A 144,179-nucleotide genomic window follows, 5' to 3' on the forward strand; every position below is an offset into this window, starting at 1 on the left:
TGCATTCGCAAGAGAATCTTTATCATAGTATAAATATGTACAGTATTAAACTATCTTCTCTGAACAAAAGCGGTTTAAAGATCTTACAGTAAAGGTAGAAAAAATAAGTACTTTTGTATGTGTAAAGAATCAATGCATGATTCTTACAAATATATTCATTTCATTTAATTAATAGAGCATGATAAGTGACAACGAAGCCTTTATTGATAAAATAAGCATTGCCTTATTAGATCTTTCCACTTTTCGGTGGAAAGACCTATTGTATTTGTTCTGATTATTATTAGGTCGTTCCACTTTTCGATGGAAAGACCTATTGTATTTGTTCTGATTATTAGGTCTTTTCACTTTTCTGTGGAAAGACCTATTGGTTTTCTTCTGATTATTTAGGTCTTTCCACTTTTCGGTAAATATTTGTTTCGCAATATGTCGCTTAGATATTTCTCATATTGTATCGTATAGTTTATGCGCTTTTAAATTTCACCCTGCTAAGCCGAACCATTTTCTTTGCAAGAGTTATCTCCCTATTCTCTGTTTATCATATGTGTGCATCTCATTCGTAACAAAAAAAGATATCGACAAAATTCTTTTTCTAAATTGTTTGTTACATCCTCAGGAATTTTTGCGTTATTTGGATCGAAGCGATCCAGTGAGATCTTAAAGGAGTTATCTGCCTTCACCAAATTAATTTGTCGTTATGTGTTTGTAACACGTAAACCGTAAGCCGTATAAAAAAATTTGACCAAAATGTTAGTCGCGACATGATATAACTGGAAAGTTTTTGTCAAAATGGTACGCGTCACTGATTTAGGGGTTCCATGTCACTGAAATAGTAAAATGAACAAAATGAACTAATTATAGCCTGAAACTTTTCAGCTATCATGATGTATAAATGCATCTTATCTTAATTTATCAACCAAGGTCCACCATCCTCCACCTCCCTCCCCCCCCCTTTTTTTTTATTTCTTCTACTTTTAGGAATCCCATTTCGCCTTGAAGTTCAGTCCTGTACATTTTACTGTAAAAAATGCAATCCTTCTGATGTACAAACTTCTTAAATAGAAATTCATTGCTGCTAAAATCGGCTCCAATTCATGTTCCCGTTAGACGCGGTCCGCTTGATTGAGAAATAAAATTCAATGACGTAGAAAAATCGTAAATATTGCTGAAATCCTACAATCAAATTTTTTAATCATGCATTAAAATACAAATATGTGCTCCCGTAAACATGTGTACGTAAGATGCATGCATGATCCGTCATCAATGACCTGTAAATAATAAAACCAATAGTGATCATGTTTGTCCGATCAGTACACAAGTGCTCTGTTCAACGGTCTCCCCTGAAAAGAAATTAATATTCTCCAGACATATATATTTGAGCGTCACGTGACTTCAAAACATCATCACGCGCGCGGACCTAAAATTAGAATAAAACATTCGAGATCCATATCCAAATATGGAAAGTGAAACTTCCAAGACAAAATGTTTCTCATTTTTTTTCTTCCTACAAGTTGAAACAAAATGTACACACAACACATAAAAGAAACCATGAAGTATCAGTTCTCGAAGCAAATAGAGAAAATTAGAAAAAAAAAGAAGATGTTAGGATTTTTATTTATTAGGAAATCCTGAAGCTATCCGTTTGGGAGTGCGGGATATACAAGTACGCAGCCTCATCAGAATATGAACGTCAAGTCCGATGCCTCGCATAGAGGGAGTGTCATGCAAACTTTCAATCAATCAATCAATCAATCAATCAATCAATCAATCAATCAATCAATCAATCAATCGACCAACCAACCAACCAATCATGTTTCGGAGGGGAAAGACCGTTTAACAATTGTTTTTAAAACAATTGATTTATATTGTAAATGTGCACTTTTAACCATTCTAATTAACCATATATATCATAAAATGTCTCACTAACACACCCACCTCTTTTCTTTCCTCTTCTCTCCATTTATTATTATTATTATTATTTTTTAATTTTTTTTCCGCCAACTTTTGAAATTTTTGTTTCGCAATATGTCGCTTAGATATTTCTCATATTGTATCGTATAGTTTATGCGCTTTTAAATTTCACCCTGCTAAGCCGAACAATTATCTTTGTAAGAGTTATCTCCCTATTCACTGTTTATCAAGTGTGTGCATCTCCTTCGTAACAAAAAAAGATATTGACAAAATTCTTTTTCTAAATTGTTCGTTACATCCTCAGGAATTTTTGGCTAATTTGGATCGAAGCGATTCGATGAAATTTTAAAGGAGTTATCTACCTTTATCAAATAAATTTGTCGTTATGTTTTTGTTACTCATAAACTGTAAGCCGTATAAACCTATAGTCTTTTTATTTAAGGTCCTTGGATCCTAACTTCGAAAATGAGGTCAAGGTCATGTTCTGAATTTTGTCTTTTGCTTGTTTTTGCATTTTCTCCGATATTTTTAATGTTATATATTAAAGAACAAGTACAAAATGTTTGTAATATTGTGATGAAGATATGATACATTTGGTCTGAGACAATCCAGCGACATCTTATTGGAGTTATTGCCCCTGAAATGTTTTATTTTAAGGTAAATTGATAATTACTTCATATTGGTACATGATAAAGCCATAAGATCTTTTGCAAAATGTTGGGTGACATATGAACTTGAAAATGTCAACCGGAAGTGACCTTGAGTGAACCGGAAGTAGTCATTTTTGCACTTATTTCATGTAGAAGTACATAAAAACCATATATTTTTTTGAATGTCATACATTTATCTATCATTTGAGACCGGAAGTGATATTTTATAAACCGGAAGTAGCATATTATCTCATTTTTTGCAGGCAAAAGTATATATAAACCATATATTTTTGGAATCAGTGTAAATAAAGCTATCATATGAGACCGGAAGTGACATTTTCTTAACCGGATGTTGACAATTATATCCCTTATTTCAGGCAAAAGTCTATAGAAACCATGTTTATTGAATCAGTATGAAGAAACCTATGATTGGACGCCAATAGTAGCTTTGAGTAAACCAGAATTATCTTCTCATCAATTATTTAGAAAATTTATGTGGAAAGACCTTCAATTGTTCTTTGAACAATTGGTTTTTAATTATTATTATTATTTTTTTTTTTTTCCGCCAACTTTTGAAATTTTTGTTTCGCAATATGTCACTTAGATATTTCTCATATTGTATCGTATAGTTTATGCGCTTTTAAATTTCACCCTGCTAAGCCGAACAATTATCTTTGTAAGAGTTATCTCCCTATTCACTGTTTATCAAGTGTGTGCATCTCCTTCGTAACAAAAAAAGATATCGACAAAATCCTTTTTGTAAATTGTTCGTTACATCCTCAGGAATTTTTGGCTAATTTGGATCGAAGCGATTCGATGAAATTTTAAAGGAGTTATCTACCTTTATCAAATAAATTTGTCGTTATGTTTTTGTTACTCATAAACTGTAAGCCGTATAAACCTATAGTCTTTTTATTTAAGGTCCTTGGATCCTAACTTCGAAAATGAGGTCAAGGTCAAAGGTCAAGGTCATGTTCTGAATTTTGTCTTTTGCTTGTTTTTGCATTTTCTCCGATATTTTTAATGTTATATATTAAAGAACAAGTACAAAATGTTTGTAATATTGTGATGAAGATATGATACATTTGGTCTGAGACAATCCAGCGACATCTTATTGGAGTTATTGCCCCTGAAATGTTTTATTTTAAGGTAAATTGATAATTACTTCATATTGGTACATGATAAAGCCATAAGATCTTTTGCAAAATGTTGGGTGACATATGAACTTGAAAATGTCAACCGGAAGTGACCTTGAGTGAACCGGAAGTAGTCATTTTTGCACTTATTTCATGTAGAAGTACATAAAAACCATATATTTTTTTGAATGTCATACATTTATCTATCATTTGAGACCGGAAGTGATATTTTATAAACCGGAAGTAGCATATTATCTCATTTTTTGCAGGCAAAAGTATATATAAACCATATATTTTTGGAATCAGTGTAAATAAAGCTATCATATGAGACCGGAAGTGACATTTTCTTAACCGGATGTTGACAATTATATCCCTTATTTCAGGCAAAAGTCTATAGAAACCATGTTTATTGAATCAGTATGAAGAAACCTATGATTGGACGCCAATAGTAGCTTTGAGTAAACCAGAATTATCTTCTCATCAATTATTTAGAAAATTTATGTGGAAAGACCTTCAATTGTTCTTTGAACAATTGGTTTTTAATTATTATTATTATTTTTTTTTTTTTCCGCCAACTTTTGAAATCTTTGTTTCGCAATTTGTCACTTAGATATTTCTCATATTGTATCGTATAGTTTATGCGCTTTTAAATTTCACCCTGCTAAGCCGAACAATTATCTTTGTAAGAGTTATCTCCCTATTCACTGTTTATCAAGTGTGTGCATCTCCTTCGTAACAAAAAAAGATATCGACAAAATCCTTTTTGTAAATTGTTCGTTACATCCTCAGGAATTTTTGGCTAATTTGGATCGAAGCGATTCGATGAAATTTTATAGGAGTTATCTACCTTCATCAAATAAATTTGTCGTTATGTTTGTGTTACTCATAAACTGTAAGCCGTATAAACCTATAGTCTTTTTATTTAAGGTCCTTGGATCCTAACTTCGAAAATGAGGTCAAGGTCATGTTCTGAATTTTGTCTTTTGCTTGTTTTTGCATTTTCTCCGATATTGTTAATGTTATATATGAAAGAACAAGTGCAAAATGTTTGTTATATTGTGATGAAGATATGATACATTTGGTCTGAGACAATCCAGCGACATCTTATTGGAGTTATTGCCCCTGAAATGTTTTATTCTAAGGTAAATGGATTATTACTTCATATTGGTACATGATAAAGCCATAAGATCTTTTGCAAAATGTTGGGTGATATATGACCTTGAAAAATGTCAACCGGAAGTGACCTTGAGTGAACCGGAAGTAGTCATTTTTGCACTTATTTCATGTAGAAGTACATAGAAACCATATATTTTTTGAATGTCATACATTAATCTATCATTTGAGACCGGGAGTGATATTTTATAAACCGGAAGTAGCATATTATCTCATTAACTAGTGCAAAATGTTTGCTTAATTGTGATTAAGATATGATACATTTGGTCTGAAACAATCCAATGATATCTTATAGGAGTTATTGTCCCTGAAATGATTCTATTTAAGGTTAATTGATTATTACTCCAACTTGGTACATGATAAAGCCATAGGGTCTTTTGCAAACTGTTGGTTGACATATAACCTTGAACAAAGTAAACCGGAAGTGACCTTGAGTGAACCGGAAGTAGTCTTTTTTGCAATTATTTCAAGGAAAAGTACCTAGAAACCATATATTTTTAGAATGATCATAGGTTAACCTATCATTTGAGACTGGAAGTGACATTGTATATACCGGAAGTAGCATATTATCTTCCTTATTACAGGCATAAGTATATACAAACTATATATTTTTGGAATCAGTGTGAATAAAGCTATCATATGAGACCGGAAGTGACATTTTCTAAACCGGAAGTTGGCAATTATCTACCTTATTTCAGGCAAAAGTATATATAAACCATTTATTTATTGAATCAGTATGAAGAAATCTATACTTTGACGCTATTAATAACTTTGAGTAAACCAGAAGTAGCTTCCTATCAATTATTTAGAAAATTGATGTGGAAAGACCTTCAATTGTTCTTTGAACAATTGGTTTTTAATTATTATTTCTTTTTCTTCTTCCGCCACTTTTATTTCTCTTGCGTATAAATTTTGTTTCGCAAGATGTCGCTTAGATGTTTGGTGTATGATATCGAACAGTTTATGCGCCTTTGCAATTCACCCTGCGTACCTGACTACTTTTCTTTGTAGGAGTTATCTCCCCGAACACTGTTTTCCTTGTGATTACATCTCCTCCGTAACCGTATAAGAAAGCGACAAATTTATTTTATAAAATTGCTCGTTATATCATTCGCATGATTTGTTCAATTTTGACCGAAGCCATACAAACACTCCATATGAGAGTTATTTTCCCCTTATGCATTTGATATAAGTGATATGCATTTGTATCGTGTAAACCATAAGTGATAGAGACCTAGGATCTTTTGATTTGAGGTCCTTGATCCAAAAATAAGAAAATTAGATCAAGGTCAAAGGTCAAGGTCATGTTGTGATTTTTACATTAAGTTCATTCCGCTTCTTCCTAGAAAGAGTTATAGATATCGACAAAACAATTTGACCAAAAAGTTTGTCACGACACGTGTTTACTAGAAATTTTTTGTCGAAATGGTACGCGTCATTTTATTGCAGGGTCAATGTCCCTGTTGTGTCGAATCAACAAATTACTTATCAAAACTTCAAACTTTGCAGCTATCATGTTGTAAATGTTTCTTATCTCAATTATCAACCACAGTCTACCACTACACTCCCCCCTTTTTTTCCAACTGATTTTTTTTAAGTTATCCCATTTCTATAAAAAGAAAATCGCTTTTAGTCCCGTACATTATACTGTAAAATGCTAATCCTTCTTACGTACAAATTTCTTTCTGAAATAGAAATCCATCCCTGCAAAAATCTGCTCCAATTCATGTATTTTCTGAAATTAATAGATGAAACACGTGTGGTCCGCTTGATTGCGGAATTAAAATCAATGTTGTAGAAATCCCTCCCAAGTTCGTAAATATTACTGAAATCAAATTTCTAAACATGCATTAAAATACAAATCTGTGCTCCGGTAAACATGTGTACGTAATATGTATGCATGATCCGACATCATTGACCTGTACAAAATAAAAACAATAGTTATCGTGTTTCTCTGATCAATACACATGTGCTCTGTTCAACGGTCTCCCCTTGAAAAGAAATTATTATTCTCCAGACATATATATTCGAGGGTTGTGACTTCACAACACCATCTCTCGCGCGTACCTAAATTTAGAATAAAACTTTCCATATCCAAATAAGGAAAAAAAAACTTCCAAGATAAAATTTACTCCGTTTTCCTACAAATCCAATCAAAATGCATACACAACAAATAGATGAAAAATGGAAGTCCGAGGTAACATAGAAACTAGAGAAAATTTTTAAAAGGAATGATGCTAGGATCAATTTTTATGAGGACATCTCAGGTGTCCGTTTGGCTGTGCGGGATGTATAAGTACGCAGTCACGTTCGGTCAGAATATAGGCGTTATTTAAGTTAGCTGCGTCGCACAGGGAAAGTGCCATGCAATCAATCAATCAATCAATCAATCAATCAATAAATCGACCAACCAACCAACCAACCAAAAAACCAATTAATCATGTTTCGGAGGGGAAAGACAGTTTAACAATTGTTTTTAAAACAATTGATTTATATTTTTTTTTCTTCTTCCGCCACTTTTATTTCTTGCGTATAAATTTTGTTACGCAAGATGTCGCTTAGATGTTTGATATATGATATCGAACAGTTTATTCGCCTTTGAAATTCACCCTGCGTAACTGAATACTTTTCTTTGTAGGAGTTATCTCCCCGAACACTGTTTACCTTGTGACTGCATCTCCTCTGTAACCGTAAAAGAAAGCGACAAATTTATTTTATGAAATTGCTCGTTATATCCTTCGCATGATTTGTCCTAATTTTGACCGAAGCGATACGAACACTCAATATGAGAGTTATTTCCCCTTATGCGTTTGTTATTAGTGATATGCATTTCTATCTTGTAAACCATAAGTGATAGAGACCTAGGATCTTTTGATTTGAGGTCCTTGGTCCAAAAATAAGAAAATTAGGTCAAGGTCAGAGGTCAAGGTCATATTTTAAATTTTGATTTTGGCTTATTTTCACTTCTTTTCAAAAACCGTATAAGATATCGACTAGATATTTTTACTTAATTGTAAGTTGCGACATGTCGTAACACATAAATTTTGGTTGAAATGGAACGCTAACATTAAATTGGAGTGTTCTCCCCTCTTATGTTAAAAATTAGGCGTAAAGTGATATAACTCATTAACCATATATAATTAAGACCTATGGTCTTTTGATTTGAAGCCCTCGGTTTATGACCTTGAAATTGAGCAAAAGGTCATAGGTAAATTTGACGTTCTAGATTTTGACCTTTGCTTTTACCTCGTATGTATACGTGATAAAGCCATAGGACTTTTTGCATTACGTTGCAAGCCACTTGACCATGGAAAAGCCAACCGGAAGTGACCTTGTGTAAACCGGAAGTAGCTATTTTTTGTACTTATTTAATGTAAAAGTATATTAAACCATATATTTTTGGAATCAGTATCAAATAAACTATCAAATAAAACCGGAAGTGACATCTTTCAAACCGGAAGTAACAATTTATCTCCCTTATTTTGATAAAAATGTGCAGAAACCATGTATTTTTGGAATCAGTGTACAATAAACTAGCATTAGACGCTGAATATGATATTTTAAACCAAATTTTAATAGTTCTATTTCAAAAAAGATCTTTATGAGTGGAAAGACCCTCAATTGTCCTCTGAACAATTGGTTTTTAATTCTGTATGAATTTAAATGGCCAGTAAAACTATTTAAATTCGAACTTCTAATTGCCATTTCATTTCAGTCAACAAAAAAAGTTCATTTGCTACACAAACAATATTTCATTTGCGTCTATACTACAGGTAAATACAGGTAAATAGTATGAAAAATAGATTTATTTAAAAGAGACTTTTAATAATAACTTTAAAACACAGTTTTTGAATACATAAAATCATAATAAAAGCGCTTTATACTAATAAGAGACTTTTCATAATAATGTCACAGTTCTGTTAACAATCAACGTGATAAAAAAAAAACCTAAAAGAAAGCATTATACACTGGAGTGCTTGCCCCAAAAAATCTTCTAAATCTTTAAAATGTATTCGTAAATTTGCAGATAGATAATATAAGTATTATTCTATAAAAATAAGAATGGAAACGGGGAATGTTTCAAAGAGACAACAACACGACCAAAGTGCAAAAAACATTAAAAGGCCACCAATGGGTCTTCGGCTGTTTGATTTGGAAAATAAATTTTGACTAGCATATTGTAAAAGCAATATTGTATCGTATTTGAAAACGCAAAGATAATTTATTTTGTAGTTCTGTGCGTATAACCTTTGGTGATCTTTCAGTAATGTCACCCGATATTTTTCGAACTCTAATTCTGATTTGTTGTGATTCACGATATAGCAATGAATATCAAAAACTTTTCCGGTATATGTTACCTGTAAAATGGCGCATATGAAATATAACTTTGTGGCGCAAATGAAATATTTGATTTTGTAAAAATTAGAGCAAATGCAATGCGCCCGATTTAATGAAAGACTGTCGTCTTAATAATGAGTGTAATATATCTATTAAACCCATGACACGTTAGCATAACGAACCTTTTGAAAATATCTCCGGGGAAAGATAATAATGTCAGAAGAGAAAAACGTAAGTTGGTTGACAAAAACATTCCCTTAGGTACATACATATATCGTGCAACAACGAAACGACGGAGGTTCTCCGTCTAATTACCAATCCTTTTCCGAAAATACTTTTTGATCGATTCGAATTTTACCCTTTATTCTTATTACAAGACGTCATTCCTGCGTCAACCAAATCTAAAAGACTGTCTGCATTTCTGGTAAAAAATTAATCCATCGAAATCCTTCAAACAGCAATCATGAAACCACCTAAGCAGCACAAAGAAACCAGCAGTACAGTCTAAGTCAGCATCAAAAGACAAAACTAAGCGAAGAAAATCTCAAACAAAGCAGTCAGTCCATAGTGTGAGGAATGGCATTTCATAAGACCATGTCGCTTCAAGTTCCTCACTAGAACATAGAAGTATTTCAACATCTGTGTTTCAGAGGTCAAGCAGGAAAGAAAATATTTCATTGAATGGTAATACAGCAGAAATATATGGAACTCGGCAGGACAAAAGTGCTAAAAGTCTAGAAACAGAAGTGTCATTTCAACGCCAGCAATTATCAGTATTACCAGCGCCGACTGTTGGTTACATTTCCTTGGACAGAGCCAGTAATTATAATGAGATGGCTGGAATTGGTGCAACAACAGTATACAAGTATGTTTAACCAAACACCATGTTTTAGTAACACGGGTGTTTCACAGGGTTTTGATTAAGGAATTGTAAAAGAAAGGTTAACCTCTGTCTCTACATTAAGTTATTTTGATTACGTAAGTGCCCACATCACGGTTAAAATAAAAGAGAAAGTTTGAGCCGAGGAATACATAGATTTACATGCTTTACTTACATGTAAGTCTGCAAAGAATTAGCAGATGACTCTCAATTGAATGGTGATCTTGCCTTAAAAGGGGGTCAGTTAACAATTACACCACATAAACAGAGCATCCTTACAAATATACATGTATGGACAGCTGCCTTTATCATATTATTGGACGTTATGCTTGAAAAATAGCAAAACAAAGGACAAGATTTTTTTAACAACATGCAATTCAAACTATTCGATTAGCACCCACTAGCGGATATGGTTTGGGCTGGTCTGTATATGACGAACAATTCCGCCTACTCAATTATAGATACCCTCAATCATTTTGGCCAGAATTTGATATGGAGTTGGTGATATTGTGCGTTTCTACACCTCAGAGGTCTTTCAGACATTGATTCTAATCATAAAAATAGAATTCAGCACGATTACGATAACAAACAATTATTTGTAACCTGCAAGGATTACAACTTCGGTATGTCATGATGTTTAATTATGGGGCAGCTTGTAAATTTTCATATAAATGTTTCTGGTGCTCTGAAAATCACCCTTTTACGAACTGCAAAAAAAACTGTAGAAAACTTATTTCAAACGGGATATCATATCCTAAGGTTTACGGAGATGTTGTTTACCGAGCCCAGACATTAAAATAGGATCTGGGTAAACTTACCGATCCTTTAGATAAACTTATTCTAAAAGGTTTCCAGTTCAACACTATAATTAGATCTTTGAAATTTTTTTTATTGGCATTAATATTAATTTTGTTATCAGTAAATTAAAATCAAACTAAATAATTTTTTATATACCTATGCACATTTATGGCTCTACAATCTGTCTATACCTGTATCTTGGAATGGCTCAATGTCATGTATTTCTCTGACTGTTGATGTCTTCAACTTAATCTATTGGATGTTGGATGTGTACTGATTGATATTTTAGTCTTATATGCGTACTTAGTATCTTTTTTGTTGTGGGGATATATAAATACCCTGCCACGTCCGGTCTGCGTGTTTTTTAGATGTCTTTCTGATTTGTATTGATCTGATGATTTAAGCCCTTTGCAACTGTTTTTATAATTTGTTCTTATGTTGTACTGTTACACCACTATCCCAGGTTAGGGAAGGGTTTGACGCCAAACAACTGGTTTAACCCCGCCACATTCTATATGTGCCTGTCCCAACATCTTGCCCAAGTCCGAAGCCAGAGTTCAGTGGTTGTCGTTTGTTGCTGTTTCTCATATTTGTTTTTCGTTTACTGTTTTGTATGGTTTGATCTTGTGTTGTGTCGTTGCACCACTATCTGCGGAGGATTGGAGCCTTCAAACTAGTTTAACCCCGCCACATTCTAAATGTGCTTGTCCGACGCAAGGAGCTTCTATTTCAGTGGTTGTCATTTGTTGTTGTATACCATATTTGTTTATCGTTCTTTGTTTTGTACATAAATCAGGCCGTTAATTTTTCTGTTTGAGTTGTTTTACATTTTTTATTTCGGGGCCTTTAATAGCTGACTATGCGGTATCGGTTTTTCCTATTGTTTGAAGGCCATACGGTGACCTATAGTTTATAACTTTTCATTTGATCTCTGGTGAGAGTTGTCTCATTGGCAATAATACCACATCTTCTTATTTTTATATTTACTTCATAAAGTCGCAATATCACTAGAGTTGAAATATAATCTGCTTGTTTCTTTTGTTAATGATCACCAAATAAGATAACAGGAATACCAAAATTCGTTGAACTATACAATTGACCACACCAACCACTAAGAAATGATTCCGAAAAGAAAACATAAAAAATAAAACCAGCAACAACGCACATTACATGGTCCAGATAGCCTGACTTACATTGATCGAAGCACATAAAATGTTGTGGAGTTAAAGAAATTTACGTACACAAAAGCCTCTCCCTTTCCATATCTAGACTATTCACTGGCAATCAATCTCCTCATATACGTATATATATATATATATATATATATATACAAGTCTGAATTGAAAACAACGTTCAAACCTATGATTGCGTTGGATAAAAACCGCAATTTTTATACGTGTGCATGTAAAACAAATTTCTAGGTAGAGGGGTCTAAATACAGCACAAACAACATTTTCCAAAAGACCAAAATAGTGAAAAAGTATATTTTAACAAAACGCATTTGACTAACAGGTCGAACAACGGATGTTCTTAAACCCTGCTGACTGCCATTGGCGATTGCCAAATAAGTTGATCACCAGTACAAAATGGATCTTAATATTAATTTAATACCAAACAGAAAACAATAAACTTGTGGAAAAGATGGTTTACCACAAACATGAGGTGCAAAAATGTTTATACACCATATCCAGATTTCGACAATTAATGTCTCTTCAGTGATGTTAGGAATCGAAACGGTATTTGGAAAGCCATATAATTTACCTCAATTTAGGATAGACTCTTGAATTTTAAAGAGTCAAAATAGGATGAACGGATCATATAAACCCGAAGGAAAATATAATACAAGCCCAAACGGAAAAATATAAACAAGTCTAAATTGAAAACAACGTTCAAACCTATGATTGCGTTGGATAAAAACCGCAACTTTTATACGTGTGCATGTAAAACAAATTTCTAGGTAGAGGGGTCTAAATACAGCACAAACAACATTTTCCAAAAGAACAAAATAGTGAAAAAGTATATTTTAACAAAACGCATTTGACTAACAGGTCGAACAACGGATGTTCTTAAACCCTGCTGACTGCCATTGGCGATTGCCAAATAATTTGATCACCGGTACAAAATGGATCTTAATATTAATTTAATACTAAACAGAAAACAATAAACTTGTGGAAAAGATGGTATATATATATATATGTCGTTAAAGTTCATATACACTGTACAGAAAACGTTTACAGTGCAGCTACCAGCAGTATGATAACTATCGGTTTGTCTTTACATACAATCCGTTAAATGTGTACTGATTGATATTGTATTCTTGAAAGTCATGGTCTTGTTATAGGTTTGAATTAGCTTTGAGATAGCTTTCGTTAACGATGAGTATTCCTAGATAGGTATTTTATGTTATTTTTCTTTTCTGTTAGTGTGTTGGTATTCATGCCAATCTGATCAGTCAAGCACTTTCAAACTGATTTTCACAGAATTATCTTATGTTGTGCAGTTACACCACTGCCCTAGAAGATGAAGGTTTTATAGTTCATCAACATGTATATAATCCCACCACATTTTAAGTACCTCCCAGAAGTCAGAAGCTTGTAATTTCAGCGGTTGTCTTCGGTTGATGTCTGCCATTTCATTCGCTTTTTGTTTTGAGCATAAATAAGGCTGTTTGTTTCTCCTTGGAATTGTTTCCCATTTGTTCATCACGGAGGCTTTAAAAACTGACTATATGGTATGATTTTGCTCCTTGTTGAAAGCCGTGCAGTGACCGATAGTTGTTTTTACGTTCGTTGGATTCTAGTGGGTTGTTGTCCCATTTCATTGTTCTTATATTGAACAAGGCGATAAGGAGACCCTTTATTTGCTTGATAGCTAAGGAAGCCAAAGCTGAGGGATAAATAATGCCTTAAAAACAAAGCAATGTCAAGGAATTATTCACTGAAAAAACCAAATACACCATAAAATGAATCAAACAACCAAAGTCAAATGAAAGCGTATACAGAAATATATATCAATCTACTGTATCGCCATCAATTCCAAATGTTAAAATCAAACTACAAAATTAACTTGTTAACAATGTCAATTCATTACAAATATGATCAAGCAATACAAATCATCTTTTTTTTAAATTCACTACCTCAGAATTGAACTCTGCTCTAAAAATCAAATTTTATATACAAATTTAAAAATTCGGAAATATGTGAATTTGTTCCCCTACATAAAATGCTTTGCAACAATGTTAACACTGTTTCTATGCTTTGCATTCTGAAAAAAAAAAAAAAACTTGTAACACTCTGTCCATTTGTCATGTTGTAAGAAATACATGAAATTGTACACTTCAGAATTTGCATTGAGCAACATAAACCTAATCGAAAACTGGGGGTGATCGCAGGTGCTCTGGAATGTAAAAAAGATCGTGCTCCATATGTTTCAACCGTCGAGTTGCTGAAGGTAAAATACAAATTTCGGTGATAAGTGTCGTTAGGTTATGTCACAATTGAGGAAAAAAGGACGGGATTGAGATAAGTAACACAGATATTCCAATATGATCATCAGACTCATGGTGGTATCCGTCAAAAATTTGAAAGGGATGAATTTATATGGTCATAATTATTAATTAACTGTTTACAAAACGTTGAATTTTTCTATTTTTTTATCTGTATTTGGCAAAACCATTCGAAATTTTTGGTCCTCAATGCTCTTCAACTTCGTACCTTACTTGGCCTTTTTAAAATTATTTGATTCGCGCAATGATGAGTCTTTTGTAGACAAATCGCGCGTCTGGCGTACAAAATTTTAATTCTGGTATCTCTGATGAATTTATGTACACTTCCACACTACGAACCCTCAATAAATACAATAGCTTCCTTGTAAGCAACACAACTCTATCAAGAAAATCAGAACACGAAACGCAAACTAGTTCTAAACAAATTTCAACTTTTGAATAAACCATATTTGTCCTGATTAAAACATTAACCCTAACACATCCAAACGATTTAACGTAAAAACGTCAAAAGGGTCATTGTAAAGCATTACTTTGTGCAATGCCAAATTATAAGTTTAGACATGGTGTACAATTAGTGTTCATAACTGTAAAACAAAGCATATGTTACAGGCATGTTTTATCATTTGAATTTAAGGCAATTAATACCATGCCTGACCTTAACAGGGGTTATTAAACAAAATTAAACAAATGCCTGTAATTTCTTCAATGGATTGATCAGGATGAAGGTCGGATTCTACTGCGGCTAGAAAATGAGGATATTTTGAATGAGGAAAAAAAGTTGCCTTTAGTTAGGCATCAAGTTTAACGTCCCAATTAAGGAAGGATGCAATTTTTTTTAAATCCGGCCTGCAAAGCCAAACGGATTCGACTCTACAGGATGCACGTTACTTACTGAGTGTATCTATTTAAAACAGTTACATAGCATAGTTTGTCAAAATGAAGTTTATAGCATGCTTTTTGAAAAAATTGATAATAATAGGATGTTATAAACATAAACTTGAAGCTATTTAATATTGTTCATATAACACAGGGAAGTCTTCTTCTGTTACCGAAATTATTAAGTAACGTCCATTTCTCATTTTGTTTTTGCATATCGTATTCAATTTGTTATTTGTTTCAGAGTTTGTTTTCCATGTAGTTGACAGAGACAAAAAGAAGTAGGTTGAGTAGTTACAAAACCATCTGTTATTGGGCTATCAAAGTGAGGAAGTATATCCTACTGTTCCGTGAAGTACGGAAATTAGAGTTGGTGGAAAACCGTTTGCCCTCACTTTTAAATCTATATAATATATCCGAAGTTTTAAGTGATTTAAAGTAATTGCTGTATCATGAAGACATACATAATGAACATAGTGCATGTTCAGTGTAATGGCTTTGAAGTATTTCTCATTCATTCTAAATAGGATAGACGAATGTTCTATGTTTTGAAAAGATTTAAAAAAGAAGTTTCGAATAGAATAGACAATTAATTTCGTTACATGAAATGATAAAGTGTCAATTTCTAGGTGTTGTAAAAGTCACAATATTTCCCCTTTTTTGCTAGAACTTTATAATATATCGTTCTTCTTGCAATGCTTGAAAAGCGAACCTTCAATCTAAAAACTTCTTTTTCTTTTTCAGGGAATCCCAAAGTAATTGACTTTATTCGGTTTCTCTGTGAATCAATTTTGCTCTCCTCGTCTCATTATTTGATAAGTTTCATCTAACAATTCATAGCAGTCGGCTAACAAGTTTACTTTGGTATGGACAGACGAGAGCAACGATGTATTATGTATATTAAACCATCTCAAAAGAATCGAGGAAGAATGTAAACCATTCGTGTTACTAATTGCAAGTGCAGATGTGGTGTTGAGTCGCATTCCGTAATGTCACAATCAGAAGACGAAACACTATAGTTACGGAAGTGGAACATATCCGTGGTCATCTGTGACATAGATATTCCTTCAACCAAGTCACGACTTTCGAATGGGTGGGTTCAACTTTAACATTCAGATCCTCTTACTAAAAAGCTGCATTGTAAGTAGTTATCCCCTATCAAAGAAATTGTGGTTTAAATTGCAAGCCTTTAAATATTGTATCAACTGTATATATATATATATATACTCAATATGCAATCAATGCTGGAATATTATTCTACCGAAATAGAAGTTTTCAATCGGAAAATTGAAATCATCGTATTTATCGTAAAGTTTAATTTAGTGTGAAGTCTAAGAAGCTTATTTGAACAAGTGTACTGGTCCGGATGTAACCAGTCATTGCACACACTTTGGAAGCATGATTCTTTGATTTTAATTATCAACTCAATTGATTATTAACTAACTGCCAATTATCATGTGTAACATTTAATACTGCATTTTGGAAAACGGATAACATTGCTCTTGTTTTTTTTAAAATGGAAACTTTGCTACAGCTTGCACGAGAACAGGTATAAAATCGCCCTTTTGAACTATGGTGAAATTCTATACTAGAGACTATAATCTCCAAATCACGAACCGTAGCATGATTATAGTCTTCTAAGACTTATTAAGAATGACACTGAACAATTAATCTAGGAATATGTAACGTCCTTCACGACACCATAATGCTCTGAGTCGGACGTTACACTGAACAATTAGCTAGTTGACGTGTTATAAATCTGGCGATTTTACTGAACTGATGATGATGCATGGGAGTGTTTATCCTCTCGTACAGCAAATTAATGGACACTGCTTCTATACGACACCAAGGATCGTACTATTTTTTAGAAGGGGTCTTTCTTTTAACTTCACTCTTACCCGTATTATCGATCCTTCTTCTTACAGCACCACTTTGCATTTGACCTGATTCAAATATCGTGTTAATTCTGTTCTATATTATATCTACTTATAAACAAATCCACAGAATAAGATTTCTATCAGAACGTTACATGCGTAAATCATGATAACTATCACGTTTTAAAAATTAAACGAAAATAAAAATATATATTACATTTTTTTTTAAATCCAGTATTCACAAATAACAAATCAATAAATGGGACAAGGTGTACGACATACCCTGACCAATATTCCAATATACCGAGTCCGTATTCTTCCGAACAACCCAATATTTGTTTCCATCATTCAACTACAGTCTGCTTAAAGATTGGTCCACAAAACACAACTTAGTTGACTTAAGAGTAATCGAGCATGATTGCTGAGTTAGTATAACTGAAAAGTGAACAATCTAGTATCAAAGAAACATTAAACTTGGCTTGCCAAATATGATATTAAGCTCAAATGACCGGTAAGAGTATTTAATCTGTTAATAAAGTATGTCTGATTTATTTACGGAAACGTTATAATTGCAGCAACGGGAAAAATTGTTAAGCACGTAAAAACAACAGACCCCCCCCCCCATAACAACCCTCAATTCCGCCAAAATGCCTGGATATTAACACTTGATATTTTATCAGGAGTAGGCGGTGGTGTCATTATAGGACATAATTGCTGACCGCTTCATAGCTTCTGAGTATTGGTTTGTTTTGTATTTCTTATTCTGGAATTTTCTATTTAATGTATTGTAGACGTTTTTGTATTATCGTCCGTTTTCAATTGGTCATGGTGATGTTTGGTTTTCTTGCACTAATAGTTTTTAGTTGCCTTCTTGGTGTATTGTCATCCGTTTAACAAAAATAAAACTATTTTTATCCGATTGAAATAAACCTAGGAAAATGCCTGTACCAAATCGGAAATAGAGATTTATTTTTTTTTGTAAATCTACTTTTACCTTCATACTTGCTGAATTATATTTTATTTTGCAAATGCAAAATGTTTGGCGTTGAATTTGGAAGATCAATAAAAAAACAATAACATCATTGTCGAACATAGAAAATATGATATTTAACGAAGGAGGTATCCAATGGAAACATCATCAAATTAGAGGAAACAGTAGTTTCTCAATGTTCAAATCTCCACTTATAACAAAATCAAGAGAAACATATTACGTCTAATGCGTCGACTAGATAGTCATCTTTCGATATACATTTACCGCCCACCATCAACCATACAGAATTTATATGTTGTAGTAATGGAATACCGATGTTTGTTAAGAGGTCATCCGCCCATTTCAAATACATAAACATGATCAATGAAAACAAGTAGAACAAAATAGTTTATGATAACCAACAGAATTACCTGAATTCTTAAATGGAGTTGAACGATGATAAGCATCTCCTGCAATATATATCCACTAAACACTTTTAATCAAAATTATAATTGTATCAGATACCAAAGGGACATTCAATCTCGTATGATGAAAATAAACTGGCCACGGGGGAAAGAGGAGGGGATTGTAGTCACGACTATTGGAACATATCCGTCGTCATCTGTGAAACAGATATTCCATTACGGCCAACCAACTCGTGATGGTGTCCATTAAATTTTCAAAGGGATAATTTCAAACACCAGTTGGAACTCTTGATAAGTGGAGAAACTAAGATGATAATTTGATCATAAATGGTGAGGGAACTTAAGACATAATAACTTAAGACGTTAGCAAAAGGAGATTAGTATGTCATATATTCGTTTTTGCTGTCCATGAGTGTCAATTTTCAGGAAAAGATCTAGCTAAGAAGCCTATCCTCTGTACTATCCTTAATTGCAAGTTTATTTGGCTATGCGAGATTCAAGCGAAATTACTTACATTTATTTTACTTTAATATAACCTTCAGTTCAAATAGCTATTCTTTATATTGGTGGTACTCGTACGACCAAGACACTAACACTGTGAAATAGATACTAAACAGGTCAGAATACAATATATATTTTTAATATTACAATTTTGTTGTATTATCATTGTAAAGTTGTTTATGGGATGACTGTAATATTTTTTTCTGTCTATGAAGAAATAACCTAAACAATGCGGTGCACATTGAATAACCCGCGTAGCGTGTTACTTAAAAAATGTGCACCATATTTTTGACGTTATTTCGAATAGACAGAAAAAAATATTACAGTCATTCCTTATAATCTAATTCTAAATTCCATTTTTAAGGAGTAAATCATGAAAAAACGTTGATGAGGTCACGGTCACAGGACAAAATTATGTCTATGAGCTGATAGACAAAAAACTTTCAGCCAATCAGAAGACGTACGTGTTACATCCAAAATTAAATTATATAATTATAGTTTTAGTTTCGTTAGAACTTCGATTTCATTTGATTTCAAATTTTCTTAAATGGTGCCCTAGTAAATAAATTTTGGCGTTTGGTTCTATCTGAATATCTTTCGAAAAGTCTGCAAAAATAACTTATTCATGTTAAGTCTTTCATTCATTTTCCAGACTTATTCACTACGATATATTAACTGTGAATACGCACGGAATCAATTTTTAAAACCTGTACCTGTAGAAAACTTATTTCAAACGAAATAGCACATCCTAATTTTTACTGGAATGTTGTTTACCGAGCCCGGAAATTTAGATACGACCCGGGTAAACTTATCAATCCTTTAAATGAACTTATTATAAAAGGTAACCAATTCATCACTGTGATTAGATCTTTGAATATTGTGTATTGGTATAAATTTTGATTTTGTTATCAGTAAATTAAAACCATACTTTTTTCTACAGGTACAGGTTCTCAAAATTGATACCATGTGTATTCACCTGTAAACCAGTTTTGATCTGAAACTGTCATTTTGATCTGAACAGCTCTTTAAACACTGAACAATAAATTATTACGTCATTGTAAGTCTTGCAGTTAATTTGCAGCCTTATTCACCACAGTAAATTCAGTACAGATCAGACAATTAGGATCTGCTCATTCTATATTCCGACTATTCAGTAGTTGGGATTTACCTGTACACTTCAACAACATACTGAAAAGTCTGAAGAGCGACCGAACAGTACTGAATTCACCGCAGTGGAAAAGTCTGAAAATTAACTGGCAGACTGAAAATGACTTAACAAATTATCATACATATTTTTCAGATGATGATAAGATCAAAATGACTGTAAACACAGACATTCATCACAACTGACTAAAATATTAATAAAAACATCAATATAAATCTAACTAAAACGCCAACAATAAAGCTGTTGTTGATAGTAAAATTGACAATGACATCAAACAATTTTTTTTCGTACTAGTAGTTGATACTTTATTTATTAAGACGCGGATAAAAACATTTTTTGTAGTTAATAGTACATACAATATAAAAGTAAACACTTTCTCGATAAAGTGCAAATTTACTAAAATATAAATACAATGGAAAATAAAATATAAACAATACTGTCAAAACCTCTTACGTCCGAATCGCACATCAGGACTCGCCGACACCAGGAACGCCCAAAGTCAAAAACACAATAGCTGGATGTTTAAATACCCGATCATGTCATCAGTAATACGAACAAAAGAAACATAATAGAACGAACAATAATAAAGCAAAAACTGTAAAGCAAATTAAAAGATACACAACTTGCATGTAAGCTGCTACAATCTATAACTCAAGACTGTCTTGACGTATTTGTGAAGTGACACTGAATATATATATATATATTAGCTCTTGGTACCGTCCGAAAAAACTTTTGGGAACAAGGACGAGACGTTCCTTGACTAAACCCTGTCTTATAAAAATTTTGCACAGACACCGCTGACGTTCAACTGAGTCTGAGTAGGAATTGCAAACTCTATAATATCATATAAGTTGAGAAATGTATACTCCATTCACGGTCGAAGTTGGTATATTGATGCTAAGGCGAGGAACATTTTTGTTATAAAAAATTGAAATCGTCTCGTTTGTCATAGATTCTGGTACATGAGATGATCGCTGTTGTAAAATTCGAGGTATATGTATGGAAATGAGGTAGAGGAAGCTGTATCTGTAGTTTCCTTAATCTCTAGTTCAAGAGGATACATTAATGGGAGTTAGGATTATTAATGGAAAGAACATCATCAATATACCTGTAAGTGAAATTTAATGATCTAAGGTCTTTGATCTTCTTGTTTTTCAATCAAACAATATCCGTATTTTCACGCCATAACCGAAGTTCTGGCTTCTGGGATGGTGAGACTCTCGGGATCTTACAGTCCATCCAGAAGAAGTATTGACCCAGTGGCTGTAATAACATTGAAGGTACTTATTTACAGGACTGGAGTAAAATTACTACCCATTTAAGATTCATGATTTATCGAATGAAAAACAATCAGGATATATTTTCACTCAACCAAAGTTTCATTGATTTTATTTTTCAAAATCCATTGCATCTTTGCATTTCAAAGGTCAGTAGCCTCTATTGCAAAATGCGCGTCCCTCCTCCATGTTTTAATCTGTCGATTCGAATCTTATTTAAATCTGACACGTTCATCTTCTTTTCTAATATATGGATACTGAGCAACTACATTAACATCTACACAACATACCTTTTATGCACTATCCTCTGTACTATCCTTAATTTCAAGTTTATCGGACTATGCGAGATTCAAGCGAAATTACTTACATTTATTTTACTTTAATATAACCTTCAGTTCAAATAGCTATTATCTATATTGGTGGTACTCATATGACCAAGACACTAACACCGTGAAATAGATACTAAAGAGGTCTCAATACAATACATATTTTCAATATTTCAATTTTGTTGTATTATCATTGTAAAGTTGTTTATGGAATGACTGTTCTGTCTATGAAGAAATAACCTAAAAAATACGGTGCACATTGAATTACCCGCGTAGCGTGTTACTTAAAAATGTGCACCATATTTCTGACGTTATTTCGAATTGACAGAAAACATATTACAGTCATTCCTTATAATCTAATTATAAATTCCATTTGTAAGGAGTAAATAATGAAAAAACGTTGATGAGGTCACGGTCACAGGACAAAATTATGTCTAGAGCTGATAGACAAAAAACTTTTAGCCAATCAAAAGACGTGTTACATCCAAAATTAAATTATATAATTATATTTTTAGTTTCGTTAGAACTTTGATTTCATTTGAGTTCAAATTTTCTTAAATGGTGCCCTAGTAAATAAATTTTGGCGTTTGGTTCTATCTGAATATCTTTCGAAAAGTCTGCAAAAATAACTTATTCATGTTCAGTCTTTCAGTCAATTTTCAGACTTATTCATCACAATATATTAACTGTGAATACACATGGAATCAATTTTTAAAACCTCTTAAATCCTTTTATGAACAGTTATGATAATCTATACGATTTAACTAGTTGTTACGGTTTGCTTACAAAAATAATATTGGTTATGACACTACAACGCATAAAAAGACTACTATTTGCCTCGGTTTACCACTGTTATTGTCGTCCTTTAGCATATACGTGAATGCATCTTTTTAAACGGGTGTTGATTAATTTTGTTATATCATATCAAATGTAAACTTACATGCTGTACCATGTTCTGTTTCGGTAATTTTACCTTCTATTTCAGTTTCTCCAAAAACAAATTGTACTTTAATTTTTTCAGTAATTTTGGGATTAGTTTTTTGAACTTTAATTGACCCCAATAGTGAACAACCTTCTTCGTCCGTATACATAGGATTTTCCTTTTCTGTTTGAAAAATCCGTAAGTTAAAAAATCCATCATCCCTGGGCCGACTTTTCGCACTTGTCGTAACTACTTTTCCTGGAGGAATAGTATCATTTCGTTTAACAAACGCTTCAAATAAATGGGTACATTTTGCTTCACCTTTAATTATCTCCATGTGATTAACATCATGTTTATCAGGATCAAACGGTTTTTTCTTGCTAACACCATATGTATACTGGGAAATTCTTTGAGCTATGATATTTGGTTGGTGACCAAATAATACTGCTCCTTTCATAACAGCCAAATCACTGTCTATTGGCACGATAACTGTATGTTGTGGAAAGGCATCCTTTACTGCTTGTTGAACCAGTTTACATTCTGAAAAACCTCCAACCAAAATAATCTGAGTTATTCCGTCGCCATTTTTCCTAGAAAGGATGTCAGATATAAGGGCAATCAAAGAATCAATTGTTGACCTAAACAAATTGATAAAAGTATCTAATTCAAAACGCATTTTATCCTTTCGAAGTGACAATACCGATGAAAACGATGATGATTCAATAGCAGATTTTAAACTATGGTTTAAATGCTCTTTACAAATAGTATCTAATGCTGTAAATGGAATAACCATATGTATTGGTCCAGTTTTATCAGGTCTAATTGCTCTTTTTCTGGTTTCAAATTCTCGTGCTAGATCAAGGTATTCTTCGAGATTTTCTCTCTTAAAAGCATTCCATGTATCCTTATTCATGATTTTCTCCATCATATTAAAAAATTCATAATCAACTGCAGTTCCCCCACAATTTCCACCGGATGCACAGCAAGTCTCTTTAAGTCTTCGATCATTAATTTTTTCATGTACTGTAATATCAGCTGTACCACCTAAAATGTATGGTAGGTTTATCGTGTCGAATATATGTACACATTTATATTATTCAAGAAATGAATGATTCTTTTTGTAATTGTATTGGGGTGTAAAAGTGTTGACCGAAGCACATTTTGTATGAAGCACTTTTACACCCCAATAAAGTTACAAAAAGAAGCATCCATTTCTTATAATTACATTTGTATGCTAATAAGACCATGAAAAAAACGTTTTATCTAGTTTTTCTTTTATTTACCTGTGCACTTTTGTGTGGAAGCACATGTCATCACGAATGTAACATTTCATTTTGATATGAAGGTTAATTTTTGAATGACGCGCGATTGTTGTTAGCCAATCAAACTGACGGATTCTCGTGAAATATACATGAAATGTAATTATTGCCCAATAACTGAATCACCATGATGTTGACTTTATAACAAGTAGTAATGAATAACAGGAGATCATTTTAAAAATAAGAAGATGTTGTATGACTGATAATGAAAAAACTATCTACCAGATATTAAATGACGTTAATATAAGCAAATATAGGTCTTTGAAATAGTTAGTAAATCCACCAACGTATGATAAACTGTATTATTATACATTATGCAAATGTTTATATTATCCATTCACCTCATTAGACACGCGGCATTTGTTAATTTTCACTAACCTTTCATAAGACCCGCCCACCCATAGCAACATGTGATAATATTAGCAACGGGTGTTAATGCCTAAAATTAACACCCGCCTGAGCCCGAAGTTTGCTGATTCGGAACATTTAACACCCGCTACGACCGAAGTTATCCGATTCTTATTTTTACATCATTTCCATCATTTTGTTGTTGTTATTGGTAATCTATCTTAATAGATGACTTTATTTTTAATAAAAGTATATAAAATCAGGAGATGCGGTATTATTTTCAATGCGACTACAATTTACCAGAAACCAAATGATGTAGATGGTGTTACCGTACCCCTTCAACAATGAGCAAAACCCATACCGCACAGGAAGCTATAAAAGGCAACGACATAACAAAATGTAAAACAATTCAATATGGAATGTTAAATAACTGGTATGTTCCTATTGTTATATTTACCAAATAACAACATGTTACAAGTTATGACAAAGACGATGAAATAATTGTACAATTTAACATATCGATGGTCAAGCAAAATCAAGATTTCCATAACATTTTGAAAAGGACTTTAGTACCTGTGAGCAATCTTTGATACTTAAACAATATTACCATTATTGTTTAAGTTTGTACCGTTATTTACTATACTGAATCTTATAGTGTATTTTTCTACTTTTGTAAGTCCACTGACAACAATATCAAGATTGACTGAGATAAAAATAAAACAAGTTTAAGCACGCTACATAATAACATACCTGTAAACAATCATTTGTTAAAAAAGGCCAAGTGTAAATCGCAGTGTTACTGAAGAATTTGGAGTTGATTGCAGGTACTAGACACTTTCTGTTTGATGTATTCACATTGATATAGACTCGGAACTATCTAGAACCTGACCACGTGTTCTCTTCGACCATTTAATGTTTTTTTAAATAGTTTTGTAAGAGAATAAATATTTCACACTATAAGTGTTTTGATTATTTGAATTGTTTTCTACTTCAATGATATTTTCCCCAATTTCATTTTATACTTGGTTATCAATTAGATGCGATGTAAAATGCAATGTATACTTACCACCTATATCAACTACCATGTATTTTGTTCCTACAGCCGCAACAACTAATTCAGGATCAGCACCAAACAGTTGCTTAGTAGGCAGGTATTGACAGTAGATTGACGCTGCTTCCGGTTCAAGGGCTAAAAGAAGTTTTTCAGAAGGTATACCCGCCTGCAATAGTGAAAACCCATTTAATACTTTGGTAATGTGAAAAACATAGGCAAATAAGTATTTGATTTCTCGCAGAATGAAACAAAACATTTACAAATACATCTTCTTTCGTCATGAAATACATGAATTACTAACAAATAAGATTTTCTAAAATTGCTACTGCATCTTTTTATTTTTCTAAATAAGAAAAATACTGATTTTGCCAAGCATCTTATATATATGTAAGTATTTTTTTATGATTCGTGCATCTCAAATACTACTACTTTTACTGCTACTCAAATGACGTATACTGTTACTGTAGTATTTCTTCTTCCAGTGCCTAATGTAATGCCAAGGACAATAATAACTTATATTAAGTTATCTTTCAAAATACCTGCATGGCACTTGTTCTCATAAACTGTTTTCCATTTTCATTCCATATTGCTGGCACTGTCAGCACCCATAAAATATCCTCTATGACAACACCAGTTATTTGCTTATTTAGCGTTTTAAGTAAATGGTCCTTTAGAGCTTTGATTGACAATGAAAAGACGTCTAAAGCTAACATTGATTTTCCAGAAATATCTTCAATCATCAAATCCTTTGTCAATTTCTAGAAAACATATACATACATGTAGCATTAAAATAAAAAAAAGATGCTTTATTATTTTAATGTCAAATATCCATATTGGTGTCTACACAAAAGTTGGACATACTACATAGAGTGAATTTATCATGAATGTATACCTTGGACTAACTATCTTTACGGATTTTATTGTTCCTTGATATAAGGACATCAGTTTTTCTTTGTCATATTCCAGTTTTTAAATGATTGCACACGGGAAAGAATCTTATGAATGAAAAAAAACCTGGCGCTATCTTTAAACATCATGTATTGCTATATGTAGATGAAATGTCACCTTTCTGAATCATGCAATGATGATTTCAATTTTTCATATAATTCTGAAAAGAAGAAACATTCTGGGTATCGCTTGTGTATAGAGTATAAATTACCCAGGTGATACAATATTCCGGGAATTGTCATTTTAATTTGTTAGAACCATTTTGGAATATAGGTGACACAGTAGAACACGGATACATTCAACTTGTTTCTAAAATCATTTTCTTTTTTCCTCGCTTGTGACATCCCAATATGGGAATTATCAAAGGATTTATACTTCCTATGAGACACAAATTGGATGCTTACAGAGGATACAGACTTTTTTAATCCCTGAGTTTTGCATGGATTCGTGTTGTTCAACCTCTAGCATCTGTGAAGTGTTAAGTGAACTGCTTGTCTTCGATTTATGTTTTATTGTCCTCTTTATGGTTATACAACTTCATATATTTTTATTCCTTTCAAAATTTTAGTTGAAGACTTATCTAACGAGCCAGCTATTTACGTAATTCAATATTTTTTCAGAGGGCTTGGTGGCAGCTTGTGATAGTGTGTTTAATTGTAATTGGTACGACTATGTTCCCGTGAAGAGCATTGCATCATAGAAGTTGCATTAAGAGTTCAGGAGATGAATTCCAATTCACTAGAACGTCATAGACATTTGTTGCAATTATTAAAAAATATCAATGATTACAGCTACTGTTGACGCTTAGGATGGTCCTTTTTTCTATATAAAAGAGGAGAAAGATACTGAAGGGATATGAAAACTCATAAAAAAAGTCGAAAACAAATTGGTAATGTCATGGCAAAAAAGACATCGGTTAACAAAAGACAACATAGAAAACTAAAGACTGAGCAACACGAACCTCACCAAAATTCGGATCTGATCTCAGATGGGGATGGGTAAGCAGATGCTGCTCCACATTTGGCACCCGTTGTGTTGTCCATGTAAGTGCAAACCCGGCGATAAGGTCACATGTGAGGAAAGGAGGATGGGATTGTGAATATGACAATTGGAACTTATCTGTCGTCATCTGTGAAACAGATTTTCAATCACATGTTAACTCTTTAGATAATAAGTGAAAATCTTGCGGTAGCTGTCAAAATAATGTACAGCAATTAAAGTACACTTTCTTTGTAATACATGATATTCTTTAATATGTTGTGTCTCATATATATCAACCCAATGAAGTTTGAACCCAAAAGACTACTTTAGAAATGACATTTCTAATACTGCGAACAGATATACTCTCTTGACTTATCGATGGTTAATTTTGGTCTTGTTATATGTATGATAAGGGTCAACAGTAGTTTAGTAAAACTGGTAGAACTATGTTGAATATAATACACTAAAGGGGGAAACCCGCGTAGACATACTAACTGTTTAAAAATTAGATCTACAGAACATAATGAAAGTCATAAATTGTTCGGATTTGATATTTAATCAGTACCTTTCGTTGATATAGTATCATTTTAAATCTGTGAAAGTAGAAGTAGTCTCTATGCTGATCCTCAGTCACTAGCTCAGCATATATATTTTCTGCTTCGTATCCAAACGCAAAGAAATTTTTGTCAGAATCAAGAAGAAGACAGGTAGGGGTCTTTAGTGACAAGAGTTGTCTCCCCTCAGCATTCCATGCCTGATTTGCATGAATCTTCAATGGATCCTTTTTGAAGTCTTCGCGAGATGAAAATGCATATCCTGAATAGGTTGTTCCAAAATCCATTGCAGCAACAAGTAGAAAATTAGATTGCGCCATTATATCAGTTCAAATAAACTTTTTACGAAGAGTGGGTGCATCGAAATGCCTCTTTATGTAAGGTTCCCCATTATTGTGTCATAAAGTAATACTTCCTGATGTCTGCAATCACTAAAAATAAACACATACAGTTAAAAGCACAACAATAAAATATCGCAAAATCACAAGGAAATAAGTCATAAAAAGATAACTGACTTAATTTTTCCCCCTCAGTTATAATTATATACTTCGGTACTGATATGATTTTATACAAACCTTTTTCTTCAGTTAAATGTCCGTTTATAAATTTATAAATTAAAAAGAAACTAAGGTTTGAACTCCCTCGGGTAAAGTTTTGGCTATTTTTGTAGTTCTTTTTAGGTCATATAACTCTTTAACTCTTTCGTTTCTTATACATCCCTGTCTTTTAGATATTTGGACTTGAGGTTCCTGATGAAGGTAAATCCAGAAAAGTAAAGTGTTGTTTACATTTTTATTTTAGCAAATACCTTTTGTTTTTCTTAAATTCATTTATTTAATATTTTCCACTTGTATCACATGTTTTGGAAATAATCCCGAACTAGATTCCAACGTGACTAATACATCCTTAAATTGTCTATTTAATCAAGATGAATGAAGTTTGAGTGTTTATCGATATAGCCCCATATCAATATGTTAATTCTGAATTGAATCAACGGCATCAAAGACATAACCTATTTGGAAAGAGTATCGATGTTTTCTTTAAAAAAGTGTTCATTGCCTGGATTAATTGTTAACTATATAAATAGTATTTTGAAGTTGTATTTATACAATATGGAAATAAAATCAAACAGGTAACAAGAACCAATTTATAAAAATCTACGGGTGATTAATTCGGGTGGTCGTTAAGGGTGAACTGTTACTGATAAAAAAGATTCAGTTTTGATATGCGGTTTATTTATGCTTTGAAATTCAACAATGTTACATTTTGTACTGCAAATGTCGTTACTCGGTTTCGTTTTTCACCCCCACTCACTCTTTTGGGAAAAAAGTTGTCTTTAAATAATGCATCAGGTTAAATGTCCCAATAAAGAAAGAGTGCAATTTTAAAAACCCTGCAAAGCCAAATGGATTCCACTTGATGCCACACTTGAGTTTATTTACAACCACTGAGCCGATGCCACTGCTGGTCATGGTTTCCTCCCCGAGGGTATCACAATCCCAGTAGTGCACACTTCTGTGTTGACATGAATTGTCATTGATATGCTCATAGTTATTAATTAACTGTTTACAAAACTCTGATCTTTTCGAAATACTAAGGGTTTAACTTTTAACACGTGGAATAGATTACCTTAACTGTATTAGGCAAAACCATTCGGAATTCGGGGTCCTCAATGCTCTTCAACTTCGTACGTTATTTGGCCTTTTTAAAATTATTTGATTCCAGCGCCACTGATGAGTCTTTTGTAGACACTACGTACGTCTGGCGTACAAAATTTTAATCCTGGTATCTATGATGATTTTATTTACACTTCACCATTAAAAATCCTTAATAAATACTAAAGCTTCAGTGTCAGCAACAAAATTCTATCTAGAAAAATCATAAAATGAAACGCAAGCTAGTTCTTAGCAAATTTCAATTTTAAAATAAACAATATTTGCCCAGATTAAAACATCAATTTGTACACCTCCTACAGATTTAACGTAAAAGCGTCAAAAAGATCTTTGTAAAGCACTGCTTTGTGCAATGCCAAAATATAAGTTTAATGTGGGAGCATTAGTGTTCATAATTGTATAGCAAAGCATATGTTACAGACAGCTTCTTCATTTGAATTTTAAGGCATTAATAATATGCCTACACTTGATAGGCTTTTTATAATATGATGAAAAATTCCCAGTCATTTTTTAATATGACTGAAATTTTGAAACAAAATTCAACAAAATGCCTGTATGTTCTGCTATAGATTGATCACGATGAAGGTCGGATTCTACTGCGGCTAGACAATGAGGATATGTTTAATAGGGAAAAAAGTTCCCTTTAAATAAGGCATCAGATTTAATGTCCCAATTAAGGTAGGATGCAATATTAGAAATCCTGAAAAACCAAAACGGATTCCACTCTATACCATGTATGTTACTTACTGGTGGTATACACTTAAAACAATTATATAGCATAGTTTGTCGAAATGAAGTTTATAGCATGCTTTTTCAAAGATATAATAAAAATAGGATGTGCTAAACTCTCAAATTTTTGTAAACTTCATGCACTGAAAAGGCACTATTTGCCGTTTACTTGAAGCATAACAAAATATGTTAATTAACTGTATATTTGAATTCCTTCATGAAGATCAATTATCTGATTTATCTCCCTTCAAGTTGATATACTATCTATACTACTAAAATAACGAGGTCCAATTTGTTAGCCGGCATGACGTAAACACGACGAATCAAAGAATTCAACTTTATATATAACTAATATAGGACAATGATATTGTTTAGAAATAACAACATGTCAAGCCCTTTTGTTTTCCACATAATTAATATTATCAATAAATAACAAGTTCCGGGTCGACTCTGATACCGATACCAATAGTATATGTCAGGTCATTAACGATGGCATATTTTGGTATTAATATTGATTCACTCATAGGGTCTTTGCATCGGAAATAAACACATTTATTCTAAAACCAGTTGTTGGCATGATACGGGTTATGTTCTTCTCATATATTTTATGATGGTATGATACTAAACCCCTTAAAGGAGGGATTGTGCTTGATTTTCATATGATGAAGACATAATCTTTCAATCAGTTTAATTGAGGTCTGGAGCTGGCATGTTAGTAACTGCTAGTAGTCCTTTGTTAATTTATGTATCATTGTCATTTTGCTAAGTTTCTTTTATTACCTATTCTGACATCTGACTCGGACTTCATTTAAACTGAGTTTTACTGTGCGTATTGCTGTGTGTTTGTTTATTCTTCATTGGCTAGAGGTATAGGGGAAGGGTTGAGATCTCACAAAACATGTTTAACCCCGCCGCATTTTTTGCGCCTGTCCCAAGTCAGGAGCCTCTGGCCTTTGTTAGTCTTGTATGTTTTTAGTCTTAGTTCATTTATATGTTTTGGAGTTTAGTGTGACGTCCATTTTCACTGAACTAGCACACATTTTTATTTAGGGGCAGGCTGAGGCCCGCCTCCGGGTGTGGGATTTTCTCGCTGTGTTGAAGACCCATTGGTGGCCTTCGGCTGTTTTCAGCTCTTTGGTCGGGTTGTTGTCTCTTTGACACATTCCCCATTTCCATTCTCAATTTTATTCCAGTGGTTGTTTTATATCTATGTTACACTATAGTACACTATTTAACAAGTCTGTTTCCTTCCACCTCAATACCACTATTAATTTTGATTGGTTTATAGTAAGTCTATTGTGGTAAGAAAACCAGGACGGGTTCAAACAGAAAGATTTTGAATGCAGAGAAAACTGTGCACCTTACAATCAGCATTACTTTATCAGATGACAATACGAATACTAAAAATCCAGGCTAAAAATAAGACATAGGTACTTTAATTCAGTCACGGACCCGCGATCACTGTGTCTAAACTACCCCGGCAAAAAATGTTTGGACTCGATGGTAACTAATATCCGGTGACGGAACATCAATAGACAGAGAAAATGTAGTTTTCTGTTTATTTATTTGTTATTGTTATGATATCGAAGAATATTTATACATATATAACTGTTTTCTATTGTGAGATGTAATATTTTCTACAACCGTTCTAGATTAACAGAGAAATAAGTAAAAATACACGTTAAAATGACGAATTGAGTGAAATTTGCCTCGAATTTGTTTAATTTCTCCTTAAATTGTTCACATGGTACGGAAAGAAAGGTACGGAAAGAAAGATATTGACATGGAGATTGCAAAACTAGTCACTTTGAGCACCTCAATACTTGTATTTCTGCGTATGGAACGAAAGAAATGGGTCATGTCAAAATGGAAGCACCCGGTTTTGTCAATGTGTACAACCCGGTTATGTCCTAGATTTCACAAGGCAGAACCCGGTTTTGTCAAAGAAAAAAAATGCATAATCGCATAACATAATTGAACTTCAGCAATTAAAAGGAGTTTGGTGGCTGGTTGGAAAACGATTTCTTACAGAGGACAACCTGTTATTTATTTGAATCTGTAAGCATTTAATTCCTACTTTATTGGAACAGAAATAATTATAATTTTGCTTTGCATTAAAAAAAAATACTCTAACTGCGAAATAGATAGAAATGAAGGTTAAACCGCAACTTGAGTTTTAAGCTCTCTATAAGTTTTTTTACATCAATTATGTAAATTTTAGTGTTTAAACTTAAAATTAGAGTTTATGGTCTTAAAAATTGAAGTCTTCACATTTGATATGTGATTTTCTTGCACAACAGGATGTTTATCTTTATAAGTAATCCAATCTACCTAGGGGTGTAATATTTCCTATGATCGTTTAAAATAAATCTTCTTAAGGCTAAATGTTCATTATAAGGCATGATAATCAAACAAATGTATATATGCTTGCAGAATCGCCATAGAAAATGAATGTTTATGGTGAGAAAAGGATTACAATAATCATGCATTAAAAATCAAATCTATCTATCCCTAATTGTAACTATAATACTAAGTATAAATTAGTATTATAATAGTCTCAGGCCATCGAGAAAATGCAATAATAATTAGTTTATTAATAGTTGTATAAATAAACGATTCTGTTATCTCTCCATTGTGTTATGATTATCGTACATTGACGTTGGTCAATATATTATTGACAATATATAGGGACGGATTCAGGTTTTTTCAAAGTGGGCGTAATTCAAACAGCTTACATACCGCAGAGCGTAGCGAAGCGAACAATGTTTTGGACGAATTATGCTAAGAAAAATCGAAAAAAAAAAGATTTATTTTTTTGGGGCCATCAAAGGTGGGGTGGGGGCGTGTGACCTATACGCCGCCTGGATTCGCCACTGATGTTATATAACTAAATTGTATACCAACTTAAAATTTTATAAGAAATAAAAAAGCAGGGACACCCGCGAAATTGGATGTATGTGAGGAGGATTATCATGTTTATTCTAAAAATTCACATTGATATTTTGAAATTGTCGGAATGCGAGACAAAGGGATGCAAATTCGTGGCGGCTTGAACTATTTGTGTGAAGCTTCATATGTCAGAAGTTAGAAGGCCTGACTGCAACATACCTCGCACACAGATCTTTTATGTAACCATGTTTCTATCTGTCATATGTCCATTGCCCTTGACCTCATTTTCATGGTTCAGCGATTTCCTAACAAAATGAATAGCTGATAATGGTTGATATCTATGATCAAGGTTAACATTTCGTGTTCAAGTCCGTATCTCTAATACCATAAGTTATAGGTCAACTATATTTGCTCGTATGGCGCACATGACTATTTAAGTGACCTTGAACTTATTTTCTTGATTAATTGGTAAATGTTAAGTTATTTTTTTTGGTTGGTTTTAAAAACTTTTAATGATTGTAATGTGTTCATGTCCGTCTGGCAGGTTTCATCAGACCTTGACTTTTTTTATGGTTCCATGAACAATGTTAATTTTATGAGATACTTTTATTAAATTATTTATTTTACAGACCTTCAAAATAATTTCGATAACGATTATTCCAGCAGTCGCGACATGTCAGTGCGTACAGTCACTCCTGTATAAATAATACGTAGTATTTATTTTTGTTAAAAAAAAACGCAATTGAAGTTGTTTTGCCATGTCTGATTAGTTTATCTCGTTCGTGTAAGCCTTAATTATGAAATGTTAAACTTTTTTTTTTAATTCAAGAACGGTGCAATCTTGTTTGGAATTCTTGGTTGGTTTTAGCTCACCTGACCCCAAGGGAAAAGTGAGCTTTTTTCATCACTTGGCCCCCGTCGTCCGTCGTCTTCCGTTAATTTTTTACATAATCTTCTCCTCTGAAATTACTGGGATACAATACATTTAACAAACCTTATCCACAATCTTATGTCGCTTTTAAAAGGTCTAACGAACTTATGTTTAACAGTTTTTCATCATCATTGGGGTATCTAGTTCAAAAAGTTTTTGATGACCCCCCGCTTGTCATCAAAGATGGCCGACATGGCTTAAAATAGAACATAGGGGGATGCAAGTTTTGTCTATTATTTGAAAACAGCTATAGATAGAGAAAATTTAACAGGGGCAGATATTTTCATAATGTTGAGCTCTACCTTTTGTCCATACACATCAAAACTCTCACACGAATTCTTATAGAAGTTAATGTCCTTGAATGACAAATTTCTCCTTTTTTCCATTTCTGTCTATTATCTTGAAATAAATAAAAGTTATATAGCAAAAATGATCAGCAAGACAATATATACGAATAAGTCGACTTGGTCGATATCCTTGTAAGACTTATTGACCTTTAATTACTATTTTTACCATTTCTTTGCGTTTTTGCCAATTATCTTACAAAAATCTTCTCCTCTTGAACAATTTAATTAAACTTGGCCACACGCCTTATTGAGGTATCTGGTTTGAAAACCAACACGATCAGCCATTTGTAAATTTATTTTTGTTTGTTTCAGGGTACCAGTGTTAACGTTGTTTTTCATAAAATAAACAAAACCGGGTTCTATACGACATGTACATAGACAAAACCGGGTCATTGTGTAGTAAACGACATTGACAAAACCGGGTGCTTCAATTTTGACATGACCTATTTCTTTCGTTCCATACGCAGAAATACAAGGATTGAGGTGCTCAAAGTGACTAGTTTTGCAATCTCCATGTCAATATCTTTCTTTCCGTACCTTTCTTTCCGTACCATGTGAACAATTTAAGGAGAAATTAAACAAATTCGAGGCAAGGTTCACTCAATCCGTCATTTTGACGTGCATTTTTACTTATTTCTCCGTTAATCTAGAACGGTTGTAGAAAATATTACATCTCACAATAAAAAACAGTTATATATGTATATATATTCTTCGATATCATAAAAATAACAAATAAATAAACAGAAAACTACCTTTTCTCTGTCTATTGATGTTCCGTCACCGTGCCGGATATTAGATACCATCGAGTCCAAACATTTTTTGCCGGGGTAGTTTAGACACAGTGGAGTAAGGAAATGTTAAAATAAATTTGACAAAACAACGGGAATTTATATCGTTATCATTTTGGATTAGAACACATAATATACTGACGAAGATGCCAATGATACAATACAATATCATTAATCGAAGACAAACAAAAACCACGACCAAAGAAAAAAAAAGAAAGACATACAAAAGTCTACAAAGCACAACACAGAAATCTAAGGATTGAGCACAACGAGCAGAACCGTGTGTAATCGTAGGCGCTCCTAAAGGACAAGCATAAATATTATCCTGTTACCGAAAAGAGAAATTTATCACATTTTCATATATCAAAAGATCCAACGTTTTTATAATGCCAACTGTAGTATGAGAATTTAAAATGAGCTTACCAAAATGATTCAAGTTATTAATTCACATCAACTTATTAGTTCTGAATGAGAAGCAATAATCAACTGAATCATTTTACAGATCTACAATTTTCTTGATTTTCATATCATAAAATCGAAAAGTTATCTAAAGGATCAATATTCGTCCTAAGTTGCATGGTGATGTTGTTTACCAAGTCCGTAAATTTAGATACGATCCGGGTAAATTTATCGATTCTTTAAATAAAATTGTTATAAAAGGTATTTATTTGCTTTGAAATACCTTTCGATAACTCACACATCTGTACTGTGTGTCTTTTGTGCTTTGTATCAAGCAGATGAGTTAAGTCCTTTTCAAATGAAGAATAGGAATATATTAGGTAAGGTAACACAACTTAAGGATATTGCAGTAAATACATCATGTAATGCGAACAACAGTACATTGTAAATATGGTTCTAGGCCCTGGGATCGTTTTGAATGGAACATGGTAGAGTTACGGGATTGAAAACCTTTGGGATATTGTATACATCATTGACGTTGGTGTATGTGTAGTACTATATATTATGATGAGTTGTTAAGTCAGATGGAGCTATAGACCATGAAAAAGACGGAGCAAACATTTTTTTATGAGGTTAAATTTTTTTTTTTAAGATTGTCATCATTTAACGGATACTGTTATATGTGTTATCATTTTCAATGCTTACCTGCTGCCGTTAATTAAACGCTATCCGACAATTTGAAGTTTGAAGGAATTCATTCTGCTGCCGGCATCGGCCACTGGCCAAAATGATAATGTGGTCAACAATAAGCTAAAAAATAGTTAATTTTATGTTACAATCGATTATATGCATCATTTTTAGATTTGATCAACAGTGCTGAAAAGGCAATACTTGATGTTAATATGGTTAAGAGGTAGCTATTCAAACTTCTCATACTTACAAATATTCCAGTGATTAAATATGAATTAATTCATTGTGTTAATTTACCCTACCTTTAAAAGATAAATGAGAAGATAAAATTGTAAGGTTAAAAAGGTCTGTACACGTTTTCTCAAGCAAACTTCAAATTTGAAATGCGTATTACGTGTTTATGAATATATAAAAAAAAATGGGTGTAGAAATTTAGATACAACTCAAAGTGAGGAATTGTCTCCTAATTTTCTGTGTACAAAAATAAGAAGATGTGGTACGATTGTCAAGGAGACAACTATACAGTAAAATTCAAATAAAATGCGGAAACTGGAATTGGTGGAAAACCGTTTGCCCTCACTTTTGAATTTAATTAATATATTCGAAGTCTCGGGTGATTTAGAGGAATTGCTGTATCATGAACACATACCTAATGAACATAGAGCATGTGTCAATTTCTAAGTGTTGTAAAAGTCACAATATTTCCCTTGTTATGCTGAAACTTTATAATATATCGTGCTTCTTGCAATGCTTGAAAAGCAACCCTTCAATCTCAAAACTTCTTTTTCTCTTTCTGGAAATCATAAAGTAATTGACTTTATTCTGAATCCATTCCCTCTCCTCATCTCATTATTCAAATTTGATAACTTTCATCTAACGTTTCACAGTAGTCGGCTCACAAGTTAACTTGGGTGCGGACAGACGGGAGCAACGGTGCATTGTGTAAAGGACTTGTTTTGAAGAAGTTAACGTCGTCACTGGTTTAGTAGATAACCGTTTAAAAGGCATATTAAACCATCAAAAAAGAATTTCGAGGAAGAATGTAAATCATTCGTGTTACTAATTGCAAGTAAAGATGGTGTGTTGAGTCGCATTCTGTAATGTCACAGTCAGAAGACGAGACACTGTAGTTACGGAAAGTGGAACATATCCGTGGTCATCTGTACCACAGATATTCCGTCAACCAAGTCACGACTTTCGTATTGGAAGCGTCAGCTTTAACAATCAGAAATTTTTACTTAAAAGCTGCCTTGTAAGCAGTAATCCCCTATTAAAGAAATCGTGGTTTAAAGTGCAAGCCCTGAACGATTATATCAACTGGGATATATACTTAAAATGCAATCGATGCTAGAATATTATTATACAAAAACATAAGTTTACAATCGGCAAATTGAAATCATCATATTTGTCGTAAAGTTTAGTTGTCAACCAACCAATAATGTCATTTATAAATGTATGTAAAGATATGAAACATATTTTACAATATCTTTGGTATCTTTTATTTAAAGTACAAGAGGATAGATGCAATCAACATAGTCACCAATCTTTAAGTTGTATAGCGAAAGGACATTATATATATATGTACAGCCGAACATGATGCTAAGAAATAATTTAAACTTCATTTCATTTTTCAGAAATTCACGTTTAAGGTCTGACTCATGAGTCTAAAGCAACATACCCACAGAAAAAGGGACATAATTTGTTCCCGTATTACTGCAAATATCAATAACATGTCAAAACAGTTTCGTTTCAATAGATTGCCTCAATTGACTCGATGTAAGATTTATTCAGTATTTCTTTTATGAATGCTATATCTATTTTATCTAGAACACGTTAACAGAAAACAACTTTTTGAATATATTTCTATGGAAAGATATGAACTTTCAGAAAACAAAAAGGGAAATTACCTCACAAAAACATTCCCTTTCAATATATAATCTATATTGCGTAAACTAGATAGGACTATATAAATATGGGGATGTGAGAAATTATCCAAATAATCTAAAACAAAGAAAATAGGAGGACAAGAAAACATTTATTTCCCTTACCTTCGAAAACTGAAGCTGTGTGAATTTACAAAGTTATAAACATTGATCGCTACACATTTATAGCTATAAAGAAAAATCTTTGGGGCAATATCTACCCTCGTTTGTCGACAAAAAATAAAACATCCGCAAAATGTTTCATATCAAATACTATCTAATTAAGTTTCTAGAAGTGGAATTATTCTTTTACAAGTATTCGATACATTTGTGATAAAATGAAAGAGTGCAAACCACATTTCACATTTGTATTCTTCTTGGTATTCATTTAAGAAATTTAAATAAATGCCAATCTTACGTTAATTGATATCTTAGGCGAAACTGCAAATACTTGCATAACAAAACATTTAAGAAGCGCTAACTCGATATGGAAAGCTAAGAAAACATATCAATAAAAAGAAAATTAACAATAGACAAGAAAAACTTTGTTATTCCTTTTTTACCTTGGTAAATTGGAACATTGTGAAGAAAAATTAACTCATCATAGATACCAGAATTGAAATTTTGTATTTGCGCCAGACGCGCGTTTCGTCTACAAAAGACTCATCAGTGACGCTCGAATAAAAAAAAGTTGAAAAGGCCAAATAAAATTTTTTCCGATGAATTATAATACTAAATAAACAGGCAACGATCGTGTTTCGCCTGGGTGTTTCTCGATAATAATTTAAAAAAAGAGAAAATGAAAATAAAACTTTATAAAGTTCGTGCGTTAAAAGCGCTTTTCTATATTAACCTTAAAAAGAAACGCTCGAAACCTAAACATTTGAAAGCCAGGGGTGTATAAATACGCAGATAAGTCGGGAGCTATATGACCAAAAGGAACCAAAATAATATTAAAATTCTTCTAAGCTCAAATTTGTCTAAAGGATAGTTTCTTGATTCGAGCGTCACTGATGAGTCTTTTGTAGCCGAAACGCGCGTCAGACGTTCAAAATTTGAATCCCGGTATATATAATGAGTTTATTTACATGCCACTGCTGGTTGGTGTTTCTTCCCGGAGAGTATCCTTTGGATCCTAAATGCTGTTTAACACTTTAACTACGTACTTTACTTGGTCTTTTTAACTTTTTTCATTCGAGCGTCATTGATGAGTCTTGTAGAAGAAACGCGAGTCTGGCGTACAAAATTTTAATCCAGGTGTATATGATGAGTTTATCCATATAAAGTACTTATTTTACTTCTGACATTCTCGAAATTGTTCTTATTTCTAAATACATGAAATCAGAGACATATAATACAATATATGTATTATATGTCTCTGATGAAATATTAGGTTGTAATTGACTGAAACCAATATATTATAATTTCTGCTATATCATTTCTTGCTAGCCACAATTTGATGAACCCAAAGCAGTCCTTTATCATCAAATATAGCTGTCATTAGTTGCAGAATATAGAAATCCAAGAGTTTGAAGTCGAAGATGCTTATCCGAAAAAGTGTACTGGTCCGGATGTACCCAGTCATTGTACACACTTTCGAAGCAAGCTTCTTTGACTTTAATTATCAACTCAATATTAACTTATGGTTGCCTTCTATTTACATTGAATATTGGTTCGAACATGGCAGTCATTTCCTTCTGAAAAAGAGAGAAAACTTAGCAAAACTTCTGATCTAGAAGCAGTTACCGTCAATATTTGTTTCTTCCCTGTTTTTAATAAATACGATGTGGTGCATCCATTTAAAATATACACATGATACACTATATATGAATTGTTTTTGCAAATATTTATCATGAAAAAAAAAATACAAATTAAGAAATTTGGCATCTATCGACAATCAGTCAAAGACTAGCATAAACTGTGTAAAGTGTAGAGACAATAATTATAGGTAAACATGTCAAAAATTGGGGTACAGCAGTCAACATTGTGTCATAATCTTAATCACTTTAAAAACAAACAACTATGTCAACAAAGAAAGTAATGATATTAAAATAATTAATTGCTGATTGTCGATCTAACTAAAAGTAAACTCCCAAGTACATCAAAATGGATAACTGACAGCCTATGAAAAGAATTATTCATCTTTTAACACCATTTGAATGCATTTAAATAAGTTGGTACGAGTTTGCTTTTAATGGTACGAGCTGACATTGGTACGAGTTAGCAGTGGTACGACTTTGCTTTTAATGGTACGAGTTGACATTGGTACGAGTTTGCTTACCGTGGTACGAGTTAGTAGTGGAACGACTTTGCTTTTAATGGTACGAGTTGACATTGGTACGAGTTTGCAATGGTACGCGATAACTATAATTGTGGTGCGTTGTTGCTAAAAAAAATGGGTTACTGGTGATAGCTAAGATGATTCTGAACGGGAACAATCTGGCAAGATGTATTCGTTTCCCGATTATCTCCCCTGGCCTGGAAAGTGAATGTCTACGAACTGTCAAACATTTTAAGAAACAGTTTTAATACATAGTAATGCATCTTTGAATTGAAAGAAAGAATTTCTATCCTGCACCACAATAGCGTCCCAATACAAAAGTTTGTTCACGAGGGTTCTACACAATTTATAACGTTGACGCTGTCCCTAAACATCGGTAGGTCTTTTCACCCTCGAACACCACCGCACACCGCCGAACACCACCGAACACCCCAAAAAATTATTTGTTTGTCTTTTATCGTTATAAATGTGACCTAAATATAATATTTAAGTTATCAATTTAATAAATCATAAGATTAAGAGACCAAATATCTACATAGAACAGAAAAGGAGAGTCTATAACTTATACTGAGTATAACACCACACTTTTTGAACTCCGCAGACCACCATCAGAGACATATAATACAAGAGATTGGCAACTCGGCCAAATCCCGTAAAAACATGCGGCCACTAGTTAAACCTCGCGAGATCTCCTTAGGTAATAAAGTCTTTAATAAAAGTATTAAAAGTACTCGAAGTAAGGACGAATGGTTACATGTAAGGCAAAAATAAATAAATAGTGTGTTTTCCGGTTTCCCGACCCTACCTCCGTTTCTGACGCCGACCCTAAACATTTTATTGACAAAAATAAAATAAAAATATTACAAATCAGGATTTTTCGGTCAGTCCGGATTTGACTATTTGTTTAGAAAACTACAGATCTTCAAAACCTTTGATAGCAATGACCAATATAAATGAGTAAAGTGTTTCAAGAACCAAGATTTTAAATAAACAAGCATGGCTTTTTCACAACCGTGCACTGATTAGCTGTCAAATATGCGAAATGTGATCACATGGTTGCAAAATATAATGACATTAATTTCGGATAATTACGATATGATGAATCTTTTTAAAGAACACCATGATGGACCTATAGACGACAAAAATACGAAGTTGACGCATTTTGCTCAATTTCTGTGCACAGGTACAAGACAAGATTTTTTAAATATTTGTATATATAGTGAATAATGTATTCAGTATATATACATATATTAACAAAATCTCATTTTGTACCTGTGCTTCTTTGAACCAAAAGTCAGAATCGTTTCAGGTTGTACAGACTGTATCTAATTCTGTCAGTTAATTGACAAATAATTTAAGAGTAAAATGAGATCAATTTACTGCTAAAATCAATCCAGCTTTTGTTGTGAAAAATGCTCTTACGAATGTTGTAAAAAATTGTTCTTAGGGCAACATAAACGGCTGTTAATGCTTTTGAGCATTTGACAGTTTGAGTTCACGACGGCAAGGGGGCAGACGATGTGTAACGAGAAATAGAAAGCTTTCCCCAGTAGGCAGACATGGTGTATGATTCATGTTCATTTATAAATGAATCTGGCCTGGCACTATGTCTACTTTTATTCTTTTATATTTTCTCTGGCTGGTCTTTCAACAGTTTATACTAGAGAAGGAAAAAAAATCATGTCCTATTAATATCTACAATTTTTTTCCATAGATTTAATAAGACTAAAGATTTCACTCTTCTCAAAACCTGGAATTTTAATATTGTCAGAACCCCCCTCTTCAAGATTAGATTCTGTCAAACATCAAAACACATCTATACATTAAATAAAAAGGGTGCAAGAGTATTACCCCTCGTAAAATCATAATAAGCCACTGCTTGGCATCGATTTGCAGTGTTTTTACTACTAAAAAAAAGGGGGTGAGGGGGGGGGGGGGGGGGGGGTAGGAATCTGTTCCCACATGTATATCCTGTGTGCCATTTACATTGTTAGGTTCAACGAGGCCAAACATAATAATACCATGCCAGATTTTTCACTGCCATTTTTGCATTAAGATAATTAATCGACAAGAACATATTCCTATACTGACGGACTTTAAAAACGCAACACTAGATTATTCTTTTTTACTCCCCATTTTCAAACAGGCAATTTTTGTAAAATAAATGTATAAAGATAACTTTTATTCATTTCTTAATTGTCTGAAAAAAAAGTTTGCAGTTCAAAAGTTGAACTCATGACGTCATTTTTAAAGTTTAATTCATGTGGTATATGCACTGAAACCCTGGTTTTCTCCTTATCAATGGATCACCGTCGAAGGCAAAGACTGCCTGCAACCAACTTCAAAATGATTGTCAGAAAGGTCAACCAATTTTGTGGGCATGTTTTGAGTTCTGTTTTGTACCTTTTGAATTTGCCTCTGCCCCATGCATTACAGTGTGTTTTAGCAATTAAGGGGTTTAAAATTTAGAGCTTCAAATGTTTTTCTGCAGTCGATTCTTTGGCATTTCAGTATATGGGAAACATTTTTGGCATGAATCTGTCTGCCGTTGCATTTGTCGACTTGATTAGCAGTTGACGTTGCAGCCATAAATAAGTCTCGCAAATGATGTTGCATAATCAAATTTTATTGACGTTGAGTCGTCACTACATATTGATCTGGTCATGGATGGTCATCAACAAATCCTATCTGCCTGTACCGTTTTTGTAAGGACAGTAAAACGAGTTTCTGACGTGAAATTGTCTGAAAACAGCACGTTCACGTATTCCTGCCTGCAATATTCTTATGGCCTGATTCAGATTTTCACTGCTTAGTCTCGGCAATATGGAGATGCAACATTTGTTTAATGATTCAAGTGTGGGTACAGATTGAACGAATTGTTTCACCAAAAAAATCCTTAAAAAATCATTTGTTGTTTTCAAATTTCGCATTGAGAAATTTGTGCGACTTCAATAATCCGATATGTTACATAACCTCAGGTACGTCAGGTATTGAATTTTTCTAACCATAAAGAAGTATGGTAAGCATGAATAGTTGTTATATGAGGATCAATAGTGATTTGGTAAAAAAAGTTCACCAAAATGTGTGTTGCTTTTCTAAAGTCCGTCAGTATATTACGACCCATGAAATGCATAAAATTTGCATTAAAGTTTATTTTCATATTTCTTACACAGAACTTAAACAGAAAATTAAAAAAGCTGTAGATTTAAGTACTATTCTAAATATCAAAGAAGCATGCAAGACACATCAAATGATTTCATTTGGAACCTTTTTCTGCTGTCATCGATAGAAAAAAATAAAAAGTTTTTATAAAATAAAAATGTTTTACCTACCTACCCTACCTAATTTTTTTCGAGGTGAAATAGGAAACACACTATTTATTTTGGCCTAAGCATAACATTAACAGTTTCAGTGTTAAATTTATCATAATTAATTAAATTATTTGAGTTCATATATAATTATTTATTTTAATGTAATTTTGATTTTAGATTTGTATTATTGAAAAAGAGACATAATTTGATATTGTATTAAAAAAATTGTTATGATATTAAATAATTAACACTTGATAAATTAATTGTATCAGAGTTCATTTTATTTGATAGTTTCATAATGGGTTTCTATTGAATATACACCTGTCTCGGAGACATAATTTCACAGTGTGACATGTATATTAGGTTTGAATTATTCGATGACCAGGTAATCACGAACATGTTATAAATAATGAGTTTTAATTGACACCTTGTAAACATGAAATTGTTACACCACAGGTGTCCACACTCTTTCCAAAAATACAATTTACAAAAAGTAAAATTAATGTGGAAAAAAACTTAATTGTCGGTAAATTTATGGTTTTTTCATGTTCAAAGTGTGTACTGAGAATTAATATTTATGATAATTACAATTAATTTCTCATTTGAATAAAGCTTCATTCATGTGCACGCAATATGAAAATTCCGATTTTATTTCGTGGGAAGACATAAGCGAGAGACACACTAACAAAAACAATTGACAAAACTGCATACATAGATAGATATGTGTGTCCTCGAAGCAACAAAAAGTCTTAAAAAAAAAACACAACATTGAAGTGGGAGCCGAGGTCATACATCAACTTTAGCAACATGGAAGACACTATTTTAAAAGTATTTTATAACCTTATTTCCAAGAGACAATCATTTGTAGTGGTTTCTGTCTTTTAATCATTTGTAGTGGTTTTTGTCTTTTTATTCTGGGGTAAAGAGATGGCAGTTTAAAAGTAAAATTGTTAATGTGTACATATACAAATCCTTGGTGCAAATAAAATCTTTTATTATCAAATATATATATCTTTTGCTGTCACCATTAAAATGTCCTCAATACGATTTTAATTTAAAAATGAATTAGGTTCATGTTTTGAATGAGAAGCGTAGTCTGAAACGACAACAGATGCATGAAGCTCATTCGTAATATTACGACCAGCAGAAGGTTTCCTTTTCTAGAAAATTTTACTCCTTTTGAAAATTTACTGCATTCGTTCATCTTTGGCACCCTAAAAAGAAGAAAAAACAATGACTTCAGAATAGGAGAAAATAAACAACTTTGCCATAAACAGAATGAAAAATGAATAAATTGCCTAACAAAATGCAGGCTTTAAATTTCATAGTGCACAAACATGAAGGACTGATTTAAGGAAATTTTTCCATGAACAATTTCAATATTTAGCCAGTTTAATAAAAAAAAAAGAAAGAAAAAAATGAGAGAAATGTAAATCCCCATAATATGACATATTTATTTGTAAATTTCTAGTTTTGACGAAACAGATTGATAAAATTAGCATAGCTGGCTTTGTGTATAAATAACAAAATAATAGTCACCTTTGTGTGATATTTTTAAAATAACTGTTGGATCAAATTTTACGAAACGTGGCTTATTTTCACGACATAACATCTGAGGGTAATATAGCCCCATACAATTGAATATTTATTCGCACATTTCCAAGTTTTACGAGATAAAATTATAGTACCAGCTGGCTTCGGGTATCAATAAGAAAAAATCGCCACATTTGTTGATAATTTTCAAGGACTTATATGTAAGTTATACGTCCTTGATAATTTTGAAGAAAAAAAAACAACACTATTAGATCAATAGTCTAATTTTCACGAAACAACATTTGGGAGTATTATTGCCCCATAAAATTATATATTTATTAGCATATTTCCAAGTTTTAAGAAAAAAATTAGGAGATCAAATGCCCTGAAATGGTTTCTACGGCAATAGGAGTTGAAGTAAAATGGGCCGAGTTTTAACTTTGTTTGTATTTGATTAATCTCATCATTCCAACACACTTTATTAGTAACAAATTATTAGAATTGTTTTTTTGAAACTTTTAAATATACTTACATGCTTTAGCTGTGAAAAGTATCGGCATTATCCATTATAAAAATCGTTAGGCGTAGGACCTTTTTCACAACAATGGCGGATTTTACCCAAAAATCCATCGCTATAATCGGCTTTCCGGTAGCCAAGTCATTTCATTGGCTGTTGTATAGACTCTACTAGAGTTGTGAATCTCTTGTATTATATGTCTCTGCCACCATTAACACCTCAAATATGTTTTTTTTTCATTTTTTTCTTCTATGTCTTATATAAAATAGGATGAACAGAGAGGATACTTGAACTGATTACTTATTATGAATATAATTTATATACACACACAATGTAATCCGCAAAAATAGTGATGAATCCGGAGACGTTTTTCTTGATATTTTTTATATTGATTATCGATTTTAACATAAAAAGAATGCTCATATATTGACAAAAAAATCTAAAAATTTATTTAATTATACGTAATTTAATGTATTTTATCGTTTTATTGTATAATATCACTGTTTTTCATAGTGGTTGGTGTTTTTTTTGGGTGTTCGGTGGTGTGCAGTGGTGTTCGGTGGTGAAAAGACCCACCCCCTAAACATGTCACTGTACTCTGTAGACAGCAAACACGGATTTCTATAGTACTGTAATAACAACTTCGAACAATTGTTGCTTAAAATCAGAAACTTGGTCCTACTTATAAGAAGAAAAGATTAGTCCAGGTTCCAACAGCCGAAGGCTAAAACCAACATAGATATTCAACCTCAGTCTGGTGGTGTTTGTAATGATCAATCTTTAGGTTTCTGTGGCTCATTGTATTTGACATGTGATTTGAGGTAAAATCCCCCAAACTAATACAAAGACCTCTGAATTGATTAATACATGTATCATCTGCATGAAATCTTATAAACATCGAACATGGTCATGATAGTGGAAAATTCACTTTTTATTCATACATATTAAATTCAGAGATTGTACATGTAGTATCATGTATGAACTTAAAGAGGAGTAAATATAGATTTGATAGAGTGACCTTCTCAATGACTTTTGAAAAACTTCTCAACTAAATCAGGGGGGAATGAAATATTTTTTTTTTTATAATTCAATCACTGTTGTTGTGTTTTATGTTTGTTATAATCCTTTTAGACGGCTTGGATTAAAATTTTGGTATTGAATGTTTCACCCTACGTTAAATACAGTAGCTCTTTTGTAAATGTAGTTCATCCTTAATTTATAATTACAAAAAGCTGAGCTTAATTAATATCCAATAATAGTATTTAGAAATTAAAATTACAGGCCAAAATAATTAAACAACAAATGAACAAAGTAAATGTATAATTTTATTGATACTAGAAATGTTAGACAACCATTGATTATAAGGTACCTGAATTAGCGCAGTACTGAGGTTTTGTCTAAAATATATTTATTTGGTGCATATATCAATGACTACAGCCTTATTACATGTATTATCTAAATTAATTACAGTATTTATATTTTTTCAGAAGCTGAAAAGGCATTAAGCCATGAACCACGTGACCTAGAGGAATAGTGATCAAAATTATTAAAATGAGGCTGTTAAGGTATCGCTATAAGTCAGCGTGGATAGCCTTCCTTATATTATTCTCCATTGCTGGTGTCATGCTGACCTACAAACGTCTAAGTGACAGTCGCAGCGATGGAAGTAAGAAAAATTATCTTAATGATCTTGTTCAAGGAGGAGATATGAACTTTGCCCCTGTGAATCATGGGATGGACAAACCAAGATATCCAGAAGTTGATATAATGGAAGTTCAAGCATTACAACATAATATAGAGAGACAGAAAGATAAATTACAAGCTTTACCAAAAATTGAACTTCCGGCTCTTGATTCTAATAAATATCATAGAATCAAATCTTTATTAAAAAATTTATATCCTCCAGATTGGGGACGAGCCCAGGATGCAGATGACATGATAATGGAAGTCAGCCAAGAACTTTATGACCTTGGATTTGAAAGTCCAATGTCATGTAAAGACATTGATGGATTGAGAATCTCATCTTCATTCCGTGTCGGAAAGAAAAAGTTCATTGATAGAGCTTTTGTTCCAGACAAAGGGGTGGAAGTTATTATGAAATCTCAGGCAAATGACCTTGACATTAAAGTGAAATGTTTGCAAAGTGTTTATGATGCTGATAAATGTTCTATGATGGGAAATTATGGTTTATTGAGAGAGGTTTTATGGTTTTCTGTTTTAAAACATGACGGTATTGCCGATTTGTTAGGTTATTGTATAAGAGGAGACCAGATAGATCACCTTGTTCATAAGAAGGGAGTTATCCTATTAACAGAACCAGGAATACCTGTGATGCCTTCTACTTTCAGTATTATAAAATTCCATGATAGACTTAAGGTATGTTAATCTTAAGTCAGATTTTACTCTCTCTTTTTTTCCCTGGAACAAATTAGTTATGGCCGGCCCTTTTGTAATAAACAATTGCAATTAGTCTTTGAAATGAAGGTACATACAAAATGTAAGTATGTTATGGGGGTTATATTTTATCACATATTTGACATCCAATGTACTGTTAATTCATAAATTGTTGCAAGGTTTTTATTACCGGTAATGAGAATAATTTGACTGGGTGAGTATCACAATAATAAGAACTGGCATTCAGATATATATCTGATACATTCATCTGTATGCAAATTTTCCCGACATTGCAATTATTAATCTGGCATTTTTGTCCATTTTTCCAAAATCGCAATAATAAATGCATGTAATAATTTTTGAATTAACAGTACACACATTAAAATATTCAAAATTTCTGAAACTGTTTACAGAGGAATCTAAAAGATAGAAAATCTTAATATTCTTCTCTACAATTAGACAATTAAGTTGGTTATGTTAAAAGCAGAAAAGGGGAAGAAATTTTGTATTTAAATTTTGTTCTTGGATTAAGATTTTGCAATACACAAAATATAACTGTATAAATACTAGGGCAAAAATGCCACACATGTGTCACGCATGTACCTAAAAACGCATGTGTCACAGGTGTGTCACATGCGTAATACACATGTTTCTTGCCACGCATGTGAATCATGCGTGGTACACATGCGTTCACATGCGTAATACACGCATGTGAATCGCATGTGTCAGAAAAACACCTGTGTCACGCATGTGTTGGAAAACGCATGTGACACATGCGATATTTGCATGTGTAACACATGTATAGTCAAACGCATGTGTAACGCATGTGTTACACAGGAAAATTTTGTTGATGTGAATTTAAGTTAAATTTTTCACATGAATTTTACGTTAAATTTTTCATGTGAAATTCACATGAAAAAAAAGTTAATTGTGTCCAAGTTGAAAAAAATTAACATCAAAATTAAAACTTGTTTATTAACATCTAATACCTTGTAAGACATATATTCCATTGAAAATCTTATTTTACTTTTAAAAAAATTATTTTCACATGAAACCCCCCTTTTTTTGAATGATCAATGCATTTAAATGGGGAAACATAATTCGAACCCCCCTTTTATCCTGTGTTGGGACCCTCCCCCTTTTAAAAATGGCTGGATCAGCCCCTGATTATCCTTAATTGTCACCATAATAAATGGTATTTTATCCAATCAGCTTAGGAAAATAATCGCAGTAAAAAAAGGCAAAGTAAATAAAATTGCAATAATTGTCAGATATGGGTCCAGGATCCTTAAAAAAAAGTGAGACTAGACTTTTAAAAAGTCTCTCTCTATATATAATTCCTAAAGGGAGTAGGCCAGGGGATTCTGTGAATCATCCCCCTTCCCCCATAAAATGTTCTTCTTATTTGAACAATTGAAAGTTTAATCTTTAAACATTTATTTTAATTAAGATTTTCATTGGTATTTCTTTTAATACATATACACAGGTAAAAGAAGTATGCATTTATATTGGGAGAATTTGGTGTTAATTGCAGAACTTGGAATATCTAGATGTGTTGTGTTGTGTTTTTGTTATTATTGTTTGAATAACTTTCTCAAAGGTGTGTTACAATAACCTTACATCTCTTTTTATTCCTATATATCTGCCAACTATCTTGGACAAAAGACAGACAGATACACCCAGTAGATATATTTAAGTCTTAGGTGCTTCATACAGTTATGAAACTAAATTATAAATTTGAATATTTTATTTAGTATTTTCTTATTTGTAACCCTTGTGTTACAAAAATGACTGATTGTATGTAACATTGACATTGGGTTGTACAAGTGTAAATTTAAAAATTACCTGGTTTGGTAGTTCAAACAAACGTGACCAATTAACATTGTCAATACTTGATTGTTGACCATTCTGATTATCTGTCCAAGTACAAAACTATGCTAACAATATAATACACATGAGCATATAGAAAGTACTTGAAAAGTTTCAGAGTGTTTGGGGTAGTCTGTCCTGTTCAATACGGGTCATAAGATAAAGGGGAAAGCAACACTATTATCGTGTTTACATCACGACAAACAATAGTCACTACATACTTTCGTCCCTTTAATTTTTAGGCTTATACAATGTACAGAATAATATACCATTATAACTTTATCATACATTTCTTCATCTTTGGTGTGGAATAAAAGCAAAGGATATAATTACCTGCTTATATTTTACTTGTGTTTCAAGCAAGCATTTGGTGGGTTGAGAGGGGTTTACTGTAACGGCGGTTATAAACTTACTGGCATAGGCGGATCCAGGGTGGGGGGCCTGGGGGGCCCGGGCCCCCCTTTTGTGGGAAAAATTTGGTTGATTATATAGGGAATCACTGATGCATGACTGGAGCGGCCCCTCCTTAGGTCAGTCAGCGGGCCCCCCTTATGAAAAGTTCTGGATCCGCCACTGACTTACCACCACCCACATGCCACCACATCAGTGTCCTGCAGGCATTTGCCCGCAGGTGGTGTCAAAAGTTACATGTGCTTGTGTTTTTTCAAAGTTCATAAAATGTGGAACAAATGTCCTCAATTTCTCTATTCTATTTATAAGGGGAACATAAATATCAATGATCAGTGTTGGAGCTGGGACTATTGTATAATAGTCTCCATAATAGTCCCAGGTTGGAGGCATTAATGTCATTAATACCATTGTGAGGGTACTACTGGAAAGAAGTTGTTTAAGAATAGATCAACCAAGGATTTGTTTATTGGATCAACGGTGATAACATTTTAAAACTGTGATACCCAAACAAACTTGGTATGAAATACTGTACAGAAATTCCCAGTAACCGTTGGGCTTAACATTACATAAAAACTAAAGATTGTGCCATTGACGGATCCAGAAATTTTCATAAGGGGGCCCACTGACTGCTAAAGAGGGGGCCTCCCTAGTCATGCATCAGTGATTCCCGATATAATAGATCAAATTTTTGCTACAAAAAGGGGAGGGGCAGGGTGCTCTAAATCCGCCTTTATGTGCAACACGAACCTCCAAAATACATGGGTGAACTCAAGTATTGTGAATGATAAAGTTAGGAACTTTCTGTTCAACATGTGGCAACCTAGGTTTGAGTATACATGTAATTGCCAACTTGAAATTAAGTAAGTAAAACTTTGATTTGATTCGCCATATTGGCAAACATGTGAAGATAAGATCTGGTGAGCTTTTCGTCGAATATCATGAGGAGATAGTGTTAAAAATATTTGTATAGTTCATGAGTTGAAAATTATAAAACAAAATATATTGTTTAACCTTGGACAAAAAGATCAAGTCCAAAACTGGCTGTTATTTGTGTAGGCTACCTTAATCTTGAAGAGTATGCAATTCTAAATCAAGGAGCCGGTAGGCGATTTCCTAATAATATTACAAAAGAACTTGTCACAGATTCTTAACTAAACGTCTATCAGATTAGTAAAATTTCTAATTCACTGACATCTGTTGGACATAGATACTCAAATCGCAGAATCTTATTAGTAATAAAAAAAAATCTGTGTTTTCTGTGACATCATTTTGAAAAATATATGTTTATATTTTATTTATAACACTCTAACTGTCTAACATTTAATTCTCCTTTGATTAGAATTTAGAGTAATTATCGTTTGTCAATTTTCCAAACTTTCCATGCCCCCCTCAGCAGAGTTATTTAATTCTGAATGGAACAAAATGTGAATGAGTTATAAATAATATATAAATGATTGAATATTCTTAATTTAGTTTATCTTTATTCTCAATTCTTCCAGAGACATGTATATGCTCTGAGAATAATGTCTTTGCATGATTCTTCATAATTAAGTATACTCAATTATTCTCTATGATCCTTCTTTCTATATTTTTGCTTTTCAACTATCTATATATTTTTTTTGTATCCTTATTCAAATCCCCATTCTTGATTCCAGACTAACTCTCATATATATACGTAAATGTACGAAAGCTTGGTACGTCGAATACGGAAACCCGGAAATCTTTTCACCGTTGTCGTTTTTATACTATGACGCAAAATCCATGGACGCTCGTCTGCTGCTGAATTCATGTTTTAAAAGAATGGACAAAGATAGTCAGATAGTTGATACAAAGACCTTTGATTTTTCAAACTGATGGATCAAAAAGTTATTATAAACAGATATATTGAAATGGGTTAGTAACTTACATTGTCGATTAACTGAATCCGGGGAACGAAAGTCAACGCAACGAAAGTGTTTCGTTTTGATGGATTACGTACCAACTTATTGTACTTGGAAAGCGCAATGAAATGTAAATATAATCATGCGCATTTTTAGGAAGATGCTTGTGCTATACTTTTCACGAAAAACCATTTGACTTTATCCATGTCATGCATGTATAAACCCGAAAATCAGTCAAAGATTGGCAAAAACGGAAGCAAGTCAACTCGCCCCATTGGCATTGCAATTGGCAAAACGCCCCATTATTTTAAAATCGCTCCACTCTTGTTTAGGGAGCTACCATTTGATTTTTATGGGAGAGGGGGCTTTGACGGAATTTGAAAAAATGCGGGACAGGAGTTTTGAGTAAAAAAATAAAAGCCAGGACTGAAAAGAGTGAATAATAAACTGTCAGGACAGATATTACAACTAAAATTAGAAACAATGCAGGATAACTGTTCATAACATTTTCATCCTAGCCCCCCACCAAGTCAAGTGGTAGCTCCCTTCATACCAACTTGCTTGCCCCACATTAAAAAAATTCGCCCCACTTGTGAAAAGGATTAAATCCTGTTAAATATACAATGTCAATGTACTCCTGCCAACAGTGGCAACTTGCCTAACTTGGGTAAAATCCAAATGAATATAATCATGATAATATATAATAAATATATTATAAACAGATAAAGGTCTACCAACTCGCCCTACATGTACTTTAAAAAAATGAAAACTTATCTACCCAGAATTAAAAAAAAAATTGAAATTTAATATATGATATTTATTGAATTTAAATGATGTTTCACTTCTTAAAATATAATTGTAGATTCATTATTTACTATTATTTGAAAATAACTTTATTCTTGCATTAGCTTAGTTATTTGCAAAATAATTGCAAAGAAACCTGTTAATTGTATCATAATCTATCTGATTGTTTTTTAGCCGACTCAAAATCATGCTGTTAATTAGGGCCCCCTGTTGTACATGTACTTAGGAATCGGACACCTCCAGAAGATGAAAGATCTACTTTACATGTACGTAATGTAAATATAAAAATAAGAAAATGTGGTATGATTGCCAATGAGAAAAGAGAGGAATTGGTAAAAGTCCGTGAAAATTCACTTGTTTTCCAATCCTAATAAAACTGTCATATTGTAATGTTTAAATAACCTAATTATTTTCAAAATAAAATCTTGTTTACACTAATGAGAAAAGACAACTCTCCATCAGAGATCAAATGACATCAAAGTTAACAACTAGAGGTCACTGTACATCCTTCAACAATGAGCAAACCCCATACCATATAGTCAGCTATAAAAGACCCCAAATGAAAATGACAAATTTGTAAAATAATTCAAACAAGAAAACTAGCAGACTAATTTATATACAAAACAAAGAACAAAAAAAACAAAATATGATCATGTGATGATACACAGCAACAAACGACAAACTGAACCACTGAATTACAGGCTCCTGACATGGGACAGGCACATACATACAAATATGTACAGGATGGGGTGGGGCTAGACTAGTAGTTTGTGGTGCCGAACCCACCTCCTAACCTGGTATATTGATGTGAAAAGGGCTTAACTCGTCAGATCTATACAAAGTAGAAAGACATCTAACAAAACCACACACAAGACGTGGTGGGTACTTACACATCCCCACAACAAAAAAGACCCAGTTCAGATCTGAGAGTACTCCCAGTTACTAACACCTAGTTCAAAGCCAAAAACAAAGTACATTGTACATGTACAATGTATTTACCACCAAATCTTGCCTGGTTTAGTCCATTTCTCAGATACTGCCTTATAATATAAAATAGTCCAACTTTTGGTGTAATTTAAACAACTTTGAATGACTTAAAATTTCAAAGTATCATGATTATTAATAACTTAATCCCCAAAGATTGGCATTATAAATCATGACAGATTCAGAGATCCTGTAATATATACTGTACATGTAATCACTTTTGTTCATCCCTTCATTCAAGGGTCATATGGAATTTATATGATGGATTAGAACATTAATAAAATGGTTAAATACTTTTTTGTAGTCATTTTTTTTTCAGGGAAAGTTTGTTGGTCTAGTTTTAAAAGATCAAAGCAAGCCAATTTTGCCGGATCAAAATATTAAAGGCAATTTTGGCAGATACATTGTATTATAACTTCATTTTATTAAACATTATTTATTTTAGCTTTTTCAACGAAAGTACAATTACTTTGAGAAGTAGGAGAAGCTAAGCAACAGGACAGAATTCATTTGAGGCATTGCTTTCTAGATTATATAGTGGAGTCATAGATTGTCCTATTGATTTATGTGGATATGAGGAGCAGTAGTCAATGAATAATTTTGTGATGAGAGGTATGTAATGAAAATGATAACTATGTTTGAATAATTTTTTCTTGTCAGGCTCTGTACATGCAGTTTCGAAGATTTTTTTAAAAGTTTGAGGTCAAAGAGTTTAAAGTTTGATTCTTGTAATGTTGTGGGCAAGTTCGAAAATTATCCATGTTAGAAGTGACAAATTTATTTTTTTACAGGTCATTTTTATAGAAAATTGCATTCAAAGCTCTCTTAATCGCTTGTTCTTTTTTGTCTAGCCACAACAGTTATGAAGCTGTGACTTAGGCATGCTGTTTTCAATAGAGGCATAGTCGTAAAAAAATTGTTGATATTCATGATGAGGTCAGTTTAAGGAAACCAAGAAATAAAACCTTTGCACCTTTTGTTGGCGGTATACCATCTTTTCCGCAAGTTCATTGTTTTCTGTTTAGTATTAAATTTATAATTAAGATTTATTATTACATCGGTGATCCGTTTATTTGGCAATTTATACAGGAATAATGTCACTTTGAAATGTATGAGTTAGAAAGTAAGTGCTATTAAAATTTAGGTTTACAGAAGTTATTCCATGGAAATATATATTGTTTAATGTAATGAAAATTGCATTGCAAGCAATCCCAAACAGGTCTACATTTCTTTTAGATTATTTATGAAATTGAAGCTGTGACTTCCTTTTTCCTGTAATTTTGAACATTTTTAATACAAAAGTCTCTCTAATACTGGAGTAACCTCTGCAGTGTAGCAGCATGTGCTGTTCATTTTCAATTTCGCCACTTTTACAGATTGTAGCTATATGCTATCGATGCGTCGGACCATATGTATATAGATATAACTTTGCGATTAGAATATGGGCTTAAGAAGTTTTGAACTTTTACGGCCCATGTATTCCTATAGTTATAATGTGTTCGATTCCAATTTCTTTTGCAGAAAATTACTCGACATACAACTACTATAGTATGTATAGTATATAACATCATGATCCAGTCCGTGCTTAATATAAATGAATGCCATTAAACCACCAAAGACTCCAACATGTAAATTCAAAGCGATGATTAGTTATGTTTTGAAGCGTCATTTAGTGAACTGCACCCAGGAATAAAATATTTTACAAGCCTTACTTTTCGAAATATTAAAGCGCCATCCCAAATAACCAAATATCAAACTAAGTGTTAACCTCATCAGTACGATCGATCAACAACTGATCTGCAATATCATAGTTGAAAATTAAATTGTGTAGTAATTCCACTAAAGTAAAGAAAACTTAGTTACATAAGTATACAATAAGGCGTCACTGTCATTCATAATATTTTTTAAACGGCTGACGAGGTCCCCCTTCTTTTATTTAATTTTGAACTCCTTACTCATCTGTTAACAATATTTTTGTCTGGGTTAATATTGTCGGAATGTCTGTCCATTTTGCAGCATAAAGATACTATAGAAGTCGTCATGAATGAAAAAAGTTCGTCTCTTCACACTGGGTTGATTTGCTTGCAATTATAAATACATGTAGCCTCGGGGTCTGTTTCATTGTTATTAGCTTCATTTATGGTTAATCCAGACATTTTACCGCTTTCACTACAAAAGTTTGGGGGCACGCGGGGTCCCCCCTTTTTTTCAAATTCCTGGATCCGCATCTGATGTCGCGGTGGATCTTCTATACAAAAGAGGCAGATGCACTGTAGTCATCAGATTAAATTTTATAGATTAATTTAAGTTTTTAACAGTCGTTTTACATCGTTTAAACATTCGTCAGCCAGTGTTATTTTACTTTCATAACAAGTTTTATTAAAAAAAACGGATTGTGTGCAGTGGCGCATCATCCAAAAAAAAATGTCCGGACTATACAAAAACCTGTTTATGCAAAGTTTTTTTTACGATTATACGGCTTTGATCCACTCAGGTTTGTTGGCTCGTCTGAAGGCATCACAGTAATAAGACGTATATGAAATCAAACGAGGGCAGTCATCGTGCAACTCGTTGTGTAATTCGCAAATTGATTTTTTCCACAACTGAAGTTTTTTACGATTATTTGTACAACTATTAACTGCACAAGAAATGCTTCCGTGTTTTTTATAACTTTCGGCAGCATCCATAGTAAAATAAATCAGAAAATGAAAGAAATATAAATGTAAACAGAAAATCGATAATGTTTTGATCAATACACGTTTGTAATGGCGGATTGGTCACGTGAGAGGTTAATGGATGCGGCCATGTTTTCTAGGTCAATTACAGATAAACCCGTCTATATTGCTATCAACTCGTTCGAAGACATTTGGTTTCCGGACAATAACTTCAGTTTAAGTGTATGAATGTCTATGAAATTAGATTTAAAGGTTCAATACCACAAAAGGAAGGTTGGGATTATTTTTGGCGTCATGGTTCAACCAGTGTAGGAATTAGGGGCCAAAAAAGGCCCAAATCAAGCATTTTTCTAAATTCAGGACAATAACTTGTTTATAAGTATTTTAATTGCTATGAAATTGTACCACAAGTAGAAGGTTAAGTTTCATTTTGGGGGTATTTGCCCAAACCATTCAGGAATTAGAGACCAAAAAGGGTCTAAAACAAGCATTGTCAGACTGGCCTATATTATTAATTGATCATGATAAGTTGTTCTCGTTTAGAATACATAAAATATTTGCCTCTGGACATTAAAATAAGAAAAAAAGTCAATCAATTTATGTTTTTGCATTATCAGAATGAATTTGAAAATATATAACAATTAAATTATGTTGTATCCTTGGAGCTTTTTCAATGACCTAGCATATAAATATAAAAAGATGAGGTATGATCCTCAATGTGACAACTATCAATTAATAGACCAAAGGACAAAGATGTAAACATTTACTGGTCAATGTACAGCCTTAAACAATGAACAAAATCAATACCATAAAGTAACCTACAAGGATGAAAAATATAAACTACATACAGTATTGGCAGACAGCAAACAACGTAAGAACCAACTTTCAAAATTAGCCAAAAAGGACTGGATTCATCAATAGGTCTTATAATAAAAAAGGTGCAAAAAACATGTTTTCCCAAACTAAAATATCTATCAGTTTACATTCAACAGATTTAGTGTAACAATGTTTCACAGTTTGTCATTTTATGCAGTCTTAAGAAAAGTATGACTGTGTAATGTCAAAATATTGCAATATATCAAAAGGGTATAAAACCTATTTCTCAATGCAAGTATGCAAGGATGTACAGACAGATAAATGTAAAACTTGATGCCCCCTCCATTACGACAAGGGCATAAAAAAGAGATGCACAATGGGACTATGTCGGAAGTTTTAATAAATTATGAATTACATGTTTATGCAGAAAAAACACATACAAATGTGTGTTCTTGTGTGCAGATATAACTAATTCCATGTCAAAATTCCATGTATGTTTGACAAAGTTGTTGATATCCAAAAAACATTAAAAAACTTTAAATGGGGATTTTCCAGTTTTGGGACAATAACTCAAAATGTGTTCACCAAATGGCAAGAAACTTTTGTGACTTGTTTGTATCTATTGACATGAGCTCCCTTTCGATTTTTATAAATTTAAGATTTTATGTTTTCAAGTTGTGGGGTTATATTCATTTGAAAAAGGGAGATTTTCCAGTTTTCAGACAATAACTCAAAAATGCTTACAGCAGTTTTCATAAAACTTTGGTGAATTGTTTATATTTATTGTCATAAGCTCCCTTTTGGTTTTTATTAATTTTAGATTTTATGTTTCAGAGTTGTGTGATTTTATTCATAAAAAAGGGGGATTTTCATATTTCAGACAATGCTTTGAGCAGTTATCATGAAACTTTGGTGACTGGTTTATATCTATTAAGATAACCTCCCTTTAGTTTTTCATGAATGTCTGATTATGACATTGAAAAGTTATTGAACTTTATTCTTTGAATAAGCGATTGGTGTATCATGTGCTCATGGTGCAGCTGTCTATTTATTTTGGGCCAGGTTTTCAAATTGGTCTACATGCAGGGGTTAAAATTTGCATTAAAAAATTAAAGGTCCTGGACTATTTGAAATTTCCAGTCCAGTGAAAGGTCCTCCATTTTTTTTGTCAACATTGAAACCATTCTGAAGCGTACGAAAGGTATAAATAAAATGTACTTCTAGAATTTTATGTTTGACATCATGAGTACGCATATGACATCACATTGTTTAGTTGCTAAAGACAATGCAAAATATTTGTTAAATGGTATTTATTTTAATATGCTGCATTAGAAAGTAGATAACTGTATTGTATTTTAAGCTTGGCCTTCATTGAACTTGATTTTACCATAGGCGGATCCAGGGGGGGGGGGGGGGACGGCCCCCCTTTTGTGGTAAAAATTTGGTTGATTATATAGGGAATCACTGAAGCATGACTGGAGTGGGCCCCCCCCCCCCCCCCCCCCCCCCCCCTTTAGTAATAAAAAGTTCTGGATCCGCCACTGTTTACTGTCACATCACTTGGTAAATACAGAATTCTCCTAAATGGATAAGCTAATTGTTTGCAAAACTCTTTGAATACTTATTATAGTCTTGCATCCACATGCTATTAATAAAGTACTGTTTTCTCCCTTTTAGGTCACTGTATGACTTTCAACAATGAACAAAACCATACTACTGTAAAAGCAGAAATTTTCGTGGAGGATTTAATTTTGTTTATTTCGTGGAAAGAATATACCCATGAAATTAAAACCCCCACGAAAATTTAACCTACATATAATATCACTTCCATTTACTGGAAACCACGAAATTAAATCCCCATGAAATCTTGTAAAGAGACAAAACCACGAAATTTTAACCCCATGAAAATTAATGTTTCTACAGTATATAGTCAGCTGTAAAAGATCCTGACAAAGTGAGCAACAATCCAATCCAGAAAACTAGTGATGTTCCAATTACCATGTGCAGTATTGGTTATAATATAAAAATATCACTTGTTTTCTCTCTCTTTGCCAAGGGATAACTGTATTCCTAATTTATTCTTATTGGAAAGCAGACTGCATCAGGTTAAGATTTTATATGATAATCACAGGAATTTTAATTTTCAGAATTAGCTCCTCAGATGTAAGTGGAAGGGAAGCTATATACATTATATGTTTAAATGAAATTAACAACAGGATTAGATATTGAGGAGATCCTATAGCTACAGTATATATAAATGTAACTGGTATGTATTTGTTACAGTATTTAATTTCCAAATGGTATAACAAAAATACTGAATTCCAAGGCAATTTCAAAAAAATCGTAAGGGTTCCGCAGAACCCAGTGTCTCGCCTACTTTTGCTGTTAATTGCATCATTTTCTCATCACTTGGCGTCCGTCGTCCATTAACTTTTACAAAAATCTTCTCTGAAACTATTGGGCCAAATAAAACCAAACTTGGCCTAAATCATCCTTAGGGTATCTAGTTTAAAAAATGTATCCATGACCCTGGCCATCAACCAAGATGGCCAATATTGCTAAAAATAGAACATGGGGGTAAAATGCAGTTTTTGGCTTCGATCTTTGAAACCAAAGCATTTAGAGCAAATCTGACATGGGGTAAAAATGTTCATCAGGTGAATATCTATCTCTGTTGAATTTTCAGACGCATCAGACAACCCGTTGTTGGGTTGCTGCCCCTGAATTGGTAATTTTAAGAATTTTTTTTTCAATTTTTATACGACCACAAAAAATTATTGGTATCACGTTGTCGTCGTCGTCGCCCAAAGACACTTGGTTTCCGGACAATAACTTTAGTATTAGTAAATAGAAATCTATGAAATTTAAACATAAGGTTTATAACCACAAAAGGAAGGTTGGGATTAATTTTGGGGGTTATGGTCCCAACAGTTTAGGAATTAGGGGCCCAAATAAGCATTTTTCTAGTTTCATGACAATAACTTGTGGAACAGTGTATGGATCTCTCTGAAATTATACTACAAGTTTCCATACCACAAAGGGATGGTTAGGATTGGCTTTGGGGGGTTATGGCTCAAACCATTTAGGAATTAGGGGCAAAAAAGTGAGAAAAAACAAGGGTGTCCTGGTTAATGGACAATTACTTAAGTACAAATTACAGTGTAAGGGAGGTAATTCAAATACATCTTGGAAATTTGAATTGAAATTATGGCCATAACTGAGGGAAAGATTTTTTTTTTGGAAAAGGGGGGGGGGACAATTTTTTTCTCCTCAAGATTTCAGAAATCAAAATCAAAAAGAAAATCATTAAAATTTTTTTTTTTTTTTAAAAAGAGGATGGAGGTCAATTCGCAACAGCATAGTGTATTACACAAAAGCAAAATTTTGAATATTAATTCAAATCATATAACTAATTCTAAGTTCTTTGACTACAGTTATTCTGTGTCAGAAACCTATTATGTGTCAAATATTGAATTGCAATCCAAATTCAGACCTGTATCAAGCGGGAATATTGTGTCCATATTTGCCCCAACTGTTCAGGGTTGGACCTCTGTGGTCATATCCAGCTGCGCTCGGCAAAGCAATTTATTGGTTATTATCTTGAACATTATAATAGAGATAAACTGTAAACAGCAATAATGTTCAGCAAAATAAGATTCACAAATAAGTCAACAGGATCAAAATGGTCAATTGACCCCATGAGGAGTTATTGCACTTTAAAGTCAAATTTAACAATTTTTTCGTAAATTTTTGTAATCTTTTACAAAAGTCTTTTCCTGAAACAACTGAGACAAATTTAACCAAACTTGGCCATAATAAGCATTAGGGTATCTAGTTTAAAAATAGAACATAGGGGGAAAAATGCAGTTTTTGACTTATATCTTTGAAACTAAAGCAAAAGTATATCGGTTGCATTATTTCATGCATCAATTGTAAAATAAAAAAAATATCAGGTGAGCGACACAGGCTCCTTGGAGCTTTTAGTTGGTATTGTAATTTAAATGAGGTTAAGACATGTAAGAAAGGGGCTTGAAAAATGAGGAATTGTGTTTCTACAAGCACTTAGTAATCTAGATCTATAATACTAAAATAACAAGGTCCAATTTGTGAGCCGGCATGACATAAAAATGACGATTCAAAGAATTCAACTTTATTTATAACTTATAGGACAATGGTGTTGATTAAAAATTACACCATTCCAGGCCCATTTGTTTTCCACATAACTATTACTACAGATAATTAACAATTTCTGGGTCGAAGGGTTCAAAAAGAAAGATTTTGAACGCAGAGAAAACTGTGCACCTAATGACCAGCATGACATTATTAGATGACAAAACGAAAAATCTTAAAATTCAGGCTAAAAATAAGGCTAAGGTACTTTGCTTCAGTCACAACACCATGATGTCCCGGAGTATTCTAGTATATATTATATATACAGGTAATGTGTAGTACACATGCATGAATAGAGTTAGTTTTCATTATTACGGTAATTTATGTTGATAAAAATGAGAATATGTAGTATTATTGCCAATGAGACAACTATCCACCAGAGTCCAAATGACTGAATGTTAGCAACTATAGATCACTGTATGAACAGCTTTCAACAATGAGCAAAACTGATACTGCATCTAGCAAGCTATAAAAGGTCCTGAAATTACAGATGTAATACAATTCCAATTTACGTAAAAGACATTAAACGAAAAATAAATATGATAAACAACAACTATTATATTCCACTCCAGTTGTTCACACGATATATATATATATATATATATGTAAGTTTGGTAAATCATTGGAGATTAAATTGATGTTATCATTTTTTGCCTGATTGGTAATCCAATATTTGATGTATGTTTTACAAAAAATATATGCTGTTTTTGTCTCGCTTGACGGAGTCAAAAAGCGAGGCATAGGTATGCTGTTTCTGGCGTTGGTGACGACAGCGGCGTCAACAATGTATTAGTTTGTGATTAGGTCTAGTTTATAGTGAACCACAAGTAGTAAGTCGAAGATATTTGGTATGCAGTTGTATTAGTATTGGCACATCTCATTACCATGGAGATTATTTGGCCCCGCCCCCTCAGTTATGGTTTATTGACTTAATTTGAAATTCTTGCTTAGTCTTCATGTATTAGTTTGTGATTAGGTCAGTTTATGGAGAACCACTAGTGGTAAGTTAATTATGATTGGTATGCAGTTGTATAAGCATTGGCATATCTCATTTCCATGGAGATTATTTGGCCCCACTCTCTCAGTCATGGTCTATTGACTTTTAAATTTTTGCTTAGTTTTCATGTATTAGTTTGTGACTAGGTCAGTTTATGGGGAACCACTAGTGGTAAGTTCATGATAATTGGTATGCAGTTAAATACGCATTGGCATATCTCATTTCCATGAAGATTATTTGGCCCTGCCCCCTCAGTCATGGTCTATTGACTTTGAAACTTTTGCTTAGTTTTCATGTATTAGTTTGTGATTAGGTCGGCTTATGGGAAACCACTAGTGGTAAGTCAATGATATTTGGTATGTAGTTGTATTAGCATTGGCACATCTCATTACCATGGTGATTATTCCCCCCCCCCCCCCCCTCAGTTATCGTTTATTGACTTTAAAATTTTCTTAGTTTACATGTATTAGTTTGTGTTTAGGTTTTTTAAAGGGAACTACTTATGATAAGTCAATGGTATTTGGTATGCGTTGTATTAGCATTGGCACATCTAATTTCCATGGAGATTGTTTAGCCATGTACCTTTAGTCATGGTTCATTGACTTTGAATATTTGCAAATCTTACATGTTAAAGTGTTGCTATTTTAATTTCAACATTTGCATTATCGAAATTACTAAAAAGCGAGACATATCTCTGTGATTACAGTTTATTTTTTTTATTACAGCAACTGTATTCCAAGAACCTGATGGCTGATAATGTATTACAGGATTTTATCATTCAAGCAACATCTTAGAAGGATAAGTGCAAATGTATGAAGGAAGCCTTGGGTACAAATAGCAATTACAGCAATTACATGCAGGAGAGAACTCTTAACATTACTAACAGACATGTAGTCATTATATGGGAGTGGTGTATTCAAGAAATCTAAAACACATGGAATTAAATATCGTGTATATTTTTTCAACCACAAGTACTCTCAGAATATAATACAATTCAAATTCAAATTATTGTGCCAACATGACAATTACAGTCTAAAAATGGAAAATGCATGTTTTAAACTGATTTTTATATAAATATTTGAAATAACAAGAATTTTTAGTTTATTGTGCAGCCAAACTTTGAGATCTTCTAATGGTATATGCCTGTTGTTTGTCAACATTTGTTTTCTTTTTGCCTTAACCTTAAGATTGGTGTTAAAATGAAAAACTGAAATAGATATATGAAATAAGAAGGAAATGGTTGTAAATAACAGCAAGACTTTCAATATGTTATATCAAAATATATTTCACAGAACTTTCTATTTCAGTTTATTAATACAATGAGATATGAGGTATAAATAAATCAGACAGCTACACAACAAAAACACATGAAAGGCATTAAGGTGCTAACACAGTCCTCAACAATGAACAGGTGTCTAAACAATGTCATGATCTACTTAATTAACCAGAGTCTATACCAATCAAAGAGCTGCCATCAACACCAAATTCGTTAAATATTTTTTTTATTAGGATGAGACTTAGACAACCACTGAAAAGGTTCCTGGCTTGAAACAGGCACAGGAATATGTGGCAGGGTGAAATACTTTTTTTCTTCAAAACTTTCAAAAGAAAAATTGGCATCTTTTGCAAGTAAGACTATTTCCATAATGGGATTGGATTGTCTCATGGCTGATAACCACAAAATGACTTGTACATACATATTAAAAATGAAATATACATTAGTGCATACATATTCTATAAATGAATCACCAATCCTTACATGACTTTTAAAAAAAGTATTGAGACTTGAACATAACCGAAAAAATTCTAGGAGTGAACTAAGGTGACCTGGATGTTTGCTTGCCTTCTTTGTTTATTGCATCTTATCTCTTGCATTGGAGATATTGTGAGTTGGGAGTTGATAGATAAATATTTTTTGTATTGTTTAGGATCAAGAAAGTAAAATATAATGGAAGTATGAACACATAGTCAAGACCAAGAAGAATATTTATATATCAAAATAGAATGTGTACTAGATAAGTATTTACTTATCTAAAATATACTCAAATACTGTGAATTTGTGTGATTGATGCTCAATTCACCTTAATTTCATTTTGCCTGTGTATATATAGAGAAAACACATGTATAACGCATGTGTTAGAAAAATGTGTTAGAAATTGCATGTAATTCACATGAGAACTGAGAAACATGTCAACAATCATGGTAATTGGACAAATAGGAGGACATTTTGAAAAATATTTAATACAGGCACCATGCCTTTTACATGTAGTAATCACGCATGTATCACAGGTGTATTTCCTTACGCATGTGATTCACATGTGAAACGCATGATCACATGTGTGTATCATGCGTATCACATGTGTTTTTCACACATGTGTCACATGCGTGGCATGAAACGTCTCTTTCACATGCGTGTTACACGCATGTGAAACGCATGTGTCACGCATGTACACATGTGTGGCATTTTTGCCAGTGTAAGGTTTGTTTTTTTCTTTAAATGTAAAGATTATTATTCAAGATGTTTAACATGTTTAATATATAAGAAATCTTCTATTTTATATGTAACGGGAGAGCATGTATATCAGACATGGGGTCAATTACTTTTGAAAGTAATTAATTACATTCAATTACAATTACAAAATCTTAAATTAAAATACACATTACATTTGACTTTTTTTGACAATGTAATTAATTACTTTCCAATTACTTGGCAAATGTAATTAATTACTTAAATTACTTTTGAAAGGAAAATTTAGAACATGCATTTATTCTATCATATGTACATAATTATCATACATTGCTTTATAGTAATAACAAATGAGATCTACAGTGACTATTTTCAAATTCAGCCAGTATCAAAGAAGAGTAAAAGTTAAATATCTGCTGTGTTACGGGAATAAAGAAAAAACAAACATAAATCTGAAGTGCACATAATACTTTGTCTATTAGGAATCGTTAGGACTAGATGTCTGGTTAAATTTAATGTGCAAAATAATACAAAGCCTTATTCAATATTTGGAAAATATTAAATTTTATTTAATAACCTATTGAAATTTTATGTTTTGATGTATTTCATTGAAAATGATACAAGAGAGCCCTATAGATAAAATTTTATTTTTTTAATTTGATCACAACTTATTAAAATTATTTTTCTTAAAGAAATGATTTAGAAAGTCTAACTTTTTTAAAAATATAATGTAGTTTTAATCACAATTAATTAATTTTAAAAAAAATCCTGTACCTAGGTGTATATTTATCTCTCTGTAATTGGCTTAACACCTGTTTAACATGCAAACATAACTGTTGTAAAAACAGTCATTATATAGTTTATGATAAAACAAATAGCCAGAGGTTATATTTATTGATTGATTTATGACCTTTCAAATTGATTATGTTAAATCAATGTCTAACAATATCCATCTGAATATACATGTAGGTAACAAGCTAATTAAGGTATAAGACGATGACTTACTAATGGTTTCTTTTAAACACAAATTATGGCATGTTCCTACAATATTTATTTTTCTTTTTAATTTTTTGTTCATTCATTACAAAATAAAGAATCTTCCATGGTTGTGTAGGAAGGTATACTGTGTAGGCTTTGATTTGTCAGCTAACTACATTTGCTAAGGTCATGGCTTTTCATTATTTTTTGAGAAAACACAAGATTCAATCTTTCTGATCCCAAATTTCAAATGTAATTGAGTTGTAATTGAAAAGTAATTGTGAATTACAGACAATTTTGGCTTTGTAATTCATGACTTTCAATTACTTGTAATTGAAAAAATGCTCAATTACACATTACATTCAATTACTTGAGAAACTGTAATTAATTAACAGCCAATTACAATTACATATTTCAATTACCCCATGTCTGATGTATATATAAAATTCAGATGTGCATACCTGCCAACTTTTCAAAATCTCCATGGGGGTTTTAAATGCAAGAGGACCTAAATGCTCCTCTTATATTGTCATAGTGTTCTTAATCTATACTGTATTGTTTGAATGAGTATATGTGTGCTTAAATACTTTTTTATACGCGCTTACAGGACGTATTATGGTATACCGTTGACCGTCTGTCTGTCCGTCTGTCTGTCCGTCGTCAACATGTCGGACATTAACTCAAAAAAGCTTTAACCAATATGCATGAAACTTTGGTGAATTGTTTATATCTATTGACGTGAGCTCCCTTTTGTTTTTTTTATAAATTTCAGATTTACCGTTTCCGAGTTTTGGGGTTTTATTCATTAAAAAAGGGGGGATTTTCCAGTTTTCTGACAATAACTCAAGAATGCTCTCACCAACTTGCAAGAAATTTTGGTGAATTGTTTATTTCTATTTACATGAGCTCCCTTTTGAATTTTTATAAATTTTAGATTTAACGTTTCCGAGTTACAGGGTTTTATTCATAAAAAAAGGGGGATTTTCCAGTTTTCGGACAATAACTAAAAAATGCTTTCAGCAGTTCTTATGAAACTTTGGTGAATTGTTTATATCTGTTGATGTAAGCTCCCTTTAGAATTTTATAAATTTTAGATTTTACTTTTCTGAGTTATGGGGTTTTATTCATTAAAAAAGGGGGGATTTTCCAGTTTTTGGACAATAACTCAAAAATGCTTTCAGCAGTTCTCATGAAACTTTGGTGAATTATTTATAGCTATTGATGTAATCTCCCTATTGATTTTCATAAATTTCAAATATGACATTGAGAAGAAATTGAACTTTCTTTGTTTAATAGTCTGACAACAGATTTTCTAAGTATTGCGCAACAGCACAGTGTATTGCACAACAGCAAGAAATCTTTTATTGAATATAAATTCAATTCAAATAACCAATTTTAAGTTCTTTGACTACATTTATTCAGAAACCTATAATATGTCAAATATTTGATTACAATCCAAATTCAGACCTGTATCAAGCTTGAATATTGTGTCCATTTTTGCCCCAACTGTTCAGGGTTGGACCTCTGCGGGCGTATCCAGCTGCGCTCAGCGAAGCAGTTTATTAACTCATTTGAATGCCTGTTTTTAAGTGTTCAGTTTATATAATAAAGAATTTCAAAATTCAGATCAACACCTCTCATGAGAGATATCCCCCATAATATATCAGGATAGTTGGCAGGTCTGGATGTGGTGTAATATTGCTAATGTGAGAACTATTCACCAATACAATGTACCAAAAAGTTAAGAAAGTATAAATCAATCTACAAGTCAGAGTATGGCTTTAACAGTTTGCTTAGCTCTAATATGTAGGATCAGTCAGAAAGAGGCCCACAGTAAACATTGTAAACAAAATGTGTGACATTTAAAAAAGACAAGTCATCTAACATGTCTAAGTTAAGACATTGTAAGAATAGAAATTAGATATTAATAACAGAAAGAAAAAGATAATTTCTGATCTACTAATAATTTTATGATCAATACATATATTATATAAACCAAAATTTCTATTTACAGTATGCTGTACAGTTGTCAGAGCTCCTCCACTTTTTGGAGTACCACCCACTGGGAAGCCTTGCCTTAACTAATACATATAACTCAGATTTTGTGATAGTTAATGATAAACTAAAGTTAGTAGATCTGGATGATGTTGCAATGGAAGAGAAGGCCTGTAGATTTAATGCAGATTGTAAAATTCCTGGTGCTAGTCAAGTCAGTAAGTAATTTGTGTAGGGTATAGTTCAAATATAGAATAATGATACATTATTGTCTCTAAATATAAACTTTATTAAATTTGTAAAAAGCTGAGAAAAACAGGAAGAATTCAAGGCTGTGTCAACCACTTTTATCCTGTCCAATGCAAATAAATTCAGTTTTTTCTTAGACAATGTATGGTTGTTCTTTTTTCACTGCAACTCTTTAAACTGTTCAAAATGAAATATTATAGGGAAAAATCAATATTTATGAATTTGAAGCAAACAACATAAAAATTCTGTGAACCTGCATTGGAATCAGTGATTTTGCTAGCGCTCGTCGTTTTCGTCATTTACGAAACGGTTTTCAAAATGACGAAACGGTTTTCAAAATGACGAAAGTATTCCAAATCAATTTCGTCACTTAAATTTGGAAAGAGTAAAAATATTTTCGCATGAAAATACTATAATTCTACCTGTCTTATTGTTTCTGACAAGTTTATGACCCTCAGCTAATTAACATTTACAACAGGTGTTATAAGTTGTGATTACAGATAATCCGCTTATCACCATCGGATGGGTCACTAATCCATTAATTATTTATCAACCTCATAATTGATCATCATAATTATTTTCCCCAGTAAAATCAGTCAGTTGGCATTTCAATTTCAATATTTATCAAACGAGCACAATTTGCAGTTCGTTTGTTGTAGTTTCGTCATTTGAGTTTTTCCTCGGACAGTTCGCATTTTAATTTCAATATTTCTCAAACGATCACAATTTGCAGTTCGAATGAACGTATTTTCGTCATATTTGATATAACTTTTAATCAAAAACTTTCGACAATTTCGATTAAAAAGATAGAACTTTATTCAGAACATTCAGAAGTGTTTTCACGAGTCAACAGGTGCTTCCTTTACGATGGACTGTGCATGCGCGAAAGTATTCTTATGAATTTAAAGACACTAAAACGTAAAATACGAAATAATTAAGTATCAAACTAAACGAGAGAGACAAATATAGTTCTTATTTAGCAAATTTAATTTAAAAAATAATAATTTCCTGCCTTTTTTAAACACGAACCAATCCGTAGATGAATCCGGATTCATTCTGAATTTATTATCCACTTGTCACTTCCCGTTTTCATTTCCTTTGGAAATCGAAAGTAAACGTGATCTATTCATGATAAATTTACAATTTAAAGTCATTAGAATTGTTCCAATAAGGATTTGTACAAATCCTTGGTTCCAACTTTATAGAATTAATTCTAAATATCGCTTTAAAACGTTTTTAAGGATAATGAGTATGAATAATGCATTGAAATAGTCCTTACAAGTTCATTTATGCTGTGATTCCTGGTTTAAAAAACAATGGATCCCAACTTTTGCTGATTAGGAATGTACCCTGAAACTAAATGAAGTGAAATTGTGAACTAGATTTCTAGATCTTATATCCTAATCTTCGTATTAAAGTGCCACATCAGTCATATCATGCAGTAACTGCCTAGTATGCCTAAGTCCTTCAAAGTCTGACAAAGATGTATAGATAGTAATATACATCCTAGGTCCCTTGCTGCTAACCAAAATAAGGTTGAATTTCATCCCACGCAAAAGTGACTAAAGCCATCAAAATCCTAGCTTAAACCCTGATTGGAATTGTTTTTATTCACATATATACAGTGAAGATTGGCTGTATAGAGCTAAAGTTTATATGGTCAATGCATTTTGACTGCACAAATAGCAGATAACTTTTCAGTTTATAAAAGTACTTTTGCCCCAAGTAGTTTTGAAAATATTAACCCAGAAAGAATTATCAAGACAATGACCAAAGAAAAATGATGAACAACAGTCCACACAAGAGAATGCTAAAACAAGTTTGGGAGATACCATTACCACATTATTTCAGTATTATTTCTTATGTTCATCAGTTACCTGACGTGACATGCCTGTGTATCAATACATATTGCACAGCAAAGTAAACACCTCTTCAATACAGGTCTTACTGCCAAATAGCAAGAATCCAGGTAACCACATCTCAACACTCTTGACAAACCATGAATTAATTCATTTAAAAAGAAACTTATCAGAAAGCCAATGTTAATGAAAATAATAAACATGTCATAGAAAGAAACTGATGAAATTGAAAAACAAAGAAAAACAAGGGAAATATTTCTAATATTTCAGAGGTAACATGCATGTACAGTGAGGCTAGGAGATGTGTAAACATTACTTTTATTTCAGAGGTAACATGCAGTGATGCTGGGAGATATATAAACATTGCTTTTATTTTAGAGGTAACATGCAGTGGGGCTGGGAGATGTGTAAACATTGCTTTTATTTCAGAGGTAACATGCAGTGGGGCTTGGAGATGTGTAAGATTGCTTTTATTTCAGAGGTAACATGCAGTGGGGCTTGGAGATGTGTAAAGATTGCTTTTATTTCAGAGGTAACATGCAGTGGGGCTGGGAGATGTGTAAACATTGCTTTTATTTCAGAGGTAACATGCAGTGGGGCTTGGAGATGTGTAAGATTGCTTTTATTTCAGAGGTAACATGCAGTGGGGCTTGGAGATGTGTAAAGATTGCTTTTATTTCAGAGGTAACATGCAGTGGGGCTTGGAGATGTGTAAAGATTGCTTTTATTTCAGAGGTAACATGCAGTGGGGCTGGGAGATGTGTAAAGATTGCTTTTATTTTAGAGGTAACATGCAGTGGGGCTTTGAGATGTGTAAAGATTGCATTTATTTCAGAGGTAACATGCAGTGGGGCTGGGAGATGTGTAAAGATTACTTTTATTTCAGAGGTAACATGCAGTGGGGCTTGGAGATGTGTAAAGATTGTGTAAAAGATCAGGCATAGTTCACCAGACCTCAACTTCATTTCATGGATCAGTGATCAAGGTTAAAGTTACGTGATTAGGTCTGTTTCAACTATATTTGGCTTATGGAATAATTGTAATGGGTACATGTCAGTCTGGCAGGTTTCATCTGACCTTGACCTCATTTTCATGGTTCATTGGTCAATTTTAAGTTTTTGTGTTTTGGTCTGTTTTTCAAGTACTATAAGCAATAGGTCAACTATATTTGGTGTATGTAATGATTGTAAGGTGTACAAGTCTGTCTGGCAGGTATCATCTGACCTTGACCTCATTTTCATGGTTCATTGGTCAATGTTAAGTTTTTGTGTTTTGGTCTGTTTTTCAATTAGCAACTATATTTGGTATATAAAAAAATTGTAAGGTGTATATGTCTCTGACACGATTTATCTAACCTTGACCTCATTGTCATAGATCTTTAAAAATGTTAAGTTCCTGTAATGCTTTTAGTAAAACTTTTATCTTTAAGACTTTCAACTTAAAATCAATGGTTAGTAAAGCAGGCGAGACATTTCAGTGTGTGCACTCTTGTTTTAGAGGTAATATGCATGAGGCTGGGATGTGTAAACATATCTTTTATTTCAGAGGTAACATGCAATGAGGCTGGGAGATGTGTAAACAGGAATGCCAAACTGAACTTGAAGAAGATGGGTCCTTTAATGTTTGAACAGATGTTGAACAATGCACCTCCAGGCTATACTAGTGAAGTGAACAAATTACGGCATGGCATTATAAGTTTGACAATCACAAATGATGAAGTATTACAGACACTGAGAGATATAGAGAAAAGATATGGTATGTATCAGCTAAGATATAAAAACCTGGTTCTAGTCCTAGGCAGATATCTCATAATCACATGCAATAAAGAATGCAAATTTCCAAGGGTGACTGGAGAATAGAAATATGGTCTTTCTTGGTCTTCTTCCGACCAGCAGTAAAACCCTTGCTAAAGTGTGGTGTCTCTTTGGCTTCGCATGATGTATAAATACACAGCCACATCCTGGTAGAATGGGGATGTAAAATCTGATGCCTCATGTAGAAGGGATGCCACGCTCTGTGCACAATAAGAACCCTTGCAACAACTCTTTGAGGGGTCAGTAGATGACCAGTTGCAAGGCAAAATTTCTGTCCATATCCAATTTACCTTCATTTTCCAATGGCAGTCCAAATTTCCTGACCTTCATCCCAGACGGGCCCCTATTACTGGACCTTCCTTTTTTATTTATTGTTAATTTGTTCTTGTCCTGAACATGCATGAAATTTTTGCCACTGGACATTAAGCAACCAACAATCAATCAATCAAATCTCCAAGACCATGATAAAAAATACAGTGAATATGAAAACAAGATGTGGTGTGATTGCCAATGAGACCAAATGACCAAATTCCAACTGTCTTTATGTCTCCCCCTGGCAAAAAATGAAACTTATTAGCATAGCCATAGTGAAAAACATATCTCTCTTTGTATGTTTATAAGTTGAAAGTTGTTTTTTTTAAATAATGAAAACTAATTTCTTTAGTTTAGATATTTAAAAAACTGAAATAATGTATTATGTTTGTAATCATTGATAACAGTTCCAGAAAAAGAAGCACAACAACAAATAGAGGAGCGACAGAGAGTTCAAGAATATGTTGTACAGAATAGAGACCAACAAAGAGACGAAGTCAGACAACAAGAAATACGCCAACAGGAGATACAACAAAACAGAATCATACAAGATCAGGTAAATCTATACAGTCACAACTACAGGATTAGGTAAATCGATACTGTAAACAACTAGGATCAGGTAAATCTATACTGTAAAATGACTTCAGGACAACTTCCGGATCAGGTAAATCTTGACTGTAAACAAATACTGTGGATTAGGTTTATCTTTATGGTAAACAACTACAGGACAACTACAGGATCAGGTAAATCTATACTGTAAACAACTACAGAATCAGATAAAAATATACTGTAAACTGACTACAGGATCAGGTAAATCTATACTGTAAACAAATGCAAGATCAGGTAAATTTATACTATAAACAATTACAGGATCAGTCCAGGTAAATCTGTACTGATAACAACTACAGGATCAGGTAAATCTATAAGGTAAACAACTGTAGGATCACCCCAGGTAAATATATACTGTAAACAACTGCAGGATCAGGCCAGGTAAAAATATACTTTTAACAACTGCAGGATCATGCCAGGTAATCTATACTATAAACAACTGTAGGATCAGGCCAGGTGAACCTATATAGTAAACAACTACAAGATCAGGTAAATATATACTGTAAACAACTAATTTTAATGAGTGAATTATTCACAACTTTCACGAGTAGACAAAATAATATGAATATAAGTGTCACTAATATGCTGAACTTAGATCTTCTGTTATATATTAATGCATACAAAATGAATCACTAGTAAGGAATAAATGCAAAGAAAATTATCCACAAAAGAACAGTTTGGATCACAGTATTTATGTCAAGAATTTGAAGGTCAATACAGAGCACAGAACACAAGAGGGATGAATCATTTCAGTAATATTTCAAACTGTGAACAAATGAATCAAGATAAAAAATTTAAAAGCTACCTCAAAATAAGATATCATGGTTTCACAACAAGAATATAGCTATAAACTTTATCAATACGTCTATTAATCCTAACAGAATGATCTAGAGGACAATTCTCAAACTTGTTTGCTTTCTGAATGATATTGCACTAAACCAGTGGGTATTAGATACTCTTTTTTTAGAGTCGCACATCACATGGTAAGCGTAATCTTACTTTTACATGAAATTTTTAAGTTGAAATAAAATTTAGAAAGCCTTAAACCAATTAAGGAATCTATATACCTTTTGTAAAAGTATTCTAGTGATGAAAAAATTACAGTAATTGAAATCAGAGAAATAGATGCAAATGTAATCGGTGCGCATGATTCTTATCAGAAAAACAAATTGTCTCATGTGGGACTCGAACTTGTGACCTTTGTTTTTCAATTCTGGGCTCTAACCGTCTGAGCTAAATAAGTACTTTCCTAGCTCAATCGCTTACAGCTGGCTTAGTATCTATTACTCAAGAGTAGCAATGCCATCACACTCGAGAGTCATCATACCATTTTGACTCTCACAACACATACCCTGGCTAGATCTCATTTCTTACCATAGTGGGTGTTTTAATAAGGAAATGCATATTGAAACAACTTTGAAATGAACTCTCCATGGAAACAAGACCATAGTAACATCAGGGTAAGAAAAATTAATCACATGACATGAAAAATCTATCAGTATGGTATTAACTTTAGCATGAGATTAAGTGCAGCCAATGCGATCACTTTTAGTGCTGGTTCAGAAAGGGTAAATGTATTAATGTAGATAAGTTTGTGTAGATAATTATAGATTATCAATGGTTTTTCAAATGAGAGTGTGTTTCTCATCTACAATAGATGGTTTTTCAAATGAGAGGGCCCCCGGGTGTTTCTCAGCTACAATCTCTTCGAAGGGCGACAGTCCTGAGATGAGATGTAGCAGAGAAACATCCTTGAGTTTGAAAGATTATTGAAATCTGTTTATTACTGTTTTCCTAGACAGTCCATGACTTAGGCTCATGGCGTCATACATTTCCATTCTACTCGACTGGAAAAAAACCCATATCACTGGAGTAGCGTAATATGAAAAATTACCACATGAAAAAAGATCAACACAAAATTTGAGAAAATAGCAATAGCATTCATTGGTGTATTAAGAAATCTATGGATAATTCAGAGAGAATATTTATTTTAGCAGAAACCATTGGAGATAAAGAATGGTGATTATGAGAAAGTAACTCAGTCTAACTTTCCTGGAAAGTATGATTTCCCTTGTCCCCTATCTCGAGTAGCCTGGGGCTGTGTTGTGACAGTAAGAAGTCTGAAGGAGGCCAAACAGACATGTAACTCAGAACCTAAATGTCAAGCTTTTGTTCTTTTCACTTCTCAACCAGATGCAGAAGGTACAGTGTTTATGTTTTTTTAATAACATAGTCATCATTTCTTTTTTACAGGTATAAATGGTAGACTAATAAGTAAAATATGGACTTTTGTTCATTTGATAACATTAAGAAAAAAAAGAGAGAATCAAGAATCCAAATGCATAAGTCAAAATGATACAGACAAAATCATGGCAAACGAAGAAAGTTAATTACAATAGACCACTTTAGAGTTACGTCCTTCACCGGAAAAGTTTGTCACTTATGCGAGCCTTTAGAACATTATTTATCAGATAGAGGGGATCTCATATATCTCTGCACTATTAAAGTTCATCAAGCATCTTCGTGATCATCATCATTCAGAATAAACTAAAATAATGATTGTTCTGTAGGTACTTAATCACAATTCCCTTATGACAGAGCAGTGCTAATTATCAATTATAAAAGTTTAATTTGCCAAATAATTTGTGCAATATAGCATCATATTTTTTCAACCACTCGCTCAATATGGAAAGGAAGTGACGATGCCCCTAAACGCATGAATGATGTTCACTAAAACTAAAGTTTTTTAAGGAAATGCAACGAACTCGAAAGTGGTCCATAAGATGTCATTGACAAACAGAATGTGTTAGACTTTGATGGACCCAATTGAAAGTCATGAGTGTAATTTATAAATGGGTTACAGTGATTTATAAGTTTGCCATCTAGAGAAGAAAATTTATCATAAGGTTAAATATAAAGATTTAATGAAAAATAGGTAAAATTATTTTTCTTTGTCATTACACAAGGAAGGATAATTGTACGTTTTTATACCTTCAAATAAGGGTTTGTCAATAAATTGGTATACGCTTGAAAATAAAATTTTGTTGATGATTCATTTTAAACATTTATATTAATGATTTCTTCTGAATTTTCTGACAACATTTCTGTATTAACAAGAGAAGAAAATTAAAATGCACAATCTTTTTACAAAACATCTAGATACTAGAATCTTTTCTTATCTGCCTAATAATAACCATTATATTTTTCAGTATTGATGACAATGGTATTAAAGAACTCTCGGTTAGGTTCACCAGAAAAGAATGTGGGTGCTACTCTCTTTCTGTATACACCAAGAGATGAGATGGGACAAAGTAATCAAAATCTTCAAGTTAGTTTACCTAATAAAGCTGTGGAGCAGAGGGCAGAAAGAAATGTAGCCAATGGAGAATCCAGTGATCTGAAACCTGCACCTGCTGATTTTCCAGAATGCAAAGCTCGTATTGATGACTCTGCAAAAGATGCTAGAAAAAGCAGAGAAAGACGACTGATGGCACATCTTGGACTAAAATGTGAGAAATTTTTTGCTATATCTTTTACAATATTTTTATTTGTGCTTTTTAAGGAAGATTAAGTGTATACTGCCATCATAGATTGTAAAATAGGCTTTTTAGCAGTACACAATTGGTCTAGTTCTTTGCTTAAATCTGTAATTTTGAGACATCCTGGCAATAAATGTGTGAGACTGTTTATTTTTATAAAAGAAAAATAAGTAATTTGTTGTATTATTTATACTGTTTTAGCAAATACCAAGTATTTGTTTTTGTTCAAATCAATTTTTCAATTTAGCCACTTAAAGGTAGATAACTCATCATTTAACTTCTAGCTTACACAGAAGCAGATTGGATCACCCCTATTCCCCAGCATTGACAGAGGGAGATTCTTAACTCAATCCCTCTGTATATGTAATGTAACATCAGTAATTATAATTTGATTTCTAGCTTACACAGAAGCTGATTGGATACAGAAAATGAAATGGCAGAAGATAGTTAGTCACGAGGGACTGAATGACTTTACATCTCCCAGCACAGTTGGTGGCAGGTTTAATGTAACAATGATTGGAGCTGACAAGGACAGTAAACTTAAGAATGCCTTGTACTTGGCAGAAATTGGGCCATCTCAGTTTCATATTGCTCATTATATTGTTTATAAACTGGATAGATTGTTAGGGGTAAGTACTAAATAGTTATGGGTAGGTACTAAATAGTACTAATAAATTTTTGGTAGGTACTAAATAATTTGGGGTATGTTCTAAATAGCTTAGAACACAATACTCAAAAATGTCTTCAGTTAAAACTACTTCCGTGTACTTTGCAAAATTGGGCAGTCTTAGTTTCATATTGCTCATTATACTGTTTATAAACTGGATAGATTGTTAGGGGTAGGTACTACTTAGATTGAAGCAAAATACACAAAACACTATTCAATTAAAACCACCTCCTTGCTGTTTAAAAGGGGGGATTTTCCACTTTTCAGACAATACTCAAAAATGCTTTGAGCAGTTTTCATGAAACTTTAGTGGCTGGTTTATATCTATTAAAATTAGCTCCTTTTAGTTTTTTTTATAAATGTCTGCTATAACATTAATATTGAGGAGTTGTAGAACTTTATTCATTGAAAAAGCGACATGTGTATCATGTGCTCATGGCACAGCTCTTTATTTAGGATCCTTTACATTCAATTGTATGAAGGTATAACATCATCATAACAGATCTTGTGTCAGAAAATGCTGTTTCTGATGTTTTCTGAAATCTTTTGGACCATTTAAGAGATATTTACTGTATGTGAAGCAAAGTTCATTTTAAAAACGTCCAAGCGAAAGGGTTAGTGTTCTTGAGACTGCAACCCCAAAAAAACCACGAGCTACAAATATAGAGGACAACATATACTCTTCAGTGATAGTTTAATATTTATTTGATGCATATACCTTCCATTGTAGTGTATTGTTTTACATAGGAATCTGTGAAATATTTTTGAACCTCATCTTTTTGCACCTTAGTGTTTTTGTCTAAAATAAAACGTTATATTTTACTTTGCTCCTTGTGAGTCAATAATGGAAATTAACATATATATATTCTTCTTAAATTTATAGAATATATGGTTGCGAACCTCAAATGTAGCTAGGATCAAAGATTTTTTGTAATGCCAGTTTAATGTGGATTAATTTTTTTTGTGGTTACCAATTTTCATGTATTTAGAAAAAAACTATATTTTTTGTGGATATTTTTGATTTTATGGTTTCTCCAAAGTATACATACAAATCTAAAGAAAATTTGTACTTCATTAAACATTTAAATTTGTGGTTCAACTTTTCCCTAAGAAAATCCACGAAAATTGGTTAGACTACTTTTAATGTTTGTATTTAAGTATATTCTTTGACTTGTAGATATACCACACTCCTCCCAGCATAGTTTGGTACATGACAAGGAATGAAGTTGATATTGTTAGAGGTGACGATACATGGAAAAATAGATTAGACCTTGTAGCTCCTCACACAGAAATTAAAGGTAAGGTCTCAAACAAAGATAGATTTAGACCTTGTTGCTCCTCATACAGAAATTAAAGGTAAGGTCTCAAACAAAGATAGATTTAGACCTTGTTGCTCCTCATACAGAAATTAAAGGTAAGGTCTCAAACAAAGATAGATTTATACCTTGTTGCTCCTCATACAGAAATTAAAGGTAAGGTCTCAAACAAAGATAGATTAGACCTTGTAGCTCCTCACACAGAAGTTAAAGGTAAGTCTCAAACAAAGATAGATTTAGACCTTGTAGCTCCTCATACAGAAATTTAAGGTAAGGTCTCAAACAAAGATAGATTTAGACCTTGTTGCTCCTCATACAGAAATTAAAGGTAAGGTCTCAAACAAAGATAGATTTATACCTTGTTGCTCCTCATACAGAAATTAAAGGTAAGGTCTCAAACAAAGATAGATATAGACCTTGTTGCTCCTCATACAGAAATTAAAGGTAAGGTCTCAAACAAAGATAGATTTATACCTTGTTGCTCCTCATACAGAAATTAAAAGTAAGTCTCAAACAAAGATAGATTTATACCTTGTTGCTCCTCATACAGAAATTAAAGGTAAGGTCTCAAACAAAGATAGATTTAGACCTTGTTGCTCCTCATACAGAAATTAAAGGTAAGTCTCAAACAAAGATAGATTTAGACCTTGTAGCTCCTCATACAGAAGTTAAAGGTAAAGTCAGTGCATTGAATTAATTGTCAATAGTTCCATGAGGATTGTTTGAAGTGATTTCCTTAAAACTAGTCAGTACATTGGGGCATTGGCTTTAGTTCAAGGTTTTAATCTTATTTTACAAAAAACATATAATAACCTATAACACATTCTACATAATCTTTATTGCTATATATGAATGCATTCTTTTTTCTATATGAACAACATAATGTCATACAAATAAGAAGGGTCATTTGAGGCTTGTTTTTGGCCAAGAAAATGAAATGTTTTCAGAACTATGTCAAATCTGCCCATTTTCAAAGGATGGGTATAAAATAAAGATATTTCAAGATGTTCATTGTAATAACGACAAAATTATATCATTATTTGTTCCTACTTTATGCAAATGAAGAAAATAATGCTGCATTTGCATTTTCTATCAATATATTTTTTTATTATGCCCCCGTCAAACGCGAAGGGGCATTAAGTGTTACCCTTGACCATCCATCTTTCTGTCCTTCTGTCTTTCCGTCCGTCCGTCTGCCCCATTTTCATTGCAAATCTTGAACGGGGTCATTCGTGTCCTCAGACACATTCTTCTTTCATTAAACATCTTATACCACCAAGAAACAGCAAAATAACTTTATTCAAACTTTTTTATACCTATTTCAGAACAAATTAAGGTCATAGTCAATTCTTTTGAATGAATTAATGTTTATGAAATCGTATTTGACAGGTGTATTGACATGTCCTATCCCTGCAGTCTTGAAACAAGAAAACCTTCTGATAAATGAACAGAGATCAGTTGTCCAGGAAATAAAGGAATTTACTCGACAGGAGAAGATGCAAGTAGAATATGTCCTATTATGGTACCTAGCAAAGATTTATCATATCAAAGAAACACCATATGCATACAAAGGTAATTTACATTTCTGATGTTTTTAAATGATTTCTTATCTATTGACATTATACAAATTTTTTTATGGCAATAAATATTATAAAATAATTTCCACTTACTATTTCGGCCATTAAACTTATTTGTAGATCTTGTCTTGCTAATCATTATGATTTTCAAGGTAATAGCTATATATAGGCAAAATTTTTTTTTAAAAATTGGTATTTGTCATTTCAGGGCAATAAAACCTAAAAGAAGTAATGTGACAGTTTTGATGTAAATGGACAGTAGTTAGATCTTAACATTCAGAACATTTCTGCCCTATCAGATTTTCTCTAAAGTTGTTTCCAAGATAAATGACAAAACTTGCATTTTATCCCTATGTTCTATTTTTAGCCATGCTAGTTGGCAGGCTGGGTCATTTTGAACTACAGTCAAACCTCTTTGTGTCGAACTTGGTTGTGTCGAAAACTTGGATGAGTCGAAGTAATTTCTCGGTCCCAGTAAAATTCCGGTTTGGTCAATGCATAATTACCTCTGATGAGTCGAACTCGGTTGATTCGAATAATCGGTTAAGTCAAGTAAATTTCATAGTCCTGTCAATGTAAAATTAATGTAAATTGGCCCTGATGTCTTGAAGTTACAAAGTAAGAATTTTTGAAAAATGCAGACCTAATGATGAAAATTCAAATCGAATGTATTTCTTATGTAACCTAATCATTTCAAAAGAGATTAAAGCTGAGTAAACATACTTGTTTGTATAACAGTTAAAATGACATGTTTATGGTGACCAGTAGTTAACACCTTTATTGATCGTTCAAGTGGAACATTAGTGTGTTGAACATATTTCACCTGACATAAAAACAAAACTAATTTAAATGACTCAAGCCGAGATTAAATGAATCGTTAGAATTAAAATTCATTAATTACAATAAATAAAAGGATTTAGACAATTATGATAAATTCATAATAATTTAATGTAAAGCAGACGACCTCACCAGAGACCGCTCAGAACTTTTTTCGTTCCGCGAGTGATTTCATAATTTAAAGTGACTGACCTTTGTAAATATTTGTGTATACTATTGATTTCATTTGTGCATGATTTGTATCTGTACTTGTGACGTTGTGTGTTTAATTATTATGAAGGACCAAAAAATATGGAGATGGAATACACAATCATAAAGTGTCATATCGAAAAAAGGCACACTGTTCCTAGTATCTAGTTTACACAAATTTTATATCGTATTTCATGCATTCCAAATTTATGACGACACACTCGACCTCGGATGAGTGGAACCTCGGATAAGTCCAATACTTTGGTACGGCCCCTTTGACTTCGACACAACAAGGTTCGATTGTATATACATGTACCCCAGGCCCAGTATTTTTCGGTGGAGAAGATTTTTTATAAACGTTAACAGACCATGACTGATGACAATGACAGACACTGGACGCCAAGTGATGAGAAAAGTTTATACTAACAAATTTCCTTTAAATTTGTACTTCTAACAAAAATCTTTTGTAGCTTAGAATTGCTATATATAGACTATATGACTTCTTTCATTTATATGAAAATTAATTTACAAGATTGCTCAAAATGTACATGAAAATTAAATCTTTTCACCGTTTTTAGAAGGGGAGAGTTGTACAGTTTATTATTTCTTTTTAAAGGACATATGATCCAGTTTGGTGCTGATGGTAGTTTCCAAGATTTGAGTGTTGAATTACTTCCATACTTGTTCAACTGCCAGTTTCCTAATATTGTATATAAAATGATGTCATGTTTCAAGTGTCATTATCCCGGAAAAAGTAAATGGTCCATATGTGGTCTTGGAGAAGAGGTATGGTTAGTGACAATTAACTGTCACATATTGTAGTAAAAAGGGGGAACCTTTATCTCAGCACTTAAATAGATAATATAATATGATATAGAGAATATCATATGGCTTTTTCAATATCACACCTGTATCAACCCGAGACACCAATATAGTCCCAAGAGCTCTGCTCGAGGGATTATATTGGTTGAGGGTTGATACGGTGTGTGATATTGAAAAGCCATATTATATACACTTTATTATATACATGTACCTCAAGTACAACTAATCTCTTTTATGTATTTTCTAGACATTACATAATACATATAATGGGGTGTGATAAAGCTTTTGTAACCATGACTGATATCGATTACGTGACGTCATACAGATTAGGGGTTTGATAAAGCCTTTGCAATCATGACTGATATTGATATCAGCATGGATGGCTGATGCAGCACGATTGTCATCAATTGTTTTACACATACAATTTACCTGTATTTACTACTTAGTATATACTAAATAAAAATAGCTCATCAAAGATACCAAGCTTACAATTTTGTACACCAGATGTGCGTTTTATAATCATAAGACACATCAATGGAGCTCAATATATGTCAGATTTGATTTCTTCATACAAAATAATACAAAAAGGGAGGATTGTGTGAAAAATTACATGGACTATTTAAACTATAGAATAGGATTAACTATGAGATAAACAGATCAGTATTTGGCCCATATTGAACAGTATTTTACTGATTTTTGTTATATAAATGAGAATTTGAAAGGATGTATATTTTTAACAAAAGTTTAATGAAACAAATAAGGAATATCTTAACCAAAACATTAGATCCTTTGGGAAGAACAAAACCATTAAAAGAAGTACATGGTAAACCACAGAATGCTAGACATAGGTATGCTAATAGTTGTTGCATTGGCTAATCCCTCTGCAGTGTGGCAGAGTAAACTATTTGGTAAACCACAGAATGCAAGACATAGGTATGCTAATAGTTGGCTCATTGGCTAATCCCTCTGCAGTGTGGCAGAGTAAACTATTTAGTAAACCACAGAATGCTAGACATAGGTATGCTAATAGTTGGCTCATTGGCTAATCCCTCTGCAATGTGGCAGAGTAAACTATTCAGTAAACCACAGAATGCTAGAAATAGTTATGCTAATAGTTGGCTCATTGGCTAATCCCTCTGCAGTGTGGCAGAGTAAACTATTTAGTAAACCACAGAATGCTAGACATAGGTATGCTATTAGTTGTCTCATTGGCTAATCCCTCGGCAGTGTGGCAGAGTAAACTATTTGTATACTTCAGAAGATGGAAATACCTGTATGCTTCATACTTTGTATAATGATACCATACATATGTTACGAAGTTCCTCATTTTCTTGGATCATATATATATATATATATGTATAGTTTATATTCCCTGATCCATGAAAATGGAAACTTCATAATATATGTATGGTATCATTATACAAAGTATTATTGTCTAGATAGTCTTTTATCCTTTAAATGGTATCTGGATGGTACTGTTTAATTGTCTAGATATTCTCTCTATCCTTGTAATGGTTTCTAGATAGTACTGTATGATAGTCTAGATATTCTCTCTATCCATTCAATGTTTTCTGGATGGTACTGTATGATAGTCTAGATATTTTCTCTATCCTTGTAATAGTTTCTGGATGGTACTGTATAATTGTCTAGATATTCTCTCTATCCTTGTAATGGTTTCTAGATAGTACTGTATGATAGTCTAGATATTCTCTCTATCCATTCAATGTTTTCTGGATGGTACTGTATGATAGTCTAGATATTTTCTCTATCCTTGTAATAGTTTCTGGATGGTACTGTATAATTGTCTAGATATTCTCTCTATCCTTGTAATAGTTTCTGGGTGGTACTGTATGATAGTCTAAATATTCTCTCTATCCTTGTAATGGTTTCTGGATGGTACTGTATAATAGTCTAGATATTCTCTGTATCCTTGTAATGATTTCTCGATGGTACTGTATGATAGTCTAGATATTCTCTCTATCCTTGTAATGGTTTCTGGATGGTACTGTATGATAGTCTAGATATTCTCTCTATCCTTGTAATGGTTTCTGGATGGTATTGTATAATTGTCTAGATATTCTCTCTTTCCTTGTAATGGTTTCTGGATGGTACTGTATGATAGTCTAGATATTCTCTCTATCCTTGTAATGGTTTCTGGATGGTACTGTATAATTGTCTAGATATTCTCTCTATCCATGTAATGGTTTCTGGATGGTACTGTATAATTGTCTAGATATTCTCTCTATCCATGTAATGGTTTCTGGATAGTACTGTATAATTGTCTAGATATTCTCTCTATCCTTGTAATGGTTTCTGGATGGTATTGTATAATAGTCTAGATATTCTCTGTATCCTTGTAATGGTTTCTGGATGGTACTGTATGATAGTCTAGATATTCTCTCTATCCTTGAAATGGTTTCTGGATGGTACTGTATGATAGTCTAGATATTCTCTATATCCTTGTTATGGTTTCTGGATGGTATTGTATAATAGTCTAGATATTCTCTGTATCCTTGTAATGGTTTCTGGATGGTACTGTATAATTGTCTAGATATTCCCTTATATCCTTGTAATGGTTTCTGGATGGTACTGTATAATTGTCTAGATATTCTCTAGCTCTATCCTTGTAATGGTTTCTGGATGGTATTGTATAATAGTCTTAGATATTCTCTCTATCCTTGTAATGGTTTTTTTTTATGGTACTGTATAATATAAAATTGAGAATGGAAATGGGATATGTCAAAGAGACAACAACCCGACCAAAGTGCAGACAACAGCCAAAGGCCACCAATGGGTCTTAAATGCAGGGAGAAAATCCCGCACCCGGAGGTGGTCCTCAGCTGGCCCCTAAATAAAATTGTGTACTAGTTCAGTGAAAAAGGACGTCACACTTAACTCCAAAACATATAAATGAACTAAAATTAAAAAACATACAAGACTTAACAAAGGCCAGAGGCTCCTGACTTGGGACAGGCGCAAAAATGCGGCGGGGTTAAACATGTTTTGTGAGATCTCAACCCTTCCCCTATACCTCTAGCCAATGTACAATAAAGAAAAACATAGCAATACGCACAGTAAAACTCAGTTCAAAAGAAGTCAGAGTCCGATGTCAGAATAGGTAACAAAAGAAACTAAGCAAAATGACAATGATACATAAATAAACAAAGGACTACTAGCAGTTACTGACATGCCAGCTCCAGACCTCAATTAAACTGATTGAAAGATTATGTCTTCATCATATGAAAATCAAGTACAATCCCTCCCGTAAGGGGTTTAATATCATACCATCATAAAATATATGAGAAGAACATAACCTGTATTATGCCAATAACTGGTTTTAGAACAAATGTGTTTATTTCTGATGCAAAGACCCTATGAGTGAATCAATATTTATACCAAAATATGCAATCTTTAATGACTTGACAACAGTATCATAACTATATCCTTTCCGAATAAGTCTGTTTAAAGGTTTGGTTAGCTTTTGAGGTGAATGCCAACATTTTTGTGCTTTGTAAAGAATATTACCATAAAATATTGGATGTGAAATACCCGAACATATAAGATGTCTGCATGTATATGGTTTCCAGATGGTATTGTATAATAGTCTAGATATTCTCTCTATCCTTGTAATGGTTTCTGGATGGTATTGTATGATAGTCTAGATATTCTCTCTATCCTTGTAATGGTTTCTGGATGGTACTGTATAATAGTCTAGATATTCTCTCTATCCTTGAAATGGTTTCTGGATGGTATTGTATAATAGTCTAGATATTCTCTGTATCCTTGTAATGGTTTCTGGATGGTATTGTATGATAGTCTAGATATTCTCTGTATCCTTGTAATGGTTTCTGGATGGTATTGTATAATTGTCTAGATATTCTCTCTATCCTTGTAATGGTTTCTGGATGGTATTGTATAATTGTCTAGATATTCTCTCTATCCTTGTAATGGTTTCTGGATGGTACTGTATAATTGTCTAGATATTCTCTCTATCCTTGTAATGGTTTCTGGATGGTATTGTATGATAGTCTAGATATCCTTCTATCCTTGTAATGGGTTCTGGATGGTATTGTATGATAGTCCAGATATTCTCTCTATCCTTGTAATGGTTTCTGGATGGTATTGTATAATAGTCTAGATATTCTCTCTATCCTTGTAATGGTTTCTGGATGGTACTGTATGATAGTCTAGATATTCTCTCTATCCTTGTAATGGTTTCTGGATGGTATTGTATAATTGTCTAGATATTCTCTCTATCCTTGTAATGGTTTCTGGATGGTATTGTATAATAGTCTAGATATTCTCTGTATCCTTGTAATGGTTTCTGGATGGTATTGTATAATAGTCCAGATATTCTCTCTATCCTTGTAATGGTTTCTGGATGGTATTGTATAATAGTCTAGATATTCTCTCTATCCTTGTAATGGTTTCTGGATGGTATTGTATAATTGTCTAGATATTCTCTATATCCTTGTAATGGTTTCTGGATGGTACTGTATGATAGTCTAGATATTCTCTCTATCCTTGTAATGGTTTCTGGATGGTATTGTATGATAGTCTAGATATTCTCTCTATCCTTGTAATGGTTTCTGGATGGTATTGTATAATAGTCTAGATATTCACTCTATCCTTGTAATGATTTCTGGATGGTATTGTATAGTTGTCTAGATATTCTCTCTATCCTTGTAATGGTTTCTGGATGGTACTGTATGATAGTCTAGATATTCTCTCTATCCTTGCAATGGTTTCTGGATGGTACTGTATAATAGTCTAGATATTCTCTCTATCCTTGTAATGGTTTCTGGATGGTACTGTATAATAGTCTAGATATTCTCTCTATCCTTGTAATGGTTTCTGGATGGTACTGTATGATAGTCTAGATATTCTCTCTATCCTTGTAATGGTTTCTAGATGGTATTGTATAATTGTCTAGATATTCTCTCTATCCTTGTAATGGTTTCTGGATGGTACTGTATGATAGTCTAGATAGTCTTTTATCCTTGTAATGGTATCTGGTGCTGTATGATGGTCTAGATATTTGTCTATCCTTGTAATGGTTTCTGGTACTATATGATAGTTTAGATATTTGTTTATGCTTGTAATGGTTTTAGTTTTCTGGAACTGTATATATATATTTATATATATAAATGATAGTCTAGATATTTGTTTATACATGTTATACTTGTAATGGTTTCTGGATCAGGTACTGTATACTTGTCTAGATTGATTTTTATCCTTGAAATGGTTTCTGGTTTCTGGTACTGTATAATAGTCTAGATATTTGTTTATCCTTGTAATGATTAGTGTTGATTTTCTTATGATATTCCTTTAAAATAAACACTGGAGCACCAGATAGTTTACCCTTTCTTAAAACATGTATAAAAAGATTGATTTTTAGCTCACCTGGCCCAAAGGGCCAAGTGAGCTTTTCTCATCACTTGGCGTCCGTCGTCCGTCGTCATTAACTTTTACAAAAATCTTCTCCTCTGAAACTACTTGGCCAAATTTAACCAAACATGGCCACAATCATCCTTGGGGTATCTAGTTTAAAAAATGTTTCCGGTGACCCGGCCAACCAACCAACATGGCCGCCATGGCTAAAAATAGAACATAGGGGTAAAATGTAGATTTTGGCTTATATCTCTGAAACCAAAGCATTTAGAGCAAATCTGACATGGGTGTAAAATTGTTTATCAGGTCAAGATCTATCTGCCCTGAAATTTTCAGATGAATCGGACAATCTGTTGTTGGGTTGCTGCCCCTAAATTGGTAATTTTAAGGAAATTTTGCCGTTTTTGGTTATTATCTTGAATATATTATAGATAGAGATAAACTGTAAACAGCAATAATGTTCAGCAAAGTAAGATCTACAAATAAGTCAACTTGACCAAAATGGTCAGTTGACCCCTTAAGGAGTTATTGCCCTTTATAGTCAATTTTTAACCATTTTTCATAATATTTTTTAATCTTTTACAAAAATCTTCTCCTCTGAAACTACTTGACCAAATTTAACCAAACTTGGCCACAATCATCATTGGGGTATCTAGTTTAAAAAATGTGTCCGGTGACCTGGCCAACCAACCAAGATGGCCACCATGGCTAAAAATAGAACATAGGGGTAAAATGTAGATTTTGGCTTATATCTCTGAAACTAAAGCATTTAGAGCAAATCTGACAGGGGTAAAATTGTTTATCAGGTCAAGATCTATCTGCCCTGAAATTTTCAGATGAATCGGACAGCCTGTTGTTGGGTTGCTGCCCCTGAATTGGTAATTTTAAGGAAATTTTGCCATTTTTGGTTTTTATCTTGAATATTATTATAGATAGAGATAAACTGTTAACAGCAATAATGTTCAGCAAAGTAAGATCTACAAATAAGTCATCTTGACCAAAATGGTCAGTTGACCCCTTAAGGAGTTATTGCCCTTTATAGTCAATTTTTTACAATTTTCATAAATTTTGTAAATTTTTGTAAATTTTTACATAATATTTTCCACTGTAACTACTGGGCCAAGTTCATTATAGATAGAGATAATAGTAAGGAGCAAGAATGTTCAGTAAAGTAAGATCTACAAACACATCACCATCACCGAAACACAATTTTGTCATGAATCCATCTGTGTCCTTTGTTTGATATGCACATAGACCAAGGTGAGCGACACTGGCTCTTAAGGGCCTCTAGTTTTTTTTAGTAAAATAATCCCCACAAAAGTATTTTTGAAACAAATAGAGCAACTCACTTCAAATTTCTGCTGAAATACTTTTGTTAGACATTTCAATTTTTTTTAAATTATAAAAACCACATAATTTATTGACCTTTAACAATGTGTAAAATTACAAAAAAAAGCATTCATTTCTTATATCTTCCGTTTTAAGCCGTAGCCATGACATAACAAGTTAAATCAAGCCTTGTATTTATTTTTCTATGCATTGTTTTAACATTGTCAAAGAGAGCAATTGTGCAGTCATAGATGTTCCATTTTATAGAGAAATAAAATATAACTTTTAGAATGCCTCTGCCAATCAAAATTAGGCAATAGTAAGGAACTGCTATGTAATGTAATTAAACTGAAACAAACCATCTACATCATTTGGTCTCTGGTGGAGAGTTGTCTCATTGGAAATCATACCACATCTTCTTATTATTATACATGTATGTATCAGTGCAGCCCTGAATTTATTTGTTATCTTAACTCATATTGACTTTACTTACCTTCTAATTAAACTGCAGTAATTTACTTATTTTCTCTTAGAACATAAACTACCAGATCCTGTTAACTCTGATGTAGAAAATGTCTCGTATAAGATGAAATCATTGTATATATAGGCAGACAAACTCAGTTTCCCAGAATAATGTTAGATTGATGAAAACATAATAATAAGAAAAAACCCACTTAAATTAAACGTATGTTAAAGTATCCATTTCCTTCAAAATGTTCTTGTTTAACTTTCATTCATTATGAAACTTTCACGTCACAAAGTACTTAATGGAAATAAACACTTAATATTTTTGTGTGTTTAAAGGACATATACATCAATCTTTTCAGTATATGCCACGAAAAGGTTTATAATGTATATTAGGATCCTGGAGAAAGTATTGATAACAATTTTGGTTTCTAGAGATCTGACTATTTTTAATCCCTGATACTTGCTTACTAGTCATTGTTTTTGAAGAAAAACTCCAGTATCCTATTATGAATTGTAACAATTTATTACAGATGAAAAACAAGCAATATAGTACAAAATGTTTTATTTGTCCTTCCAAGCGTACTAGTATACTGGAAATAAAAAAATATTTCTCTCTATAAATTTGCAGTTCAAGGATCATCAGTTGGCAGTGCCAGTTTTTCATGTGTCCAATTATTATGAGTAACAGGACAATAACATTTTGCACATTGAATGATTGTGAGGTGACCAGAGACCACAATTAGTTTCCCTATTAGTTTTTTATAACATTTTGTCAGATTAAAAAATTTAATTTGGTTTTTTTTGGCAAAATTTTAAATAAAAACTGAGTAATGAATGAGAAAGGGAAAGAAAAAAGTAAAGACGAAAAAAACTACAGAAAACTATTTGTGAACAATAAAAATATGGGTCATTAATTGTGGTCTTGGGCCAGGTGAATATGTCCATCAGGCAAGGTTTATTTGACCTTAACCTCTTTTTTATGGTTCATTGGTCAAGCTTGATTTTTTGTGGTAATGATTGTTTCTCAGATTAAGCCATAGGTCAATTATATTCGTCTATCGAATGTTCATTTGGTGTACATGTCTGTCTGGCAAGGTTCATATAACCATGAACTTGTTTTTATAGATCTTGATAATGTTAGTTAATTTTATGTGATAAATGTAGTAAAACATTAATCTAAAGACTTTCAACATAAAATTCAATCATGGACACCCTTCATCCTTTGCTTAAATCTTTAAACCAATGGTTATTATACCAAGGCTAACAATTCTGTTGCTCAACATCTTTTTTAACCTTTGGATATTAACCCATGGTAACGTTTCACTAAATGTTTACTTTCATCAAGATAAAGAATTACCAACACTTTCCTCATGTCCTAGAAAACGTTTTGGTTGAAAATATGATTGCTTGAATAAATAAAACATATTCAAAATCAAATATAAAAATAAGGAGATGTGGTATGATTGCAAATGAGACAATAATCTGCCATTCAACAAAGTATGAGGGTGTAAGCAACTATATGTTGCCATACAGCATTAGAAAATGACTTGAGCAAAACCCATACTGTATAGCAAGTTTGAAAATTATTTATAAGTATGATTTAATGGTTGTGACAGAGAGCACCTTTTGTTTTGAAAAAGAAGCATTTATTGTTGAATTGTACTTGCATTGATTATAAATGCATACACCATCTTACTACACATGCTAAATGTAGCTACTTCTTTTTGGACATAAAAGACATCGGTATAAACATGTTGATCCGATTATAATGCTATGGTACAGATTTTAGCGTTAATCTCAATGCAAATAATGTGGAAAGGACTGCAAAATATAAATTTTTTTTATTGCTGATAGCCAAATAAAAGGTTGTAATAAACTGTTTTTAAAAAAACCTTTTAAATCTAGTTGGAACAGTATTTCTTGGTTATAATTTCAACCAAGGTAAGCAGCTAGGTTAAATTTTTATCATTTAATTAAGGCTTTAACAAGGATTAAAGTAAACATAGAATAAACTACAGAAAATAATGAAGTGTTTAATTTGAACAGGTTGTAACGATATTTAAACCTTGTTTAAAATTAGACAAAGAGTTGAACAAACTGGGAAAAAAATGTTGAAGGCTTATATAACTAAATAAACTTTTACTAATTACAGGTAATGAAGCAGGTTGAAGAGGATGGATTTAACTTATCAGATTTCAAAATTCATCAGATGACACCTAAGATTTTATCCCAAGTTATCAACGAAGCAGCTGCAGAAGTATTAGATGCAGTAGATCAGTGTATAAGATCACACAGTCGAGAAAAAGTCCTGTACTGATAACTATTGAAATTGTCAACTTTGTGTTATACTAAGGTTTGAAATAGTGCTTAAATTAAAGAGAATTTAGTACTGCATTAATAGAACTTTTCCAAAATTGCATGAGCAAGTGTAATTTAAAATTACAATTTTAGAAAGGGATAAAACATTTAAAGACAAATAAATGCCTGCCAGACTCATAGCAGCCAGCACCAGATTATTCAAAATTTTCAATTTGGCCGGATTTTTAAATGTAAGTCTTACAGATCATCCATTTTTATTTGTATAAACCGTTTGAAGGGCATGTAAGGTCATGTCTTACCACGAAATATTTTAAATGTTTCATTTAAATGATAGGATTTAACATGTTTATATTGTGAATAGAACAATAATGTGAAAACTGGCTTTGAAGCTCACAAACTTACTATTTATGTGAAGTATATGTTTATGGATAGCCTAGTTTACACATGAATATTAGAAAAAAAACAACATTCTAATGAAATTAATTACAAAATAAGCTAAGATAAACAATATTTTAATGTGCTCAAAAGCAGATTTATGTGTATTGTGTAATCTTGAGATTGTTATGGCTGCCATATTGCTCAAATGGTAACTGGTAACTGCAAATAGCAAAAGTTTATAAAATTTGTAGATACATTGCAATATGCCTGTAAGATATGAAATGTTCATTAATATGCAGACAATGTGTATAATTTGAAGACAGTCAAAGTTTCAAATGACACTTTATACTTTTCCACTTTTGAACTCTTATATTTCATCCCTTATAACATTATCATTTTTTTTCATTTATATTGGTTGGAAATGCAATTCTTGACACTTGTAGATTTTACTTTTATTTTGATACAATTTTGTGATATGTATCTATGTTAAAATTTTTGCAATCTGATTGGATAAGAAGTGATCATGTGACCCAAAAGTTGATTTTTAAGTTTCTGATGAACACCAAATTTCAAATACATAATTATGTCTTTCTTAGATATCAACTTATGCAGATATTTTTATAATAAAACAAAATGTAGAATTATAATCAACAGATATTGTGAAGGACTGTGTTCATTTTTATTTTTTTTTTATTTAAATATTAAGCATATAGTTCAACAGTATTTTAGAACAAAATTGTATATTTATATATATATCTTAAAGAGAATAAAAAATTTCAATAAATTATTATATTAAATATTGCAAACCAAAAAAACTAAAATGAAAATAGTACAAACATTTATTTACATTACAAAAATTCTGCAAATTGTTCTTTCAGAATTAAGATTGATTATTATATGATCATACTGCCTAGGTGCAAAAATAGACAATATTCCTAATTAAGAAAGAACATGCATGTAAAATCATAATATTTTGAAAAAAAGCTACATGTGTCATTTGAGGCAGTAATTGAGGTTTTAGATGATAGTGCTACTTCTCTTTAAAGAGGGTGTGGATGGGCATTTACAGAATAGAGAATGATGGGCAAAAAATAAAAGGAATAGAGAAAAATGGACCAAAAAAATAAAGAATAGAGAATAATGAGGTGCTAAAATATAAAGAATAAAGAATAATGGGCAAAAAATATAAAGAATTGAGAAAAATGGCCTAAAAAATTAAAAAATACAGAAATGAAGGACCCCCAATCCAGAACCTCTTTAAATTGTAGTGTGATTACATTCTAAGAGACATAACTCAGTACAATACTTTTTACCTTGAATTTGATCTTTCTTCCTTGTTGCTCATAAGCTGTGTTCATTACAGTTTTTAGGTTGCACCTGCATTGTATGATGTGCGTATACCCTGTAAATATAAATAGTATATTTTGATCTCATTGAATATTTACATTGATAATGAACAAACCAAGAATAAGAATGCATTATCGTTATTTTGCGCATTTTTCCTTTGATCTTTTTTTGTGATAATTTTTCATATCATGCTACTGGCTTGAGATAGAAAATTAGCGTCAGAAACTAAGGGAGCGCATGTGACGTTGTCAATGTAAACATCAATGATGTCATAGGCAAAATAGCGATAAACAGATTTTCAATGGTCTTTCAAACTCGAGGATGTTTCTCGGCCACATCTCATCTCAGGGTGTTGCCCTTTGATGAGATTGTAGCTGAGAAACATCCTCTCGTTTGAAAACCCATCGATAATCTAAAATTATTATGAAACAAAAAGATTATTTTTCTATGACGGCTTTTATATAAAAAAAAAATGAACAGACATAAGGTGTAGTTCAGTTGTTAAATTGTTTTGTATATATGTTCACTCTTAACAAACTTGAAGTGTAAGATATGAATTTACATTTTTATATAGTGTTATGTATATTGGTATTGTATTCTATGCATGTTCAATGTTGTTTTTGTTAACAGTAGATGAATGAAATTATTTTTATCCATAGCTTTAAGTTTTGTGTAGTATATATTATATATGTCATTATGTGGATTAAGTGATCAAAGCTTAAAATAGAGACAGAGTGTGGATTATGTTTTATATATGTCATTAACGTCACAGTACCCAAATTGCATCGAGTACCCAAATTGCACCCATTTAGCAAAAATAGCAGCGGAAATGTTACAAGTTTTCTTAAAGACTAAACAGTTTGTATTTTTATGATTTGACATTATGCACATCTTTTAACATAGCTAAATATATTTAAATATACACAAAACACATTCACATTATATATCAACAGATGAAGTATTCACTGGAAAAAGTAAAATCTACAGAAAGGTCGCGACGTTTCTCAAAAAGTCATTTTTTAAAAATGAACAATTAAAGTATGTTACAGGCATCCATTTCTTAAAAAATGAATGGTAAGCATGGACTATTGTCAAATTGTTCTAAATATTCGGAGAAATAAAACAAAACATCAGTTATTAGATTTTTACGGATGTGAATTTAAGCATGGATGCAATTAGGGTACTCCTCATTACAAAATCATGGATCATTTGGAGGTCGGTTCAAACCCATATTTCTATGATTCAATATGGATTCAAAATTAAATTGGTGGAACTATATAGTAAATAAAGATACATCTGCAAAATAAACACAGTATGGAAACTTTTGTCTGGATCATAGATAGAGGTAGGTGAAAAAACTGTCAAAATAGGTGCAATTTGGGTACCCTCACGTTATGTTGATTAAGTGGTTAAAGCTTAAAATAGAGACTGAGTGCAGATTTTAAGTGAAACATTGTATAATAAATGTTAAAAATAATGAAAAATATTATTTAATGCTTATAATACATCAATTTCAATGTTTATTTTTTTCGTATGAAAAAGTTTACAGATAGAATTACATTTATTTTATAGACTTGAAAGGAGGAATGTGTGAAAAAAGTAAAAGAAGATATTATATTTAATGAGATTCATCTACACTAATGATAAAATTCACTCATTTCCGTGGATAGTTTTATGTTAAAAAAATTAATTGCTCGAATTTTATGTTCAAATCTAAAAACATTGTGCTCCAATAACTATAGAGCTTTTCTAAAATTAATGGTTGGTGGTCAAGAGGCACTCAAATTAATTTAATATGTTTGGTTGCATTGTCCTTAGAATTTTGTAAAAATTATAAGTAAAATGAAATTTCTATTTCATGGGTGTCAGGGTTTTAAAAAAATGTCTCCCATGCCCCTCATACACTTAATGCTGGAACATCCATAACTGATAATTAAATAAGTTATTTTTTAGATTTATCCTTACAATCTTTAACTTTAAGCAGTAAGTAATGTGATATCATGATGTGTAATTATGTGTCAAGTTTTTGTTCTCACTTAAAATAATTTTTATGTAAACCTTATTTAAACCATATAAACATCAATAGTAAATTAATTAAAAGCAAACATTGGCTACATTTTTATGAGTGGAATAGTATTTACTTTGAAAAGGGGGGGGGGGTTGGAATTACTACTAAAAAGTATAAAAAATATTTAACTTCTTATGTTAAAATTTCTGTTGAATGATTGAAAGAAATTCATTTCCAATATGAAAATATTTATTTTTGCAAATAATTTCTCTTCTAACGATTTAGCCTTTATGAAATCTGAGACGGTAAAGAAGGCCTAATTTTGTGATTTTAAGATATGTTTGATTGCCAAGAAAGGTTGAGGGTAGGGTAGCCAATGTAAACTTTTTAGTAATTTTAGAAACACATAACAAACAATTTGTGTTGTCAATCAGATTACTCTTTCTAGCTTATGAGGTAATGGCAGTTCTTCAGCTATGGAATAAACCTATCAATTTAAGGTCGATTACACTACATATTACCATAACATTGTCTCAAAAGAAGAATCCAACCTTGACTCTGGATGTTAGGGATTTTTTCCTCAAATACTTTTTGAGGTTGATATATGATGAGCTGCGTTGGATAGAAATCGACCTTATGCAAATGAATTCGAATACATCTGTAAATCTATTTCGGGTAGAAAAAAATCTCCACGGAAAGCCTGTAACTGTTTGGAAATTGAGTTGTCATAAGAACCCTACAAAGCAGTTCAAAATTCATCTTTTATTTCGTATTTGAATGTTATATAATCAATCATAGTCTTACACATTGTATATGTCAACGTGCACTTGCATAAGGTCGATTTCTATCCGACGCAGCTCATATAATAAAGACATTGGTCTATCATTAACATGTGTTTACCACCAGATGTGTTTCTGGTTTTGTTGTTTTGTCTTGTACCTATATATCTTTAATGTTCAACACACATATTCCTTCAAAGCAAGTCTTATTAATGATACTACACATAATACACAACAGATTGTGTACGTCACAAGTTTGAATGATCTTAAATGTGTACGTGTTTAGTCATGAAGTTGGTCTGTTGCAATTAGGAAATGGTCTGTTAAAATGATTATACGCTAAGTCTACATTTGTATTTGTATATGATGAAAGCAAATTTCTTGTTCTCAAACAAATCTTGTCGAGAAAAAATTTGCAGATGACTCATTTTATTTCCCCAAAAAGGTTTCAATTTTGAAAAAGCAAGTCTTATTAATGATACTACACATAATACACAACAGATTGTGTACTTCACAAGTTTGAATGATCTTAAATGTGTACGTGTTTAGTCATGAAGTTGGTCTGTTGCAATTAGGAAATGGTCTGTTAAAATGATTATACGCTAAGTTTATATTTGTATTTGTTATATGATGAAAGCAAATTTCTTGTTCTCAAACAAATCTTGTCGAGAAAAAATTTGCAGATGACTCATTTTATTTCCCCCAAAAGGTTTCAATTTTGAAAAGTTTGGAAATAAGATTTAGACAATATATTTTTTACTAAAACAGTTTACAGTTCCAAATAGGGTCCAAAATAATGAAGCTGTAATTTTAAGTATTAAACATTTATCTCTACAATGATCTGTTTCACAGTATAAGTATATTATTGTTGATTATATTACAATAAATTAATAATAAGTCACCTTACAATGTTTTTTTTTTTGTGAGTGCAGGTCAACTGACAATGGACTATGTTTGATTAGGCCAAATTTGGAAAATAATTGTCCAAAACTGTCTCATTTTGGAGTCATTTTATCAATGTATCAAGATAACCAACACTCTTTAATAGCTCAAGTGATACTTTGCCACAAGATATCTTATACATTTTTTTTGAAATGCAAGTAAAAAGATTGTTTAAGTTAGATTGTTTCTCCTAATTGATAGGGCCAACAAATTCTTCTTTTAGTCAAATAAAATTTAAGACGATATTTCTGCACCAAAGTGTCAAGCCTTTATTATTCAATTGATTTTATCATTCAAATAACTTCTAAGGACTAAAGAATTTTTCAGAGATAATTAAACCCTATTCTTTTAATTTTATTTCCATTTTCCTGTCCTTATTACATTGAATTTAAGCAATGTCCAATTAAATTAAAATTGATTCATTAATTTTGTATTTTTATGTGATCCTTGTTACTATCGTGAATGCATTCTAATATTGAACAACATGATTTATAGTTGGAAGTGCATTGGTAGACATGAATAACAGAATAGCAGTCTAATAAAAGCTACCCTATTGCAAGAGAGAGTGGGCAATGTTATCATCCTTTAATTGATGTAATTAAATATGCATATACATTAATTGACCTCACATCCTCATACAGCAAACATGGTATTGATTTGATAAGTTATACTATTGTTCAAATAATTTTTCCTTGTCTGAAAAGCATTACACCCAAGCATTTTTAATTGTTGGTAAATTTGTTAAATTTATTTAATGACCTTTTGAAAGCATTATTATTTTCTTTGCTTGCTTAGTATAAGCAAGTTATTTAATATTTATTGGCTTATTGAGAGGATATCTTTAATATTGATGAAGGAGCGCAGAAAATATTTTTTTTTTAAATTTGGCGGAATTCTCTAGATTTTTAACATTTGCACCTTTATTCTTTCAAAAACTATGAAAAAAATAAGGATTTTTTAAGATTTTCAAAAATGGCTTTTAAACTATATGTAATACAATTATGAAAAGAAAAGTAGGGATTAGTTGTAAAAATTTTATTGGCAGTACACTGCATAGATATAACTAGCTACAGCTAGAGGATTCCAAATATCTGACAAAAAGTTAAAACAAAGAGTAGCGAATATCCTTATTGAAAAATATTACCTAGTATTCAATTATATGCAATGCCATCATAAGCTTTTACCATTAAAATGCAGGTTATTAAAAACTTACTTTCCAATGCCTTTACTAAAGTAGAATGTAGTAGTTAAATACTTTTATTGTGCATTTCTGTGTGATTTGAAAACTTAATAGAAAAACAACATTCTTTCATTATTGTATGTGCCTGTCCGAAGTCAGGAGCCTTTAATTCAGTGGTTGTCGTTTGTTTATGTCTTACATATTTGTTTTTGTTCATTTTTTGTACATAAGTTAGGCCGTTAGTTTTCTCGTTTGAATTGTTTTACATTGTCATTTAGGGGCCTTTTATAGCTGACTGTGCGGTATGGGCTTTGCTCATTGTTGAAGGCCGTACGGTGACCTATAGTTGTTAATTTCTGTGTCATTTGGTCTCTTGTGGAGAGTTGTCTCATTGGCAATCATACCACATCTTCTTTTTTATATTTACAAGTTTTTTATTGATTTTTTGAAAATTCTTCTGGAAATCCCTGTTCACAAACCATGATGGTTGATGTGGCAATTTTTAAACAAATCTGTAAAAGAATTTTTATGCCCCCTACCCTTCCCAACCTTCGTCCTTACAAGAAATTCAGGATGACTACCACTACTGAACAAATACACTTTGGACATAATGGGGGAAACATTGCAAAATCTCCTCGTTACCATCCCTCAATTAAGGTCAAGCTTAATCAAATAGTTCTTGAGGTATATAATTATTGTTTATGTCTGTTGAAAAGCAACCAAAAAACCATGTTTTTAATAGTTTACAGTAATGTTATATTTGTTGTAACTCTTAAAGCTTATTGGAACAAATCAATATTGAAATGTTTGTAATCTTTAAAGTTCATTCCACTTGAACCTTTATTGTGTAATTGCGTCAAGGTAGACTATTCAGGCTTCTGACAGCTGTTGTTAAGAAATTAAGATAAACATAGAATTTTAAAAAAAAATAAGATGAAAAACATTTAAGTTACACATTGACCTTTTCTGTTTTTCTTATGAATTAGAATTTTGGCTTCCAAAAGATTTTCAAACATAAAATTTGAAAAAAAGTATAGGCGAGAGTTATGAAAGGGGACTAAAATTACTAGGCAAACAACTCTATGACTGGAAATGATCCATAAGCTATTCCTCTGTAGTACAACCGACTTCATCCAATGAAATTGCTTGAAAACAAAACCATATATATATATTTTTGATACAGCTTTATCAATGATTCTTTACCTCATTGCCTAACAATGAAATATATATTATGTATTAAGACATTGGTAACTTAAAGATTTTATTTCCATCCAGAAGCCACAATGTTATTTTGAACACTCAATTTGGTTTCCAAGATGTCACAACTCATGATATGAGAATGATATTATCCTTAGTTTACACACCTGATTCAGAAAAACTAATCTAAATAACTATAAACATGTCTTATAGATATCATAGTTATTATCCAGTGTACACAAGACATGGCTTTTGTGATCTGGTGTTCTTATGAAATTATTATTTATTTGTAAATTTAAAATGATTTATTTTTTTAGACTTAAAGTCTCTGTTGTAAATTCTTGCAAATAGCATTTATTCATGTTTTTATCCAAATATTAATATTGGTTATTTTGTTAGATGTAATACATTTATTTATGCAGTCGTTACAAATAAATGCTTTATAAATATATTTAAAAAAATTATAGTTTAGATATTGTGTAACAGTTTTATAGTCATAATAGAACCACAGAAAAAAATTGAACTGATAATTATAAGATACCAAATAATTACAAAGTCCAACAATCTCCGTACATCATGATTAATAATGCTACAGGAGCTGGTGTTGTTAGATATCTATAATATCTGAATTAACTTATACTAGTTTGGGTTAAGTGCCAATGAGTCAGTAACTCAAGTTTAAAAAAGATAAAAGTGTGTCTGTTTAATTCTTTAGAATGATAGGAATGATACACGATATAGCGGGCAATTTTCAAATGTGTCATTCACTATTTTTGCAGTAGACATTTAAATAAAGGCAACAGTAGTATACCGCTGTTCGAAACTCATAAATCGATAGAGATAAAAACAAATCTGGGTTACAAATTAAAACTGAGGGAAACGCATCAAATATAGGAGAACAACGACACAACAAAAACACAACATTAAAATGTAACACACACACAAAACGAACTATAATATAACAATGGCCATTTTCCTAACTTGGTACAGGACATTTTAAGAAAAAAATGGTGGGTTGAACCTGGTTTTGTGGCATGCCAAACCTCCCGCTTTTATGGCAACGTCAAACACAACACCAAAACGACAACATCACATGACAGGACCACAATACAAATAAATGGGAGAACATATAGGACAAAGAAACACACGAATAATAGCTAGCAGAAGGTACTAGGCTTAAAATTCAATACGCCAGACGTGCGTCTCGTCCACACAAGACTAACCAGTGACGCTCAGATAAAAAAAGTTTGAAAGCCAAAAAAAGTACAAAGCTGAAGAGCACCGAGGACCAAAACTTCCAAAAAGTTGCGCCTAACACGGCCAGGATTTTCTGCCTGGGACAAGAACATCCTTATTATTTAGAATAATTTATAATTTTGCAAACAGTAAATTTTATAAAATGACTATATAATAGATATACATGATAAAACCAAAGTGGGGACTAACTACAGAATAAAAACGGATACATTACATAAAACAACTTAATCCAACATATAAAAATACACAGCCGAGTTAACTAAAGCCTCAACGCACAAAGTGACGTCACATTTGAAATTCTAAAAAAACACACAAAGTGACGTCACATATGAATTTGTAAAAATATTTCCCAAAAATAATAACAATTTTCAAATGTGTCATTCACTTTTTTTGCAGTAGACATTTAACCGGAAAATTTACCTGACACATATATTTCACCCTTCATTTGAATGCTTTATACAGGACCATATAAAGTGAATAATGAACAGTGAAAATACAAGGCCCCATCTTAGAACAAAACGTGACTCGAAAATTACACTATATACTGTAGTTGTCCTTGTTATAAGAGAAAATTTAGAATTATACTTCCTTATCAAAATAAAAGTAAATCCTAAAACAACATTGTAATATTGATAATGGCTACTTGAAGACGTAATCATTTATATAAATACAGACATTATGATTACTTCCACTTGTTTAATAATGAGATACAGTATAATCCTGGACATGCAAATATAAAAAAAAAGGATTGTCCACATCTAAATTTTACTCTAGTATAATTATGAAGCATTTTAGGAACTATGAATTGAGGAACAACCACTAGAAACGTGCTGATATAGACAAAATGAAAATATACAAAGGGGACAATGAAAAATCCAATAAGAACATTAATGATGAAATGACAATAATAATAAAACATTATCCAGAAAACTAAGAATGGAGCAACGTGAACCCCACTCAAAACAGGGTTGACCTTAGGTACTACAGAAGGGTGAGCAGTTCCTGCCTTACTAGTTTAATCCGCAAATGTGTATCTTCTATATATATTTCATTTCATAGAATTGCTGTCATATTTCACATCTACCTAAAGTAATATGTCTTTGTTCTTGTTTAATACTTGCATTATGTATTATTCAGACTTCGTACTAATTTTGAAAACATCATCACTATGAGTTGAAAAAAAATGATACCAAAAGGGTCAGAAAACAAAGGAGATTTGATTACTAACGACAAAAAGTCATGAACCTAGCCAGAGGATGTTTTGTTTATGAGTGCGTTGTTTACATTCAATAACTTTCATTTATTCGTTTGAATTTATAACATTTTGCTAAACAAATGACGGTTTCTTGAAGAGCCTGACGTAAGGTATGATAAAAAGATAAGTCAATTTAACAATAATTATTAAAGATTATCCAGCAACATTTACAATGTATGTTAATTAAAGGACAAAATAGTTCAGACATAGTTTAGGTCAACCACTGACGAGGTTTCTGACATTTAGGGACAGAATGGTAAGTAATAACTTGTTTGTATAAACATTGTAAACAACGGTTAAATAAAAAATCATGCAATTGGTTCTGAAATTGGTTATTTTATGATAATATTTCTTCCACCAAGATAAAGAAAATATTTGCATTTGCTACAACTCGGTCATTTTTGCGTATCTAATGAAGTAGATAGGAAAAAATATTTGAAGGAATTAGTTGGGACTAATAGATTCAATGTATTAGTGCAAGTAATTAGCAAGCATTCATTTTGTCAAAAAGGTTTAAAAGCCAGGAAAACCGAACAAATATACAAATTGTAAAGTGCAATTTAACCGCTTTCTATGTTTTTTTTAATTTAACACCATTAATCATTTCTTTTGTGAGACGAGGTGTTTAAGCTAAATTCCTTCAATTTATCAAAACACATTATTCTGACTGCAGTTAAGATCGTCTATGACACCAAACACATACATCATGGTTACGTTGCATTAATTTAAAGAATAAGCTTGAGTAAACCATGTCAACAGTAAAGTAATCATTAAAATTATTAAACTATTTGTAGATAATAAATATTGGAGTTTTAAAAAAGGTTTTTCTAAATATTAGATAATTACCCACACCAAAGTAAACAAAGTCTTATGATCTTGTAATAAGTATATTATTGAGTTGCCTATTAGTTTCAGCTCAGTTGACTAGGTTATTCTTTTCTTATCACTGTATCATATGTATGGCTATTTGAGTAAACATATAAAACCTGATAAATGTATTTGGCCTAATTGGATATGTTTTTAATGTACATTTCACTTTGACAGGAATCTATATATAGTGGTTAAGTAAATTATAATGAGGTCATGGATATTAATTGAAAAAATCATATTGATTCAGAAGCTTTGTAGTGATGTGATGTTTAAACATTTGGAATCTTCAAATAGGGTGCATATGTACATCAAAACTACCAACGACAAAGTGCTCTTCTTTGAAATCAAAAAAAGTAACTTATCTATGGCAGATGATACGTGCATAGTAGGAGACTCTTACCCGGTCTCGTGTCTTATGGATTTCATGCTATTCCTGTGTTTTGTTTTATCTTGACTTGTATCTTTTTAATTGATTTATGCGATTTATACATTGGTAAAATACTTTTTCCACTATGTTATCTTATTGCACATACAAGAATGAAAGCAAATTGTTGGTTGCGGATAGTAAAATCCTGAATTTAAGCAGTAGTTGGGCAAACGACAGCAACCCAACGAAAAAAAAATCAAAAGGCATCGAGATTTCAATATAAGGTATTAAGCAACAGACAATGGCCAATACACTATTTCAATATCCAAACCGCCCGTGTCTGACTACGAATAAATTATTAAAGATCTGCCATCCACATAACATTCTCTAAAGAACAAACAATATTATATAAATCAACTGAATTCTGACATGGTTCCTAACTGTGAACAGACATTTGAACATATGGCAGGATTAATTTTTCTACCATCGAAACCATTCTCTTTAATCATGAATAAGTTGAACAAGTTATCAAACGAACGCGCTATAAAAGCTCATCGTGAAAAGTATTGGCCTCTATCATATCGGCATGATAGATACCATAAACTCGAGCAAAAGTAAAACAATAATAAATAATACCTTATCGGGGAATATCGCAGTTGCCATGGTTACTGAAAGCTCAAAGTACAAAACTTACTGAAACAACAAGAAAATCTGTCCACACTCTAATACAGGTGGTTGTACATCAAAGAAAATACCGAAAAGCAAATCCAAAAACCGTGTAGGAAGGCACGATTTTGGGGAATTGACAGATATATTTGTATAGAATTTAAATGCAGAAAATAAACGAGAAACGTTGTAAACCTGGTTCTATATGATAAACTTCAACTCAATCCTAAAGTACCAAACCAATAATAGAATAACAACAGTTTAATCATAATCGTTTTAAATAAGCCTATTTAGCCGAAAGAAAAGAGTTAAATGACAATTTCTAAATTCGTTTGCTTTATAAATAATATTACTAAGAAGATTCAGTTGAATATCACTTTTCTATATATGTCCTGCGGGCAGAATTGCAATTACACAGTGAATCCTTTTAATAATGATTAAATTTCATAAAAGTTTGGATGAATTTATGATAAACAATGATAAATATCAATATCCCTTGTTTGACAGTTTTTATAAGTTATAAAAAAATTACATGCAAAGCAATCATAGTCGTCACTACAAACACTAACACATTGAACTTATTCAGAAGCACACACCATAACAAGAAGCAAATAGAACATAGCATTTCGGAAAGGAAAATTAAAAGCAGTAAGGAAAAAATCTTTTCGTCATAATGAAAAATTATCGGGAAAAATGATCATATAAATGTATATAAAACAACTAAGATAACCTTCAACATTTGGTTCAGTACGAATATAAAGTAAGGTGAATGAGATATGAAATTAGTTACAGTTGGCATTTTATTCACTTACATTGTCAAATTAAAGAACCATAAGGAAAAATTAACCTGAGAAGACTGGCAGTTCTGTGAAAGTCTATTTTTTGTTTTAATTTTTCAAAATGTTTGTTTTGAACGTAGCATGTGAAGTTGATGTCAGCCACACGTGTCGTGTGATGGATAAAACAATGGAATTATACGTTGTTTTTTGTTGTTGTTTGTTTTTACTTTTTTTATCATTTTTATTTATAAACATTGTAATTTGAAACTAGTTTTAATAAGAAGACTTCATGACTAGCAAAGTAGCTATTGCAATGACCGTTTGGTGTTAACAAGAGTAAATTCTTGCGACGAATTAAGTTTATATATGTATTCTATTCATACCCTGCTTAACCCTTATATATCTTTCCCGTGGAAAGACATTTCTAATCATTACGCTTAATTTCGAAGGATTGTATAATGTCAAAATGTATTGAATATCTATTGGACCATGCCTGTAAAAGAAGTCTAAGATACTCTTTCCGTATAGATTTTGTGGTGAGGTCGTTGATAAAATCACAATGAAAAGCTGAGAGGTCTGTGAACACGTGCAACATCTATCACCCAAGACTCAATTTCAACCAGATATGAAGATCGGAATTTTACTTCAATCTGCAGCATATTCAAAGTGTCATAAAAAACTGGTCATCACACTGAGTAATTGTGAAACTAATTAATCTGGTTATGATAGTTACTGTGAAAACTAATTAATCTAGGACGGGATAATCCGACGTGGATACTGAAAAGAATATGGTAGAGTGCAATAGTATTTGAAAACATTTTTTTATTTTTTTACTATTTTCAAGAATATCTTCATTCATAACTTAAAGACTTATTGAATGAATTAGTACAACTTTTTTTTCATAAAAAATATCTAGTTTTAGGAAAGGAAAAATCACTCTTTTTGAAAAGGTACCCTGATTCAAACAATAAGTGCACTTAAATGATATCAACGAAATGCTTCATTTCTTTTATTGCCAACATATGTGTAACGTTTAGAGGGCGTGTTGTTCTTAAACTAACATCGTCATTCCTATCGAAACAGATAATGAAGTTATCCCTTTAATTTATTCTTATGAGGGAGTCTTCGTACAGGAGCTTCTCAAGAAAATTCAGAAAGCTGGCATTAAATATTAATTGACGTTTCGCTATGAAGATGACTTCTTTTCTCTGAATTATTCATGTTGACTGCATCTGTTCCAATGATTTTGGAATAAAGTATATAGCATATACAGTCTGCTTTCTACTTTGACTAGAAAGACTGCTTTATATCTTGATCTTTTCCTGTACACGGATTGACGATTTCAAACTGGAACCTATGCAAAACGTGTGGATTTCAACTTTCTTATTATCAACTTTCCTTTTCGTAGCAGTAGCATCCATTCTGCCCTATCGTATGGGGTTTACATATGTCAATTAATACATACTCACACTATACGGACTTCATTAGAAGATATGTGCTCCTGAACAAAAACTGCTCTAACAGATTTAGGGGGGGGGGAGAAGGAAATCAACACTACATATGTTTTAAGGTCACCATCACGAACAAGTTGACCGATACGATATGTCTGTATCTCAGTTATGTTTGTTACCCTTGCTATATATTAATAATCTATGAGATTTAAACATCCGAAAACTACTGTTGCATTAGTTTTACATCTAGACAATGAAAATAGATTGATAACTAAATTTATCGACAAGAGCGATGATTTAACTGTTGGCATTGTGAACTTTTCATTTTATTGCAGCTACATTCAAGCATTGCCTGCAAATGACAAATATAACATGAAGAGTTAACCTTTCTAACCAAATACTTGTAAGTATGAAAGAATTTAGTAAAAGAGAAGCGTTAATAAATGCTTTAACTTATATGTGGTAAAGAAAACCCTAAAATAATAATTTTCCATTTATACATAAATTACGTTTATTGAAATATACAACTTGACGACAAATTGAGGCATTAAAGTATGTTTTTAGATTTATAAATTAAATGGAAATATGAAGGATCTTTACTGAGTTTGTCCATAAACTGTGATTCATAACAATACAGAAACAAGTCTGATTTTGAAGGAGAGCAATTGGTACCCATTTGAATGTGCCTACTACTAGTCTCTGAACTTTGTTTTATTAACAGCAATAACTTTTGGGCCTAAAGCACTATCTTGTGATACCTATGACCACCTTGCGAGGTAAACATTTGAAATTTGGATATCAGCTCTTCAGTATTTGCAGGACTTTTAACTTTTTATGGAGATGCTTTCATATGAAACTTTTATAAACTCATGACAATATCAATATGGATACCGTATTTATGTGTTTCTGGTTAAGTTAAGAAGCTATTAAACCAAATGTTCCAAATGGTGAAGTTGAAATCATCCCTTCGTAAATTTTACGGACGCCATCACGAGTTGGTTGGCCGTTATGGAATAACCATTTCACAGATGATATCGGATATGTTCTTTATGTCGTAACTACAATACCCTTCCCTTTTCACGAATGTGACCTACCGAACTAGACTATTTACCGGATTTGTAATAACATAAGCAACACGACGGGTGTCACATGTGGAGCAGGATCTGCTTACCCTTCCGGAGCACCTGAGATCACCCCCAGTTTTTGGTGGGGTTCGTGTTGCTTAGTCTTAAGTTTTCTATGTTGTGTCATCTGTACTATTATTTGTCTGTTTGTCTTTTTATTTTTGGCCATGGTGTTGTCAGTTTGTTTTCGATCTATGAGTTTGACTGTCCCGCTGGTATCTGTCGTCCATCTTTTTTAAACGTATCAATACGAATTTAAGTTGTACGTAGGACATGTACAGTGTATGAATTTTTTATGTGTTGTGAGCTGGTTTATTTATTAACTTCACTTTCCTTGCAAGCAATTTTTTACAATGTAATTCAAGTACTAGTGTCAAAAATCTAAACAAAGGAAATCTACTTAAAGTAATACTGATTAAACTTGCTCTCAGGTACACTGGACTTAAAACGTCAAAAAAGCCAGAAATCAAGCTAGTTTCCTACAAGAACTCACTGTGAGTGAGATTTACGTTATGGGTACCAGTGGATTAAATAGACCTTAATGAAATAGAATCCAACCCTTTAGGGATTACATCATGTGCAAAGAAAGATGATCTTCATAAAGTCACAAAAGTCACTCCAAAAGCTGACTTCTCAATTCTTAATTCTTTGTTATCTCCTTGACAAAAAATCATTTATGTCATTGAATATGTTTATACCATTCAAACCATATAAATAGAAAACTTATTGATGTTTTATGATTTTGTATTTTTTTCTCCAACGAAATTTCTAGAATTAAAACAAAACACATTAATAATATATAAGTTTACAAGAAATGTTGAATATGATTCAACCTGTATTTTTGTTATTTCCCTTAACACACTAATTAGATGTATTTCTGTCATTGACATGTGTACATATATAAATTATTCACAGGATGCAAATGTAAAAGTTATGCATGACAAATGATTATAGACGGATATTATTCTGTAAAAAATCTGAACAATTGAAATAAATCATTCATGATAATATTTTATCCTATTTGTCATATTCAATGGCTTTCATATTTTTAACGCCTTTTTTCTGATTTATTGCTCCCTCTTTGCTATTTTATATCCATCCGGTCTTTTCAAAATTATCATGTTGGCTATTTATGTGCTTATAATTTATTAATTTTTATAGCATTTATGTGAAACAATCGTTCTTTCAACAGCCATTCGGGGTTAATTGGTTTCAAACATATTTTGAACAATACTTTGGTTTTATATGTCAAGACCTACACAACGCAATAATAAAAAAAAAACGATGTTTTTCTTACATGCTAACGTCAAAAGGGTTCAATAATTGGGACTTTTTCTTTCATATATTAACTCTAGAGGTGAAACTATTACTGATGATTTTCAAAGTGAATAAGGGGGCTAGGTGGCCCAGTGGTCTTAGTAGTCGCAACAGAACAGTAGACATTTCAGATTATGAAATGTGCGAGTCGGATATTACTTTTAATGAGATCTGTCGTTCGGTAAACGGGATGAAAAAAGGGAAAGCCCCAGGTCCTGATGGACTTACTTGTGAATTTTATTGCAAATTTATAAATGAATTTAAGGATATGGATATATTTTTTCCTATTTTTAACTGCATTGAAAATGAAGGTCAGTTGTCAAGGTCAATGAGGCATAGCGTAATAAATTTGATCTTTAAAAAGAAAGGCGACAAAAACGATATCAAATCTTACAGACCAATCACATTAGCTAATATTGACTACAAAATTTTAGCCTGAATTATGGCTAATAAACTGAAATTTACATTAACAAAGATCATATGTAATACATAAACTTGTTCTGTAATAGGTCGAGATATATCAGACACTGTATGCAGTATAATCAACGTTATTAATAGATGCAGAAGATTTAGAAGCTTATATTTTAAAAACGGACCAAGAAAAGGCATTTGATAGAGTTAGTCATGATTTTTTATTTAGTGGTTTAGAAATATTTGATTTTGGAGAAATATTTAGAAAATGGATTACAATTTTCTACACGAAAGTTAGAAGTTCTGTTAAGTGCAATGGACATTTGACCCCATATTTCAGCTTTAATAACGGAATAAAACAAGGATGTCCTTTCAGTTCTATCCTATACACAATTGTTTCAGAAACATTAGGACAAGCAATTTTACAAAATACGTAAGTTACTGGTATAAAAATACCTTGAACAAATATTTATTCAACTATTTTTCAGCATGCAGATGACACAACCTTTTCTCTAGCAAATAAGAAGTCAATTTTTATTGTTTTGATATTCTTAAAATTTATAGTGGTGCTTCAGGTGCAAAAATCAATAAAGAAAAATCTGAACTTCTTATTTTAGAAAATGGTAATGTGATACAAAATGGCATTGAGCAATTAGGTATTAAGATATGTGAGAATGTAATAGAAGTTTTAGTAGTTTTGGTCGGAAAATTTCAAGAAAAATGCAATATCTTAAACTGGGAGAAAAAAATTAACTCCATAACTACTGTTTTAAATTTATGGAAACAGAGATATCTTTTACTTCATGGTAGATTTGCTGTTATATCATCTACTGATGTCAAAATTATGGTACACACTTACAGTGCAGACTATTCCTAAGTACTATTTACAATTTAAGAAAAATAATTGTTGATTGTTTATGGAATTTTAAAACTTACAATGTGGCTTATGAAACAATTATTTCAGAAAAAATCTAAAGATGGTATACATTTTCCAGACATAACGCTTAAAATGTTTGCCTTTTGGCTAAAATGTCTTAGTAGACTATTAAATTCGGATTATTCTGCTCTGTGGAAAAATATTTGTACATACTTTTTTTCGAAAATAGAAAACATGAATCTTGGAAAAGAAATTTAATTTGCGATTTAAAATAGTCTTCTTATTCAAAACTTCTGTTTTTCGTTCGAGAAGTGTTGCTTGCATGGAGCAAAATGAAAACTTATGTTGCCTCAGAAGCTTGTGAAAACAATATTCACGAGATACCATTATTTTTTTACTCCTGTATAAAAAGAGAAGGTAAATTATTAAATTATAATGCTTTCATTTTTGTAGGAATAACACAAGTTAAACATTTAACATATGAAGTAATTCCTGGTTTTCTGAAATTAATTGCAATCCATGAAATTTTATCTGAGAAAGATCCTGATCTGAAATGTCAGTTGGCCTCCTGAATGGGTACATTTTATCAACGAAAATATCAATCCAGTTGCAAAGAATTTTGAAATAACTGCAGAGTTTTTTTTTCTTTTTCTGTTGAAAATAAACAAGTTCCTATGCCACAAAGTACTCGAATATTTTATGATCTCTATAAAATTTGTCGAAAAATTTCCTGTACCAGAATCTTATTGGATTGAAAAGTATTCAGAATTGGAAATTTCAAAGTGTTATATTTCTTCAAATTTACATATCCTGCCTGGCGAATGCAAAGAACTGAATTTTCAAGTACTTCATAGAACTTTGTTTATTAAAGTTAAACTTTTGAAATGTAACATGTCTGATAATGACACTTGTCCGGTGTGTAAACAATCTAGAGAAGATTTAGAACATATGTTTATTAATTGTGTCAATTTGTCACAATTCAATGATTTTTTGAAAGATTTTTCTAATAAATTCAATGTGCAACATTGATGATACCTTTGCAAACACGCTTGATTTTAATCAAACGATGCTAATGGGTATTTTGAAGAAAAGTAACGGTTTTAATTTTTATTTCGCAAATTTCATCATGAGTATAGCAAGATTAAGTATCTATAAAAGAAGAAATTTCGTATTGTTGAATCCTCAAGCTGAACTCAATTTAGAAGACTATTTTAAAACATTTTTAAAAAAAATACATCTCTCACTTTTTTTATCTTTTAAGTCTGAGAAAAGTACATTTATTATTAGAGTTTTTTTTTTATATCAGACAATCCTGTTATTAATGTAACAGATGACCATGCTGAAATGTTGTATTAATTCTGAATTATACTAGTTACTATGTCATAGAATTAACATATTGAAACTTTTGTTGAATTGCTTTTGATATTGTTTTAATCGACTACTAGTAACAGTAACTGTTTGTGTGTGACACCAGGTACTGTCTGGTGAATTTTTATTGTTCATATTTGAATACAATTTCATCAAGAGAAAAGGTAGTCGCACTACTGTATCACTTGCCTGTCAACACTGAGGTTGTGAGTTCGAATCCTGCACGTGGCAGGTGTACTTAACTCCAATCTTAATTGACTAGGATTGTCAGTTTCATTCCGAAGGTCGGTAGTTCTCTCCGGGCACTCCGGCGTCCTCCACATCCACCAGTAAAAACTGACCGCCACGAAATAGCACAATAGAGTTGAAAGTGGCGTTAAAAACACCAATCAATCAATCAATCAATCAATGTCCCCTGATTTGCACACTATACAATATATAGATTACGAAGATATATATCTTTAAATTATATGCCAAATTTTGCTTGAATCTTCTTTTACGGAAGTAGTAATCCATTGAAAATATAGATATAAGTAATAATGTTTGACAAAAAAAACCGAACTCAAGGGTACATTTAAAAATGGAAAGTCCATACATACTGTCAAAATCAACGTTAGACTTAATCAACCAACGGAACGAACGGAAAACAACTGTCATATTCCTGACTTGGTACAGACATTTTCCCAAGAAAATGATGGCTTCAACCTTGTTTTATAGCTAGCTAAACCCCCCACTAGTATTAAAGTTGTTTATAGCTCCGTTTTATAGACAAAACTGGATGAACAACCCAAACAGACATAATAGGTTAATATGATTAATGTGACAAAAATTGGGATCCAGCAGCCTGAAGTGTGTCAACATACACCATTGACATACTACACAACTGACTCTAAAATTCAAACAAACAGAAGTTGAAAAGTTTAAAGGAAAGAAGAGATAGAGATAAGACAGTACCTGAGACTTGTTTTAAAATTTGAAGTTTTAAACACAAAACTATCTTTTTACTTGTTTGAGCCTTTTACAATTGATTATCTGAGCAGCATTTAAACTTTAGAAATAAATATTAATAAATACTGATTTGTAATAGACAATTTTTAAAAATAAACTTAAGTACATATGTAGAATGTGGATGTGAATATTTAAATATCATCGTATGTTGTTTAACAATTAGAAAACAACCTTTCCCATGCTAAGCTTTTAAATCTATAAACAATGTTAAAATGTAAGGGATAATTGACAGCCAAGATTGGACGAATCAAATATAAAAACAAACCCAACATCTTGTTACTTGCAGATGCTTTGCCTTTTTTTTTTTAAAGATACACAGTATTGACCATAAGATATAAGACAAGAAAAAATAGTTTGTTTGATATTACTATTTCATTACATTTATGACAAACAAAACGAGTTTCTGGTGTTTCAAAAAAGAATTTTATGAAACTATGTATGCATGTATTCTTAACTAAATCCTTTGTGCACATGTTTACCATAAATTACGAATCATGGCTGCTAATTAAATTTCGGGTTTTGAAGCCGAAATATAATTATCGTGACCTTGATAAACAATCAACATAGAAAAGTATGCCCGTGCATAATGATTTATATTTGATTTCGATGATAGAGTGATTTATATTTTTTTTATACTTTCCTCAGAGTGATTTATATTTTTTTTTATACTTTCCTCGCGTTCCTATTTCTTGATTAAACTTTATTGTAACACGTGATAACTGATTTGGTGTATTATAAGTTTATAATGGTAAATACTTCCTTCCTTCCACATTTGTTTTCTTTTTCTTCAATCAAGAATTGTTTTTTTTACTGTAGCAGTGCGGGATGGGTCATGTTTAGGTCACTGCATACGGAAAAGCTGACAGCGAATACGAGAACGAGAAGACATTTGTGGAATATATGTTATTTTCTTTAATATTTTGCAAACATGAAGTATTTTATAAGGGCTATGTCATGGCCATCCATGAAACCTCTCAATGAATAAATTTGTTTTTGTTACTTTCCTTCAATCTTTTAGAAAATTGGTCCATTTTATTCTGATATAACAATCTCCATACAGGTTTACGTTAGTTTGGGTTATTCCCCTTAGGTAATCAAAAGTTTTCTGTTAAGCAAAATGGCTACTAACGGTATGGAACACACCATAGAACAAAACGAAATCATCGTAAATATAACTCAAATGATATATTTTCGAGTTTCAAAATTGAAAACGCGACCGGCATTAATAATAGAACTATCCAGACATTTCTTAAAGGATTCGAGAGCGGAGAAAATACAAAATTTACTTCGAAAAGGAGGAGGACGAAAGAAAATCCCGCGGGACGAACGGTTCCTTTTGGTCCTTTTCAGGAGGGTAAAACTATTCGTAGACAAACTCCAGGATATAAAGCTGTACGATTTAATGCTAGGACAGCTTGTAATGAGTCTTCTAGAACTGTATGTAAACAATTGTTTGAAGAGGCGTATAATCGTCGTATTGTTTCAACGAAATCAATTATTTACCCTGTAAGTCTGTAGCAAAGGAAGCTGTTTTGTAGACAGATGTTACACGCATTTTCAGTGAGGAAACAAACATAATGCTTAGAGAAAACAAATAAAGTGTATGTCTGACATATGACTTTAAGTACCCGATTACAACTAATTAGTAGTAAATGATGATGATAGTTCTTATCTTTGTTCTAGTAATAACATAATTAGAACTGTCAAACGTATGAAATACATTGATTTGTTTACCAATTAAACCTTTTTAAATTTATATTTATTTTACTCATATTGAATCGTTTCGAATAGAAAAGTCATTAATTTTAAAAACAATACTTCTATACTTGCAGGTTTTGATCCTTCTAACAATATAATTTGTATTACATGGTAAACAATAACACGAAATGATGTCTAACATTCTATTAAACCTCATATGTTACATATATAATAAACAATTTCGTTCACTCTATCGATATGTGGCGTATTAACCACAGCCATTAATTATTGCACACATATTTAAAACAAAATCGTGTGTGTTAATATCGAAACAAGTGTTTTGCACATTGAAATTGGCGATACGTTTTTATTAAATTTTGATGGATAGCGTTAAATATGTTAAAATGATACATTTCTTTGTGTAGGTTATGAATTTTAAGTATTACAATTTTAGTTTAGGCAAAATATTTGCTAGAAGAAAAAAACCATGAGGAATTGTAAATATGCCAGTGTTTTTGTTTATTTAAGTAAAGTCAGTGTTGATGGTAAATCGTCGATAGTATATGTTACAAAATAAAATTAGTCATGACATTGTTTAGATAAGGGGAGTTTTGAGGTTGATATTTGCATACACACCTTTCTATTGCTTAAGATACTATGTTGACATCAATATGTCTTTTTGTTATTTGTGTCGTTTGGTTGACGTATTTCCCCAAAAAGTTGTTAACATACATGCATATTTATACTTTTTCTTTCAACTCGCATAACAAATATTTTTATCTTAAAACTTAGTCTAACATGTTAACATATGCATAAACTATACGACAATAAAAACCATTCACATTTCCTTGATATCTGAAATGAAAAATTCAATTTAAAATCTCAGGAAATTTTACGTACAATGTTAATATTCAATATAACACAGAATGGTTAATTGGATTATAATTACAAGTAATTGCAATCGAGATTATTTTGTTGAGGTTCAATACGCATTATCTTAAGTTCAGTCCATAAACATTAGATAAATCTTTGCAGATTAATTGTAATTTTATAAATCATCAGAATTACAAGAAAAGGACTTAATTAAATTGGAATCATTTAATTACTTTTAAATCAGTTGTACTCATGTAATCACGTTTAAATCAATTGACTATTTACATTTACCTATAATTATTAGTAATTATTACTAGACCAATCGGCCGTAGTAGATATATGAATAATTTGTACATCCCGGATCGATATTCCATCCAGTAATGATACTGTGCTAACAGAGAAATAATAAAAGTGGATAATTTTATTTTTTGGCATGGATATGAACTTTGTCAGGACATCTCTACTTTTAGGAATATTTGGTGGTAAGTTATTTTATAGTTTCCATCATCAGGTTTAATTAGTGACTTCTATGCTAATCACTGAATCTTGAGCATTTTTACATTAAATGGGAAAATAAGTTTATCTTTTAAACTTGTTTTGATTGATATATTTATGTATAATTTCACTTTTTCTATCTATTTTCTCAGTTTAAAGTATCGTCGTCATTTGACAATTTCCAAGGTTGAATATATTTGAAGATTATGCACAATGTTTTGTTCTTGCAATGATATTTTATATAGTTTAAACATTGAAAAGTTTGAAACTTACTAAAATTCGTATTCACACGAAGATTGTTTGTAAAGTTCAGTCATCATCACTTCGAAGGCATAGTGAAACACGAAGTACTTAACACCGAGGTAAATAAGATCAGGAATTTGATCAAAATTTTATTCAGTCCATATTTGCATTTTGCATACTGAACACCAAACATGTTTGAGTAAACTGAGCGGCAACTATCTAAAAATGTACTAGCGTAATGTTAATCGAAATGTTTTTAAACATGGTGGCAAGTGTGTACCAGTCGAGTTGATAAAATAATTCAACTAACATACTGTAGACGAAAGTTAAAGTTACTAAAATTAAAACATAACTAAATATGTATTGCTATATATTTACAGTTTTGAGAACTCTATCCTGGATTCTGTCGATAGAGTTTACTTATATTTTGCCATTGCACAAGGTCATGCGTTTCTCAGACTGTTTATGACGTCTTTACATTTAATCCGTTGGATGTTTACTTATTGATAGAAAATGACGTATTTATTAGTTGTGATTGGCTTTGAACTAGCTTTGAGTAATCGCTCTTATTGCGGCGCTTGATGTCTATTGTTTTTATGCTAGTTGTTTTTGTGCCTCGTACCGATCTTTTGAGTTAGGTCAATTGCTACTGATTTAATAGTGTGTTCTTATGTTGTACTGTTACACCACTGTCCCAGGTTAGATGTGGGTTTAGCTCCCACAAACATGATTCCCGCCACATTCTTTATATGCCTGTCCAAAGTCAGAAGCCTAGCTGAAATTAAGTTGTTGTCGTTGGTACATGTCTGTTTGCTTTAAATTGTTTTGTTGCAAATTATGCCGTTAGTCTTCTTGTTTGAATGGTTTCACATTTTTCATGTCGGGGACTTTTATAGCCGATTATATGGTATGGATTTTTCTCAATGTTGAAGGCCGTACGGTTGCCTATAATTGCTTACGTTCACTTTATTTGAACTCTGGTGGATAATTGTCTCATTGACAATTATACCACATCTCCCTACTTTTATAGAATACTCAGTTTGGTTCTGTTTTTTATTTTTTTTTTAATGTCGTGTTTTTAATGTGTGTATATCTTTATGATGTTACTTGAAGGAGTGACTTAAAGCACACGACGGAAACAAAAGCAATACGCTTATATTAAATTATAAAGGATTTTAAAGGGTTTTGTATAATAAATTTTGAGTTGCTAGATATATGTTTCATATGAAGATTTTTGCGGGTTATTATTTTTTCATTCACTTCGTTCGGTCATGGTTTTTATGCCCCACCTACGATAGTATTAGGGGCATTATGTTTTCTGGTCTGTGCGTCCGTTCGTTTGTTCGTCCGTCCGTTCGTCCGTCCGTTCGTCCGTCCCGCTTCAGGTTAAAGTTTTTGGTCAAGGTAGTTTTTAATGAAGTTGAAGTCCAATCAACTTGAAACTTAGTACACATGTTCCCTATAATATGATCTTTCTAATTTTAATGCCAAATTACAGTTTTGACCCCATTTTCACGGTCCACAGAAAATAATAGTGCGAGTGGGGCATCCGTGTACTATGGACACATTCTTGTTTAATATACATTGATATATCAAAATCTTTGCTTTGATCGTTTCGTTGTATTCGTTAGATCTGATTGTTTGAAAAATCAGTGAAGTATGCATAAATATATATATGTTTTGCTCCGGTTAATTTATAAAACTTTGTTAAACTTAAAAACAATTCGTATGCTATGCTATATGCTATATATATATATTTATTTTTATTAAAATAAGGAGTTAAGTGTTTAACGTAAAGTTTCATAGATTACAAATTCCTTATAAGAAAACTTCAAGGCTTTTCTATGAAGTATGAACATTGGGAGAAGTGTGGTTAATGACAAAAACGCAACAAAAAAAAACAAACAATAGAAACCAATTGATGACGACTTGTTATGACGTAGTCAATATATCTTGATATTTATTTGAAGTTAAAGCGCAGTGAATTTCGCCAGGATTGACAAAAACAAAAACGAGAGTACGGAAAAAATATATTGGCCAAAATATTGACAATTTTGTAAAAATTTTCACAATGAACACAAAAATCTTCTCTATGAATACATGAGAGATTTGCTCTATTTGTGTCATATTGATAATAATCTTCATTTTGCTTTAAGTGTTATTTTGTCAAGTAAACACAGTGGATAACAAGTCTGTTTTCATCATTTACCATTCATTCTTTATTTTATAAACCCGTGATTTATCGCCAACAAAAAAATCAATCATTAAAATGATAATTGGGAATGTACCGTGTTACGACTTTGATTTATTTTTCTAAAGCTAAAGTTTAAAAGTATTATTTCACTGTTTCATTTTTGTTTGTACATATTATTTAATACAACGGAGTTACACATGTTAATGCCCAACATATCCTTTCCTGCATCAAACAAGTCCATTGAGTAATTTCAAAACGATATATTCATGAAGACCTAATAATAAATTCCATTCAGACATGAAAAAATCCTGCTTTTCACGAGACAGACACTATGGGTCCACTTTCTCAATATGGTAGCCTTTAAATGACAGTCAACAGGAGGAAAAATCATCAAGCAGTTACAATTGTCGACAAGGATAGTAGTCTTAATATCTTATATGTTATTGTTTCTATCGAGGGCAACACAATGGGTATCACATATGGAGCAGGAACTGCTTACGCTTCCATAACAACTGGGTCAACTCCCAGTGTTTGGTTCAGTTCGTGTTGATCAATCGTCAACCTTCTCTGAAATTCTTCGCTAAAGGTTTTGGTCTTTTCGTCGTTTTTATTTTTGGACATGATGTTGTTTGTTTTCATTTTTTGAAAGCTAATTATAGCAGATCTACATCTAAATTAAGTGATACCAAGTCGTAGGTCGGTTTACTGCGGGAGAAAACAGTGATCAAGAAACATAGCATGTGAATAGTTATTTGAGTTATGTCAATTCCTCACGTGCGTCTGGCAAACAAAATTTTAATCCTGGCATCTATGATAAGTTTATTACTATCTACTTCACCTTTTTTCTTGACGTCTTTGTTAGATTAATTTTTATGTTTGTTTGAATTTTTTAGTCAGTTGTGTTTTATGTCTGTGATGTATGCTCACTCAGTTTTGGTTACTGGATCCCAATTATTGTCACATTGATATATTATGTCTGTTTGGATTGCTTACCCAATTTTGTCCATACAACGGAACTATAAACAACTGCCATACAAGTGGGAGGTTTAGCTAGCTATAAAACCAGGTTTTACCTCCATTTTTGTTTCTTCGGAAAATGCCTGTAGCAAGTCAGGAATATGGTTTTTATTTTTCACTTGTTCCTTGGATTGATAGCATTGGATTTTGTCAGTTTTTATGGACTTTCCCTTTTTGAATTTGCCTTGAAGTTTGGTATTTGTTTTTTACTTTTTTTTTCGTACAATGGTGAAAATTGTTTAAATGAGCAGCTTCTGTATTTTGTCCAGTGTTATACTTGTAATTATAAACAAAGATTCTCTTGATTTTCTGTGATCTAATAGTTTGTTTTGGTTCATAAAGACAAGTCCTAATCCGAATCAAATATGTCTCAATCTATCTTGTGTAGGATAGCAGTCAAACAATTTAGCTTGGCAGATCCGGCTAAGATATAGAATTTCTTATGAGAAATGACAATTCAAAGCTTTAATCATCTGAAAGTTGACTTGCAGTTGAATTAATTATATTCAAGACATAATAAGTATATTTTGTCAATGAAACAAAGCTGCTTTCGTTTTAAGATAATATTGAGGCTTGTTCTTATCAAGAGATAACAGAAGGTAGGGAGAGGAAAACACACCTAGTCAAACATAAATTTACCAAAATATTAAATATTATTTAACGCATATCACATATATCTTTTTACAGTACTAGATGTATTCCCGTTTAAAACTCTATCACTTTAATTTCATACAGATCCCCTAAAATTAGCTTCCAAAAATGAAAAGCAGACAACAACATAGACAAAAATAAAAACAACAAAAACCCAAACAATTATGAAGAAACATTACAGAGAACACTGGATTGGACAACATGTACTCTTAATTTACAAAAGATATAAATAGTATTTAACTTAAACGTTAAATGTAAGGAAATAAAGTACAAAAACGTAGTTACCTCTTTATATTCTACATAAGGCAATATCTGTATCAAGTCAGGAATATGACAGTTGTTTTCCATTCGTTTGGTGTGTTTGAGCTTTTAAGTTTGCCATTTGACAAGGGACTTTCCGATTTGAATTTTCCTTGGAGTTCGGTATTTTTGTTATTTTACTTTTGATATTCTGTTTAAACTACGATATGGACCAATTTTACAAACATGAAAAAAGTATAGGTGAAATATTCTTTTGTCAAAACATTGCTTCTTGATTCAAATTAGGAATATCGTGTTTTTGTCAATACAATTAGTTGAAAAAAATATTTTCATAAAGAATTTCTAAACAAATAATTTTTACATGGTCAATTAAACAGTCAAATACATCTCAAATTTACCATATAGATTACACAACATTTGATTAATAGTTACAGACATGAACACACGAATTAAGTTTCTGTATCTGCATATAAAAGCAGACATTGCTATATGTAGTGGAGTATGAAACGGGAAAACCGCTGTAAAAAGACCTGCGGTCATTGTTCTTTTTAGTAGAAATGTGGCTCTGTAAAATCGCTCAAACAATTAAATATTTGTTTTCTTAAAAAGATAAAACATATCCAAAGTAGATGAAATAAATGAATAATTAAATAACCGATACTAAATTTCTATTTATAGAGATTTCGAATTCAAAGGTGTGTACATGCATGTTTAGGGAATGTTGAGATGAGACACATGATTTTGTTATAGTATTCCATGCTGTCGATTGTCAGAGTATTCCATGCTGTCGATTGTTAGAGTATTCCATGTTGTCGATTGTTAGAGTATTCCATGCTGTCGATTGTTAGAGTATTCCATGCTGTCGATTGTTAGAGTATTCTATGCTGTCGATGCGCAAATGTCAATACAACAACGTTTGCTGGGGTTCCACTATTTTCTGTTTAAGATGTATCAATAGGCATTAACTTCATGCAGGGCGTGAACATGGTGAACTCCACGATTCGTAAATAAATTGGAATTGGAAATTCTGAACCACAAATGAGAAATTTTTTGCGCTGTAAAACCTGGTTTATCTCGCCAGTTTCAGTTGGAGTTGACTATATAAAATAAACATTCGATCCATGACAGTAAATTGTAAACTGTTTCTATGAGTATTATTTGATGAGATTTGTTTTTAAATGTAAACCAGTATTTCTGGTCATATATTTTTATCAGGATTCCGTGAAGTTCTGTATACGTATGTTCTCTATTCCTGTATTCACTCGTTGTCATTGCTACATAAACCTAATTTCTGACGTCATATATTACTATGTCCAAAGGGTAATTTGAGATGTCAAAAACTAATACGTCTTTTTAAATGCATACTTTTGTAAGTAAACAACAAAAAGCTTCTAAAACTATGCTGAACAGTTGCCGAAAAACTGAAAATCGGTGAAGATATAACTTCAATCAACCTAAAGCAATTGATAATTATTAGCTTTTTGAAATTTTTTACCTTTGAGGCAGTATTTTATCATATTGTAAAGGTCAACTAAAATTATCATCACACGTTAACATTGAAACTGACATCGTCGTAATTGCTACATATGTATGAAAAATACAAAAATGAAAGTGTATAACTATTACTATTTCTGTCGACAATTTTAGATATACTATTTAAAACGGATTTTGCACAACTTTCTGAATTGTCGGTATTTAAATCTCTGCAAATTCATTAAGCCTACAAACTGCTTTTATTCGAGCGCCAATGATGACTCTTATGTAAACGAAACGAGCGTCTGAAAAACAAAATTATACGCTAGGTATCTTCGATGAGTTTTGTTTTACTGTTAACGAAATGTTGAATTATTCGAAACCTTAATGTTTTTCTATCCAAAGGAAATGAGTGCCTTGGTTGTATTTTGCGCACCTTTTTGGATTTGTCAGTTTTTAATGCTTTTCAACCTCGTATTTGATTTACATTTCAACTAATTTACACTAAACAGGCATACCATTTATAAGCCTGGTATTTTTGATGATTTTTATATTAACTTGGTATATACTATTGGACATTAACGTATATCGTTCACGGGCGAATCTCCAGCCCAGTAGTCAGCACGTTTGTGTTGACATGAAATATCATTGAAATGAGTTTTTTTGTAAGTTAACTATTTATAAATGCTGATTTATTCCAAACACTAAGGTTTTTCTAATCCCAGGAATACATTGCCTTAGCGACATTTGACATAATTCTTCGGATTTTTCGGTTTGTATTTTATTTGATTTATGCTTCCAAATGTTTGGATTCGTGTATCACTGATGAGTGTTATGTAGACAAATTATAAGATTGGTTCCTTTGATGATTTTTGTTTCATGTATTCATTAACGCTGACCCATTTGAGATACAAAAATGTAAATGTTGAATTTATTATAACGGACATAACTTAATAATGGTTAGATTTGTTTTAATATAAATTCATTTTAGAAAATTTAAATGTTTTAATAGTTATGTTCTTGAAAATTCTGTTTAATAAACGTTGAATTTGACTATTCTTTTTATGTACCATTTGGCCATATGTATATACAATGGATCATTCCAGTTAATGTCTGCTAAAGGGGGATGGATGGTTCTTTCTGAGGGGTGTAAAATTTATACATCTTAGGGGTGTATTTTTTGGGGTTTTTTTTCATCTGACACGTACAATTATACGCAAAAGACTTCTAAGGGTCTAGCAGCAGTAAATAGTTTGCAAGGTAAAAATAATCACATCTTAGGGGTTGAAAAAATGCCTCGGTCATATCTTAGGGGTGCTTTTGTATCTACAGACAATTTTATATTATATATTGTCTGGCATTGCATTTATGACTGAATTGAAGTTAGTCCACAATACAGTGAATGGATATTTATACAAATACACATATGTTTTCCCGCCAATCAATGTATTAGTACATTTGTTAAAACTCATTATAGAAAACAATATATTTGAGTTTGATTGGATGATATATAAACAAATAATAGATACACCAATAGCCGCAGTACCTTCAACGGAAAGTTGTGAATATTTATGTTTGAAATAATGACTAGAATATTTTCTGCATTTCAACATATTTTTAGGAGAAAATATTTTATCATGGCAGATACACAGGGACAATGGATTCATAATATATAATGGAATTTCAGATGAAATTAAAGATTTTTTTTTCATCTGGCAAATAATTATATTTTATTGAAGTTTACATTATAAATACATCTTTCTTGGATGTTAATGTCATTAAAGGTTAAAGATTTACAACATGACATTCTTGACCTTGAAATACATTGGAAGGAAAAATGTAATTTCTTTTATCTATCTCCCAATTTCTTGCCCCTCACAGCATGCATTCTAATGATTTATTACAGGTGAAGCATTACCATAATTACAGCAGATAAGAAACACAAGTGACTATACAAAATAAATACACAATTAAAGTGAAATTATTTGACAGGGGTTATGACAACCGCTTGTTAGCATTATGCTCCTAAATGTCAAAGTATTCATATATTTATGGTTTTCAAATGTTAGGGTTTGATCGTTCCCTGATGAATATGAATACTGAAAAGATTTCGGACTCACGAAAAAAAAATGTTGTTATTTTAATTTACTAGCAATGGGCCGATACCTTTTCTGGTCCCGGAAGTATCATCAGGCTTTTAGTCAGGGTTCGGAACTGATATGTTTTATAGAATAGTTTTCTGAAATTGTGTGTGTATTTTGTTCTTTTGTTACAAGCATTTGGAAATTTGAATAATTCGCGGGAAAAATGTCTCATTAAATTAACACAACTCATTGGCACTCATAATATAGATTAGACCGTTGGTTTTTCTGTTTGAACGATTTTACACTAGCCATTTTTGGGGCCCTTTATAGCTTGCTGTTCGGTGTGAGCCAAGGCTCCGTGTTGAAGGCCGTACTTTGACCTATAATGGTTTCAACTATTCAAAACTCGAAAATCCAGCAAAAACATACAGACAAAATTCATTAAAAAAACACACACAAAAAAAAATAGCATTAAAACTAAATCGAGTGAGACCACTTGCGCAGATAAGGTTAAAAAGGGGTAGAAGATACAAAGGGGACATTCAACACTCAAAAGTTCAAGAAAAACTGACAACATCACGGCAAACTCGAAAGACGACGAAAAGACGAACAAATCTACAAAAGTCTACATTAAAAACTAAAGATTGAACACAATAGATCAAAAACCGGGGATAAACTCAGGGGTTCCGGGAGAGTGAGCAGTTGCTGCTCCATATGTTGCCCCTTTCATGTTGCTTATGTAAATACACATACGGTGATTCGTCTCATTCGGTGCTGTCACAATCGAGGAAAAGAGGAAAGGATCATGGCTACGACAATTAAAACATGTCCGTGACAATATGTGATACATAAATTCTCTAACGGTTAAACAACTCGTGTTGGCGGTCTAAAATTTTCAAATGGATATCTTCAACTTCACCACTTGAAAACAATGGCTCAATAGTTTCTTGGTAAGCAGCAAACCTCTATCAAGGACATTTTGATATGAAAATGCAAACTCTGGAAATCGTATCAACTTGAAGATATATATAAGCGTTTCCTGTGATATATGCCCAATCCGCCATCTGCATGAATATTCAGTCAACATTTCATAATATTGGAATATAACAAAACCGGTTAATGAACAGACGACTTTTCTGGTATCTATCAATCATGGACTGTCAAAACCTCTGTCTTGTAAATAAAGACACATGTACATTGTATCAGTCAACGAAATTGTGATTTAGGTCGTAAAACTTGTGAATTGTAGAGTTTAGTCGTTCTTAACCATAACTCTGCTGGAGTAGCTTTTGCGGCAGGGTCACATTGATGTTATAAGGTCCGTATAATGTGAACATACACGTGCATAACCTCTTCGATAGAAATAATTTAACACAACAATGTAGCAGAAGGTATGTGAAAGTTCAGAAATCTGAAGTTGACAATGGGAAAGCTGAAATTGTCACGTTAGTTATAATCATATTTTGAAAAGGTACATCTGTGTTCTTTATCAAGAAAAACAGATTTAAATATAAAACCGAACTGATAGTTTTAGTTTGATCCTAAATATCAAGTTCACAAGGACATCATCAATATATCTGAAAGTGAAATAACAGAAACTTGCTTTTTCTTTTTGTCTTTTAAAAGGATTTGTATGAATTATGCTTCTTATGAGTAAAGAGTTTAGAAGACCAGAAGGGAAGCACAATTAGTACATATTCTTATACCGATCAAGAAAAGTCAACAAATACGTTGTTTACAAATTGTAGCATTTTGATGATATTTGTTATATGTGTTGATGGAATCAGTGTGGTTCTTTACAAAGTTTTTACAATTCCCTTTTGTAAGTATACCACTATATAATGAAAAGATGTGGTCGATCTTTCAATAGATTTGGGGAATAGAAGTAAAGTGTGTACACGATAAAAAACGGTTTTGATATTATCATGATTATTGCAAAATTGCAAAATTGTCATGATGGTGGTTGAAGATTTTGTAGAATTCACATTTATTTACCTCATCCAAATATGTGTAAGGCCATCTTTTACTGTAGAAAGAATTGTAGCTAGAATTTGTAAAAAAGTGTATCGTTGAACATTGGTGAACCGTCTATATGTTTGTCTGCAAAAAGTATTTTTGTGACGTTTTAGTGTCAATTATGAAGAAGGAAGAATTGCATGGTGACGGATTTGTAAAAACTATTTAAATATTAATAGCATCCAAATCTTCATTAAAACTTTATTCGTATGAGGCAAATTGCAGAAAGAAACTTCCCGGGAAGAATAAACTTATGATAGGTACCAGGATTATAATTTAATTTTCTACGATAGACAGGCGTTTCGTCAACAAAAGACTCATCAGTGACGTTCGAATAATAAAAGATAAAAAGGCCAAACAAAGTACGAAGTTAAAGAGCATAAAATGAAAAGAAACTACAATCAAATTTTAACTTCAGGTTCCGCTATATGAACTATGTCCACTTGATTACTAAATAATTCATAGTTTGGTGACTTTGACCTATAATGGTTTACTTTTACAAATTGTGACTTGGATGGAGAGTTGTCTCATTGGCACTCATACCACATCTTATTATATCTATTTATTGAACGCATTTATCCCATTCAACCTCAAATAAAAGAAGTCACAGGAACAGTAAAGTCTGCTTTACAGCTTGACTTACATCTCGACAATGAAGGTGGGTTTAGAACTAAACTTTCCGAGAAAAAAAGGATTGCATTTGTTTTTATTTGTGAAGTTTACACTTCTAAGTAGCAACATTGCATCATAGCCTGCATAGAAACTATATATCTCCATGTTGTTCCTCAGCCGTCGTTTCCAATAATGATTTCATTTATTTAGGGTGACTGCTTCGATGGAAGCTCATTACCCAAGTGTTTATTTTTATCTAGACGAAATGTATATATTAGACTTTAGTCAACTGATTTAGGATTTATTTCTATATAAATTGGATGATATCATTTTCCTGGCTATATATTATATTGTTTTTTGTTTGTCATAAAGAGCCTTCAATCACTTCTGTGTATGCTTTCAATAACAGCTCTTGGTGAGATTGTACTGCCGTAATCAGACAGACAGATTGGATAACATAAGAATAGTGAAATGCAAATTTGTATTGCTATATTGGAATCAAGCACATTATCAAACGAACAAACTATTGATGGAACTAAATTTTTGATTTTCAATTTCCTATGTGATGGCACTTATTATCCTAAATTAGAACATTTTATCGACATAATTATTCACCTATCGCTTCTTATCTCATATATCAAACTGAATTAAGACGTAGTCTATTGACACTCTTTCAACTGAACAGAACACACTCTGTAAAAATGGAAGATTTTTATATAATGACGCAGGTGGATTGGCTTGATGATTGAGCTGAAAAAGAGATAAAACAACATGTAATGTTAAGCTGAAACCATGTTTGGTTAAGTGTCGTTATGCAAAGTAAAATCTACCATAATGATTATCTATTAAAGATTCAAACAACGATCGCATTACTGATCCTGTCAGTGTCAGAAGTATTGGTTTTATTCCAACGTAGAAATAAACAGCATCTTGAAGATATTAAACTCTAAAATAATCTTTGTATATAATTTTCTTAGTGCCCGCGTGTTTAGCGGTTACATAAATAAAAGCATATTTAATTTAGATAATCCGTGTATGTTCAAAATAGAGGCAATTGTATATTTTTATGATAGTCGTTGGCTTGATATAAGACTTGTTAGCTATATTCACTTCATCTGATAAATAAGGAACACAAAAGGTGGAACACCGGATAACTCCTAACGTAGAGAGATTTCTTCGCGCTTTGCGTGTACCACATGTGACATGATTCAGAAGTCACATCGGCTAGTATTGGGCAAAGCACAACAAATGGCCAATTCGGTAATAATGTGTCATTATCATTTATTAGTATGTTATAATTAGATTTAAATTAGATTTAAAATATAATTAGTTGCAAACCCCAAAAAAAGTAACAAATCAATCAGTGTATGATGGCGATCGGAAAGTTTGTGAAGTACTTTTTTCAGTTGATCTTTTTTCAAAATCAACATGAAGTAGTTTAAAAGTACGCATCTGTAATTGAACCATCATGATTAGAACAAGAATTATTATAACTTATCAACTAAGATAAATATATTACTTCTACAGAATATGACATTGACAAGGAGGTAAATCAGTAACAATTTCAATAAGAAGATCCAGATATAAAGTTAACCTTCTTGTGTCTGTATTATCTTTAGTTTCATGTTCGCAGGGTATATGCGATATAAGTACTCACTGAAAATGGCTTATTGAATGAATGAAAGTCAACCATGGTATCTGAGAGTGAACTTAAAAGAGTACAACATGTACAAGAAAAATGAGTTAAGGTCGCTAAGTAACAACTATAATGACCACTTTTTTTATAAATAGCTTCCACAGAACTTAAAAAATACGTCAAGTGGTCCAGGACGCTAGACACAGTGCAGGCGGTGTTGTCACGATATCCCAATAGTATGAATTCGAATCCCAGAGATGGAAGAACATAAATTTGCTTCCGCAAATTTACAAATTTAACATTGTTGTGCTGATATTTAGAGTAATTATGAATATATTATGTGTTTTCAGCCGTGAATCACCTTCAATGGTGATCTAATGGATGGATCTGTCGTAGAGTTGTCACTTGTTTAGACGTACTTATATATATATATATATATATATAACTTTTAAACCCGCTGCATTTGTTTGCACCTGTCCTAAGTCATGAATCTGATGTTAAGTAGTTGTCGTTTGCTGATGTGGTTCATAAGTGTTTCTCGTTTCTCGTTTTTTATATAGATTAGACCGTTGGTTTTCCCGTTTGAATGGTTTTACACTAGTAATTTTTTGGGGCCCTTTATAGCTTACTGTTCGGTGTGAGCCAAGGCTCCATGTTGAAGACCGTACTGTGACCTATAATGGTTTACTTTTATAAATTTTGACTTGGATGGAGAGTTGTCTCATTGGCACTCATACCACATCTTCTTATATCTATATGCGTTGGTTTTATTAATCAGTGTAGTTTTTATCAGTAGGTTTCTTTCTCGACCGATAGCAAGAAATTGGTATCTGAGATATCAATCCCCAAGGAGTAACACTTTTTAATGAAAAGATTTAGACAATATATTAATTAAGAACCGTTTCATAACATTTTCAGGTAGAAATTGACACATAATCTAGTTTCAAAATTAAAAATCAACTATTGTGCTTTGAGTCAATCTGATGAGTCATGGCTTATTAGTGTTATCACACCTGGTTAGGAAGTGGGTTGATTGCTTGCAAAAATGTTTAACCCCTCCACATTCTGTATGTGCCAGTAGTTCAGTGATTGTCGTTGGTTGCTGTCTTTCTCATTTGTCTTTCGTTTATTTATATGTATATAAATCGGGCCGTTAGTTCTCTCGTTTGAATTCATTACATTGTGTCATGTCAGGGCGTTTTATAGCATATTATAAGGAGTGGGTTTTGCTCAATAATAAAGACCTGAAGTTTCTTACAACTATGTCTTTTGGTTTCTGGTTGATTGTTGTCTCATTTGCATTCAAACCACATTTTTTTGTATTTTTATAAGAGGTACTTTAACCTTATATTAAACTAACAGATTTTTGTTTTTATGTTGTTGTTTTTCTGTGATCATGAATTAATATTCACTGCCTACAGATTACCAGGCGTTGATGACATCAAATACATATAAAAAGACATTTGCAATAATTGTCGAACAATCGCTGTATATGTACTTCTATGAAGTGCGATCGCAAATTCCAATGAACGTTATATATTAATTACTTAACTTTTAGAATACGGATATAAATATTATTATAATTATAAACTGGTAAAATACTTTACTTCATTTTAACACAAAAATAGAAGTCTATCGAGGAAGTACGATTTCACCTGCAGAAATTGGGGAGAAACAATTTTCAGAAAAATGCATTTTATAAAGGAGTAGGGCCACGAATGTTTATAAACGGACCTGTCTCAGAAATTGACGAAATTACTGCAGAAAGATCACTAACTAGTGTAGGTCATGATAATTTCTTGATATTTCTTTAATCTCGTCCATATATCTTGTTTTTTTAACTCTATTAATAGAAACTCATTAATATAAAGGTACAAGCTGCAAATAAGCGCTCCAATTATATTTTGTATAAGTAGCTCGATTACTCTTTTCTGCATTGATATTCATGAAATAGAAATTGCATAGACCATGCAGACAAATAAAATTCTATAGCAAAGGTTAAATTCAAAGTCTTTAAATCTGCATGCAAATATATGTGCTGCAACTCCATTACAGCCTTCTTCTTTAATGAGAAAGGTAAATATGCTAGATATACCTATTAGAGGAGTGATGAGATGATTGAAACTGTTTATTTTCTCCTTGATAATATTTATGTACGTTTCGGCAATAAAGTTTATCGACAGGTTGAAGGTATTTCTATGGGCACCAATTGCGCCTCTTTAACAACAGACTTGTTCTTGAACTGTTATGAATCACAACTTATGACCAAACTCAGTAAAAACCAGTCTAAATTGCATTTAATTGATAAATTCAACGACACTAACCTTTATCTTCATGATATATTTTCGTTAAATAATCAAGAATTTTCTAAATATACTGCCGAAATTTACCCAAAGGAACTTACTTTTAATAAATCAAATATAAACGGTAATAACTGTCCTTTCCTAAATTTAGATCTTTCAGTTTTACACGGGAAACTTTACACTTAGATTGACGACAAAAGGATTTTTTGTTCCCTATTGTTAATTTTCCTTTTTTGGACGGTGATGTTCCTATGGCACAATCTTACGGTGAATATATATCACAACTTGTTTGCTATGCCCGTGTCATTTGTGACGTTTTGAATTTCAATGAACGTAATCTATGTACTTCTGGTAAATCATTAAGACAGGGATTTCGTTACCACAGATTACTTAAAACCTTTACTAAATTCTTTCATAGATACAAAGATTTGGTTTTGGAAGTTTGGTTGTACCTGTAGAAAACTTATTTCAAACGGGTCAACACATCTTAATTTTTACGGAGATGTTGTTTTACTGAGCCCGGAAATTTAGATACGATCCGCGTTAAATTATCGATCTTTTGAATAAACTTCTTCGAAAAGGTTACCAATTCAACTCTGTAATTAGATCTTTGAATATTGTTTTTATTTCTATTAATATTGATTTTGTTATCAGTAAATTAAAATCAAACGAACACTATTTTTATATGCATATGCACATTCATGGCTCTACAATCTGTCGATACCTGTTCCTTGGCATTGCACAATATCATGTTTCTCTCTGACTGTTAATGACATCTTTACACTAAATTCATTGGATGTTGGATGTGTACTTATTGATATTTTAGTCATAGATGCATGATGTTTTTATTATTTGTAATTGGCTTTAAACTAGCTGTCAGTAACTGCGAGTACTCTCAGATCTGTACTTGGTGTCTTTTTTGTTGTGGGGATGTATAAGTACCCTGCCACGTCCGGTCTGTGTTTTGTTAGTTGAATTTCTGCTTTGTATCGATCTGATGAGTTAAGCCCTTTATAACTATTTTATAGTTCTTATGCTGTACTGTTAAACCACTGGCACAGGTAAGGGGAGGGTTGGGGCCTTCAAACTAGTCTAACCCTGACACAATAACTACTGGACTTGAGGTGTCTGTTTTGAGATAGACACTGAAAACACTCGAAGAAGCATTGGCATGATTATGTTATCCCTATGTTTAAGTTATTCTTTACTCTACATTCATTTTTTCTCAAAATGTGGATTGCTCGTTTTGGTCGTATAGCTTCTAACGTTTCTATATATGTATACTTTCCTGACTTTCAAGTGTTTAGGTTTGAGCGTTCTTGATGAAGGTTAATCCAGGAATGCGCTTCGGACGCACGCAATTTATAGATTGTTATTTTTATTAACGTGTTGCGTTTGATATTGGCCCGTTTAAGATTCTTACAAAATTGGGAATATTTCAAATTGTATATACAAGCGTTATATAAAAAAGGAAGATGTGATATGCTCGCCAATGCGAACTATCCACCAGAAACCAACTGACTTAAATGACATTTCAAAATGGTATGAAAATGGAAATTCGTCAAGTGGCACAACAACTTTTTATTTTCGATAACTTCAGATTATAGAAAAAGAAATAAAGATATTTCCATCCTCATAAATATCAAGAACGAATGATTATGTAATATATATTATCTGATTCTTCATTGCAAATAGGGATTTGACGTGTGTCGGATCTGATAAACGAATGCATTTTTACTATTACTTATTACATATAAAAATGTGAGAACTAATCACTTATTGCCTCCCTTTCGCTAGATAATATCTGCACACCATTATTTGTTGTTATAATTAACGAATCGTAATGACATTTAAAATGTCGATTCCTCTAAACTAATCAAAATAATTTTGAAAAGAATCAATAAACTGCTGGTAAAAGATTGCATACAACCTTTGATAATTTTGAGAGTTGGCAGATAAAAGTTTAATGACTTGATCAATAGAAGCTATTATTGTAGAATTAAAATTCATGATTGGCAAAAGTCGTGTGTATGAAACATAAAGTACATTTTACTTTATAAATGGTCTTTAGAAGGATGTTATAGAGGAAATTGTACATTGTTTGTCTGTGGTAATAGGGAAAACACTTCCGCTTTTTTAGATCGAAGACATGTCATGTCATCAGTCGATCTATTACATACTTTTCATACAGCTTTTAGATGTTTTAGTAGACAATAAAAAGTAGAATAACAAAAACACCGAACTCTAAGGAAAATTCAAAACGGAAAGTCCCTTATCAAATGACAAAATTCAAATATTTTGGTTTTAGCATTTCAATAAACAGTTATTTTTTTCTTAGAATAGTAAATAGAATAATTTCATAATGACTGGGTTGTTATCATTCTGATCAGAGGATTTTTAGCGAATGCGATATTTTCCCACGTCTGGAAATTTCAATTTGTGTGTAGTGATAGAAAATATTGGAAACAGTTGTTTTAACATAATTCGGATATAGCAGCTAATGTTAATTGATTTATTTAATGAATTGAAAATACTTCTTGATTACCATGATTGTGGTATGGATACTTTTTGAGTGATTTATAAAAATCTGAAAATATGGAAATCATAATTCAGTTTGCTTACAATTATAAATCAGAGTTGTTTTGATATTTTTGACATTAATATTTATTCCCTATGTCAATAAGTACTGTATTCTTGTTTGACCTGACATATTCATTGAAAGATTCATGTAAAGTGTTGCGATGTAATGCCAAAATAATTCATTCGTACAAAAGTGCATAACCAAAATTCAAAATGAAAATATTACGTGGTTCATTATAGCATTATGATTCACGAGGAACGCTTAAACCCGAATTTTAAAGCTAAAGATGTATAGATATTTGAATTCATCACCAAAAGGCACATAAAAGGATTACGCGAATCAATGTAGGTTCAACTGTGCCTAATGGAATTGGAACCGAATTTTCTTAATAATTTTTTTTAATTATCAACTAAGAAATCAAGATTAGGTTCTTATAAATCTTGTCACTACCTGACTCCTTTCAACGTTCAAACGAAATCCCTTAAAATTAATTTGAATACAATCGTTCTAACCAGTACCATAACACATAAGTAACTTTCAGATTGTTGTGCTTTATTTATATTTATAACATTACATTCCAGTTAAGAATTGAATGCTTCATTTGTAAATTTATTGGGGTGTAAAAGCCTTGACCGAAGTACATTTTGTATGAAGCGCGGAAGCTCTTCATTCTAAAAATGTGCTCACGTTCAACGCTTTTACAACGCTATAAAATTACTAAAAGAAGCATTCAATACTTATAATTACATTTGTTTGCTAGGATCATGAAAAATTGATTTCTATCAAGTTTTTCTTTTATTTACCTTCGCACTTTATTGTGGAAGCTCGTGTGATCATGAATGTTACATTTCATTTTGAAATGAAGGTTGATTTCAGAATGACGCGAGATTGTTATTAGCCAATCAAAATAACGTATTATATTGAAATATACATGTAATGTTATTATTTAATGATATTGTGGGTTTTAACCGTGTTGTTTAAAAAATCAATTTCATTATTATGCAATATAGCAAGATATGCTGTTGGATGTAGCGGTAGCACCTTGACTTTATTTGATAGGAGAGCTGTATTGGGGAGATAAGAAAACTTTAGTCCCAATCGATGATGTCATAAGTATTACCTTTTGTTGCATTGCCTATCAATCTTAAATTGTCTTTTTAGATTTTTAGATACTGGTTTTTTAGAAATGCTTCTATTTTTTCAAACCAATTTCTTTTTTAAGGACGACGCGGAGGCTGTTCCTTTGTTGTTTTTGGTTTCTCAGTTTCTCGTATGTTTTTTTTTTTGTTTTTTCTTTTGTTTGTTTGATTTATTTTGTTTTGTTAATTTTATTGGATTTTTTTTTTGTGTCTGAATGAAGCCGGGAAGTTTTGGGGGAAGGAGTATGCCTATCAGAAAATATGACAATTAAAAAAAAAATGAAACGAAGTTGGTGTCAGCTAATTTTCGAGTACGTGCCTCGTTTTTAAGTGTCTTTATTAACAGAGAATATTCTGGGGTTTAATCTTTTTGAACCACTGATTTAACCTAATACCGATTGATTTGAATTCCTTATATTTCTTTATTACACATTAGATAATGATATATAACCGAAAATCAGTATACTACATTAAGTGCTTCCGGTGAACTCAGCCAAATCCAGTGGTATACCAAGCGTTATGAAAGGGTAATCAGCTACATTAGTGACATTGTTAGTATATATGTTATGACATAGTATACCTAAACTCAATGTATCATTAATACATGGCTTTTAAAGTATTTTGTAAAGACGTTTGTCTCAAGTTTATCCACTGGATTTTCGGAATTTTGGTTTTTAGTGCTTTTCAAATGTAATTAATTTTGCCGTTCAAATGTTTTGATTCGGGTACCACTGATGAGTTTTGTGTAGACGAATTGCGCATCTGACGTAACTTAGTTAGAAGTTAGTTTTGCACATAAAGCAAACAAAAATGTATTTTTCAAACTATTGCCACATTTAAGGCCAACGCAAACACTGTTCTTTTATTGTTTTGGTTTCTCAGTTTCTCATGTGTTTTTTGTATTGTATGGTTTATCTGATTTGTTTTGAGTTTTGCGTTTTTTATTTAATTTTTGTTTGTGGTGTGAGTGAAGCCGGGAGCTTTTGGAGGTCGGAGTATGCCTATCAGAAAATATGATAATAAAAAAAATTGAAACAAGGTTGGTGTCAGCAAATTTTTGCGTACAGGTTCGTATTTAGATATCTTCATTGATATAGAATATTCTGGGGTTTAACCTTTTTGATTTACTGATTTTACTTAATACCGATTGATTTGACTCATATGTACCTTAAGTAATGATATATAACCGAACATAAGTATACTACATTAAGTGCTTCGGGTTAACATGACTAATAACATACACTGCTTAAATTGTTGATCAATTAATAAAAAGAACATTAAGAAACAGAGGTTCTAGCTCCATCAGGCAAAGTTGACATTAGATGGATTGGGGTTTCTTTTTGTGGTCCCTATTTTTCATATACCGCCTCTCTTTTTGAAATACTAATACGTCATTATCAATTGTTTTGGTTTAAGCGTACCTGGTACAGGTTAATCAAGAATAAGATAAGGACGAAGCTAATTCAAAAGGTTTTACTTTCATAATACTGTTCTCCCATTGGATGAAATTTACACACTCAGCCAAATCCAGAGATATACCAAGTATTGCGAAAGGGTAATCAGCTCCATCAGTAACATCGTTAGTATATTTTATGACGAAGTATATCTAAACTCAATGTATAATTTATACTTGGCCTTTGAAAGCATTTTGTAAAGACGTTTGTCTCAAGTTTATCAACTGGATTTTCGGAATTTGGGTGTTCAATGCTTTTCAAATTCATAATTTTGTAATTGTTTTGGCCGTCCAAATGTTTTAATTTGGGCATGTGCAGTATTGAGGAGTTTTATGTAGACGATTTGCGCATCTGACGTAACTAAATTAGAAAAAAAGGTATCTTTGATGACAATGTTCCACCCTATGCTCTAATTAACATTTTAATAATTAAAAAGTAAAATGTTTAAGGTTCTTTATTGCGAATAGATTATAATAAAAGCTAGGAGGCGGTCTCCTGTATATAATTGACATGATAAAACTAATTTTCGGATACAATTTTGTTTAAGAAATGAAAGTTTTTTGACAAGATATATTTTTTTGTAGTTATCTGTAATAAATATCGCAAGAACTAAAAATATTTTATCATACATTCTATTTTATTATATTTTGAAAAATAGATGATAATTTCTTTTTAGATGTAATGTAAATTTGAATTTGCAAATACATGTATAGAGAAAAGTGAATATTATAACATTCAATAAACTATAGTTTTATAGCTTAAAGTACATTTTTCAAAGCTGCAATTCTTTTTTTTTCTCTGTCTCTCGCCGTGATATAACCTTTTTGTGCTGAGGCGGCGTAACGCAAACACCAATCAATATAATTCCTTTTACTAACTAATTGCTTGTGAGCCATATACACACTAAAATGTTCGTAATTGTCAAATTTGTTTTTTTCTGGGTATTTGTCTTCTGTGAATAAGTTCCGAGAACCATTGCGTACAGTTTAGAAAATTTGAAAAAAAAGAAAAGATAAACTGATTTGACATCAACAAATGTAGTCAATAATATTTACGGTACCAATTTTTCATATTTACATTATTTGTTCCAATTTTTTTCTGAGAAAATCGCGTGAACTCCAAAAGGAACGAGACCATATACGTCGACAGTATAGCATCTCCTGCTACGCATTATTATGCATCACCATGCTTAATAACACTCAGTCAGGAAAAGGACATACTCGACAAATTTACATATCATTCGACTTTTCTTGTATCGAAAGATCTAAGACGGCAAAAAGATGTCGCGAGTGAGGTGAACAACATAGTATAGTGTGCACATGCACGATCGAAACGTATTAACTGAGATACGTAACCACTATACAATGGTCAAGATATGTGTTACATCTGATAAATTATGGGTACTAAAAATTAAAAAAAAAAACAATCTGCTTTTCTTTTTGTTTTATGGAATATTCTGTATGAATATGACTCAAATGAGTACACAAGCAAGAGGATTGTAGTGCCATTATGTGTACAAAACTAGTACCAATTTGAAATACACACTGTGTAGTCGATCAAAAAGTCCATATTTTGATAATATTATCTTCTTTGTATTTGTTGTTGGACTTGTTCTTCACAAGTTAAGATTTTTCATTAACTAAAACAAGGAATTTGTACGTACGATACCTATTTCTATAGGAAATCACGTTTGGATGAGCAGATGTAGTTGATTTTTCAAGGCAATCGAGCCAGGGGAAAACAATTCTTTAATTTCTGCAAAATTGATAAGATTTTAATGGTAGAGAATGTTTAAAAAATCATATCTGATTGAAATCACTGGTTAAATAAACCTTGTCATGTTTTTTTCCTAAGGTTAATTTTTTCTGTGTGAAGTTACGATCTAATGTCTATTTGTTTCCTTTTAAATCATTTTAATTGTTGAAATGCTCTTGTAATACAGTCCCATCCAGTCTGATTCTTTAAATAATAATTGTATTAACTGAAAAAATATTTGAGTTATTGATAGAGTTAAACAATTACATGAATATATGGAATAAAACATTTGATTTTTTTCATACCTGAGCCATTATTTCCAAACATTCTAATTAAAACATAAGCAATAGTCAATATTGGATGGATTTTGAATTAAAAGAGTGATGGATTGGTTTCTAAAGGTGTCATTTAAAACAAACGCTGGATGATATTTCATGAACAAAAATTAATCAATAACATTATCAAATTGTAAGGAGAAATTCTATTAGAGAAGTAAATGAATACACATTTTCCTCGTATGTATTTAAATTTGCAATGTCAAATACCCAGAAAGTCAAAAGTGTCTTCAATGTTTTCCAGAGAGTATTTAGTTATAAAGTAATTTGAATCGTAACACTGCATACATGTATGTTTGAATAGATGGATGGATGGATGGGTTGGTTGATGAATGGATGGAAAGACGGAGAAATGTTTGAATTATTTCAAAGTTCTAATATTCATCAAATATTACTATTAAGAAATAAGGAGACGTGACTATATTGCCAACAAGGAAATGAAGTTTGTATTCCTGATGATGGAAAACGTTTTTCAAATTACACTTTATTTCTAAATGCTTTCGCTTATTTGTTGTTTTTTTTCCTATCATAAAAGAATTCACCAAGAAGACTTGATTTTAGATAAACAAATATTTGTTGCATTTTTCAGTAACTGATAACGCCAATACTAACTTTCAGTTGGTATTTAACCCTACGGCAATGTCGTGGGTTAGTGCTGCCACTTGGTGTAAAATGAAAAGTGGAAGTCTTGTCAGTCTTGATTCACAGCCAGCCATATTAATGGTGGAATGGTACAAGGACAACGACTGGAGTGCTCAATGGTATGTATTGTTTAACAGTACAATATTTCTTTTTTTTTATGAATACATGCCTATTGGTTTAATAAATCGTGTTAACAATATAGCATGCAATTTTGACTTTTGATTAAACAAGGCACAATTTTTTTTTCAGTTAACCAATTTGACTAATGAATAAACAGTAGACATCAGAATCATTGTATCCTCTATGCAAAAGAAATGTATGGTTTGTGTAAGTGAAACTTTAACTCACTCACACAATAAGTTTTCTTTTATCTTGTTTCCAGTGTCGCATATTTTTTTAAATGTTTGTGATTAATACCTCTCCTAGAGACGTAAGGATTGTGGCCGCTTTTTCTACTCAAATATACGAATGAAATGGTCACTTTAAAATGTGTTTCAAAGTCTTAAATGGTAGCAATCTTAGTTCTGTTTCCTTTTGTTTCAAGGGTAAGCAGATCCTTAAATTATATAAGTTGTTTCTTTATCAGGAAGGAATAAAAGAAGTTAGCAGTATCCTTTAACTTCACTTTCCGCTATATAGAAGATGTTCTCTCACTAAATAATACATAATTTGGAGACTATGTTGACCGCATCTATCCCATCAAACTTGAGATAAAGGATACAACAGATACAGTTAAGTCTGTCTCATATCTTGGCTTGCATCTAGAAATTGACAATGATGGTCCGTTTAAAACCAAACTTTACAACAAAAGAGATGACTTCAGCTGCCCAATTGTGAACTTCCCATTTCTATGTAGCAACATTCCAGCAGCGCCTGCATACGGAGTATATATCTCCCAGTTGATACGATATTCCAGGGCTTGTATTTCCTATCATGACTTCCTTGATAGAGGGTTGCTGCTCACAAGGGAGCTCTTAAACCAAGAGTTCCAAGCGGTGGAGTTGAAATCGTCCCATCGTAAATTTTACAGACGCCATCACGAATTGGCTGACTGTTTCACAGATGACAACGGATATGTTCTAATTATCGTAACTACAACCCTGTCCACTTTTTCCGAATGTGACTAACCGAATTAGACTTATCAACAGGTTTGTACTAACATTAGCAACACGACGGGTGACACATATGGAGCAGGATCTGCTTACCCTTCCGGAGCACCTGAGATCACCCCGGTTTTTGGTGCGGTTCGTGTTGTTCAATCCTCGGTTTTCTATGTTGTGTTTTGTGTAATGTTGTTTGTCTGTTTCTTTTTTAGCCATGTCTTAGTCAGTTTATTTTTCGACTTATGAGTTTGAATGTCTTTTTGGTTCCCTTCGCCTCTCTTCGTAAATTTAAATATCGAATAGCCCTTATCGTAGCCAATATGACAACAATCAGTTGTTTTGTTAAAATAAAATTGACATGATTAAATATAATAGTCATTTGTATATCTGGTGTATCTTGAACGACACCAGATGATAACGGGACACTGTTATGGGTGTGGCTTGATAGGAATTTCAGTAAAAAAATTAAAAGGGTAAATTATCCCGGCTAACACTCATAGAAATAAACCGTAATAGGTGTGGTTCGGAGAAAGCCCCTACCACTCATCTTCCTAACCGTCTTTGCGAATACACGGGCATTCCGTGTGTAGGAGTAAATTTCTTCCTATAATTTCCTATTTTCCAATATAACTAGCAATTGCATTGCCTCCTCCTAGGTAAATGAGAAACTGGGATGTAAGTCTAGTTGTATTCGTACAATTTTCAATCGTGTAACGGGTTTTTCTACAACGTTTTTGCTTGATCAAATCAAAATGGCTCCCATTCGAACGTGTCTTGTAGGTCTGCTCCAAAAATAATCATTCTGAATTGCCCTATTAGAATCGAAATAATTCGTTCATGTCATGCTAATTTTTACATGGGTATACATAATGATTGTGTTTGTCAACATTTTAAACTTCGATAACACTTGGTTTAACACTGCCACCAAATATTGACATGAGCATGATACACGTATGAAAGAATTATTTCTTCAAGCAAAATGATCAGATCAATAGGCATGAAACATTGATTGTGGTACAGCTTTTGAGATGCACAAACGAGAGTGCAACAATTCCCAATTATGTTCATCAATCCTTTTATTTTGTTAATTATCGATGATTAAATCGAAGGTGTTTATTTTCAAAAAAATATTGAAATAAAGATGTTTTAGATAATGAAATAGCTACCATCCTGTCAATAATTAAGTCATCAAAACCGTCAGTGATAAAAGAAAACCTGACTCGTAAGTTATTTACATACATGCAATAGATGGTTAGGATATCTAAATAAATTAACTTGAAAGAAAAAAAAAACAAAGAAGATTCCAGCATAAGAAAAAAAAACTCAAAGTGTGGTGACAGAAAATTAACATTCAATCAGCACTCAACATGAAAAATTCATGCATGTTGGAAATGTTCAATGTATTTTTAAATTACTTCCATCTCTGAGTGACAAATAAAAGGAATTACTAGCATGGCATGATTACGCTTTATGATGACTGTGATGATTTTGACATTTAACCATATTTTCCAATTCATGTCAAGACTTCAAATTATGTCATACCATTGAAAATAAATCTTGTAATGTAGTAATCAAAAATAGTTCAGAAACGTAATTTTACACCTTTAAGAGTTAAATCATAATTCGAATGATTGTATGCCGATTATTGTTTTTACCTGGCCTTTTCTTTGGTCACTTCGGTTTCTTCTGCATTCGTATTATCGCGTTTTTTTTTTTTTATTTGAAAAGACGGAATTACCAACAGTTACTGTTTCCTGAAACAAATGGTATATTCATCATGAAAGAGTTGTCAGTATTTTTTTTTCAAAATCAGTACTTCTTTCATCGATTTTGGTGTTATTGAATACGTAATACTACAAAAGCCAGTTTTTAATATTTAACATGCCAAGGGCAAATAACTTTTTGTTCAATTGTTAATTATGGCAAGTCGTATTGCTTGAAAAGTATCTCATCCTTTACATAATTACCGATTTATCCGTATCAGAATTGAAGCAATTAATGTCTGAAATCAGTCATGAACTAAAATTTAGTAATGCTGAAATATATATAACAGGGTCCACTGAAGTACTCTTGAAAGTCTAATCTCAGTGTTTACACATTATGACACGCCCTTGAAAAATAAACAAAGACTTGTACAATATAAAGTTTTATAAAAGACTCCAACTAAACCAAAGCCAAAAATGTTTAACATAGTTTTGAAAATCAAAAATAAATTACAGTTAAAAGTATTTATAACTGCATAATTACTAATGTTCATATCTGTAAAAATATACATTAACGATAATATTTTAAAAACTTTCCATTCTAGGACAAGCCATGCATGGACCGGACTTTACTCCTTTGGTGTTAATACAGGTTACTGGCAAGGAGCGTGTAACTCCTTAGACTTCTCATATTGGGCACCTGCACAGACATATAGTTCCAATTCACCTTGTACTTACATGGCCAGTAGTGATCTTCGTTGGTATTATGATGATTGCACAAGTCAACATCACGTCGTTTGTCAAGTTCCAAACGGTAATTAAACAAACTATTAATCAAATTATACCTACTAAAATTGAGTTGCTGTTTAATTCGATATCAAAAGTCAAAATTTGATGTTATTCAGTTTACTCATCTTTTCTGTGACTTACACAGTATAACTGAAATGTGAAATTTGAACACATATACTTTGATAGTATGTTTTGGTATACAGTAACTTGATATCGGCATGTAGAGACTGTGACAATACTGTTCTGTAATTACTTTATCAACGATTTCATTGCTTTTCCTACACAAATGTTCAACGTTTGGCTTTCTCGATATTTCATGTGACAAGGACACTGATTATCTCTTAATTTTCAAGAACGGATGTACCTCTCTATTTACGAGTTTATTGTAATGATGAATTTATCTATTACTGACGCTCATCCTACAATTTTGTAAATTAACAAATTTACCTAAAATTCACCTGCACTACAATAGGTAATGTGTCTTCTTCATACATGGAATTATAACTTTCAATATACAACAAAGGAAGTTTCAAGTTTTAGCTTAAGGTGTTTGCTGATCGAAAAATGTTTTGTTTGAGTGTATGTCCTATGTGTTTTAGTTGCGTGTTCGTCTGTTTTTATTGTTTATGTGAATGTAAAATGTTCGCATTTCATTTGCCTAGTACATTTACTAGCTTCTTGATTTGAAATTTAGTTCACCGTTATAGACCTTCCCCTTTTTTACAGATTGTCTGAGTCATCATTCTATTATTAGACACTCATGTCGTTATAACACTATAAGATAATATAACACAAAATCAGTAGCGACCGAGACAACCAATTATCTACATCCAAGATTTGTGCGAATGTTTCAGTCTTTCTTGTCTTCTGATTTGTATGTTTATGAAATATTCGTCATACAACTCGTGCACTTGACAAAACATATGCAATGTGGGTAGACTGGATAGGTATTAAATTACAGTAACACTATTAGTTCAGAAGTTATTTTGTAACAGCATTCGCGATTGATACTATTGTTGACATAGGAAAATCGTATATTTGTCTAATTGTCATACAAATAATACAAGATTCCAGATGTATTGCCTTTCTGTAGCTTAGTTGTCGTCCTTCTGATTGATAGTTTGGCTTCATTGCTAATCAACATTTTACTATTTGATTTCCATGATTTGATTTGCGTCAAAATCGAAATTTTGTTATTTTAACCCTTTCCTGCATTTGTTTTCAGGTCATTGTAATTTTGACGACCAAAACATGGAAGTCGACAAATCATTTGATTCACTGGATGCCGTATCTCTCCCTACATTAGACGATTGTAAAAATAGATGTGACGGTTATGTAGATGGGTCCAGTCAGTGTTGGGTTATTAAATACCATGCTTCTTCTGAGAACTGTTACATGTACGTTTCTGCTAACCCACTACAGTACTTATCCAACAAAGCAAACAGTAACAAAAATATCTTCTACAGTACTCGGGATTGTTTTTCGGGTGAGAACAAAAAATATTAATTTATATATATATATATCATCATTATTTAAGTTCGACTATATCACATGTCAAGATAAGAATCATTTGACATCTTACTGATGAAGGATATTAGTTATCCGAAATATTTAATATTTGTTCATGATTTTACTATTTGTTTGGTGATGTAGTACCCTTTTATACTTGCTTATTATATATATAAAGTTTGAAAATTAAACCCAACAGTGTGACATGTGTAAGAATTAGATTTTTATGCTGGCAAATTTTTGTTCCTCAACGGGATTTGAACTCACACCTTTGATACACTACAGCACCAATCGCTTAGTCTCATATACATCGTTCTAGACCACTATACCACATCCGCTATATATGTATAATTATAAATAATGGCAGCATAAGTTAACTACACATTTTCCTATTTTTTTTCATGAGCAGATAAGAAGAGAGGCGAAAGATACCAAAAGGACATTCAAGCTCATAAGTCGAAAATAAATTGACAACGACATGGCTAAAAAAGAAAAAGACCTACATACAAACAATAGTACACAAAACACAACATAGAAAACTAAAGACTGAGCAACACGAACCCAACCAAAAACTTGGAGTGATCTCGGGTGATCCGGAAGGGTAAGCAGATCCTACTCCACATGTGGCACCCGTCATGTTGCTCATGTTAGTACAAACCCGGTAATAAGTCTAATTTGGGAAAAGAGGACGGGATTGTAGTTACGACATTTTGGAACATATCCGCTATCATCTATGAAACGGATATTCCATAACGGTCAAACAACTCGTGATGGCGTCCGTAAAATTTACGAAGGTATGATTTCAACTTCACCACTTGGAACTCTTGATTTAATAGCTTCCTTGTGAGCATCAACCTTCTATCAAGGAAATCATTATAGGAAATACAAGCCCTGGAATATCGTATCAACTGGGAGATATATACTCCGTGTGCAGGCGCTGCTGGAATATTAGTACAAAGAAATGGAAAGTTCACAATTGGGAAGCTGAAATCATCTTTTTTGTCGTAAAGTTTTGTTTTCAACAGACCATCATTGTCAGTTCCTAGATGTAAGTCAAGGTATGAAGCAGACTTAACTGTATCTGTTGTATCCTTACCCCTTTAAAAATTGTTTTATCTAATGATTCAGACATTAATTCTTTTTGTATTGGAGTTTGAATTAGTTATTTCATGAAACAAAGGAAGGATTGTTTCATCTTATAAATTTACATAATTGTTTTTACTTAGTTCAAGACCGTATATTAGTAATTACTGCAAATGAACCATTTTTTCCCAAAACGCTCTTTGTTAAAAAAAAACATGTATTGGTATTTTGTCAAGAAACGAGAATATATGTTAATTGGTACTACATGTAACTT

General features: G+C 32.1%; 3 protein-coding genes and 3 long non-coding RNA genes across 7 annotated transcripts in view; 4 read left to right on the plus strand and 2 right to left on the minus strand.

Annotated features, from left to right (window-relative positions):
• Positions 1-22,216: 22,216 nt before the first annotated feature.
• Positions 22,217-28,248, minus strand: LOC127711957 (heat shock 70 kDa protein 12A-like). Its single transcript, XM_052218112.1, has 4 exons — positions 27,940-28,248; positions 25,985-26,203; positions 25,458-25,611; positions 22,217-23,768 (listed from the first exon to the last, which is right to left on the minus strand). Exons 1-4 carry the CDS (start codon positions 28,246-28,248, stop codon positions 22,717-22,719), a joined length of 1,734 nt encoding a protein of 577 aa, XP_052074072.1. The 3' UTR covers positions 22,217-22,716.
• Positions 28,249-40,770: 12,522 nt separating this feature from the next.
• LOC127712543 (uncharacterized) lies at positions 40,771-96,017 on the plus strand. 2 transcript variants are annotated; one of them, XM_052219033.1, is made up of 12 exons: positions 40,771-40,953; positions 47,426-48,314; positions 68,398-68,596; positions 72,032-72,241; positions 73,020-73,168; positions 75,216-75,423; positions 76,431-76,730; positions 77,160-77,389; positions 78,605-78,725; positions 80,133-80,315; positions 81,963-82,132; positions 91,509-96,017. In XM_052219033.1, exons 2-12 carry the CDS (start codon positions 47,490-47,492, stop codon positions 91,671-91,673), a joined length of 2,760 nt encoding a protein of 919 aa, XP_052074993.1. In that variant the 5' UTR covers positions 40,771-40,953; positions 47,426-47,489; the 3' UTR covers positions 91,674-96,017. The 2 variants fall into 2 exon arrangements, with proteins under 2 accessions (XP_052074993.1, XP_052074995.1); XM_052219035.1 differs by having other exon boundaries at positions 75,219-75,423.
• LOC127712572 (uncharacterized) lies at positions 44,861-46,077 on the minus strand. The gene is made up of 2 exons (XR_007987166.1): positions 45,954-46,077; positions 44,861-45,102 (listed from the first exon to the last, which is right to left on the minus strand). It is a non-coding gene; the product is annotated as an uncharacterized LOC127712572 (long non-coding RNA).
• On the plus strand, positions 52,316-64,031 carry LOC127712568 (uncharacterized). Its single transcript, XR_007987161.1, has 5 exons — positions 52,316-52,505; positions 53,471-53,562; positions 54,726-54,892; positions 59,919-60,037; positions 63,664-64,031. It is a non-coding gene; the product is annotated as an uncharacterized LOC127712568 (long non-coding RNA).
• A 248-nt stretch (positions 96,018-96,265) lies between the features above and the next one.
• LOC127712570 (uncharacterized) lies at positions 96,266-99,977 on the plus strand. Its single transcript, XR_007987164.1, has 2 exons — positions 96,266-96,632; positions 96,897-99,977. It is a non-coding gene; the product is annotated as an uncharacterized LOC127712570 (long non-coding RNA).
• A 37,712-nt stretch (positions 99,978-137,689) lies between these two features.
• Positions 137,690-144,179, plus strand: part of LOC127711958 (uncharacterized) — a 7,799-nt gene continuing 1,309 nt past the window's right edge. The window contains exon 1 of the mRNA XM_052218113.1: positions 137,690-137,837. Within this exon, the coding sequence (XP_052074073.1) occupies positions 137,716-137,837 (122 nt within the window). The 5' untranslated portion in view covers positions 137,690-137,715. The remainder of the gene's footprint in view (positions 137,838-144,179) is intronic.

Source organism: Mytilus californianus, unplaced genomic scaffold (assembly GCF_021869535.1).
Source record: "Mytilus californianus isolate M0D057914Y unplaced genomic scaffold, xbMytCali1.0.p SCAF_8, whole genome shotgun sequence".
NCBI lineage: Eukaryota > Metazoa > Mollusca > Bivalvia > Mytilida > Mytilidae > Mytilus > Mytilus californianus.

What these genes read in the sequence shown, in the direction of transcription:
- LOC127711957 (XM_052218112.1), bottom strand. Translation starts at nt 28,248, where the DNA reads ATGGCGCAATCTAATTTTCTACTTGTTGCTGCAATGGATTTTGGAACA. An exon ending in TGATACTATATCAACGAAAG is followed by an intron (nt 26,204 to 27,939) that starts GTACTGATTAAA and finishes TATGTTTTCTAG; the next exon opens with AAATTGACAAAGGATTTGAT. An exon ending in CATGGTAGTTGATATAGGTG is followed by an intron (nt 23,769 to 25,457) that starts GTAAGTATACAT and finishes CATACATTTTAG; the next exon opens with GTGGTACAGCTGATATTACA.
- LOC127712543 (XM_052219033.1), top strand. Translation starts at nt 47,490, where the DNA reads ATGAGGCTGTTAAGGTATCGCTATAAGTCAGCGTGGATAGCCTTCCTT. An exon ending in GGCACATCTTGGACTAAAAT is followed by an intron (nt 76,731 to 77,159) that starts GTGAGAAATTTT and finishes TTTGATTTCTAG; the next exon opens with CTTACACAGAAGCTGATTGG. An exon ending in TCCTCACACAGAAATTAAAG is followed by an intron (nt 78,726 to 80,132) that starts GTAAGGTCTCAA and finishes CGTATTTGACAG; the next exon opens with GTGTATTGACATGTCCTATC.